This window comes from Capricornis sumatraensis, chromosome 21 (genome assembly GCF_032405125.1).
Source record: "Capricornis sumatraensis isolate serow.1 chromosome 21, serow.2, whole genome shotgun sequence".
Taxonomy (NCBI): domain Eukaryota; kingdom Metazoa; phylum Chordata; class Mammalia; order Artiodactyla; family Bovidae; genus Capricornis; species Capricornis sumatraensis.
In genome coordinates this window covers 49,333,714-49,456,137 of record NC_091089.1, presented here as the reverse complement: position 1 = coordinate 49,456,137, position 122,424 = coordinate 49,333,714, and the positions used below count along the sequence as shown (strand labels likewise).

The window sequence follows — 122,424 nt, the reverse complement described above, 5'->3', positions numbered from 1 at the left end:
AAGTGGTTCTGAGGAAAGTGCAACATGGGCATCAAAGTATTTCCTCTCTAGGAGCTTCCCTGGTGGTCCAGTGCTTAAGCATCTGCCTTCCAATGCAAGGGACACAGGTTTGATCCCAGGTACGGTCGGATCCTACATGCCATGGAGTAACTAAGTCTATGCGCCACAGCAACTGAACCTGTGCTCTAGACTCCTCACGCTGAAATCACTGAAGCCTGCTGGCCTAGAACCTGTTCTCCGCAACAAGAGAAGCTTCTGCAAAAAGAAATCAGCACACAACTAGGGAGTAGTTCCCACTCTGCAACTAGAGAAAGCCTGCTCACAGCAACGAAGACCCACCACCGCCAAGTAATAAGTCTTTAAAAGATGAAAGGAAAAAAAGAGCTTTCTCCCTAAAGGCCTCTTACACAGTTCTAGCTCTACTGTGCCTGAAAAGAGGTCTGTAAACTTTCACAGGTTAACCCTGGTTTCCCCAGGGAAGTTGCGATGCAGTAACATTAGTGTCTTATTTTAGTAGAAAGTAACTTAAGTGCCTGCCTGCCTGCCGACATCTTCCCACTTAGCCATTCTTAGGATTAACAATCTGTGATTATTTTGGACTCCAAATACCTATAGTGTTAATGGTCTTGTGTATTCTGACCCTGTGTCTATATGCCTATGACCTAGGATGAAGGATCTTGACTGTAGTCTGTAGATACTCAAATTCATAGCCTAGTCCTTAATCAAGTGGTTTTCAAACTTCGATTGTTAACAGCAGAACTGGATTTCCAAAAGAATAATAATGTAGAAGTGTAATCTTCTAGTATCTTAAACAGATGGCAGACCTCCCTGGTGGTCCAGTAGTTAAGAATCTGCCTTGCAATGCAGGGGACACAGGTTTGATCCTTGGCCGGGGAATTAAGATCCCACAGGCTTCAGGGCACCTAAGCCCATGTGCCACAATGAAGAACCCACAGGCTGTAATGAACACCCAGCACAGCCAGAAATAATAAAACAGATGGGAGCAGGTCCATTTTTGTATATCAGTTGAAGCAGGAATGAGACTCAGGCCCACTGTTCAGCATCCACTCTTAACAAGCTTCCTAAGGTTCTTCCACCAAACCCTAAGCTTTCAAAAATATGGTTATGAAGTATTAAAAAAAAAACCAACAACCCTGCTTTTTGTAGAGTAGGCATGGTGATCTGTGCCCTGTAGATATTTGTTATCACGTGTGTATATATGTGTATACTCATGAAGTGACCTGAGACAAGGCAATATATCTGAGTGAAATAGGAGGCAGGATATTGCCAGTATATCAGCCAGAACTATTTATCATATGGCTTAAATAAACTTCCTAAGACCTCAGTTGTTTTGGTTGCTTCATCTGTAAAATTGGTCAATAATTGTTTCAGACCAGACATCTGTTACAGATTTCATGTGTGTGTGTGTGTGTGTGTGTGTGTGTGTGTGTGTGTGTGTAGCGCATGCATGCGCACACGAGTCATCTTTACCAGGTCACTAACCTTTGATCCTAGATAAAAAAGATGTTCTGAAATGTTTTTTTTGTGTGTGAAATAAGTTACTTTCCTACTGACTTGTAACCAAAGTTATTACCAATAATAAAATTTTGATACCAAGCATAATGGAAATCTTTTTTGCTAAAATTTTCCTTGGCCTCTGATTGGTCATTAGATGTCAGATATTGTGAAAACACAAGGTCCTGGGACACATACTGGACAGTATCCACAGACAGTCATGATCAAGATAAATTAGATACCCATGATGAATTTAAGTTTAGGAATTCTATTCCTTTTATTCTAGTTCTGATGCTGTCTTATTTACATCTCTACTCCTCTGGGGTTTTGTCCCATGTTTTTCTTTTGAGGTCCCATCCCATCTTGACTCATCTTGCCCTTTGGCAGGCAAAGTCATTTGAATCTTTTGTGAAGAGGAAGCCATTAGTCATGGTCTATTATTCCACATCTCAGTGAAAGACACCATACCACCCAATTGCCCAAACCCAGGAACCTAGTAATCCACCTTGACGCCTTCCTCTCCCTTACCCTTAACCTAATCTTCCACCAATTTCTGACTGCTTACCTCCTAAAGATCTTGAATTTGTTTGCTTTGTTTCCACACAGTTTAAGCATCTCTCTTGTAGCCTTGCAGTAAAATTCTTATCCAGTCTCACATACATTTTGGCACCTCTCCCATCTGTTCCATATTTCAGCCAAAGTAAGTGTTTAAAAAAATACATGCTTTGATATTACCTACTTAAAATCCTTTGGTGGTGGTTTAATTTGATCAAACACACACAGCTCCTAGTTCTGAAGGTGAAACTAGGAATAGTTTACATTTCCTTCTACTGGCCCTCCAGCATAAAACTTTGACTTAACAAATATAAGATGAAAGCAACCTGCAGTCCCAGTGAGGAAGAAAAGCAAAGGGTCCCTAGTTCAGGGATCAGAAAGGGTTAGGGCTTACGACAGGCTGACTGCAGCAGTGGGCAGAGGGGATGTGGGTGTTCTAGCAGTAAATGAGTCCCCAGTCAAGCGTAGAGCAGCAGTTTTGTCAAGGGGTTTCATATGTGTAAATTGATGTCAGACTGCTCTTAAAAGCTTTTCATTTAGTCGTTTTCATATAGAATGCCTAGGATGACCATCTCTGCACTCAAGGGGTTTAGTTAGATCAAAGAGAGATGAGTGGAGACTCCCAACGTGTATGGAAAGGAAGCAGTGAGTGAAGTGGTTCTACGTATCCCAAGATGTTGCTCCCCTAGGGATAACAGGCAAGACCCGTCTCATCTGTTCCTTAGAGAGGCAGGGCAGGAAACTTGCCAGCATAAAGTTTTGGAGTAAGTTTATGCTGGAAAAGGGACATTTCTGTCAGTGGTAGTGGTTAATAAAAGACAGCAATGAGTGCCAGATGGTATTCAAGTAGTAAAGCAGGAAACTGCTTCAGAGACTGGGTGTTTCAAGGGCAGTGTCAAGGAGATGACTTCCGAGATAAGTCCAGAATGGGTGAGAAGTGTAACCGGAAAAAAGCTAATTCCATGTTGGATCTGTTCCTTTAACCTTTGTGCTCTGTTGTCTGTGCTTAGTCATGTTGACTCTGAACCTTTGTAAAGGATTGTTGCCCACAGCCTGAAATATATAGTCCATTTTCAAAGGTTCCTCCTCCCAGGCTTGCCATGTCAAGGTATATAGAGATAAAAAGTTGTATAACAGAGAATAATATTTGTCTCAAGTTGGACGTTTACAGGAACATGATGACCTGATGTGAGAGTTGGACTGTGAAGAAAGCTGAGCACCGAAGAATTGATGCTTTTGAACTGTGGTGTTGGAGGACTCTTGAGAGTCCCTTGGACTGCAAGGAGATCCTACCAGTCCATCCTAAAGGAGATCAGTCCTGGGCGTTCATTGAAAGGACTGATGCTGAAGCTGAAACTCCAATACTTTGGCCACCTCATGCGAAGAGTTGTCTCATTGGAAACGACTCTGATGCTGGGAGGGATTGGGGGCAGGAGGAGAAGGGGACGACAGAGGATGAGATGGTTGGATGGCATCACCGACTCGATGGACGTGAGTCTGAGTGAACTCCGGGAGATGGTGATGGACAGAGAGGCCTGGCGTGCTGCGATTCATGGGGTCGCAGAGTCGGACTCGACTGAGCGATTGAACTGAACTGATGACCTGACTGAAACAACAAAGGATTATCGCATCCCCTTTTGGGGTCTCCCGAGGCACCAATAAGTTCACAACAGCCCACATCCCCTCTCCTTTCAGAGTAAAATAAGCCTGAATTTAATTCAGGTAAAACAGTTCTTTGGGACCCCAGTCAGCCACATTCTCGGTCTGCTGGCATTTCAAGTAAAGTCACGACCCCTTCCCCCAACCCCTCTTTTTGGTCTGTTGTGAAGGCTGTCTCACTGACGTGGCAGAGTAAGCGACGATGGCGCAAAGAAAGGTAATAATAACTTGGTTTGACAACACTGCTGTGGAACGAGAAATTGCCTACTGGACAAAAGAAGTGTTTGCTTTTCCTGCTTAATTCAAGCCCAGCAGGGCCCCCACTTAAAGGGATTAGGTCTCGATAACCACTTACTCGGCAGAAGGCAGTGGCACCCCACTCCATTACTCTTGCCTGGAAAATTCCATGGACGGAGGAGCCTGGTGGGCTGCAGTCCATCGGGTCGCTAAGAGTCAGACACGACTGAGCGACTTCACTTTGACTTTTCACTTTCATGCATTGGAGAAGGAAATGGCAACCCACTCCAGTGTTCTTGCCTGGAGAATCCCAGGGATGGGGGAGCCTGGTGGGCTGCCGTCTATGGGGTCGCACAGAGTAGGACACGACTGAAGCGACTTAGCAGCAGCAGCAGCAGCAACCACTTACTCTGATACAGGGTAACGAGGTAGCACTAGACCCGTCAGCTCGCAAAGGAAATGGGAAAATAACCCAGCGCGGACGGGGCGGAGACGTTTGCGGGGAGGCGGGACTTCCGGCGCAGGCCAGGTCCTGTTTCCGGCGTCGTCGGGACGCTTCCCCGGCGCTCTGGGCGTCCCGGGCAAGGACGCGGTGGAGGGGCGCGGCCGTGCTGATTTCTCCGCTAGCCAGGCCTTCGCCTTTGCTGAGAACGGCTCTGCGACCCCGGTGAGGAGCCGCTGTGGACCGGGCGAGCGCCCGCCCGTCTGGGGGCTTCCTTTCTTTGTGAGGAAGCTGAGGACATAAGCGGTGGCATCTCTAGGCCGCCACCCTCCTGGCGCCCGCACCAACCCGCGCGCTCGCTGGGTGAGGCTCGCCCAGCCCTCTCGGCCGGGACGGCCTTCGACCCGGCACCGCCCAGCAGCGCTTTCGCCCGGCCTGCTAGCTCTGGGTGGGCGGCTCTGGGGCGTTGGTCGTTCCAGGAACTTGCCACTGGACTGTATTTCGAAGCCCGCGTCCCTTCCAGTCTGTCTGGCGTTTGCCAGGCGCTGAACCTCGCGCTGGCGGAGGGTGCGTGATCTGTCCTCCTCAGGAGAAGGAGGAGGGGATCGCGGTTGAGTTAATGCAGAAAGAGCCCTGTTCGTGGAATCGTTCCAGTTATAAGAGCTAGAAGTAGGAAGATGATTCCAAGCAAAGACGACGTAAAGTTGTTGCTATAGTCTAGATGAGAGATGATTTCAAAAGCCAAGATAATTTGGATAACAGTGAAAGGAAGTGAGTGGATTTAAGACTGTACAGGAGGTAGCAATGATATGATTTGGCCTTTGACTGATTGGGAGGAAGGCTTGAGACAGTCTGGTGGTTACATCTACGTTGGTGGTGCTGCCATTCGCGCATAAGGGTCGCAGGATGAAGAGTAGCTTCTGGAGGATAACAAGAACTTGGATTGAGAAGCCCCAGGGATATTCAGGGGGAGATATTCTCTGAAGTATCTTGAAAGTTCTTTTGGGGATGAGAGAGAATTTTTACCTTTCTTCTTTGCATCGAATATGTACCAGTATCAATTGATGATGATTTTTGTAAAGTGTCTCTCACATAACTTGTTCAAGCCATGGGAGATGGTGGGGCATGGACTTATATGAAGAAACAAGGACCACCTTTGAAGCCTGTGCAGTTTTCTGGAGTGATACTAAGATCTTGCAGTTTATCAAGTACTAACTTGTAGTTCGGATTTGTTGTTCAGTCACTAAGTCGTGTGGAACTCTGTGACTCCATGGACTGTATAGCATGCCAGGCTCCTCTGTCCTCCCAGTGTTTTCTCAAATTCCTGTCCATTGAGTTGGTGATGCTATCTAACCATCTCATCCTCACCTGCTTCTCCTTTTGTCTTCAATCTTTCCCAGCCTAAGGGTCTTTTCCAATGATTCAGCTCTCTGCTCCAGGTGGCCAAAGTATTGGAGCTTCAGCAATAGTCCTTCCACTGACTATTCAGGGTTGATTTACCATATTCTTACCTTTAGTGATGCAGTGTATTTTAAAGAATCCTTTAACTGTCACACGTCTAAATAGAGTCACTTGGAACAATCTAGTCTTTTGCCTAACAAGTTGCTTCTTCCCCTCTCAGGCAGGTTTATAGTTGGTGCTGTTATTGATGTAATGCTCCATTTCAAGGTCACAATAAAGATCAGAAATAGAATAACATAAGAGTTGGATAGGACTGAGCAACTGAACTGATGAAGACTGTTATAAAAGAAAGGATTTTGCAATGGAATCTTGATTAACCAGAGCTCATAATATCTTTTATTGCCTCTGCACTCTCCTCCTTAACCACCTCTCCCCTTGCAGATTCATTATGAAAGATGGATAGAACCAGAGGTTTATTTTAAAATACTTAATGAGGGCTGTTATACTGATGTACATTAATTGGAAAATTTTTGTTTTTTATGACTATTAAATGTATGAGAAATGACTAAAACATAGCAAGACTAGTTTTTATTGCGAAACATGTCATCTACACAAGAGTACGCAAAACACGTCAGTTTTAAATAATTAAAAAACACTGTGTACTCACTGTCTAGGTCAAGAAGACCTTAGAGGCACCCTTGTGCTCCTGGTGTGCATCTCCTGCCCAGCCCCTGCAAGAATCACTGTCTGTCACTCTTGCCTTAATCATTCCCTCCTCGTAGTTTTATCACCTGTGTATGCTGTAATATGGCATGTATTCTTTTGTGACTTGCTTCTTTCACTCTTTGGAAGATTTTGGAGAGTTACCTAGGATGATGTAATTGTAGTCATTCATTTCCACCTCCTTTTGCATTCTGTGCTTGAATACACCACAATTTATTCTGCTGTTGATAGACATTTGTATTGTTTCCAGTACCTGGTTATTACACACAGTGCTGCTTTGGACATTTATCTAAAGGCAGAGTATGAAAAAATCTCTAGGATTTAATACCTGGGAGTGGAACTGCTGGGTCATAGAGTATGGTGATGCCAAATTGGTTCCTAAATGAGTGTTTGGTTTATTCTCTCACTTAGCCATAAAAGGGAGATGCTTTTGAAAACCTTTGATGTTTTCTGACTTAAATTTTGCCTATCTTTTTGTTGTTGCAGTGATCTCATTCTGCTTTAAATTTGCATATCCTTGGTTACCAATGAGTATTTTAAAAATCTTCATTTGTTTATGTGCTCTTTTGTAAAGGATATGTTGATGATTATTCAGTTCAGTTCCATTCAGTCACTCAGTCATGTTGGACTCTGCGACCCCATGGATTGCAGCACGCCAGGTTTCCCTTCCATCACCAACTCCCAGAGTTTACTCAAACTCCTGTCCATTAAGTCAGTGATACCATCCAATCGTCTCTCCTCTGTTGTCCCCTTCTCTTCCTGCCTTCAATCTTTCCCAGCATCAGGGTCTTTTCAAATGAGTCAGTTCTTTGCATCAGGTGGCCAAAGTATTGAAGTTTCAGCTTTAGCATCAGTCCTTCCAATGAATATTCAGGACTGATTTCCTTTAGGATGGACTGGTTGGATCTCCTTGCAGTCCAAGGGACTCTCAAGAGTCTTCTCCAACACCACAGTTCAAAAGCATCAATTCTTCGGCCCTCAGCTTTCTTTATAGTCCAACTCTCACATCCATACATGACTACTGGAAAAACCATAGCTTTGACTAGATGGACTTTTGTTGACAAAGTAATGTCTCTGCTTTTTAACATGCTGTCTAGTTTGGTCATAACTTTGCATCCAAGGAATAAGCATCTTTTAATTTCATGGCTGCAGTCACCATCTGCAGTGATTTGGGAGCCTAAGAAAATGTCTGTCACTGTTTCCACTGTTTCCCCATCTATTTCCCATGAAGTGATGGGACCAGATGCCATGATCTTCATCTTCTGAATGTTGAGCTTTAAGCCAACTTTTTCACTCTCCTCTTTCACTTTCATCAAGAGGCTCTTTAGTTCTTCTCTTTCTGCCATAAGGGTGGTGTTATCTGCATATCTGAGGTTACTGATATTTCTCCTGGCAATCTTGATTCCAGCTTGTGCTTCATCCAGCCCAGCGTTTTTCATGATGTACTCTGCATAGAAGTTAAATAAGCAGGGTGACAATATACAGCCTTGACGTACTTCTTTCCCAATTTGGAACCAGTCTGTTGTTCCATGTCCAGTTCTAACTCTTGCTTCCTGACCTGCTTAGAGATTTCTCAGGAGGCAGGTCAGGTGGTCTGGTATTCCCATCTCTTCAAGAGTTTTCCAGAGTTTCTTGTGGTCCACACAGTCAAAGGCTTTGGCATAGTCAATAAAGAAGAAGTAGATGTTTTTCTGGAACTCTCTTGCTTTTTCGATGATCCAGTGGATGTTGGCAATTTGATCTCTGGTTCCTTTGCCTTTTCTAAAACCACCTTGAACATCTGGAAGTTCACGGGTTCACATACTGTTGAAGCCTGGCTTGGAGAATTTTGAGCATTACTTTGCTCGAGTGTGAGATGAGTACAATTGTGTGGTAGTTTGAGCATTCTTTGGCATTGCCTTTCTTTGGATTGGGATGAAAACTGACCTTTTCCAGTCCTGTGGCCACTGTTGAGTTTTCCAAATTTGCTGGCATATTGAGTGCAGCACTTTCGCAGCATCATCTTTTAGGATTTGAAATAGCTCTGGAATTCTATCACCTCCACTAGCTTTGTTTGTAGTGATGCTTCCTAAGGCCCACTTGACTTTGCATTCCAGAATGCCTGGCTCTAGGCTGGTGATCACACCATTGTGGTTATCTGGGTCATGAAGATCTTTTTTGTACAGTTCTTCTGTGTATTCTTGCCACCTCTTCTTAATATCTTCTGCTTCTGTTAGGTCCATACCATTTCTGTCCTTTATTGTGCTCATCTTTCCATGAAATGTTCCCTTGGTATCTCTAATTTTCTTGAAGAGATCTCTAGACTTTCCCGTTCTATTGTTTTCCTCTATTTCTTTGCATTGATCACTGAGAAGGGCTTTCTTATCTCTCCTTGCTATTCTTTGGAACTCTGCATTCAGATGGGTATATCTTTCCTTTTCTCCCTTGCCTTGCTTCTCTTCTATTCATAGCTATTTGTAAGGCCTCATCAGACAACCATTTTGCCTTTTTGCATTTCTTTTTCTTGGGGATGGTCTTGATCCCTGCCTCCTGTACAATGTCATGAACCTCTGTCCATAGTTATTCAGGCACTCTGCCTATCAGATCTAATGCCTTGAATCTATTTGTCACTTCCACTGTATAATTCATTTCAGATTTGCTGTTTTGTAAAGGGTATATTGAGATCGTATGCCATTTTTTATGCTATTAACACTTACACTATTAAGTGTTTATCTTTTTCTCAATATTTATAGCTTATATTTCCTGGACTCTGATCCTTTCTGACATGTGTTGCAAATCTATTTTTCACTCTATATATTTCTATTCTCTTTCTCTTTTCACAGTACTGTTGAAATATCTGTTTTTTCCTTTATTCCTTTATACTTTTCTATCTCAAGAAAGCCATTCCTACCCTCAGTTCATGAAGATACTCTCCTATCTGAAAGTTTTACAGTTTTCCCTTAAACATGTGGTTGTTTAATCTTGGGGGGAGATGTTTCTGTAGTATGATGATGCATGCCCAGTTACTAAGTTGTGTCCTACTCTTCTGGATCTCCTGGGCTGTAGCCCTTTAGTCTTCTCTGTCCATGGGATTTTCCAGGCGAGAATACTGAATTGGGTTGCCATTTCCTTCTTCAGGGCATCTTCCCAACCCAGGGCTCAAACCCGAGTCTCTAGCCGCATCTCCTGCATTGGCAGGCATATTCTTTACTACTGAGCCATTTGGGACACACTACATCACATGTAGTGTGATATAGGAGTCTAATTTCATTTTTTTTTTCTGCTACAGATAGTCATTTTTCTTTCTTCACTGATCTGAAATACTATCTCCGTCATATATCAAGCTTCCACACTGGTTGGGGTTAGGACCCAAAAAGGGTCGTTTTTTTGGTTCTCTATTCTGTTCTGTTGATCAGTTTGTCTCTTCATTTGCTAATACCTCAACATCTTAGTTAGTTACAAGACCTGATTAATTGTCTGGATATTAGGAAAAGCAAGGCTCCCATCTTCTTTCTCTTCAATCTTGGCTGAAGTATCTTGGCTATTTGTACTGGTGTGTGTTTTAGAATCAGCTTATCAAGTTCCACAGAACCCTTGTGGGATGTTGACTGGAATTGCTTTAAATCTCCTGGTCATTAAAAACGAAAGTTTATATAATATTCGGTCCTTTAAAAGATGTCTATATATTTAAGTCTTCTTTGTGTCTTTCATTGAGGTTTTGTAATTTTGCCATGGAAGTGACTCCTGTTAGACTTTCTGGTAACTGTATTTTCTGACACTACTGTAAGTGATACCTCTTTAAAAATTAGTTTTCTAATTGTTTGTGACATAGTGATTTTCCAGGGTTAATTGCTATACTTTTTTACTTTGTTTTAGACTCCTGAATTTTTGTATATACAATCAACTCATCATGAGTAATGTTAGTTTTGTTTCTTCTTTCCAATCCTTATACCTTTTTATTGTACTGCATTAGCTGAGGTATCATTCACAATGTTAAATAGAAGTGGTGGAAGTAACATCCTTGTGTCTTTCACTGTCTCATTGTTTTTAGTTTATTACTGATACATGATATCATAGTAAGAAGTGTAAGTTATATACTTATATTACTGATAAGTCTAATGTTGGCTATCTGTAGGGGTCGCACAGAGTTGGACACGATTGAAGTGACTTAGCAGCAGCAGCAGCAGCAGCAGCAGCAGCAACAAATACTCTTTTATCATCTTAAAGAAGTTCCATGGCTCAGTTTAGTAGGGAGTTCAGTTCTCTCAATACTGCTCTATAGATCCAGTGCAGTTCTAGTCAGAATCCCAGTGGGGAAATTTGGTGTTTGTTTTGATGGAAAATGACAGGCATCAATGTGGATCAATTTCAGAAATACAATGTTGAGCAAAATGTGAAAGCTGAAAAATTGTGATCTCATTTTTATAGAGTTAAAAGACATTAATTTAAAGCTGTGTGACAAGTAAAAATATTAAGAAAAGCAAGAAAATGATTATCACAAAATTCATTATGTTAATTGCTTTTGGGAGGTAGGAAGGAAATGTAACTAAAGGGGCTTATATAGGAGGCTCGGCAGTATTAGCCGTGTTCTTTCTAATCTTAAACTGGGCTGGCTAAACATACAACTTTCATTTTTATATTATGATTATTATTAGATATGAAAACATCTTGTGCCTTCAGCCCATTTTTAAGAGATCTTTTTAAAATTTATTTTCCTCCAGAAGTTGAAAATTTGTAAAAAATATACAATGAAAGCCATATACGTTTCACCACAATTTTCTAATTGTTAATATTTTGCTCTATTTGTTTTATGTCTCTCTCATGCATTGCACTTATTTGTCATGTCTCTCCACATATCTTTAATTTGAAACAGTTCCCCAGCCTCTTCTTTGTCTTTTATGATATTGATTTTTTTTTTTTAAGTTCAAGCCAGTTTTATAGAATTTGGAATTGCCATGACTGATTTGTGTTAAACATTTTTGGAAGAAATTCTGCAAAGGCAGAACTACTACAGAGGTCTTCCCAGGAAGCATGTCATGTCAGTTTCTCCCATTATTAAGGGTGTTAATTTAATCATTTGGTTAAGTGCCGGGGTCCAGCCCCAGTGGATCCAGGGTGATTTGAAGGTGGGGACGGAATCGGCGTCCTAGGAAAAAACTTATTTAGTTACAGATATAGAGAGAGATTGGAAAGTTAGTGGAGAAAAGGGGGCTGAATAACTTGGTTTACATAGAATACCAATCACCACCTACGTAGGCCACAGGCGTCTTTCTGTTCTCCTGAAGGAGAGGAGGCACTGAGGCCTCCCCGGTCCGATCTTAGAAGCCCAGGCAAAATTAGCAGGCTTGGTGAGTACCCACGTACCAGATGGAAGTTCAGCCAGAAAAATGGGGACCAAGAAAGAAACGACACAGGGGAATCAGTCTTTCCAGAAACTGATCCCATTTCTTTATTTTTCAGGTTTGCTTATATACCTTTTGTTATACATAGGGATGAATACAGAGTCACACGGGGGTCAGCAGTCCTGACCTTTATCAAAATCAGGTGCTTCACAGAAATGTATAAAAAAAAAGGTCTTAGGGGTTTTACATCATCTTCTGGCCATGAGACCTGCTGACATTTTACGACCCTTTCTTTCTGATAACCAAAAAACTTATTTTTCCAAGGGTGTTTTTTCTTAAACCAGGCACCACCCTCCAAATAAAGTTGCATTCCTTTAGGGTGAGGGTGTAGTGGGTTACAATCAAGAAAGGAATTTATTTAACCTGAGGTTAACATGATTAATCCTGAAGGTTAATACTTATTTCTCCTATATGCTAGTTATATTCATTATAAGGGCAGGGAATATGGAGATTTAGCAGCAACATCAGCCCAACAAATGAAAACCCTTCACCAATGTTCCCCTAAAGATCTATTTAGTCTTAAGATAGTGATAAAGTTATATTTTTACATAGCAAGGACACAGTGATTTATAACAAAGTACAGTGATCTATAACAAAAGAGAAAATTCATTAAATCAAAAAGTCTAGTATTGCTAACATCAAAACTACTATATTTCCTTTTCTATATTCCAAATACATTGATTAATATATTCCCAGGTGCCTAAGGATATGGAGGCCTGGCGGCAATCATTGACTTAACAATGAGAAAAAGCCCTATGCTAATTAAGATTTTCAAAATACTCCAAACTCTCTGTGCTGTTTATGGTTGAGAGGTAGTAAACAATCATGTGCATAGTGGCAGGAGTATGGATAATCCTGTCACACAAGCTAGTCTGCTGGCGGAGAGGTTTGACCTGAGACACCCTTGTCACACCCAGGGCAGGGAATTAGCAGCAATTATTGGCACAACAAATGAAAAACCCTTCAACAATATAATTCCTAACCAACCCACTATATCAATAATTTCTAACTTCCCAAAAGAATCTGCCTTTAGTAAGTCTAAAACATCTCATGCCTTTCATGGCTGGGAGGCTGCAAACAATCACATGTGGCCAGACGAACCTGTACAGGCAGGCTAGATAACCTTCAGAGGAGTTCCTAAGTTGAAACGCTATGGTCACGCCCAGGAATTTTTATTGACTTAAGAGCTGTAAGTTAACTCCTTCTCCGAGAGAGGTAATGGGGGTCAGCCCCCCTATAGTCAGAGGTGTAGGTGAGAGCATGAAACAGTAAAGTGGGTAGACTCTGGTTTTGGGGGTAGATGCTCGGGAACGGGGTTTCCTGAGGCTCCATCCACCTTTGCATATGCTGAAGCCTCCTTCCTCACGACCTTTGCCATGGGAGGAGTTCCTCACGCTGGCTCCCTGCAGTTAAGGGATTATTTGGCCATTTTCTCCACTGTAAAAGTATCTGGAAAAGTATCTCATTTGTAGTTAATGGAGAACCTTAATTTGTGGGTGATTATTTGAACCTGAGTGATTAAACATCCTTGAACAGTGTGGGTTTGAACTGCGTGGGTCCATATAATTGGATATTTTTCAGTAGTAGATATTACAGTGCTAGACAGTTGGTGGTTGGTTGAATCCAAGGATGTGGGGGAACCCTGGATGTGGAGGGTGAACTGTAAGTTATGCATAAATTACCCCCGCATTGTTCAAGGGTTAACTACTATTCCCTAACAACTTTTCACCCAGGGGCTGTATTATGTGTTCCTCATTTCTGCTGTCTGTTTCTTTTTGGTGCTCAGATTGCCCCAGGTTTGGTCAGTTGAATCCCCTGGTTCCCTTGTCCTTTTTGTCCCCCTGTGATCTGGTAAAACATTATCTTCCAGACTTGCCTTGTATTTTGGCTGCCCCAGCCCTGCTTTGTTTAGTGCACATTAGCTGTGGTCATAACTATTGGAGTCTTGTTGCTTCTTGTTCCTTTTAGTGGAGAGTGCTAAGAAATACGTAAATATTTTTCAGTCACGAATTCATAATGACACCTCTAATTCTAAACCACACAACAGGGTTCTTCTTGCCCTCCCATTCCATGTTTATAGCTCTTTTCTTCCATTTGATAGCCCTGATTTTTTTCTAAACATCAACAGTACATACTGATTTACTCAGTCCTACAACACACACGGAATTATTTTGGAACTCATTCCACTACCATTACCAACAACAAGCCTGCTAAGTTCAAGATTTTCTTGCAGTTCTTTTGTCCTTTGAGTATATCCTATGGCAGGGCTAGAGTCAGCACTCTACAGAAGTTGTCTGTAGTTTGTTTGAATTCCGTTTTAGGGCCGGGTTAATTTAAATTTGAATACATAAACCATTAACATTATTCAAAGTCAAAACTCAGTTTGAGCAAGTTAGTAACTTCTCAGCATCTCAATTTCTTCCTCTAGGATTGCTGAGGACTTTCAGTGAGGTAGTAAAGACTACAGAGCGTTTAGCAGAGTGCAGATCACCTATAGTATCCGGTAAATGGGAGCTGTTCTTTCTTTCTCTGTGAATTCCTCCCAGTCACTTCTCACTTCTTTCTTTTCCTGGTCTGTGACCCCAGGCCATGCATGGGGTGGGGTGGGCGGGCAGGTGGAGGGAAGTACCTGTTAGACAGATGAGTGGGAAAGAACAGGACACAAGAATTATGTTCCTGGATTATGTTTATCACTGCCAGGCGTTCTCCTTAACTCATGAACCCGCTCAGCCCTACGGGTCTTCACAAGTGTATCTCCCCTTCTATAGATGAGGAGGTGGAGGCGTGGTATGATTAATGCTCTTGCCCAGGGGTAGGCAGCTGCTCCTGAACCCTGGACCTACCTCACCGTTACCCCTGCTGCTGCTTTCCCTGCCTTCTGCATCTCCCTCACTTGGGACCCAGGTTCCAGCTCCCTGAGGGAAGCCCTGATCGGGTTTGGGAAGGAACAGGGCCGGCCTGGAGCCGTCCTGGCTGACGGATCCCTGGGCCCAGCTGGCACACCATCTCTGCGCCTTCCTGCCTCTGCGTCCGCCTCGGGTCTGGACATGTCGACAGCTGACCACGTGGGAAATGAACTTTTCTCCAGTTTGCCCAGTGGCAGTCCTCAGTGCTCCTTGATCAGCAGCTGCCACTGGCCAGCAACTGACTGCAGTTCTGGGCTCACTCGGGGTTTATTTTTTATGTTTATTCCTTGTGTGCAGAGAGGGCTGACATGGAGTAGGAGGGGTCTGGGAAATAAGAGGAGCTACGGAGCTAATACCTAGAAGCTGGAGGGAATTCAGGAGTCATCTTTGCCATCCCTCTGCCTGCTGACAGCACTACCCCTAAGGGGGACCAGCATTTAACAGGGTAATGCTGGACAGCCTGGCGTACTCCTGGCAGCTTTGGGAGACAGACCCAGCAGGGATTGGCAGGCTACAGAAGACGTGAGAGAAGACGAAATTGGGGTAGAGGGCTGTGTACGTGTTACACTGATACTTTCATCCCACATTGTCCAGCTGTAGGCAGTAAAGCTTGAGGCTTCCTCTTGCCTCCCTGCCCCACATATTGAGGAGAAACTCAGGACCAGAGAACGAACGTGGCCAAAGTCACACAATGAATTTGAGGCAGACCCAGGACCAACACCCAGGCCCAGTGACCCAAGCTCTCACAGTGCATGTCGGAGGGAGCTAGCTAGGAGAGAGAGGTGTGCCCCCATCCACCTGTGTCCCAGGGATGCAGTCAACCACCTGAGAGCTTTTCCTGACTACTTGTATCATCCCCGGGTTCTCACCCGCTTTCCCATCTGCTTCTCACTTTAAAGAAGATGGCTCTTCCAGCTCTGCTGTCTCTTCAGGGCCTGACACAGTAAGTGTTCAGTACACATTCGCCGTTTGAAGACACGAGGAATAGGGCAGCTTGGCAACATCCTGGGAGGGTGAAATGAGCACATACCCTCAGACCCAGCAAGACCTCAGAAATGTTCACACACGTGGCCACTAGGAGACATGCACAAGGATGTTCACAGAGGCACCCTTCACTATAATACATGCAGAGCTGCCTCAGCCTTCATGGTCAGGAGAAGAGAAAGATAAATTGTGTTTTCACACAATAGAATAATACCATACAGCAGTGAAAATGACCTATATTTACGTGTGTTAACATGGCTCCATCTCACAAGCAATGTGGAATGGTAAATCAAGTCATGAAGTGTACATAGAAGAACAGTAATACTAAGCTGTCAGCACTTCAAAATCAGGAAAGTAGTAACCTTGGGGCGGGAAAGAAGTGGACTCAGATCTGAGGGGTACACAGAGGGCTCCAACTCTGCCAATGATGTTCTATTTCTGAAGTTGAATGATGGATAAAAGGGATTGTATTATTCTTGATACCTTTTGTATGTCTGAAATATTTTATTATAAAAACAAAAAAATGGAAAAAAATTGTTTCAAAAACTAAAATTGCAGGCAGTCCTATCCTTTTGTCTTTAGATTCCATACAGTTCCTACCTCTCATTATCTTTAAACTGTTATCTTTATACTTAAACTTTGTATTCCCATTATATTCCACTGTCTATATGATAGAACTCATAATAAACATACTTTAAAGGAGATATATGCAAAAGGGAAATTGGACATTATAGCGTAAGGAAAATATTTCCTGACTAAAATTACCGTATAACTTGAAATATCCTCCTCACTGATCTACCAATACTAGTAGCTCTTTGGCTATATATGCCACTTCAAGATATAACAGTGAAGACTGGCGATTAGAACATTTTCATGGTACATAGCCAGAGCGGAAAAAGATTTTGCCAGTGATTTAGGGCTTCCTTCCATCCACCCATTCTTCAGAGTACATTTTCTCACACATAAAAATAGATGAATTGCTCCATGAAGAATTATTTCAAGAAATCTGAAGTAAATGTAACCTCTCTTTTAACATTTCCCTTAAGACTTCAGAAAACTTTTATGGGTGAAATTTGGATTTTTTATTTTTAAAAAACATTTCTTTTCTACAAGAGAAGCAGCTTAACATTAAGCAGTATCTTTCTCGATACGAGTGGTATTTTGAAGTCTTACCAGGTTTTAATTGTCCATTGTTTCCTAAACTGTATTTTTAATTTCATTTGCTCTCTCCTAGGGAATGAAGGATGGCAGCACGCCGTGCATTAAAAGCTGTTTTGGTCGATCTCAGTGGCACACTTCACATTGAAGATGCAGCTGTGCCAGGCGCACAGGAAGCTCTTAAAAGGCAAGCTATCCTCCACGTTCAGCTGACAAATATGTTTGTAAGTGCCAGTTTACCAAGGCAGATCATTAGCTGAATGGATGGCCTTAAGATGGCATTTCACCGATTTACCGCAGATACAGGAACTGCCTTGGGCTTAGCTGGAAAACGGATGCATTGTTGTGTCTTCCACAAATTGTTCTCCAAGCCTTTTGTTAGGTTCGGCCTTTTGGTCTGTCTCTTTGCTCTTCGTGTGTGTCTTTTTTCTAAGTAATGTAAATTTGGGAATGAAAGCTCGAGATTGGAAAATGTGGAATAAGTAGCACTGGAAAAATCGCAGATGAATCCTGGAATCACAAAATGAAACACACACATACACAAAGGCATAGTTCTGCCCACTCCTCCTTCAGCTAAGGTCTAGCACTGAGTGTGCAGCTACTCAAATAAAATTTAATTAAGGGACTTGAAATTTTAGCATTATCTCCATTAACTAAATTTAATGCTTTTGAAGGCTGAAGATTGTCTTATATTTCTGATGCATCGCTTACCAAAAGTCTAGATAAAAAATGTATGTTATGGAAAAGCTTGTTAAAGTGAACTGAACGTGAATATTTGTTTCTGAGTATCCTGGAAAAAACACTCCTCAGGACAGTAGAACTGGGACTTCCTTGGAGGCTCAGTGATAAAGAATCCACCTGCCGGCGCAGGAGACACAGGAGATGTGGGTTTGATCCCTGGGTCGATCCCCTGAAGAAGGAAATGGCAACGCACTCCAATATTCTTGCTTGGAACCTTCTGTGGACCGAGGAGCCTGGTGGGCTGCAGTCCATGGGGTCGGACAGAGCTGGACACGACTGAGCACGCATGCATGGCAGAACTAGTAATGTTATTTAGCATCTTAAAATAATTTAGAGGCGGATTTAAAGTCAGCAATACTTAGCATGTAGTGCTTTATCATTTTACACCTTACAACCTTCATAGTCTGCTCTTATTCAGGGAATCTCGTGACTAGTATCAGCGCCAGGTATTGTGACAAGAGAGCAGCACCGACTTGGTGTTCTTTCCATGTGGGGCTTCAGCAAGTGTGAGATTAGATCTGGTAGGCATCAGTTGCAAGCTATTGATGTAGCTGGGAGTCATGGTGTTCTTTTACAGGTGGACAGCAACATGTTGTTTAAGGCCCAAATTAAATCAGGTGGAGAGTGGGACTTTCTCTTGACTCCTTGCCATGGTCTTTCTCAGGCTTTCTAGGGAAAAGGTTACCTGTTTATCAGTTTGCTCTCCTGTTGGACAAGTGCTTGTACAGCTTCAGAGATGAGCTTTCTGGTCTGGATGGATAGAAAAATCTAATTTCTGGTAAATAATGAATGACATCTCTAAGTACATGTGTAACCTGTGAGCCTGCCATTCTGGAGGGGCCAGAGCCTACAAATGGTCCTCTCACTGGCACAGGTGGGTCATCACCCCAGAGAGATCATATACTGTCACTGCCAGTTATGGTTTCTCTGGAAACAAATAGCTTTAGGGAAGTTAAGCGACTAGCAAAAAGAAAGGTTTTTAAGTACTTGTCAGAAATAATATGATCATTTCAGTACTTACACTTGTTCATTTTTCAGGTGATAGTTATATTAAAGTATTCAGTTTCTTCTGAGAGATCTTACGCACTTAAATTTAGTGTGTTTTTAGGCAAAGCGACCACACAGGTATTATAGAGAGAATCATGATTATAATGAAATATTTAATCATATAAAGGTATTGAATGCTCTTTGAATAAATGCTTTAAAATCTCTTTTGTTTTGTTTTCTGGCTTATTTTAAATTATGGACAGTGCTTTTATGCCTTGAGTCTGTTCGGGGCAGGCATAAAATATAAGGTGTGCATGGCGTGTGTGAGCGCTCAGTCATGTCCAACTCTGCATCCTCGTAGACTGTAGCCCACCAGGCTCCTCTGTCCGTGGAATTTCCCAGGCAAGAATATGGGACTGGGTTGCCATTTCCTATTCCAGGGGATCTTCCCAGCCCAAGGACAGGACCCACGTCTCTTGCATCTCCTGCATTGGCAGATGGATTCTTTACCACTGTGCCACCTGGGAAGCCCAGCAGGGTATTAATATAAAAATTTTAATTGTAGGTCAATTAGTTTTAGATTAAAACGCTGTTGTTCAGTTGGTAACTCGTCTCTGACTCTTTGCAAATCCCATGGACTCCAGCATACCTTCACTATCTCCCGGAGTTTGCTCCAGTTCATGTCCGTTGAGTCTGTGATGCCATTCACCCATCTTATCCTCTGTTGCCCCCTTCTCCCCCTGCTCTCAGTCTTTCCCAGCATCAAAGTCTTTTCTAGTGAGTCAGCTCTTCACATCAGGTGGCCAAAGTATTGGAACTTCAGCTTTAGCATTAGTCCTTCAATGAATATTCAGGGTTGATTTCTTATAGGATTGACTGGTTTGATCTCCTTGCTATCCAAGGGACTTTCAGGAGTCTTCTCCGGCACCAAAATTCGAAAACATCAATTCTTTGACATTCAGCCTTCTTTATGGTCCAGCTCTCACATCCATACATGACTACTGGATAATATCATAGCTTTGACTATATGGACCTTTGTCGGCAAAGCGATGTTTCTGCTTTTTAATATGCTGTCTAGGTTTGTCATTGCTTTTCTTCCAAGGAGCAAGCATCTTTTAATTTCATGGCTGCAGTCACCATCTGTAGTGATTTTGGAGCCCAAGAAAAGAAAATCTGCCGCTTTTCCCCATCTATTTGCCGTGAAGTGATGGGACCAGATGCCATGATCTTATTTTTTCAAATATTGAGTTTCAAGCTATCTTTTTCACTTTCCTCTTTCACCCTCATCAAGCAGCTCTTTAGTTCCTCTTCACTTTCTGCCATTAGGGTAGTATCATCTGCATATGTGAGATTGTTGATATTTCTCCTGGCACTCTTGATTCCAGCTTGTGATTTATCCAGGCCAACATTTTGCATGATGTACAAATTAAATAAGCAGGGTGACAATATATAGCCTTGTCATATTCCTTTCCCAGTTTTGAACCAGTCCATTGTTCCATGTCTGGTTCTAAATGTTGCTTCTTTTTTTAAAAAAAACTGGTGCTTCCTGACCTGCATACAGATTTCTCAACAGGCAGGTCACATGGTCTGGTATTCCTATCTCTTTAAGAATGTTCCACAATTTGTTGTGATCCACACATTCAAAGGCTTTAGTGTAGTCAGTGAATTTTTTTGCTTTCTCTATGATCCAGTGAATGTTGGCAATTTGACCCCTGGTTCCTCTGCTTTTTCTGAATACAGTTTATACATCTGGAAGTTCTCAGTTCACGTACTGTTGAAGCCTAGCTTGAAGGATTTTGAACATTATGTTGCTAGCATGTGAAATGAGCACAATTGTGTGGCAGTTGAACGTTCTTTGGCATTGCCCTTCTTTGGGATTGGAATGAAAACTGACCTTTTCCAGTCCTGTGGCCACTGCTGAGTTTTCCAAATTTGCTGAAATACTGAATGCAGCACTTTAACAGTATCATATTTTAGGATTTGAAAGAGCTCAGCTGGAATTCCATCACCACCACTACCTTTGTTTGTAGTATTGCTTCCTGAGACCCACTTGACTTCACACTCCAGGATGTCTTGCTCTAGGTGAGAGACCACATCATTGTGTAGGACCAGGAAAATATTTTTTTTTAATTAAAGCTGGACTATTATGAATTCTTTCTCTGATACCTGATTGCCAGTTTAGGTTCCAAGAAGTAGATTATGAAATCAAAAGCAGATTATGAAATCTTGTATGAAATTTTACATACAAAATCCTATATGTATGTTGTTAAAGGAGAAAGCACGTTCTAGTCTATCTATAAAAATGACATGTTTCTTTCTCCAAGTAGTTTCTGTTTGTAAACTTAGTAGCACATTAGGGCTTAGCCAGTGTCTAATTGGCTCAGAAGAAAGAACTCTTGAGGTGTCCTCTGTCTCTTAGCATAGGGGGTCAGACCCTGTCTGGAATGCAGGCCAGAGTTCGTGTCTCAGCCCTATAGCTGCCCAGCTGTGTACAGCTGAGCCCAGTCATTAATCCTGTAGGGCTGAGTTTTCTCTCCTTCAGAAGGTTACACTAGGTAGATAATCTCAAGATAACTTTCACCTCATTCTGTGAGTACAGTAGTTACTCAGCTTTGGGTCTTTGTTTTCACTTCTTTGCTTAAAACCTGGTAGTGAAATTCAGTTAAAAGTATAGAAGGTTCTTGAAAAGGTAGTCTTTATAGCCTTTGGAGATAAAGCGGTCCACAGAGTATGGATAAGCTGTAAGCAGTTTTGGATAGGTTATAAAACCTATTAGCCATAAAAACACTCAGTGACTTACCTTTCATTTTTTGACCTTTGGCAAGGGCTACCAAATTAGGTTTTATGGGGCTAGAATGTAAAAACTGCCTGTTGACACCTGAATTATACTTTTCTAGGTTACGTGCTACTTCTGTAATAGTTAGGTTTGTGACCAATACAACCAAGGAGAGCAAGCAAGACCTCTTGGAAAGATTGAAAAAACTAGAGTTTGATATCTCTGAAGATGAAATATTCACGTCTCTGACTGCAGCCAGAAACTTGGTGGAGCAGAAGCAAGTCCGACCCATGCTGCTGGTTGATGATCGGGCTCTACCCGATTTTAAAGGTAGGAGGCATTCGGAAAGATTTAACAATTAGCTCTTCATATCTGCTTATAAGTCACTCTTAAAACTGGATGTTTGGAAGCATTTATTCAGATTTCCTGTTACTGAACTAGTCAACAGATACAGTGTTTTTCAAACCTGTTTTGACTGCCATCCACAGTAAGTGAAACACATTACATAGAAATTCAGGACATATGTATGTGTACTTGTACAGGTTAAATAATACTTACTCTTACTGTGTGACATGTACTCTGTTTTCTATTTGGTTTGAAAAGTGAAAGTGTTAGTCACTCAGGACTCTTTGCAACCATATGGACTACCCTACTAGCCTCCTCTGTCCACGAAATTCTCCAGGCAAGAATACTGGAATTGGTATCCATTCCCTTCTCTAGGGGATCTTTGCCACTCAGGGATCGAACCCAGGTCTCTTGCATTTCAGGCAAATTCTTTACCATCTGAGGCATCCTTTACCATCTTTACCACCCTTTACCTGGGAAGCCCATTTTCTGTTTGGTTTACTTGTGTAATTTTCATGCTGCTTAGAGCCATTCAGATTAGTTTCACAGTCTACTGACGGATCATGGCCCACAGTTTGAAAAAACACAAGTCAAGATTTCTCTGAGCATTGCTGTCCTCATTCCTGGAGCCACTGTATTAATTTGACTAGAAAAGATAAACCAATATCACATGTTTAAAGGTAGATGTCATTCTGTATAGTGTGAAGCTTTTGCAGTGACCATGAAATATTTTCAATCAAGGAAAAATAAAACTTTTCTCTTGGAAGAAGCCTAAACTCTGGAAAAATATCCTAGTGTTACGAAGCTTTGCCACATTGCTTCTCTTTATAGATGATAGAGTTAAAGTACACAATATTGACAAAATAAGTATAAATTATAAAGTCATCATTATAAAGCCGTGTTATAGCTTTGTGAATAATAATTTGGGAACCTATGCATGGACAAATGCAGAATCTCAAAACTTATACTACCAGGAAATATAACTGTATATCAGTCAGAATTATTATTTGCAAGAAACGGGAATCAGCTTTGGCTAAATTAAATGAAAATAAATTTATTAAAAGATCTGATGGAATATAAAATGGCACAGCTCCTTTGGAGAGGAATTTGGCAGGAGCTCTCAGAACTGCATGGGAAGCAGTATTGCCTTTTATAGGCCTGCAGCTGCTAGATGTGGTGACAAATAGGTATGAGGGCTTATGAGTAAGGTGGGTCATTATGACCTTATTTGGACCTCATTATGACCTTAGAAAATTGGAAACAAGCAAAATGTTCATTGGAAGAGACTGATTAAAACTAGGGTATTTCCACAAAATGGAAGGAATGCTTTGTAGCTGAAAGGTAAGTGATAACGAATTCTTGTCTCCTGATAAGAGTGATCTTCATAGGATATAGTAAGTGAAAAAAGTAAGGTTTAGAAAACCTTACACATTTGCTGTGTAAGAAAATGAGAGGGAAATGGCTATGGCTATGAATGTATTTGTCTTATATTCGTGAAAGGAAGCTGAAGGAAGATAAGTGAAGAATTAGTAAAAATGGTTATCTAAAGGGGGAGGGCAGGAAGAGGAGATGTGATCTCTCCAAATAAAAGTACATTATTATCTAGTTTTGATATTGGAACCAGGTGAATATTTTACATATTTAAAAGACAAAAAGTTAAAAAAACAAGCCAATCCCTAAAAACCAAAAACAGAAACAAAATGAACTGTATATAAAGTTGATGACATAACCACTCAAAGAATTGCTTTACATGACTTTAAAATACAGTATTCTGATAGTTCATTCATAGGGGATAAATTGAAGGATAAAAGAACTGCAAAGAAACCTAAAACTGCTTTCAGTAGTCTTAGTGTTTATTAGTGTTGATATTATTTTATAATTATGGGTACATTACAGGATAAAGTGGTAGTTATGCTAGTATTATTAGTACTCCAGACTTTAAGTGTAAGTGAAAAAAAAATACAAATATAAAAATCAAATAAGGTGTGTGTTAATTTTGAATTAAAAATATTATGATCAACTCCCTTGTTCTTTTAAAAAATACATACTATCTAGATCTTCTACTAAAAAGGCAGAGAAGCAATGAAACCCTGTGGACAAACTATAGTGTCTACTATGATGTCCTGCTTTAGTTCTGTGAAGAAATGGGAGGTTCTAGATCCGCAGGGATTATATGAGTCTGGGATGACTTAATTTTTAGCAAGGAAATTATTGAAAACTAATAAAATCTTGGCTAAAGGACAGTGAAGCCAATTTGAAGGGATAATTTGAGCATCAAAAAGAATAATGATTGTAATAGATTGCAACACATCTTATATAGAAAATGATTAAAATGATACTCAACTCCACAAAACTCATTGGTCACTATTGGAGATTGTTAGGGCAGTAACTCATTCTGAAAATTGGCAAGTGAAACAAGGATTTATCCTGCCTTTCCTATTTTAACTGTATTTTAGAGTAATTAAACATTTGATGAGAGTAAGTTCTTTATAGAAGAGTTCTAGCTAGTAAATGCAGACAGAATGGCAGGATTATAAAATCACATTTGCCAAACCCTAGTGAAATAGGCAACAGTGTCAACAGATTTTAAACACAGTAGGTGAAGAATTGATGAGGAGGTCCAGAATGGAGGGATCATGCTGACACCACTTGAACCAGCTGATCAGTCTTAGCATCACTAGATGAGGAACAGCCAGATCCCTTGTGCTTCGTGATGTGATACAATAGAACGTTCGTAGCATCGCCTATGAAATAACCTTGCTTAGTAATTGAATGTGAACTTACCAAACCGCTAGATCCAGTTACTGGTTTATATGAAATAATAAGAGTAAAGGAACAAATTAAATGATACTCATAAGCAACCAGTCGAATCCAGAAAGTAGGACTTTTTCCAAGATCTAGGTGCTTTAGTAGATAAGATTGACAGAAGACTGCTGCTGTAGAATGAGAAGTAAAGGATAACAATGAAATGCTATATATGGACCTTTTTGGGTGTCAATTACATATCAGATATAAAAAGACATTTTTGAGACATTTGGAGAGATTCAAATGGGGTCTAGGTATTGAGTGAGTAATAAGAATTATAACTGGGCTTCCCTAGTGGCTCAGTTGTAAAGACTCTGCCCGCCAATGCAGGATACACAGGTTCGATCCCTGATCCAGGTAGATCCCACATACCATGGGGCAACTAAGCCCGTGGGCCACAGCTGTTGAGCCTGTGCTCTCAATCCCAGGAACAGCAACTAGTGAAGCCCATGCGCCCCAGAGCCCGTGCTTCTCAAGAGAAGCCACCTCAGTAAGAACATAGCACAACTGGAGAGCAGCCCCTGCTCTCTACAACTACAGAAAGGCCCACACACAGCGATGAAGACCCAGTGCAGCCAAAATGAATGAATAAAAATATTATCACTAACTTTGATGGTATAATGTTAAAGGTTTTTTTTTTTTTTTTAGGTCTTTATCAGTTAAAGATATATACTGAAATATGAAGGGGTGAGATGATGGATATCTGGGATTTACTTTTCAAAGACTTTAGAAAATGTAGAGAATCATAGATACAATTGGCAGAATGTTCAGTTTAGTTCAGTTGCTCAGTCATGTCCAACTCTTTGTGACCCCATGAATCACAGCACGCCAGGCCTCCCTGTCCATCACCATCTCTCGGAGTTCACTCAAATTCACATCCATCGAGTTGGTGATGCCATCCAGCCATCTCATCCTCTGTCGTCCCCTTTTCCTCCTGCCCCCAACCCCTCCCAGCATCAGTCTTTTCCAATGAGTCGACTCTTCACATGAGGTGGCCAAAGTACTGTTTGAAGAGGGCATCAGAGGGCAGACACACTGAAACTATAATCACAGAAAACTAGTCAATCTAATCACACTAGGAGCACAGCCTTGTCTAACTCAATGAAACTAAGCCATGCCCTGCGGGGCCACCCAAGATGGGTGGGTCATGGTGGAGAGGTCTGACAGAATGTGGTCCACTGGAGAAGGGAATGGCAAACCACTTCAGTATTCTTGCCTTGAGAACCCCATGAACAGTATGAAAAGGCAAAATGTTGGTGACTGCTAAAGCTGGGTGATGGATACATCAGGACTCATTATGATCTAGTCTTTCCATTTTTAAATATCATTTATATGTCTACAACAACAAAAAAGACTGTTTAGGTGGCCTGTAGAACTAACTGCCCAGTGGGGGGCTGGGGGTAAGTCTCTGGGGTTGGGCCCCAAGCAGTACTATGCAGCATCTCACAAGCAGAAGTGATCAGGCGTCCCCCATGTGCCTCTGCACACTGACCTCTGGAGCTGGCTTGTTGACCCCAGTGGCACTGGAGACTGGAAGTTCCAGCTTGCCCTCCTGCCTCAGAATTTCCAGTGGCACTCTCCCAGTTGCTTGATGTTCTTAGCTTCCATTGTAGAGCCCGAGGTGGGCACTTTCAATTGGCAGAACCTCCGTCTCAGGCCAGTACCCATAGCTGCAGAGAGGCTGGAAATACAAGTAGGCAGTGTTTTCACCCTCTCAAAAGAGTGTGAGATCTGCTCCTCACCAAGCCTTTTGAGCTAGTGGATTCCCCGGTTATGAAAATGATATTCAGAAACTGGGCTGCCAAAAATAATGACACATACATTCTGTAATTAGTATATTTATATTTCTGGGCCAGCTGAAGTACTGCAAAAGTTTTTTATCCAGACCTTTTACTTTATTTGAAGAAAGATTCTGGTTGTGCAGCAGTGAGCTGGAGTCGGCACATCTAAGCAGAATCCCTGGTCTGGAAGAAATCTTTGTTATTTAGTGTATGACTGAACTTGCAACATGGAAATACCCAGAGCCGATGGGTTTTTGAAGGGAATGGAAATATCTTGGCTAATATTGAATATCTTAGCTAGTGGTAGATGGAGAAAATAAAAAGAATACAAAACTTCAGCTTTTAACTATAGCCATTGATTTTATTTTCTCCCTTCAACAAGCTGCAACCAGTTACTCAGTGCTCGTGGCTGCCAGTTAGGAGGGAATTGAAGGTCTTGACTATCTGCTCTTTCTACTACTTCTCCTCACATTTTGGTAGAATTGATAATGAGAATGCTTAAAGGCAGGCAATAAGAGAAGCAAATAGGAATCGGCATATGAATAATGCACAGACCCTTCAATCAGAGTTTTAATAACTGCGATGGTGAATACCCTCATTTGGTTCTTATATCTAAAGTCTTGTTATCAGGTACCAAGGCCTTAAAACATGTTTTGATTATAGAATGATACTTGTGGAACTAAATGTGGTTAGGTATGGTGTAGAAAGCTATAGGATCTACAGTGCATTCCATGTTTATCATGACTGTGTGGCTCAGAAAGTCTAATTTTCTTTGCCTCTTAGCTTTCCAGTCCCTCATCAGTTGCTATTGATCTGATAGCTCATAGAGAACTGTGGTTGTTCTGGTTGATTTTAATGAGTACAGCTTTTTGAAGTTACAAATTGTTACTTGTTTGAGAACCTCAGGTTACAATTTTTAATTCAGATCTTCTAGTTACTTAGTAGCTGTAAGACTGCAAAAGTAATATGCAAAACTACTAGGAGACCTTTTTCTTTTTTCTTTTAAGTATAGCTCATACTTCCAAAGTACATTGCGCAGGATAATCTCTTAAACTTCAGATTATTGCTACAACAAAAAAATCAGACTTGGTTGACTAAAACTGCTTGGTTATAAATTGTGACATTACTGTTAATTGCATTTTTCAGTAATTTTTTTCTTCACATTTTCAGGAATACAGACAAGCGATCCTAATGCTGTGGTCATAGGATTGGCACCGGAACATTTTAATTATCAAATTCTGAACCAAGCCTTCCGGTGAGTCTTTAGCTATTTATTTTTCATGTGATCATATACTCACTTCCTAAAATAAATTGAATCAAAATTTATTTGCAAATCTGCTCTAGAGTGAGACTGATTTAATTTTTCCCCTTGGATTTTTCATTTTTATAAACTTTTCATTTTTTAATCTTGCCTTTTACTTGTTGGATATTAAGCAGTGTGATTTGCCTTTAAATTTATGACAAGTTAAGTAGTCCTACACATTGCATAGATGTACTTTAACTTAAAAAAGATTTCTTTAACAGCTTAGTAAATTTTTGGAATTTAACATCATTTTCTTACCAGTGCAAAGGTGTTCAAGAATCACTTTAACTTATACTTGATGTAGAATTCACTTCTTGATATAAATATATGTCCTAGAATCAGAATGTTAAAACTTGTTACAAGGTTCACACATCTGGGCACATTATTTGATCTTGAAGATGGCTATCCTCATGTACAATCTGTGTGGCTGGAAATAACACTACTGAATGCCCCTTTGTCTGTGACTCTCAGTTACTGTGATAGTTAAGCCTTTATTTAAATAAAAACAAATTCACTTTTTATAATTGCTTAGTAGGCATTATTTCCCAGAGATCCACTACTATGCCAGATAACTTGAGTATTAAAATTTCTTTCCTTCACCTACTTCAGTTTTCTGTTCTAGCTTCTTTGGAGATAGAGGTACAAGGGGATTATCTCACCTGCTCCTTAAGTAAGGTTTGTAGCTGTACCAAAAGCAGTTTTCATTTGAAATAGAGAATTTGCTATTATTTTTTACTTCCGAGTTTACCCCCTACTACATTTTATTCAGTTCTTGAACCACAGAATTCAAGGAGAAGGTATTGATTGATTTTAGCTGGTAATTTGGGAAGGACATATTTAATAGGAAGTTGGGAGGTCTCTGTCTTAGATAAATACTAGACTCAGGGTAATAAAAATGTATGTTGACATAATACTGACTTTGTAATTGCTCGGATGCTGTCTTAATTAGTACACTTTCCTAACCATATTGATTTTTTTAAACACTACATTTTAAAGCATTATAGTGCACTTATAAGTCAACTCTAATTTCACAAATGCACTTAACAGCTGGGTGGAAAGTTAACAGAAGGATTTTAGGTCTTGCCCTTCTTTGCATATTGATGTCTCCACAGAGACTGTGCCTTCCAACCAATGACTACAGCTGTTTGGATTGTGAGTGACAAATATAGACATCTCAAATGAACCACCGATTAGTTAAATTGCTATTCAGGTTTATAATGAGAATATACATTGGATTTTAAATCCTGTTGCATTGAATACTAGCTTTAGAGGCATATTACCTGTAGGCAAATACATCAGCCTTCCATGTTACACAAATATGTCTAAAATGTCTGAATAAAATTGAGAGCACTGAATTTTAAAGGATTGATTTTAGGGAAGGATAGGAACCACCAGTAGGGAATAGAGGTGATTTGGGTTTGGAGTCTATGAGACAATCAAATCCTAAAAGCCATTGATGTCTTTTTTCCTTTTGCCTAGTACTAAAAGGTGTATACAGCCATGAAATTAAAAGATGCTTACTCCTTGGAAGGAAAGTTATGACCAACCTAGATACCAGATTAAAAAGCAGAGATATTACTTTGCCAACAAAGGTCTGTCTAGTCAAGGCTATGGTTTTTCCAGTGGTCATGTATGGATGTGAGAGTTGGACTGTGAAGAAAGCTGAGTGCCGAAGGATTGATGCTTTTGAACTGTGGTGTTGGAGAAGACTCTTGAGAGTGCCTTGGACTGCAAGGAGATCCCACCAATCCATCCTAAAGGAGACCAGTCCTGGGTGTTCATTGGAAGGACTGATGCTGAGGCTGAAACTCCAATACTTTGGCCACCTCATGCGAAGAGTTGACTCATTGGAAAAGACCCTGATGCTGGGAGGGATTGGGGGCAGGAGGAGAAGGGGATGACAGAGGATGAGATGGCTGGATGGCATCACCAACTCAATGCACATAAGTTTGGGTGAACTCCGGGAGTTGGTAATGGACAGGGAGGCCTGGCGTGCTGCAATTCATGGGGTCACAAAGAGTCGGAAACAACTGAGCGGCTGAACTGAACTGAAAAGGTATAAAATGTAATATAATAAATACCCATATGTCTATCAACCAATTTAGGAAATATAAGTTATCAACATGTTGCTATCCTGCATGTATCCCTCCTGAATTTTGTTAGCCAAAGCCCAAAAGTAATCAGGATTGTGAATTTTGTGTTTATCATTGCATTTCTTTATACTTGTAACCCATACATAAGTACTTCTGGATAATATATTGTATTATCTTGCATGTTTTATACTTTATATGTTCATCAGTTTGCTTTCTTCTCTAGAAATAACGTATGATTCATCAGTATGAATACCTGTAGGTCTAGTTCATTCATTTTCTCAGTTGTCTTATACCACCTTATAGGAAGGTCTTTTTTTATCTTCTGACCTATTAGGGAAAAAAAGCTTGAGCATTTTAGTAATGGACCAATTTTAATTAAATTTGATGTCATCTGTTAGGAGAAATGCTACCTGGGCACGCAGATCACTTAATCTAAATGAACTTAGCATTAACAAGCCCCAAAGTAAGTAATACATCATTGTGGAAATTTTGAAATGCTCAAAAAAAAAAAATGTGAATAAACAGATTCTCCACCTAAGAGATCTACAATTAATATTTTAACATACAGCTAGTTTGTTTCCAGGAACATATATATAGCCAAAACTGAGAATGTATATATGCTGTGTGGTAGCTTGCCTTTTAAGTTTTTCTATATGCTTAAATATTCTTCTAAAACATACTTGATTCCCAGAGCATATTCCACTTTAAAAAGTGTTGTGCATTTCTGATTATTGGTTATTTCCAGGTTTATGAATTTATTTTAAAAAAAAAACTTCTGAACATGTTTGTTAAGCAATGGTATGTTTCCATAACATGTTTTCTCAGAAGTATAATTGTGAGATCCCAGGAATTTAGGGAAAAAACTACATGGAATTGCTTAACCTAAGAAAAGTTCACAGAAAAAAATATTTTTCTAAATTAAGAGCAGCTGTTCTCCAGCTTCACTAGGAGCTTATTAGAATGTTGTTACAACTAAAGATAAGTGACATCACAGCTTTCATATTTAAATGCAGAGATGAAGGCTGCTTTTAAAAAAAAGTTTTATGTTTTGAACACTTTGTTAATGACTTCTTTCCTATAATTGTTACAAGGTATGAGAATCCTTCAGAAGTCTTCAGTTCAGCTCAGTTCAGTCGCTGAGTCGTGCCCAACTCTTTGTGACCCCATGAATCATAGCACGCCAGGCCTCCCTGTCCATCACCAACTCCCGGAGTTCACTCAGACTCACATCCATCGAGTCAGTGATGCCATCCAGCCATCTCATCCTCTGTCATCCCATTCTCCTCCTGCCCCCAATCCCTCCCAGCATCAGTCTTTTCCAATGAGTCAATTCTTCGCATGAAGTGGCCAAAGTACTGGAGTTTCAGCTTCAGCATCATTCCCTCCAAAGAACACCCAGAGCTGATCTCCTTCAGAATGGACTGGTTGGATCTCCTTGCAGTCCAAGGGACTCTCAAGAGTCTTCTCCAACACCACAGTTCAAAAGCATCAATTCTTCGGCGCTCAGAAGTCTTAGAGGTATGCAGAAACCAGTTTCTCCTGTGTTTTGGGAAGAAATTCTTATCCCCATAAATGGTTTCTGTTGAATGTTGGATTGCTTTCCTTCCCCTTCTCATTAAGAAAAATAAAAAGTTTTATATTTAATATATTCAATTCCTTAGAAAGGGAAGAGGAGAAAGGGAGGGGAAAAAACTCAACAGAAATCAGTTTCTGCCTTTGTACAACAACTCCTGAATCTTTTCTGAGAGCCCTGGCATAAGGAATTCTAGAATAGTGTGGCGGCAGGGCTTAAATTAGAAATATTTCTATGGGCTTTTTCTATTTTGAAAGAGCTGACTGCTATGCAGTCTTTTTAATTAAAGTCCAGACTATAAAAATAAAACACTCCGGAGATGACAAATTGTTGAAGACTTAAGAACTTGAGTTATTTAAACCGTTCCATTAGTACATGCAGAAGAACAACTTTATATGCCGATTTGAAGATCCAGAATACCGAATTGAGTTTAATGTCAGTTACTACTCATTTTTTAATTACGTGGGGAGATTCTTTTATGATCAAGGCAGTTCTTCCCACTTGTAAGCAAAAGGTTTAGGTGAGTATACATAAATACAATGTTACTGATCTTTAAAAATTTGATGTATAATCTATACAGTAAGGGATGCAGATTGTCAGTGTACAACTCAGTAAAAATTGACACATAGATACAGCAGCATAACCCCTACTCTGATCAAGATACAAAACATTTCCAGCACCCTAAAAGGTTCTCTGTTCTAGTCAGTGCCTCACCTTCCTCAGGGAAGCCGTTACTCTGACTTCTGTCAGTATTGCAAGTTTTCGATCTTCATATGATTGAAATCATACCGTTGTAGCATTTTTTGATTTCAGTCTGCTTTTGAGATTTATCCAGGCTGTTGCATGTAGCAGTACTGTGTTCCTGTTTTGTTTGCTCTTTATTTTTCTTGTGGTATTGTAGTCTATTGTATGGCAGTCTATACAATCTATTCGATCAGTAACGGACATTTGGATTTTTCCACTTTTGGCTCTTAAGAAAGCTTCTATGAACATTCGTCTACATGTATTTTGGGGACATACCCATTTATTTCTTTGGGGTCTGTATCTGGGAAATTGCTGGATAACAGATAAGTGCCTGCTTAGCTTTCATCGATATTGCTAAGTAATTTTGCACAGTGATTTTATGGAGCTATACGTTCCCACCAGCTATGAACCAGAGTTCCACCAGTCTCTCCTTAGTCTCTGTCACTATGGCTGTTCTTTCTGGTGTGTATAATGGTATCTTACTGGGTTTTAATCTGTATTTCCCTGTGAGTAATGTTGCTGAAGCCTTTTCACATAGTGGCCATTGGGTAACTTGTTTTGTGATCTCCCCATTCAAATCTTTTCTCCTTTCTGTGGGTTATAGTTTTCTTAGAGGTTTGTTGGAGCCCCATGTATGTTGTGTATACAACTCTTTGGTTGGATATATATCCTACAGATATCTTATTTCTGTCGGTGGTTTGCATTCTTTTAACAGTATGAGAACAGGATGTTTTAAATTTTGATGGAGTCTAATTTGCTGGTATTTTCTTCTGTTGTGCTTAAGAAATTTTCGCCCACCTGGAAAATCCCATGGACGGAGGAGCCTGGTGGGCTGCAGTCCATGGGGTCGTTAAGAGTCAGACACGACTGAGCGACTTCACTTTCACTTTTCACTTTCACGCATTGGAGAAGGAAATGGCAACCCACTCCAGTGTTCTTGCCTGGAGAATCCCAGGGACAGGGGAGCCTGGTGGGCTGCCGTCTCTGGGGTCACACAGAGTCGGACACGACTGAAGTGACTTAGCAGCAGCAGCAGGGTCATGAAAATATTCTCCATATGTTTTCTTCTGCAAGCTTTATTGTTCTACCGTTAGCAGTTAGGTCTAAGGCTTGTTTTGAATGGATTTTTATGAATTGTGTGAAGTAAATTTGACTTTTTTCTTTACAGATATCCCGTTGTTTCTGCAACATCTACTGCGTTAGATCCATTCTTTCAAGAGCCTCACAGAATTGCAGTGATGTCTTAGTGCTTTGACATAAATCAAGTGGCTGTATAAGTGTGGCTCTGTTTCATATTTGTGCAGTCACTCTGTCTTGAATACTACAGCTTTACAATAAATCTTAATGTCTGGTAGTATACATTCTTTAACTCAGTCCTTTTTAAGATTCTACGTCCTTTCCATGTGAATTTTGGAATCAACTTGTCTCTTTCTACCAAAAAGGCTCACTAGGAGTTTGATTGGTCCTTCATTAAATCTACAGATTTGGGTATAACTTACTGAATAATAATGTGCTGCCAGTGTATGAAAACAGAATCTATCTCCATTTATTTAGATTTATTTTTACATTTTTCAGCAGTGTTTTGCAATTTCTAGAGAATAGGTTAGTTATTTTGTTAAGTTAATCCTTCTATTTCCTGTTTGATGTGATTGTAAGTAGTATTTTGTTAAATTTTGTTTTTAATTGTTCACTGCTAATGTGTAGAAATATGATTGAGATTTTGTATGTTAACCTTGTGTTTTTTCATTGACCTTCTTACGTTCACTTGCTAATTCTAATAATTTATTTGTGAAATCTTTTGAATTGAATTTTCTACATAGATAATTGTGTCAACCACACATAATGACAATTTTACTTCTCCCCTACCAGTCTTTGTATTTTCATTTGTTTTTCTTTATTATACTCTCTGGGACCTCAACTACAATACCAAACAGAAGTGGTGATAGTTGGTAGCCTACTATAAGTGAGAAAACTGCTGTGTTAATATGACATTGGAGATATTCTGGGGGTTTCAATTAAATGTTGATGGGATTCTCTCTTGATATATTTAATGATTTGCTATTGTTTTGTTTTGATTTGAACTTTTAGTAGTTTGTGTTTGTCAGATTGATTGGTATTCGTTGTAATTGTATTGAATGGCAAGGTTTTTTTGTTGTTGTTCTGGTTCTTTTGAGGGATGTGTGCGGGTCTCTGTGGCTGCATGCTGGCTTTCTCTGACTGTGGCCAGTGGGGGTGCTCTCCAGCTGTGGTGCCCAGGCTTCTCATTGCCATGGTTGCTCTCATTGCAGAGCATGGGCTCCAGGGAACGGGCTCTGTAGTTGTGGGGCACAGGCTTAGCTGCCCCACCATAGGTGGAGTCTTCCCAGACCAGGGATCAAACCTGTGTCCCCTGCGTTGGCAGGCAGATTTTTAACCGCTGGACTACCAGGGAAGTCCATGAAGGTGAAGATTTTGGCATCATCTAATTGTTGTTCTCCACTCTGGACATTTTTGCTCCCAGGGGGATATTTGCCAATGTCTGGAGACATTGTTGGCTGTCATAACTGGGGGAAAAGAGTACATCTATGCTGCCAAACATCCATCAGGGTATAAGACAGCCTCCTCTCACAATAAAGCATTCTTCAGTAAAAAATGTCAGTGTTGAGGTTGAAAGACCTAATCTGATTCAGGTCCTTCATTTGATAAGAAACCGAGACCCACAAATGTGAAGTGATTTGCTGTTACCTATTTTAAGTAGCACAGACACTACCCTTCCCATATTTATGAATAGAAATAATTATCATTACTGTCAGATATTATGAAAAAGTTTGCATGTATCATCTTTATTCCCCCAAAAGGTAAGCATGATACTGAGGAATATGGTGCTTCATCTATTAATGAATTTATTTAGTAAGTGTCTAGTGAAAGGTCCCAGAGTTTGTTTGGGCTTTTTTAAAATATAATTTTGTTTGTTTATTATTTTTTTGGCTGTGCTAGGTCTTCATTGCTTTGCGTGGGCTTTTCCCTAGTTGGGGCCAGTGGGGGCTCCTTTCTAGTTGTGATGTGCAGGCTTTTTGTTGTGGCTTCTCTTGTTGCAGCGCACAGGCTCGAGAGCGCGTGGGCCTCAGTAGCTGTGGTGTGTGCGCTCAGCAGTTGCAGTTGCTGGACTCTAGAGCCCAGACTCAGTAGTTGTGGCCTATGGGCTTAGTTGCTCCGTGGCATGTGGGATCCTGCCAGCCCAGGGATCGAACTCACGTCTCCTGCATTGGCAGGTGGATTCCTTACCACTGAGCCCCCAGGGAAGTGCCCCATTGCTTCTTTTTTATTTTGCTTTGGATTTTTTTTTTTTGAAGTAAGAAATACAGTGATGAGCAAAACTGATGGGCATAGTGGAGACTATATGCTAGTGAGGAAGACAAACCAAACACAGCTGAGTAAGAATTATAAACTATGGAGAGTTGATAGAAAGGAAAAAAGATGAGATGAAGCTGAACTGTGAGGAGGAAGTCCACTTTGTAGGGAGGTTGGCAGTGGCGGCTTCTGTGTGCTCACTTCAAGCTGAAATCTGACAGGTGAGCAGAAGAAAGCTGTGTGCAAAGTATGGGGCAGTGTTTCAGGAGGAGGGAACAGTGTGTGTGGGGGCTGAAGCAGGAAAGAGTTTGACCTTTTTGGTATGTGGTCAACAGTACGGAAGGTGTCTTGAGATTGGAGATGTAAATGGTGGCCAGATGAGGCCAGGCCTCACCGGCTGCAGAGAGGACTTTGGATTTTATACCCTTTGCAGTAAGAGGTTATTGAAAGGTTTTTAAGCTGAGCAGGGACATACGTGATCTCGCCTGTACTTTTAAAACTCCTGCTATTGCCTGTACGATGGGTTGGTATAATAGGGCAACAGCAAAAAGCAGGAAGACGAGTTGAGTATTGCAGAGATTCAGTAGAGAAAGTAAGACTGGAGACGTTTTTGTTTTTCTTTTGGACTCAGAAGTTATTGGATGTGCTAATAAAGGGATATGGAAGGGTGAGGGAAAGTAAGAAATCAAGGATGACTGCTAGGTTTCTGGCTTGAGCAATGGGGTGAATTTACTAAGCTGAGAAAGATTGGGGGAGAGTCGTTTGGGGGAGTGGGAAGAAAAGGACTCAGTAGTTTGATGTTGGGCGAATGGGAAACTTCTGGCAGTTGCTTAAGCTGCCATGTAGTTTCATTTCCACATGCTCCATCTTTAGCAGAAATGGTAAAAAGTTGATCTTGTTTTTTTATTTTTTTCTAGAAAAGTGGTTTTCTGGAGTTCTGGGTTCCTGCTCTCCTTGATCTCAGCTGGCATTGCCCAGTGGTCTTGTAAAACGGGCTGTGCTGGACTTGGTGTTCTTTACCATCCCTTTCAATAATGTGCTCCCTGGCTAGGTCTTTTTTATAGTGTTTTCCCTTTGCCTACATGGAATTTATAGCCAAAGATTTCTGCATGAGGCCTTCTTGATGCCTTTTTTTCTTGTTTCTTGTACCTCAATGGACTTATAGTCAAATAGAGATAGAAAATCCTCAGATTTCTTGCTGACGCGTTACTTCTGATAACAAAGAAATCAGTTGCCCTGCCTAGGAAATGTACAAACACCTCTAAGTAGTATGGTGTCTATTTTCTCATATTTTTGGAAGTGTTAACTATTTAAAAAACACTTTTAATCTGTGTCCTAGAAAATAATTTACCTTTCAGTCTCTCCTGAACATGCCTTGGCTCTTGCAAAGATTCAGTAAATCTTCTGCTATCAGAGAAAAATGACAGAAGCAGGAACCACTTCGCTGAGAGATGCCTGTCTTCTCCAGGCCCATGTGGAACCAGATCCCATTTAGAGAAATGCAGAGGAACCCACGGTTTCAGTCCTTCCAGGGAGGGCACTAAAGCACTGCCTGGGAATTAAGTACACCCATCAATCAAGCTGATAAGTCTTATACCCAGTTAATATATAATAAAATATTAACAAAGCTAAATCAAATGAGTTTTTAGTTTAGCTGTGTAAGTGAAAAGCAATTTTGAGGTCTGTTGCATAAAGAATTCCAGTTCCGTGGTAGAGTAGCAAATAAATGGGATTGGGGGCAGGATGACAAGAGGGGAGATAGATAAATCACTCACTATTCTCTCCTTGCGATCAGCTGTGGTTCTTTAGGGCCAGCATAGTGGCCTTATCAGGTTTCCTAACCGTTGGATTTTAAGATCTGCTTAAGAAATAAATTTGTATTAATATTAGTGAATAAATTTGAAGGATCCATCCTGTGCTGTGAGCAATTCGTAGTAACTAACAATAAAGCCCTGTAATAGGCCAGTATTGGTTTTTACTTAATAAAATATTTAATCATAAATGTCTGAATCCTGCATCTCCCACAGGAAGGCATTTCCATGCCCACTGACAAGAATAATTTAGCAGTTTCATAGTTGAGCGCTTAATTACTCATAATTGTGAAGGGTAAGATGTGATGAATTCTGCCTCAATGGACATACTAAATATTTTAACTAAGTAGATGACTTAAAGTAAATTAAGCTAGTGAGATCATTTATTCCATTGGTTAAAAGCAGCTTAAGAAGGCTATCAAGTCCCGTATATGATGCGATGATAATAGGTGTGTGACTCTTTGCTGTGTGCCTGTATGTAGGCTGCGGTGTTGGGATGGATGGCAGATTATTTTTGGATGGGGTTGGTGGGGTTTGAGGGATTTCTTCCATTATGTTTTGCCTGAGTCACTAATGAGGATCCTTAACTATGTGCAGTTTGGTTCTCTAACGAGAAAACTCTTCGTGCCCTTTCGGTTGGTGTGAGAGTATCTGTCCTCCATCAGGAAAAAGGAAGGGACTTGACATTTCCCCTTAAGCCTTACTGCTTTGTCCTTCAGTGAAAACGGCCTGATTTTCAAAGTAACAGCAGAAGCAATCAAAGGGTAAAATGAAGAGGGGATGATACAAGCAGAAAATATTTGTAAAATGCTCTGTGAAATTTCTGAATTAGAATCTTATGTTTTGGAGTAGAGAAAAGAGGGAGCCAGGTATTTTAGGAGTTAGCTAAACGTGTCACTGCACAGCAGTTGAGTCATATTGTAAAAGGCTCAGGAGCCTCCTGCTTACCGTTAGGGAGGTTGAAACAACTTGTCTCATTAAGTTAAGCTTCTTCCCTCGAGTGTCTTATTTAGCTTTACTTCTCTTAATTCTCTTTCCCTGATGATTTGGGTAAAGCGTCTAAAACCACTAAAGGTAAAAGGTTGAAGCAATCCCAGATTTAATAATCTATCACCTTTCTTTAGTGTATCTGAATGTAATTCCCAGCAGTTCCTAGCAAATGCATTAGAAGACAGCAAGTCATTAAAAGTTAATACGAAACTATTTGTTTCTGTGAGTGAATAAAACTACTTTGTAAGTCTGACATTCTTTTCCACTCATAAAAAAGCATTGCTTTTAGCCAACTTCCATTGTCTCTGACTCTCTAGGTTACTCCTGGATGGAGCGCCTCTGATAGCAATCCACAAAGCCAGGTATTACAAGAGGAAGGATGGCTTAGCCCTGGGGCCTGGACCATTTGTGACTGCTTTAGAGTATGCCACCGATACCAAAGCCACGGTCGTGGGGAAACCAGAGAAAACGTTCTTTTTGGAGGCATTGCGGGGCACTGGCTGTGAACCTGAGGAGACCGTTATGATTGGAGATGTAAGTAGAAGAGCCCAGGAAATGCCCTGGGCTCACCTATCCTGCTGGGAGGAGCCAGCTTCAAAGCACTGCTTTGAAACACAAGCGGACCCTTTATTTAGCAATTGTCAGATGGTAATAAGAGGCCACCCGTAAAGCAGGCTTTCCAGTAGTTGTTCACCGGTATTCTAAAGAACTGAACCATTGATTATTTCTGACAATCTTCATAGTGCGATGCTGCTGCTGCTAAGTCGCATCAGTCGTGTCCGACTCTGTGCGACCCCATAGACGGCAGCCCACCAGGCTCCCCCATCCCTGGGATTCTCTAGGCAAGAACACTGGAGTGGGTTGCCATTTCCTTCTCCAATGCATGAAAGTGAAAAGTGAAAGTGAAGTCGCTCAGTCGTGTCTGACTCTTAGCGACCCCATGGACTGCAGCCTACCAGGCTCCTCCATCCATGGGATTTTCCAGGCAAGAGTACTGGAGTGGGATGCCATTGCTTTCTCCAGTAGTGTGATGAGATATATACAATTCAAAAGACCATCAGATATAAGACAATTAAATGCTTTATATGTCTTTTTGAAGAAAACTTATATATATATATATATTTTTTTTTACTATTCCTTAATCCAGAGACCACCTGTTCCTAAAGAATTTTCTCACTGTTGATTTTTTTTTTTTTTTGCTAGTATATGCTTTATGGAAGAACTTCCCAATTTGCCACAGATAGCTAAAGATATCGATTGTCTCAGGCTTTTGAGTGGCAGGGCTGGCTTTGGTGACCAGATGTCCTAGCCAGTGACCTTTGGCTGTGAGCACGTTGTCAGTTTACCCTGGTAAGAAAGGCAATACCAAAGAAAGTTCAAACTGCTGCACAACTGCACTCATCTCACACACTAGCAAAGTAATGCTCAAAATTCTCCAAGCCAGGCTTCAGCAGTACGTGAACCGTGAATGTCCAGATGTTCAAGCTGGATTTAGAAAAGGCAGAGGAACCAGAGATCAAATTGCCAACATCCGTTGGATCATCGAAAAAGCAAGAGAGTTCCAGAAAAACATCTACTTCTGCTTTATTGACTACGCCAAAGCCTTTGACTGTGTGAATCACAATAAACTGTGGAAAATTCTTTAAAAGATGGGAATACCAGACCACCTGACCTGCGTCCTGAGAAATCTGTATGCAGGTCAAGAAGCAACAGTTAGAACTGGACATGGAACAACAGACTGGTTCCAAATAGAAAAAGGAGTATGTCAAGGCTGTATATTGTCACCCTACTTATTTAACTTCTTTGTAGTGTACATCATGCGAAATGCCAGGCTGGATGAAGCAGAAGCTGGAATCAAGATTGCCAGGAGAAATATCAATAACCTCAGATATGCACATGACACCATCCTTATGGCAGAAAGTGAAGAAGAACTAAAGAGCCTCTTGATGAAAGTGAAAGAGGAGAGTGAAAAAGTTGGCTTAAAGCTCAACATTCAGAAAACTAAGATCATGGCATCCGGTCTGATCACTTCATAGCAAATAGATGGGGAAACAATGGAAACAGTGACAGACTTTATTTTCTTGTGCTCCAAAATCACTGCAGATGGTGACTGTAGCCATGAAATTAAAAGACGCTTGCTCCTTGGAAGAAAAGCTATGACAAACCTAGACAGCATATTAAAAGCAGAGACATTACTTTGCCAGCAAAGATCCATCTAGTCAAAGCTATGATTTTTCCAGCGGTCATGTATGGATGTCAAAGTTGGACTATAAAGAAAGCTGAAACTGAAGTCGCTCAGTCATGTCCGACTCTTTGCGACCCCATGGACTGTAGCCTATCAGGCTCCTCCATCCATGGGATTTTCCAGGCAAGAGTTCTGGAGTGGGTTGCCATTTCCTTCTCCAGGGGATCTTCCCGACCCAGGAATCGAACCCGGGTCTCCCGCATTGCAGGCGGACGCTTTACTCTCTGAGCCACCAGGGAAGCCCTAAAGAAAGCTGAGTACCGAAGAATCAATGCTTTTGAGCTGCGGTGCTGGAGAAGACTCCTGAGAGTCCCTCGGTCTGCAAGGAGATCCAGCCAGTCCATCCTAAAGGAGATCAGTCCTGAATGTTCATTGGAAGGACTGATGCTGAAGCTCCAATACTTTGGCCACTTAATGTGAAGAACTGACTCATTTGAAAAGACCCTGATGCTGGGAAAGATTGAAGGTGGGAGGAGAAGGGGATGACAGAGGATGAGATGGTTGGATGGCATCACCGACTCGTTTGAGTAAGCTCTGGGAGTTGGTGATGGATAGGGAAGCCTGGTGCTGCAATCCATGGGGTCACAAATAGTCAGAGACGACTGAGCGACAGACTTACTGGGAAAACGTTATTTCCTATGTGTGCTGTGAGGGGAAGAGTACTGGAAAGCACACTACCTTGTGGTCAGTGGTAGGTGGCAAGGATTATATTTCAATTTTAAATAATAATGCCTTAGGCTGGAAGGGACCATCAAGATTGTCTGGTCCAAACCTCCTCACTTTATAAGCTGAGAAACCTTAGCCCAGAGAGGTAGGCCTCATGCCGGATGACCCAGAGCTGATGAGTGGCATGGCTGGAAGTAGAACTAGGGGCCCCAGACTCCCTCCAGAAGAAACTGTAGATCCCCTGCTTTCTTGAACTGTGCTGGTGCTCATGGATCGCAGTCCTCCTGACTGCCGTCTTCTGCTTCTAGGTTCCTGCACCAAAACCCACTAGGCTATCACTGGACTCAGTACGGCTTTGAAAAACTGTCTTTTCAGTAACAACTTTTCCCTCTGGCAGGCCTTTAGCTGACTTTTCTAGGCAAATGTGTATTCAAGAAAGTGGTTACCTTAGCCTGGAGCTTTCCGAATTCGTGGTCCCTGGAGACACTGTTATTGGGACAGCATGTAGGGTGGGAAGGGCGCGTGACAGCAGAGCTCAGCTGTCTGGAGGGTTGTCGTCTGAGAGAGCGGTGGCTTTTCCCTCCCTTTCCATGTCTGCTTTTTCCCACCTCCCGCTTCCTTTCCCTCTCCCCTATTTGCCTGCTTCACAAGGCAGGCTTAGATGCAACAGAAAAGGTTTTAAGTTAGACCTTGAGTGAAGATTGTGAGAGAAATTCTGAGACTCATTTCCAAGGGTGGTTGTTAAATTACATGAATGATTTTAAGGGAAAAGTTTGTCTTTGGGCATGATCTGAATAAATTCTGCTTATAGACTTGAGATGGCAGGATTGATTTTATTGATGTTTCTTCCATTTCTTGGATTTTTACTGCCTTGCATTTATCACAGTTAGCTGAGTATATTCACCCCTATCTTGAGTAAGAATTGAAAAACAAGAGCTTTCCTTTTAAACTGGTCTGTTATTCCTAAGTGTGAAGACAGTCTCAAAGTCTGTTTAAGTATACGGTCTGACTTGATTCCTCCTGTTACTGACAGTTGGATGAAAAGTAAGGATAGTGTCTTACGTGGGCAGCATGAGAGCTGTGTTCTGAACCTAGTTCACTCACTGCCCTGCAGCTGGATCATTTGCCTTAAGAGCTGCCAAATGATAAAATACCTTTTTTCCATGATCTGTTTTAAAAGGAGATAGATGGGAACTTCCCTTGTGGTCCAGTGGTTGAGGCTCTATGCTCCCAATGCAGGAGACCCAGGTTTGATCCCTTGTCGGTGAACTAAACCCCACATGCTGCAACTAAGACCTGGTGCAAATGAATAAATAAAAAATATTTTTAAAAAAGAAATGGATGTACATGTGCAAAACATGAAGCACTGTAGCTGCCCTTTTTATGTTTGGTTACTGGGGTTACCACTCTTGTTTCTCACCTCTGCCTCCATGATGCTTCCCTTTCCAGTTGGTATGCCCCCTTAGACTGTTACACGTGGGTTTATCCTTTTTTATACCTCCCTCACTCTCGTTTTAAGAGAAAACATGGGATTGCAGTTGGCCATTCCAGCCTAATAAATCGCTGGTAGGTTGGTTTGTTGGCGAGCTCACTGAAGACGCTGGACTAAGCGCTTCGTCATGCTTTTCTAGGACTGCAGAGATGATGTTGGTGGGGCTCAGAATGCCGGCATGCGGGGCATCTTAGTCAAGACAGGTACGTATCTTCTGTACAAGCTTTCTCTGATACAGAATGGCAAAATACACCATTCTTAAAGAACAGTCTTTGAAAAAATGGCAAAGCCCACTGGGTACTTTAATTCTTTTTCTGCCACGAAGCAAAAATAAAGTGGGCTTAGGACTGCAGGGAAGAAAGACGATGTGAGAGGGCCCATACTGAGCAAAGCTAGGAAAATCAGATCCGAGTTCAGAGGTGTTTTCACACTTCCTCAGAGATAGTCATACACAAGACAGTTAGCATTTATATGATTTTCTGGATACACAAATCACCGGTTGACTAAAAAACCATTGATCGAGGGGCTCTGTAAAAATATCCTTTCCTTTTGAACCAGGTATAAAATGATGACTTTGACCTCTTTGGGGACTAACGAGCTAAGTGATACTTTGTGTTAATGTTGTCTTAAAAACACACATAAAAAAACTTTTTCCTTTTCATGTACTGTTTTAGTAACAATTTCCTATACCAAAATTAAGTAAACTGAGTGTGGTCCCTCAAATAAATTTAAGGAAAGGGAAAGAACTTAATGGGGAAGCCTCAGCTAATACGGTGTCATGATGACAACGGACTAGTTAGGTGTCTTGGGTCTCAGTCTCAGCTCTACACTGACTCTGAGATTCTATCAGAGCCCTTCACCTCTTTGGGCTGTTTATAGATGATGGGGCTGGACTGGTCCCTTGTAGCTCTGTGCCATTTTCCAGTGTGGAGTCTGATGAATAAAATCCTCTCAAGGTAAGGAGAGACAAGGCATGAGAGCTGTGTGTGGGCATGTGCTGTTGTGCTGAGAACTTGATCAGCCTTTCCAGATAAAATGAAAAGGTCTCCCCGACACCTGCCGCCAGGGGGTGCCTGCTGAGCTTGGAACTGATAGCACGTGTTTGAGGATGACAGCCACGGGTCTGGTCTGAGAATTGTCATCAGACTCTTATCAATTAAATAGCAGATAAGGGGTTCTGTGGGCTTCCCTGGTGGCCCAGCAGGTAAGAATCTGCCTGCCTATGCAGGAGATGCGGGTTCAGTCCGTGGGTTGGGAAATCCCTGGAGGAGGAGAAAATGGCAACCCACTCTAGTATTCTGGCCCAGAAAATCCCGTGGACAGAGGAGCCTGGCGGAGTCCAGTCCCTGGTGAGAGTCAGACACGATGCGGTGACGGAACAGTGACAGCAGAGGGTTCCGTCAGTGGCCCCATGAGTTCATACGCCAGGCTTCATACAGGTCGTCCAGAAAAGGGAGAGCTTAAACAGAGTCATAGAAGACTGGCTGCCAGGAAGTTTTTAGAAAAACGTGTATTTACTCATGACTGTGGTGTTGGTTCAAGAAAATGTGGTTGCATGAAAGCTATTTTGAATTTAAGAACAGAAACAAGATAGCATGAGATGCTGCTGTAATTGAATAAGAAGTACTTGTCAGGCCCTGTGCGTGGGGCTGGCTTCCCAGGTGGCACTAGTGGTAAAGAATCTGCTTGCTAGTGCAGGAGACGCAAGAGACTCAGGTTTGATCCCTGATTCAGGAAGATCCCCTGGAGTAGGTAATGGCAACCCACTCCAGTATTCTTGGCTGGAGAATCCCATGGACAGAGCAGCCTGGCGGGCTGAAGTCCATGGGGTTGCAAGAGAGTCAGACACGACTGTGCCACTGAACACACACAGTGTGAACCAAGATGGCGACAGTCTTCTCATGCAGGAGGTCTAGGGGTGAGCCAGGGGACCCCTGCAGGTGGTGGCTCTAGTTGCTTGAGAACTAACAGTGTTCTTGCACATTTCTCATTCAAAATGATCACCGTTTTCCCTGGAACATCACTCTGCTTTGATGGACGCGAAAAAGAGGACAACGGGACATATCGGGGAGTCAGGGAAGGCAGGCACACTCATCGTCTTCCCTTGTGTCTGAATTTTCAGACTCCTGACAGTCACCATTTTATGATCCGGGCATTGAGGAAATCCACAGATAACTAGTTCTATTCTTGCGTCCCCATGAACATTTCCTTTCTTAGCTCACATAATTAAGGATTTACACCAAGTGTGAAAACTGCTCCTGTGCCAGTCAGTGTCTCGTGGGCCCAGCTCCCCCTAGCTGGTCTCCATGGTTCTGCCTTCTTTTCTCACTGGCCATTGGCTGTGGTCAGCCCATGACAGAGGCAGCCTGTCAATCTTAGAGAAGCCAGCAGCTCCACACAGTCACATCTAAAATGTCTAAGTTATGTAGCTAAGTTCAGCTCATGGAAACAGACCCATTTGTACTGTTCATCTTTGGTCAGAAAAAAAAAAAATCCCAAGTAAGACCACTGTTCCGAAAGCATACAGAGCTGCCGGTTCCACTGATGGTTTTGAACTGAATGCAGTGGACAAGTGCTTGGTTTCTCAGTGTTGAAAATTACCATGGAAATTCTAACTTACTCAGTGATTGTCTTGAGCAATTTGTTTCTCAGTAACACATGTTAAACGCTCCATAGACATTTGTAAAGACTTTTGACTAGTCCTGCTGCTGCTGCTGCTGCTGCTGCTGCTGCTGCTGCTGCTAAGTCGCTTCAGTCGTGTCCGACTCTGTGCGACCCCATAGACGGCAGCCCACCAGGCTCCCCTGTCCCTGGGATTCTCCAGGCAAGAACACTGGAGTGGGTTGCCATTTCCTTCTCCAGTGCATGAAAGTGAAAAGTGAAAGTGAAGTCGCTCAGTCGTGTCCGACTCTTAGCGAACCCCATGGACTGCAGCCCACCAGGCTCCTCTGTCCATGGGATTTTCCAGGCAAGAGTACTGGAGTGGGGTGCCATTGCCTTCTCCGTGACTAGCCCTGACCAGAATCTGTTTAGCATGTAAAACAATGACCTAGGAAAGATGGGATCACCCTTTGTCCAATGCTGTCAACATGGCTTCCTGCATTCTGCCTCCGTTTACATTTATTCTTCCAGGAGAGTACAGGCTGCCGTGCTGCGTCAGGCCTGAGTGGTGGCGGCCTGCTCCCTTCCCTCGGCCAGCATTGTTGAGCGCCTGCCACGCGCCACAATGCAGCTTGCTAGAACTTGCACACGCATATAAGCCGCTGTGTCAGTCTGTAGAAACCGCAGGGCCAGACTAAGCAGAAGCATGCTGCAGGCCCTTCTCTCCATGGCTAAGAACCCTGACTTTCACACGTCAGTCCTTAGACAACTAGGTCCAAGAAGTGGGTGGTATAGTAAAAAGTAGTCATTAACTTACCTGTGAGGACCATGCAGAAACTTTGCAAAGGTTTATACTCAATGGGATTTAAGTTTAAGAAGAAATAAGCCGTAGAGTTTGCTGTGTGGACCATACTGTGGACAGATGCCTTGAGGATGCTGGGGAAGTTACCTTTGTGCATTTGATGCTGGCTCCTTTCCTGTAGGAATTCGCAAGTCAGCAAGACAGGACAGGAGCAGTGTCACCACCACAGTGCCAGGTTGTGGGCTGGGGATATTCAGGCTTCGTGTTTGCTGGACAAAACCTTTTAGGTAGTTGTAGAAAACAAAAGGGATTGTATTGTAGAAAATGGTGAGCCTATTGTTTGGAAACCCAGATTTAGGCAGAGAATAGGGGAAATTGCAGAATAAATAGAGCTCACAGAAAGGGGGATGAGAGAGCACGCAGAAGGGGATGAGAGAGCATGCAGAAAGGGCAAGTGCAGAGGCCGCAGCGAGGCTGCAGGGCAGTCGGCCTCATCCCCAAGGCCTTGACTGAAGCAGTGTTCCTCCCTGCTTCCCTCCGTCCCTTCTTTCCTGCCTTCCTGCCTTTCATTTAACCAGTGCTACAGAGTGCCCCCCGTGTGAGGGGTGCTGAGCTGGGTGACTGAGGTCCTGGTGGGCAACAGCAGACACTTGGGGTTCTCCCTGAAGAGCACTGGGACACATTAAGGGCGTCTAAACGGGGGTCATGCACGGCCTGATGGACATTTGTCAGATCCGCTCTGTGACCCTGTGTGACCAGTTCCTCTGTGGTGCCGGGCTGTTCATTTGGGGGTCTCCAATTCCTCAGTGCCCTGCTGGGCAGCCTGTCCGGCCAGCCTGCACATGAGCACCGTGACCATCCGTCTCTCCCTGCCCCTGGCGCGCTCATTTTCCCACTCACAGGGTTCCTGTTGGGCAGCAGCTCATGCCGTTTCCAGTCACCCATGAGCTGACAAGGCCTCTGTCCTGTAGGGTCTGGGCTCTCATCTAAAAGCATTGATTCAGTCACTGTCCGTATCGTTAGGGCTGGTGGGGGAGGAAAATTTCACCAGGTGAGATTTGAGGGCACCCTTAACTGTCAGGTGACCCAGTGCCTGGGATCCGGCATCCATTGCTAAGAGACCAGAGGGCCTGGTAAATGCTGAACACATCTGGCTTTGGATTGCCTCGTGGCATCCTGAAGCCTGGATAAAAGGTGCTGTGGGGGCTGTGGAGCCCCTGGTTCTCTTGGCACTGTCAGGGTGGCCTGTGTGCTCAGAGGCCGCAATTACTGTGGCGTCCTGGCAGTAGCCTTTGTTCATGGGCTTTACTTTCATTTCAGGGAAATACCGAGCAGCAGACGAAGACAAAATCAACCCAGCTCCTTACTTAACCTGTGAGAGCTTCCCGCACGCCGTGGACCACATTCTGCAGCATCTGCTGTGAACCGTTCTGTGAATCTGAAGCAACTTGAAATGCAGCTTTTCATCGACTAGAATGAATCCCTCAACACACTCAGGGCCGGCCTAGACAGACACAGACCACTCAGCCCTGCTCACTGTTTAACCCTCTTTTATTGTGCAGTAATTAGAAAGGTATTGAATTGCAGCCAGCCACTCAGCCAGGCTAATCCCTTTTATTTCGTAAAAGAAGATGAGATCCAAAAAAAGGGAAAGCTGAGATTGCATGTTCCTTTTAAAATATTCATCAGGTTAGCAGGGCTGCAGAGTCTACTGCAGGGAGCCTTGTTCTCTGCCCTCTCCTCAATGGTAAATTGGTGGGCTTCAGGCTGACTAAAGTTGAACGGCATCTTTTTAAGTTATAAAGTACTAAAGGGTACATTAGGCTGTAGTTTTAATACTGAGTTCAGCTGTGAAATCCGTCAGAAGTGCCGAGTGGAGTACAGAACAGAAGCAACAAAATAAATTGTCCTTTAGCCCAAGTGATGGAGCGGATTTGCTTTCACTGATGTTGAAAACTAGATTAGCTTACTGTATTACTCCCAGCCTGGGTGACTTCTTTTTCTCTTCATTAACCAGAGATAACTAATTTAAATTTAGAACCTGATTTTAATTTAAAATAATATTTCCATTAATAACCTATTCATTGCAGATACCTATTATACTCTGTAACAGTTGTTTTGGAAATTTTATGTAAAATTAAAACTATCAGTATTTCACAGATGTTTTAATTAGACATTGTTATTAACAGGAACAGTGCAGAAACTAAAATCAAGCCTCTAATGTCTTACAGACCATGCATTTTTGAGGTTAGTGTCCACCTGGGTCCCATTAACTGTACATTTGCAAGATTTCATTATTTTTGCCTCTGACACTCTGGGAAAAATCCTTCAGAAACTATTGGGACAGATTCAAGCTTTTATGTACTTGGTTACCACGGCTGTAAAATGAAATCTCGCCTTGTAGCATGGATGATTCTTCTCATGTTAAACCCACCAAAATGAAGGGGACTGAGGAGGTCATGATTTTCCTTGTACATTTGCATACGCTGATGATCCTGGGCCTTTGCAGTTGTTTTACTGGGGCTCTTGGGCGTTGGATTTTCAGCATGTAATTGTCCATCATCTTGGTGCTCCCTGTACTGAAGCACACAGCGGTGCTGATGAGCTTCGGGTTTTCATGCTTGTTTAGAGATCACCTTGGTCTTAGGCGGGAGGGGGCAAAGCTAAATGGCCACTCCCCCTCCTCCTGGCCATTTGCTGCACGCTGATCTTACTGTGCAGATGCTGTACTTAGTCCTTGCACATGCCAGAGTGCAAAAGACAGCAGTGCGGGGACACCACCCAGATGGGAAGGAGGGGGCAGTGGCAGGGCACAGAGCCTGGCCAGCACTGCCAGCTCGCCCCTCCGTGACCCTGGCCACTCCCCTAGCCTCTCCTGCCTCTGCTCCCTTCTCCGTAGAGATAACCATGGTGCCCACCACGTAGGCGTGTTGTGAGAGTTAAATGCACAGCCCACATATTAAGGACTTTGAATAGAATCAGGCAGATGCTAAGTGGCCCGTGTTTGCGATGATGAGATGCAGATATAGCAGTGTCCACATTTAACCATCTGGGAAAGTTTGGTAGAAGTCATCTCTATAGCCAGTTCAGTGGGGAAGGTCTTCCTGAGAATTTAAAAAAGAGACATTCTATGATATTTGAACTCCTTCAGACCAGAGCTGCAAAGAGGGAAGCGCCTCATGCAAGCGGAGAGGCTGCTGGTATGCTCACCTGTGGCCTGTTCCCCAGCACCTGGACAGCGATTCCTTGGCCCAGGCATTCTCAAGTGTTTGGCCGCTGCTGTGTGTGAAGTGGCTGCTAGGACATAAGTGTATGAGAGGAGGATCTGGCCTCGGGGCCAGGAGGATGCCCAAGGCAGTGTGGAGATCCTGTGTCCCTGTCCTGTAATGTGGTCCTGTCTGCAGAAAGGAGGAAGAGTCCCTGCCTTCCTGCCGAGCACTTGTTAGATTACACCTGGACCTTCACGCGAATCCTCTCCCCACCAGACAGGACTGTGTCTGCTACAGCACAGGACAGGTACTCAGGCAGTCACCGGGCCAATCAAACTTGGCTGTAAATATCACAAGAATTTAGTGCTAGGACGTATAACTGTGTGTAGGGAGGAGAAAATAAGTTTCATTTTAGACTTGCTGTCCATAGAAGAGGCCTATTAGACCTTAAGCAATGGCTCTGGTGCTCTGGGTACAGGTTAGAGCTGAAGCCACACAGTGGACATGACTGACAGGTGTGTGGCAGGAGAGGGTAAGGCACCGTGTGCGCCCAGCCCTGCCAAGAAAAGTGGCTGCTCCACTTCCCTCCACTCTCACGCGGCCCTGGAGGCCATTAAACTTTTGTTTACCATTTTATTTAACAAATGCTAAATAGGGCTTTCTAACCGACCTGTCCAGTGCTGAAATCACTGGAAACATTCCCAGCTCAGTGGGTTGGTCTGCGTTGGGCCTCATGGAGGAGATTTAATAACCAAAGTATGTAAAGGACTTTATTTTCCAGCCATTACATTTAAGGACTGTCCTGTGGTACTGACCCCAAGGATAGTGTTCGTATCAGCTTTACTGTAATCCTGTCCTGGCCCCAGAAAGGGACCAAGTGACATCTTAGGGCTAGAAAGGGCATTAGAGAACATCCACTGTCAGGAGGTGGTCATTGCGTGTCTGCTGTGAGCTAGGTGTGTGCTTGGTATGATGGGTGAAGGACCAGTCCTGGGGGAGACACAGTTGTGCCCACGTCACACTCACCATCCAGAATCAGCGAGTTCTGCAGTGACTCTGCCTACCCACCATTCCACCCCTCCCAGAGCAGATAGTGATGCCCCGAAAGAAGGGGGCTTGCCCACCTCTTTCAGCAATGGCTCCATCAAACACCTATGGCTGTGGATATCACAGACCCCCCTGGAGTGACAGTTGTCGTCACCTAACCCTACTTCCACATTGAAAAATTACAGGAGTGAATTGTACAGGAAAGTCATACACCTGTGTTGATGATGTTCAGTTGATTTTGGATCACTGGTGGTTCATGTAGGATGAAACTCAAGTCCTTGGGTACCTATAATAAAGAATTTTTAAAACTGCACTAATGTGTTTCATTAAAACACTTGCCTCAGGTGGCAAGAGTCCCTTGTCCTGTTAGCAGTTATCTGCATGGAGCCAAGTGTGTATCAGAGAGTTTGCTTTGACGTAAATCACAAAATTTTGCCCAGAATAAATGCACAAGGCCTTTGCTAACGTTGTGTTACACCAGCCACCTACTACTCAAAGTACGCTGCTCTCCTCGAGAGGCGAGGTGCCCTAACACGAGAAATTGTTTATCATAATTCAAACGGCATCTATTAAAATGAAACAGATTTCAGTATCTTTTTCCAGTATTTAATGTCATACACATCTCAGTGCCTGCTTGTTTCAATGGCTGCTGTGCCTGAGGAAATCAAAGTTCTTTCTTAAATGCCCCCTGGGAGTAAAGCACCAAGGAAGACCAAGCAGACTGTGTAGCTCCAACTCCTAGATACAAATCCTCTAGTTGGGAAATAAAAGCATGTAAACAGTGCACCCAGAAGTCCAAGCGGCTCTGGCAAGTTCAAGGTGGTTGTGTAAGTCCTCCCAGAGAAGAGCTGATGTGCAGTGAGCGAAAGGCTTCGGAACAGTAATCACAATGTCCAGCCTCTGAAGCACATACGGTGCTCAGACAAGTCTGGTCTGTGTCATTTCATCCATTCAGGAGCAGTGGCAGAAAGTACAACCGTGGTGCTCACATTCAGGTAGGGAAGACAGTCACCCGTACACACAATTACGCCATGCAGTGGAGCTACGGACAGGTGATGAGGAACAGAGCCAGGAAGCACGAGGTTGCTGTCCCTTTAGATAACTAGTATGCCATCAGGGAAGGCATCTGATGGCCAGAATGAGTGCCGTGGGTGAATCGGGCGAAGAACCTGAACTGCCAGTGTCTGAATTACCAGGAGATGGCAAATGCAAATCCATGACTGGTTTTCCTGGGAAGGTCAGAGGGTCTGCGTTTCCGTGTTCAGTTGGAGCCAGGTCGCTGCTGTGTCCGCGGTTCGCCACAGTCCCCACCTCTCCTTACCTTACTTTACCCATGTGTTACTATGCTTGAAGTTCTATAGGCGTTTCAGTTTTGACCTCTGCTTTAGAAGAAAATACCACACGTGGAAATAAGTTAAAATTTCCATCAACAACTAACAGGCCGGTCTCCTGCTGCTGCTGCTGCTGCTAAGTTGCTTCAGTCGTGTCCGACTCTGTGCGACCCCATAGACGGCAGCCCTTCAGGCTCCCGTCTCTGGGGTTCTCCAGGCAAGAACACGAGTGGGTTGCCATTTCCTTCTCCAATGCATGAAAGTGAAAAGTGAGAGTGAAGTCGCTCAGTCGTGTCCGACTCTTCGCAACCCCATGGACTGTGGCCTTCCAGGCTCCTCCGTCCATTGGGATTTTCCAGGCAAGAGTAATGAAGTGGGGTGCCATTGCCTTCCTCCAGGCTGGTCTCCTATATCTCTATAAACTTAGACATACTTTTAGTCTACTTTAAAAAAAATAACCAGAGACTCTAAACAGCAGATTAATCATGTATTAGCTGATATCTCTCAAAGCCCCACTCAAGAGAGGAATAAAGTTGGAATAAACCCACAAGAGCGGCAGAGGAGACATCAGCAGGTGAGAGCACAGTTATCTAGGATCTGTGAAGAGGTTGGAGCGTTTGTGCTAAAATCAGCATAAAGAAAAAAACAGAATTCATCCTGTAAGACAACCTCAAAAACTCAAGGCTTGGAGACACTGAGCAGAGAGGTATGAGGTGTGGGGCAAGTTTGAGAAGCAAGGAATTGGTTCAAAGCTGGGAAAGTGGCTGGAAGCCCAGAAACCCTCCCCACCCTAAGTAGCCAGATGAGCACCCTCAGCGAGGCAAGAGAGGAGGTTTACTCTGGGAGAGTGGGCCTGTGAACATAAAGGCCTTGGAGACTGTGGGGTTGGGGGTGGGCTAGGGTGAGATGCAGGGCTGAAAACAGGATTAGGTAAATCTGCTTATGCTGCACCGGTCTTCTGGCCCCCTTCCCCTTACCTCCCGGACCAGAGTGCATGGGAATGGGCTTGAAGCTTTATCTGATGTGTGAGGCCATTTAGACGAGAACACTGATGAAAGTGAAAGTCGCTCAGTTGTGTCTGACTCTTTGCGAGCCCATGGACTATACAATCCATGGAATTCTCCAGGCCAGCATACTGGAGTAGGTAGCCTTTCCCTTCTCCAGCAGATCCTCCCAAACCAGGAATTGAACCCAGGTCTCCCTCTTCGCGGGTAGATTCTTCACCAGCTGAGCCACAAAGGAAGCCCAAGAACGCTGGAATGGGTAGCCTATCCCTTCTCCAGCAGATCTTCCCAACCCAGGAACTGAACTGGGGTCTCCTGTGTTACAGGCTGATTCTTTACCAACTGAGCTATCAGGGAAGCCCTCAACACTGATGGGCATCTGACAAATCTCAGAATGTTGCCAAGAAAATTAAGCAAATGAAAAAAAGGAGACAGTTATTAATTCCAAGACAGACAAAACTCATCAAGAAAGGAAATGTAACCTGAACCAATTGTTGCCTCTGCAGTGAACAATGTCCAATGAACAATGTCATAAAAATATGATTATTGAGCTAACCTAAAACTGTAATAAAACTATTTGAGGACGATAGGGAAAGATGTATGTGTGTGGTATAGATGGGGCAAAGGAATGAAAAAGAGACATTTCATTTCATCCAAAGCAGGAAGTCATTAGATAATGAATAAAAGTGATGAAGAAGCCACTAAAATAAAGGGATGATCTAAGAACAGTCATGCATGATCATTTGTAGACAAACTTTCCAAGGAATGGGGAAAGGAGAATGTGACTGAATGTAGGTGATGAATTTGGAGATTCTCAAAAGGAATGGAGGAAGGATGTGTCGGTGGGCTTTGGAAAGGGAAGGTTACGTGGATTTGTGGGAAGGATGGCCAAACCACACTTACCTGAATGGAGTCAGAAACTCTCGGGCAGTAAGGTGAGGGGCCCAACCCTGTTGTCACAAAGCATGCTGTCCACAGGAGCCCTCCTCCACTCCGTTGCCTGTTCACTCTTAAGTACACGTATAGTACATGTTAAGTACACATATATTACATGTTAAGTACCCTATATCTGAAATACATCTTAAGTACACGTACAGTACATCTGCTTTTCAAGTGGAGGTTTCATCCACTTGAGATTTTATGAAATCAGAAAGGATGGCAAAAGCCACAAGCAAATGCCCTAACAGCTGTAAGAAATGTCAGCTGACAGCCGGACAAAGAAAATAACCCCAAAGCACAGAAGGCACCTCTTGGAAACTGACCGGCGAGGCCGCTGAACTTGGAGACCTCCATGTCCTGGCTATCAGCAGTGCTACTCAGGGCCTGCCTACTGACCATGAAGAAGTTTCAGCTGCGCTTCTGCTAAGATGAATGTCTTCTTGTTTCTTTTAAACTCATTTTATAAGGGTATATTTTCAATTTGATTACATTTTCCATGAAATGATGTCTTGAGGCATTTGAAAATATTCTATTCCAAATGATCAATACCCCAATGTGTATGTGTGTGTGTGTGTATGTTTTTAAGGGTGAAATCCTTAGGACTATTTAGCCAAAATGTCCTTTTTTTCCTGGAAGTGTTTTCTGGATGAGTCTGACTTGCAGAGATGAAGAAAACAAGGCAAGGGAGACGACAGAAGGTGGCCGCCAGGGGAAATTCCAGGCGTGGGTGGGCACAGCGTTACTTAGTGAAAGTCTTCCAAATGTACCAGCATCTGCAAGTGGATGCCTCAGACGGTGGCTTTCTGAATGAGATGTTTCCAGCTGTTTCCAACCCCATAAGGAGATTAAGGAGGAGCCTAAGAGCAGGGAGGACTGTTTCAGAAGCTTAGGTATCCCATCCTAAGCTTTGGATCCAACGAGGAGCCGTGGCAATGGAAGGAGAGGGGCTGAACACACAGGGTGAGATGTGAAGATGTTAACAGAGGCCAGAACTCAAAACACTGCAACTGGTGGGTGGGGAAAGTGGTTGCTTATCCCCTCTGCTATCAGGTCATCTCCAGACATGGGCTTCCCTGGGGGCTCAGATGGTAAAAATCTGCCTGCAATGCGGGGGACCTGGGTTTGATCCCTGGGTTGGGAAGATCCCCTGGAGAAGGAAATGGCAACTCACTCCAGTATTCAGGCCGGGAGAATTGACTAGTCCATGGGGTCGCAAAGAGTGACTTTCACTCAGAGATGGGCCAGTGACATTCCTGAGTGGGGCTAGTCTGTTAGGAGTTGGCTCTGCTGATAGAATGGCTGGAGTCAGAATCAGGGAGAACTGATGAGATTCAGAATATTGTCAGAAGGAAGCAAACTCTGCTTCCTTCTCATGTTCTCTCTCTTATCCACCCTTGAACTGTCTGCTGGTCAGATGGTCTGTCAAGCTTCGCTTCTGATTGGCTCCCCAACTCAGAACCACCCTGTGCATCCCAACACAACTTTCCCAACCACACCTTTTTCAAAATAAAAATGCCAGTTCACAAAGAAGGAATACTACAAGAAATCACTCATTGAAATTTTATGGGGTCTCACTGTCAGAAAAGTCTGCACTGCATGACCTCATAGCACACATACCTGTAATTAGAATCTTCAGAATTTTGCTGACATTGACCATGAAAATATGTATTTCCAAAGTAGTACAGTTGTCCAAATTAATCCAGTCTTCAAGATAAATTTTGTTTGCTATTCCAATTTTCTGTTCTTCCTGTAAACTTACACTAATCAATGAGGAGGCCTCTGTGGTTTTCTTTGAGGCCAAGTCAGGGTAAATGTGACCTCACACAGACTCGAACTCACTTTGCCAGGCTGCATATCTCTGAGTCAGACTTTTTGCTGAAGGCTTGGTATGGGCGAGCACATCCAAAAAGTCGGCAGTGGTCACTGTATCCAGCTGGATCCCAGGTAAATTGCTGCTCTCTAGATGGAAACACAAGAATAACAGCTCAACAATCGACCTAATAGTGATCAATGCTCTTGAAACGCTAATAGACCTTCTTTCAAGACAATGCATAATGCAGCATTCTTAATGGTTAATGCAGCAACAGGCAAGGCTAAAGGAGGTTGGGGGAAAACATCTTTAATGTGCAACTCAGCCCCTGAAGCCCGTACAGAAAATCTGACTTAAATGTATCGTTACAAAGTATTATTTAATATTTATACAGTGCCGCAAATAGATCCAGCCCCACATAGTGTACCAGAGAAATAAAAGCCCGAGCCCTAAGGAGTTTATCACCTGGGGGCAAAGTTGATCCAAAACAGAACAGAAGAGGAGAAAGGAGTTGGGTGCAGAAGGAAGATTTCCACCAAAGAACGAGTGCCAGTGTAGGGAGCCACGAGTAACAGAGGCGAGGCGCCACCTGCTGGCGAAAGCTAAATTTTTAAACAATTTTCTCTCCCAGAGCCCCTTGGCTGTCATCCCCACCGTACCTGACTGGTGATTTTCAAGGGCGTTGAAGATCTTCCTCACAGTCCGCATAGCTGCTTCCCTGCAGACTAGCTTAATGTCCGAGCCAGAGTAGCCTTCGGTCTCCTGAAACACCCGCAGATCGAGCCATTAGGCAGCAGACAGAACGCTGGCGGTGGTTACATCCTCACAGGCAGGACCAGGGGTCAGAGCCCCTGTTTGGATTCCGTGTCTGTCACCCATGGACACTATATAAAAGATTCCCGGATAAACAGTGTTTGCGGGGAGGGAGGCTGCTAACGTGTCTGGATAACCTAAGAAGCTGGGCAACGAATGGCTTCCTAATACCATCCAAGCAAAGGCGGTGAGATGCTGGTGAACGACTGGCCTGCCCAAGTCAGCCTAATGGGGCCTTTGTGCCCAGATCCCAGGATGATCAAACTTGGTGGACATTTTTATTCTTGTAAATAAGATTATAACCTGTCTCTTAAGAACCTCAGAGAACACCACGTTCCAGTGTCCTTTCAAGAAAGCAATGACACCAGTGGCTGTGGGGTAACAGACAGGTGACCTAAAGCCTTACTGTTTGTGAAAGATGTGCATTTAATCATCACAGTAACCCTCTGTGGCCTGTTACCCATTTTACAGATGAAGAAGCTGAGGCTCAGAGAGGACGTGATGTCCCCAAGGGCACACAGCTAATATAAGTGACAGGGCCAGGATCTGACCGGAGGCCCTCTGAGTCCAAGCCCTGTGCTATTTCCACTTCATCACATCCCTTTCTGCTGGAATGCTTGCAAGGGACAAAGAGCTCACTCTTTCATGAAGTAGAGGCCTGTCGGGTTGTTGGGGGTAGCTTGGATCTTTTCTAGGTGACTCCAGCCTTCGAACAGCTCACGAGATGACCCTGCCGAGAAGAGGGTCTCGGGGCGGCCTCCCCGGCGGCTCACCCGGCTCAGCAGGCTGTACTCCAGGTCCGCGCGCAGCTCCAGGGCGCTGCTCCTGCTTACAGGGGGCAGCCAGTGGTGGATCATGGCCTCCCGGGCCTCCTGGCTCGGCAGGTCCACCAGAATCCTCTTCTCCAGGCGGCGCAACATGGCACAGTCCAGCTCCCTGAATCACAGCCGAAACAGAGGAACTGGTTTGAGGAAGTAAACTCGCTTCGTGAGCCACAACATATCTGAAGAACAAGTTAGCAGGTGATAATCCTGCATCTTCCCTGTGACGCTACGTCTGTGCTTGAGGGGACAGCACCACCGCTTCGTGTTGTTCGGGAGAAAGAAAAAGTTAAAAAAGAAGAAAAAGAGAGAGAGAGAAAAAGGGAGGGAGAGAGGAAAGGAGGAAGGAAGGAGAATAAGAGAAAGAAAAAAAATCCCCCAAAGAACTCATGTGAATTTTAAATGACTTAATTTGAGGGGAAATAAATCCAGCTAACAACCACCAAACATGTGAGCATTCCCAATGCAGCTGTAACTTCAGTTTTTCAATCTGATCCTGCCAGTGAGTACATTATTCCTGACAATAACGTGGGCACTCTGGGAAGGACACTAATTCTTCCAAAACTCACATCCATTCTGGAGCAGATGACAATCTCACTCCATTGTGAGCGAAAGTGAATGCTCCTTCCTGGGTGCCCAGTGCAAATGTGGCCCTTTGAAACACTGACCCTTGCTCCTCTCAAAACACCATCAGGCCAGGTTTGTGTAATTTTGCATCGGTGGGCCATTTCCTTACATTTCTTAATATATTGGTAAAAATTTCAAGCAAGTAGAAAAATAGACTAAAACGACAAATAGCCACATACCTACCATCTTGACCTAACAGGGAACATTTTGCCATATCTGCTTCATATCTATGTATCTATTCTTGTTAGACTATTTCAATGTAAATTCCATCATGAAATTCCACCCCCAAATGCTTCAGTGTGTATTTCCCCCCAAAAGGACTTTTTATATAACTACAATATCATTATGACGCTAACAGAATCATTACATGTCTAACGGTTATTCCATATTAAAATCTCTCCAATCATCCCCCAAATATCTTTTACTTTTTTTTCAACCAAAATTCAATCAAAGATTATGTACCACGTATGATTCTATCTCTTAGTTCTCTTGTAATCTAAAGCAGTCTCCTTGCTTTGGCCTCTTTTTGAAAAGATAAGGCTAGTTGTACAATGCCCTACATTCTGGATTTGCCTGTTTTCCTCATGGTATCAGGTAACTGGTTCCTCTATCCCCAGTTCTCCAAGATGGAAGTGAGATCTCAAACCTTAATCAGACTCGGGATGAACAGTTCTGTCAAGTATATTTCATAGATGATACGTTTTCGTATTAATTACATTGGAATCCCCATGTTGGTGTATCTCACTTTAATGATGTGATGTTTAATTACTGAGATTATCTGCTGACCACGGCTCTCTGCATTGGATAAGATCCCTTGCAAGGAGTAAGTGTTCTATGTAGACTACTTTGGCACCATGTGAATACCCCTTTCCCCAGGGCATTTCAACTAGGGGTTTTGGCATCTGTTGATGATCTTTGAATAAACTGTTTCATGAGAGCGATGCAAAATGGCGATTAAAAAAACCTTTTCCATTCCAAATGTATTATTTGGAATTATTATGTAAAGTGGAACTTTCCCTCATTGACTGCAGCTCTGGTTACCTTGAGTACCTATTAAAAACATATCATTCTGAGTGTAAGTTTGTGAACTCTTTGTATGTTAAAATTTCAGTCTCCTAGATGGGAAGGAAATCTCTGATTTTCCAGGGTAAGAAATTAGGAAATGCCTGTGTGTTGGTTTGGCTGAGCCACTAATAAAGAGCAACATGGTCACCAAATTTTCTGTCCTAAAGATACCAAGACTCTGCAGAGCATCTTCCCATTTTTCTTACTCTCATTCTGAATCTATGTCAGGATATTTCAAGTTGAAAAGGAAATATATCTGAATCTAAATTGGAACGACCAGATTTCTTAAAAGATTAAGTTTTTTTCTTTACCTATTACTCCTCCGAGCTAAGAATCCAGTCCAGGGCACTATCCTGGCAATAACAACCACCTATTTCTTTTTTGCATTTGCTTTATCAGCTTTACCCTGTGGAAATTCATCTCATCAGAGACTCAGCCACTTGCACAACCATGCCCCCTCCCTCTCAGGGCCAATGTTTATATTCCAGACACAGGGTCAAGGGAACTTTGCAGGCCTCTGAGTGAGAGAGTGAAAGTCGCTCAGTCGTGTCTGACTCTTGGCAACCCCACGGTCTGTACAATTCATAGAATTCTCCAGAATACTGGAGTGGGTAGCCTTTCCCTTCTCCAGGGGATTTTCCCAACCCAGGGATCAAACCCAGGTCTCCTGAATTGCATGTGGATTCTTCACCAGTTGAGCCACCAGGGAAGCCCTCTAAGACATTATTTTTTACATTTGAAATAATAATAAAAACTAATGCTTAAATAGCACTCACCAAGTGGCAGGTACTGTTTCAAGCACTTTTCAGATATTAATTTAATTTTCAGAACCACCCTGTGAGGTAGGCACTACCATCTCCATTAAAGATGAGGAAACAGGTACAAAGAAGAGTAGCTTGCCTGAGGCCAAAGCGAGTGAATGGAAGCCGGGGACTTGAACCCAAACAGTGAGGCTCCGCAGCCTGTGCCCCAGTCACTGGACTGTCGCCAGTGCAGGAGCGGCAGAGAGACCCCAAGTCACATTAAGGTAAGATCTCAGAACCCTGAGAACCAAGAGAGGATCATAAACGTTTCCAGAGAGGGAAAATGGGTTGTATCCAATGGATGGAGAATAAGATTTCTCATCAGCAAAGTGAGATAATAATAATAATAATAATAATAATAAAAGAATAGGGTGGTGCCTTCAAAATCCTGAGGGAAATAATTTCCAGTGTAGAAATCAGTATCTTGATCAAACCAATATGCAGAGCCTAAAAAAAAATCACCTCCCACGTACCCTTTATCGGGAAAGTTCTGGAGGACCCAAGGAGGAGCCGGACCAAAGGGCCACGTGGGCTCCATGAAACAGAGGGTCTGACAGAGAGAGAGATGACATGGGAGCCCGGGGTGCAGAGGACAGCCACTCAGTTTGGAGCTGGTAAGAAGGTTCTGGAAGGTGTGCCTCCAAGAAGATGAAATGGACTGAACACCTGGCAAGTCTGAGTGAATTCAGAGTTGTTTTGGACAGTTAGCAGAGAGCTGGGCCTGGATTAGCGGCAGCAGGAGAAGGGGTGAGGGGTGGCGAAAGGAGGGGGTCAGGGAGAGCTTCTAACAGAGAAGAGAAACCGTTAGACTCGCTTTCAGGAGTTCAGTCCAGCAATGTCCCCCCTCCTGTCAAGTGTACTGTCAACCGCTGAGTCTCCAGTACACAGAAACGAATGTGATTAACTCCCTACTTCTATGTAAATGGGCTTCCCTTGTGGCTCAGCTGGTAAAGAATCTGCCTGCAATGCGGGAGACCTGGTTCGATCCCTGGGTTGGGAAGATCCCGTGGAGAAGGGAAAGGCTACTCTCCATATTCTGGCCTGGAGAATTCCAGTCCATGGGGTCCCAAAGAGTAGGACACAACTGAGCGACTTTCACTTTCACTTTCTATGTAAATAATAGGCCATAATAATAGGGAGGCCTGGGCCTTGGACTGAAGGAATGCTGGGCCCTGTAAACTTCAAAGATAAAGCAAGACCTGAGCCCCTGAAAACCAAGAAGGAAGAGAGAATAAGCTGGAGAAACGGCAGCGCTGGGGTGGTGGGCAGTCGCCATATTTCCCCCAAGGCCTCCGCTTGGACCAGCTGTCCCTCCAGAAAGGGCAGGGGCTGCGGAAGGACGGCTCTTGGGTGGGGCACCTCTGGTCTCTCCATCCCAGCGGGAGGGACTTCTTAGTGAGAGGAAGACCAGATCCCCGAATGCCCCGGGAAAATGGAGGCAGCAGAGGGAGGTGGGAAAAACAATCCCTCACGACAGATGGTCTTATTGATCAGCTAATGCCCTAAAGCAAGAGATCCACCTCAAAACTGCTTGTGGGCACAAAATAAGTGCAAGTCACTGACAGCCGGGCCTGATGAATGTACTTTTAATGACATCAATAATAATATAATCATACAAGGGAGGAAACAAAGGACAAATGGAATGTACCCAGGAATCATTCTTTCTGCCAATATATTCAAGTGAAAAAATTTAACCTGCGGCAACCAGGAAACACTCCCTTTAGCTGCTACACTTTGATTTTTAAACCTAAATTATTCTGTTTTCACATCTCCTTTATCTTGGTCATTTCATAGTTTCATCACCGCGAAGGTCAAAAGCAACCAGCAAGAGAGACTGTGACTCAGTGAAGGCTCACAGACCTCACAGCCTGACCACTGGACCGGTGCCCACTGCGAGAGACAAGGTGGCAATGCCCGCTGGCCACCTAGACAGTTTACATGGGCCACGAGACGTCGCACCTGAGCACCTGGGCTCCTGTGCCAAACTGTCAGGGCCCGTCCTCAGCCCTTGGTCTGTGTCTCCTGTTAAACCATGTTGTTCCTGGGAAAATGATCAGGCCAAAGTTAACAGAGTTGGAGATTAAACATAATTCCAGTTTGCTCATTTCATCATGAAAACGTTAACTTCAAGCCATCTCAGTGTGGCAAGAGGAAAGCAACCTTCAGATTGTTAGGCGGAGTCTTTGCAGAATGTCCGTAACCAATGTGAAGTAAGAGAGTGTGACAATCCTTGAAGAGCAGACTCCAGAACTGTCGTGGGCTTTGGCAAATGAAAACCAACGAACAAAGCTTCCAAGGCTACTTCGTCCACTGCACTGAGCTCTGCAGGAGCTGACTCCTCCTACCTACACTTCCCACTTGGACCAAACTCCTTTGTCTGCTTCTGTCTGAATTTACCTTTTGCCATTCTAGTGGAGAATCTATTCAGGCCATTTTCTTTACTGGGAAATTTCACTTTGTCTACTGGGAGTCAGGTACATTTTATAGGCCCAGTTCAAGTGCCCACTACTCCATTTTCTAAGTATCTTTCATCAGAAATGGCCTCTTCCTTATATACTTTTATCCTGTGTATTGTCCATACCAGCCATACGGCTGGCTATAGCCTTGCTGATAAGTCACTTCAGTTGTGTCCGACTCCGTGCGACCCCAGAGACGGCAGCCCACCAGGCGCCCCTGTCCCTGGGATTCTCCAGGCAAGAACATTGGAGTGGGTTGCCATTTCCTTCTCCAATGCACGAAAGTGAAAAGGGAAAGTGAAGTCGCTCAATCATCTCCGACTCTTAGCAACCCCATGGACTGCAGCTCACTAGGCTCCTCCATCCATGGGATTTTCCAGGCAAGAGTACTGGAGTGGAATGTCATTGCCTTCTCCAGCTATAGCCTTACTTCCTAGTTATTTGTGTTTATGTCTTATCCATTGTCCCATCAGATAGCCAGCCTCTGAACCATATATCTTGGGTGCCTCATCCATCACACAGAATACTCACAATAGGTACTCAATAGACACTACTTTGGGTAAGTAAGGAAACTTTCAGTTCAGGGTTACTGGCTTCAAGTAAAATGATCGGCTTGCTTGGAGCCCAGTCTTTATTTATGAAGGTAAATCTGCTTTGTTGAACACTAGCGCTTTATAATCATCATTAGCTAGAATTAACAGAGAAAACCAACATAGGAATAAAACATTTTGTTTTCACCTTTAGTAAAAAAAAATAATAATGGAAATGATGATTGTAGGGAATGACTCATTCAACTCACTTGGCTGGGCAATGCTTTTGAAGATAAGGTGAAAGATGAAATCTCCATAAAGGGTCTCTCATCTCCAGAGACTGAGGATAAGCTCACAAGCATTAGACAAGGGGATCCAGCAGGAGAGCCATCAGTTCGGTCCAAGTCCTACTGATGTTGGGGTTAAGAGCATCACTCATTTATAATAAAGGATCGCAATTACTTCAAATTACTACAATACCGACAAAGGAAATATATTCCAGTTACTCTTGCCAGAAAATATATGATCAATAATTGAGAAAAAGAAATGGGAAGCTTCTTTTTCTAACAAGATGATGAGCTAGACATTCAGACATCTCTTGATATAAAGTCCCTTAAAAAGCTTGCTAGGACATATTTTTTTGGAACACACAACAAAAGAGTCCACAAGGAAGTGGCACCAAAATTCTCAAGCCCTAAAAACGAAGAAGAAGCCAAAACTCAAGGCTGGGCAAGTGAAACTGAAGTTGTGGTTGATTCAGGAGTGTTTGCCTCTTAGTTACCAAAAAAGTTTGGATTTTAAAGTCCACTTGTGGGATAGCATAGAAGGCCTTGGACCCATTCTAGATGGTAGGTGGAAACAAAGTCCATCACATTAAACAAACAAACAAACAAAAACTAGATGGCACATCCTTTATCACAAGGTGGGTCAGAAAAATCCCCTCACTGGAAGTGGAAGGAAGAAGGGAATTTGTCCGTCTTGTACTTTGGAGGGAGGGGGAATTTTCAATGAAAATCTTCACTACGCACCTTCACAGGCACGGCTGAAGAAATGCTGTGCTGAGAAATCAGCTTGCAGTGGCCCACAGCCTGACCTAGTCAGACATAAATTTTCTGCGGAGGCATGCGTACAAGATCCCCCTCACTAAATGGAAGCTCACCATCCAAAATCATGAAACATAAGGAACCACCATGAGAGTCTGCAGAAGAAGCTGAGAACAGAACTGGACTCCACTGACACAGGCCATAAAATAACTGCATTTAAGACTCATATAGAGAGAAAAGAGGGAATCAAAAACATGAGTGAGAGACTGCTTCTGGTCAAGACAGAGAAGATAGAGATAGGTCAAGACAGAGAAGACCGCCCCTCTCTAGTCCACACTCTGCAACCAAAATCCCTGCAGCATCTAGACCTGGGAAGACACTGGGACGGCGGGTGAGGGGCTGAGGGGCAGGTGGAATGACAGGGCAGTGTTCCAGGGCTTGCCTTCTGGTCTCCCACAGCCCTCCCACATGGGGCGCTGGAGAAACCTGCTGGCAAACTGCAGACAGGCACAGACAAAAGCCCCAAGAAAATCTCTCGAACAAAGGACTGGCAAGGGGAGGTCCATCAGGACACAAAGCCGTTTTGATAATATCTCCGCTGCTTCAGACCAACACCAAAGGGAAAACTGCCCCCCACCTCGAGTGTCTGTGCTGGGAGCTAGGGTGGAAGGAGCTTGGTCCGATGGGTTGGTGCCATATTAAAACCCTCAAGAAGAAGAAAAGTGTAAGATAAATTGCTGGTGGGAAACTGCTATGGCACAGGGAGCTGGGTGCTCTATGACTACCTAAAGGGGTGGGATGGGAGTGGGAGGGAGGCCCAAGGGGGACAGGATGTACGCATACTTACAGCTGATTCACGCCATTACACCACAGAGGCTAACACAACATCATAAAGCAATTATTCTCCAATCAAAACATTCAAAAATTAATTTAAAAAACAAATTACAGCTCACTCACACAGTGGGATTCTATACTGAAATAGAATTTTCAAAGTTGTCCACAATATATTAAATGAAAGGAAAAAAAAAAAAAACCAGGCCGTAAAACAAAATAATATGTAACATTTTTGTTTCTGGGGGTGGTGGTGGTGTCTGTGTGTACAATTATAGGGGACTGTTCACTTTCAAGCAATACCAAAGCATATAAAATATGATTTTTATGATGAACATGTATTCTGTCTGTAAACAGCTAAAATTATAAAAATGACTTCCCTCTGAGGGAAAAAATTACCACAGAAGGATACACCGGCAATAAATGATAACAAATAACCAAAACACTTCCACCATTAGGATGTATACAAAGATGGTAATACTTAAATCACAGTGCTGAAATTATGAGTGATTTTATTCTAGCTCTCAAATTTTCTGTAAAATGGTTATGTTAATTTTATATTTTTTAAAGTTTGGTCTTATAGTTCACATGTCAACCTGCACCCTAAGAAAAAGTAATGCTGCAGGAGGCCAGGCTAAAATCAATTCATGTCTGAGGTAACTGGACTAAGAAGGTGTGGACGGGGCGAGACCGAGGATGCTCGTGGTGACCTCCTGCCAGGTCAGCCCCATGTCTGCCCCGCTACGCCCACCAAATCCTGCGCCTCACGCTTCCTTCCTGGTTGTGTCAGAACCACCCAACAGCCACATGTGGAGAATCAAAACCTCGACAGGACTGCATGGGTTAGTGAAGCTTTGTATGGAGAGAAGCAACTTCAAGCAAAACAATCTGATCACCAGTAGACATGGACACACTATTGTTAAAAAACAAAATTCAAATGAGTAAATTTAAAGATCTGACTTTTCTTGTTCAGTGACTCAGGGATCCACGAGCATCTCACCTAGCAAATAGAAAGGAATGCTGAAGAGCTGTGCAAAACGGAAGACTTTCATAAGCAGAAGGAGACACAAGAAAGCGAAGAGCAGAGAAGGGACTGTTTTAGGCAACGTCACCTTCTGCTGGGGAACAGCAAAGTCCACCTGGTAGATTAACTCACCAGTACTGACCAGGTAATTCCAGACTGACTGGTTAAGACTACATTCCTGGAAGAGGTTGAAATTACAATTAGGTTATGTATGAACAAACTGTGGAAAATTCTTCAAGAGATGGGAATACCAGACCACCTTACCTGCCTCCTGAGAAATCTGTATGCAGGCTAAGAAGCAACAGGTAGAACTGGACATGGAACAATGGACTGTTTACAAATTGGGAAAGGAATATGTCTAGACTGTATATTGTCACCCTGCTTATTTAACTTATATGCAGAGTACATCATGAGAAACACTGGGCTGGATGAAGCAAAGCTGGAATCAAGATTGCTGGGAGAAATATCAATAACCTCAGATATGCAGATGACACCACCCTTATGGCAGAAAGTGAAGAGGAACTTAAGATCCGCTTGGTGAAAGTGAAAGAGGAGAGTGAAAAAGCTGGCTTAAAACTCAGCATTCAGAAAATGAAGATCACGGCATGCGGTCCCATCACTTCATGACAAACAGATGGGGAAACAATGGAAACAGTGATAGACTTTATTCTCTTGGGCTCCAAAATCATTGCAGATGGTGACTGCAGCCATGAAATTAAAAGACGCTGGCTCCTTAGAAGAAAAGCTATGACCAACCTAGACACCATACTAAAAAGCAGAAATATTACTTTGCTAACAAAGGTCCATCTAGTCAAAGCTACAGTTTTTTCCAGTAGTCGTGTATGGATGTGAGAGTTGGATCACAAAGAAGGCTGAGCACCAAAGAATTGATGCTTTTGAACTGTGGTGTTGGAGAAGACTCTTGAGAGTCCCTTGGACTTCAAGGAGATCAAACCAGTCAATCCTAAAGGAAATCAACCCTGAATACTCATTGGAAGGACTGATGCTGAAGCTGAAGCTCCAATACTTTGGCCACCTGATGCAAAGAACTGACATCGGAAAAGACCCTGATGAGGAGAAGGGGGTAACAGAGAACAAGATGGTTGGATGGCATCACTGACTCAATGGACATGAGTTTGAGCAAGCTCCGGGAGTTGGTGATGGACAGGGAAGCCTGGCGTACTGCAATCCATGGGCTCACAAAGAATCAGATACAACTCAGCAACTGAACTGAACTGACTGAGTCTTGGTTTAATGACATGGGCTTAGAATGAGTGACTTCATTTTGGGCCTGTTGCCACTTTTTTTAAAACAAAAGATTTTAAATGCTTACAAGTAGGATTGAATGCCATCGCAATGAAAGATGCAATTATCAGATCAGAATGAGTTAGTGCAAACCACTATTTGCAAAAAGTTTTCAAATAGAACATTGATCTCATGAGATGCTCTTTAAGGTCAAGGATTCTGGGATCAAATAAATATGGAATGCACTTCTCATAGCTTTTCTTAGAGAGTCAGAACACACAAGAGCATCTTGAAGGCACTTAAAAGTCCTGCCATGGGGAAATCAGTTGAACTATGTTTAACTCAGTATCTCTGAGTTAAATTAGTTCCCATGAAATCTCATTTTGGGGGATCTGACCCTGTGGGAAACCATTCTTGGAGAAATGTTGGTCTAGAGGGTGATGACAGTCAAGACATGAGGCTGAAAGGTAGGACCTCAGAGAGCACAGTTTCTCCCTGGAGCCCAGCAGATGCATGGAGTTATTGTGGAAAAGCCCAGGGTTATGTCTGCTGACCTCTTTGATCACATGTATACACTTCTGTAGAGATCTCACGCCAGACAGGAGAGCGCCCACATGTGAAGAAGTTAGTTTACACTGGTACATTTTTGCACATTCCCAGTATATAAACCCTTCCAAACCTTTCAGATCTTATGCTTTCTTCTACGTTTTATAAAATCTAGAGTTTGGTCATACCATGCGGATGATTTTTAAGAGGGATAGTGAAATGTCTAGCCCTTTTGCAAATACTGGGTTGGCCAAAAAGTTCACTAGGGTTTAAGAAAGAAAAGATGAGTTTCAACATGCTTCACACATACAATTTTTGTACCTTCTTTGTACCAACTACCATCAAGTTAAATAGACATCTAAAAGATGGCATTTACTTTAATAGCCCTGTTCAGTATTTTGTTTTCCTCTGGGCTCCCAGAGCTGAGTTTTTGAATACTCAATAGTCGAGGCGGGTCAAATTAGCCCTAATCGTGTTTGTTAAACACTTCTTCCATAGCTATTACTTTAAGTGGAAATATTAAAGGTGCAACATTTGTTATTCCTCTCATTGCTAATTTACCCATCAAATAACACAGATGAACTGTTATTTCTTGCTTCTTTCTTGTCCTCTCTGTGATGCTACAGATCAAGGAAGGGGCTCCTTGGAGGAGAAGCACTGAATAAACAAAGATGCTGCACGCCATCTCACTGTGAGAGGGAGAAAATGATGGATGGCCCTTTGAGACAGAACGGATTTATCTAAGGAAAGTGATAAGTTAACAAGCAGTAGACGATAGCCTAGTGCTCTGGAAGATGCTGTGGATAAAAAACACCACTAACCAACCAGAAAGGATTTCTTTGGGGATTTTACGACTGGGTTTTTACATACTTTGGTGTGATTTAGTTACTTCCCCAAGAAGGGCAGACTGCTTTTATCAGATAAGTTTATTCCCTCATCTAAAGCCAAAATAAAGGTGTGTCCCAATATTCTTTCGGAGAAGGCAATGGCACCCCACTCCAGTACTCTTGCCTGGAAAATCCCATGGACAGAGGAGCCTGGTAGGCTGCAGTCCATGGGGTTACTAAGAGTCGGACATGACTGAGAGACTTCACTTTCATTTTTCACTTTCATGCATTGGAGAAGGAAATGGCAACCCACTCCAGTATTCTTGCTTGGAGAATCCCAGGGATGGCGGAGCCTGGTGGGCTGCGGTCTATGGGGTCGCACAGAGTCGGACACGACTGAAGCGACTTAGCAGCAGCAGCAGCAGCAGTATTTCTGACGAAAATTTTTGCTATTGTTCATTCGCTAAGTCGTGTAACTCTTAGCAATCCGGTGGACTGCAGCACGCCAGGCTTCCCTGTTCTTCACTGTTCCTGGAATTTGCTCAGATTTATATCCTTAAGTTGGTAATGCTATCTAACCATTTTGTCCTCTGCTGCCCCCCTTCTCCTTTTGTCTTCAATCTTTCCGAGCTTTTCAGGGTCTTTTCCACCGAGTCAGCTCTTTGCATCAGGTGCCAAAGTATTGGAGCTTCAGCTTCAGCATCAGTCCTTCCAATGAGTATTCAGGGTTGAATTCCTTTAGGATTGACCGGTTTGATTTCCTTGTAGTCCAAGGGACTCTCAAGAGTCTTCTAAAACACCACAGTTTGAAAGCATCAATTCTTTGGCTCAGCCATCTTTATGGTCCAATTCTCACATTCATATGTGACTACTGGAAAAAACATAACTTTGACTAGGTGGACCTTTGTTGGCAAAGTGATGTCTCTGCTTTTTAATACACTGTCTAGCTTTGTCATAGCTTTCCTTCTAAGGAGCAAGCGTCTTTTAATTTCATGGTGACAGTCACCATCCACAGTGATTTTGGAGCCCAAGAAAAGAAAATCTGTCACTGTTTCCACTTTTTCCCCATTTATTTTCCATAAAGTGATGGGACCGGATGCCATGATTTTAGTTTTTCAAATGTTGAGTTTCAAGCCAGCTTCTTCACTCTTCTCTTTCACCTTCATCAAGAGTCTGTTTAGTTCCTCTTCACTTTCTGCCATTAGAGTGGTATCATCTGCATATATGAAGTTATTGATATTTCTCCCAGCAATCTTGATTCTAGTTTGTGCTTCATTCAGCCCAGAATGTCACATGATGTACTCTGCATATAAGTTAAATAAGCAGGGTGATGATATGCAGCCTTGACTGTATATCCCAATTTTGAACCGGTTTGCTGTTCCATATCCTGTTCTAACTGTTGTCTCTTGACCCACACACAGGTTTCTCAGGAGACAGGTAAGGTGTTCTGATAAAAATCCTATTTCCTAATTTAAGAACTTGGGCAATATGTAACAAAGGACTTTTAAAAAATCAATACCCTTTGATACAGCAATCCTACTTCAAGAAATCTCTCCTCAAGAAATAACTAGATTTTGGCGAAAGATTTTTATTCAAGGAAGTTCATTTCAGTGTTATTTATAATAGAGAAAGTTGGGAGCATCATTTATGTTCAACAGGAAAGGAATGATTAAATTATAGTGTATTCGCATGTGGGAATTTTGGGCAGTCATTACAAAATCCAATTTCCAAGGATTATTTAATGACATTGGAAATGTTCTTACTATAATGTTAAGCAATGAAAGCAGGACACTGGTGGGAATACAAAATCCACAACCGCTATGGAGGGAAGTTTGGCAATCTCGACTACAATTTCATGCACATTAACCCTCTGACCCAGCAACCTTCCAGGAACCTTCCCCAAAGATACACTGAAAAACACACCAAGGGATGTATGTGCGCACCATTCCTCACTGCAACGTTGTTTATAATAGCAAAGAGCAGGAATGGCCAAGTGCCCATCAGCAGGTGAATGGGATAAGTTGTCATATGAACTAGATGGAACCCAGGCAGTTACAATGGGAAGGAGAACTTTCGGTACTTATTTAGAAGGATCGCCAATATTTTGTTATGGAAGAAATAAAAATACAGGACAGTTTCTATAATATGCCACCTTTCGTGTAAGTAAATCAAGTTCAGTTATTTTACAGTTTTCTTAAAAAAAAAAAAAACTCGAGAGTTTATTTGTGGAGGATGTAACAATTAATGTCTGTCATTCCTCCCATTAATCCAGTGAGTCTCAACTAGAGATGATTTTGCTCCCGAGGGAGCACCTGACAAAGTCTGTGGACGTATTCTGGTTGTCACAACTGGGGGTGATGCTACTAGGATCTGGTGGGGAGAGACCAAGGATACTGCTCCGCATGGCAAAGTGCACAGGAGGCCCCACAGCAGGGTTATCTGGCCACAAATGTCAGGGGTGCTGAAGATGAGAAATCTCAGATTAGTTCTTCATCTTAGTTATGTGAGGTCCATACCATTTTCTTTATAAAAATACTACTCTTATGATAGTACTGGTAATATTACTGAAAATACTGTTATAGACACAAATATAAAATATATCTACATCTTAGGATAAAGTGAATAGTAATTATACCGTTGTTAAGAACTAAAATTTTCAGAAAGAAAAGACACAAATATAAAATCAATTAATTTAACTAAAAACCTTGTAATCTTAAATTTGAATGGGAAATACTAGCACGAACTCATCATTTGCCCCTTTTTGACACTAGGTATGTATTTCCTAGCTCTACTCAATTGAAAGGCCACGAATCAATGATAATCCAGTAGCAAGGAACACCTGTAACTGTGGGACTATGACATTTAAACAGTACTTTTCAATGAAGGGAACCAGGTCTCTGTCAATCAATGGTTGATTTCAAGTCTGTAGCAGAATATTAAAGTTGAGCCTGGGTCATCTTGTGAAAATGACAAAGAAACTTGGCTTTGCTACACCTAACAGCAGGGAAGACTAAGAAACAGAATTCAGAAATTGGGGTTCTACTATTACATTAGAAGGATGAAGTAAATACTGGAAGGCAGTTATCAATCTCTGCCACAGAGGTACAGGACTGACAAATTACCCTTGGATTTGCACTGTCCAATACAGTAGCTACCAACCACGTGTGGCTATTGGGCACTTAAACTGTGGCTAGTCCAAACTGGAACAGGCCATAAGTGTAAAGTATACACTGGATTTCAAAGATTTAGTATGAAAAAAAAAGTAAAATATCACAATAATTTAATATTGATTATATATGGAAATAATAATATTTTAGATATACTGGGTTAAATAAAACATGTTAACAAAATTGTATTTTATCTGTTTCTTTTGCTATTTTTTAATATGGCTTCCCTGGTGGCTCAGACGGTAAAGCATCTGTCTACAATGTGAGAGACCCGGGTTCGATCCCTGGGTCGGGAAGATCCACTGGAGAAGGAAATGGCAATCTACTCCAGTTCTATTGCCTGGAAAATCCCATGGACAGAGGAGCCTGGTAGGCTACAGTCTATGGGGTCACAAAGAGTCGGACACGACTGAGCGACTTCACTTCATTTCACTTCACTTCACTTCAGACATTTTTTAAGTCTGTACTTCTATTAGACAGAACTATTGCCAAAAAACCGGTCACAGTGTCTTCTGAAAGACTTGGGGCTTAGGAAATGCGATAGCCATGGCAAGTTTAGCAAGGGCATGAAAAGATAGAGAGGAACAAAAAAGTTCAGAGATGGAAGGAGGGAGGGAAAACGGACTAGTGGCCAAATAATGGAGAAAATATCTACAAATCATATATCTGATACATGACAAAACAAATCTGATAACTCAATAACATAAAAATGGACAAAGGATTTGAAAATACATCTCACCAAAGAAGATGTGCAATTGGCCAATAAGTACATGAAAAGATGCTCACTATAAATATCATCCATCACCATGGAAAAGCAAAGCAAAGAGAGGAGACAGCACTTCTCATCCACTAGGATGACCACAACCAAAATGACAAATAATAACAAGTGTTGAAACTGGAAGTGTTGAACAAGTGGTGAAACTGGAAGCTTAGCGCATGGCTGGTAGGAGTGTAAAATGGTGCAGCCACTTCTGAAAACAGATTGGCCATTCCTCAAGTAAACACGCGTGTGTGTACTTAGTCACTCAGTCGTGTCAGGCTCTTTGTGACCCCATGGACAGTAGCCCATCAGGCTCCTCTGTTCATGGGAGTCTCCAGGCAAGAAAACTGGAGTGGGTTGCCATGCCCTCCTCCAGGGGATCTTCTCAACCCAGGGATCGAACCTAGGTTTCTCTCACTGCATGCGGATTCTTTACCAGGTGAGCTACCTGGGAAGCCCAATTAAACATAGAGTTACCATAATAATTCCACTCATATTAATAGGTACAAAAGTAGGCAAATCTATAGAAACAGAAAATAGATTAGGTGGTTGCTTAGTGCTGGGAGTGGGAGATGGGGATGATTGCTAATGGGTATAGGGTTTCTTTTGGGGTAAAGAAAAATGTTCTAAAATTGATTGCGGTGATGGTTGTACAACCATATAAATATAAATATAGCTAAAACCATTGAGTTGTACACACTAAATGGGTAAAGTATATGGTATGTGAGTTATATATCAATAAAACTTAAAAAAAAAACAAATGATGTTATACCAAACAAGGCATGAGATCAGAGAGAGACAGGGAGACAGGACTCATCAGTTACCTGGAGGTTGCTGGGCACAACACAGGACTCTAAATATCAAAGAGAAAGAATTCCTCATTTTTGGGATGAACTCTATTTTACAGTTACCAAATAACCCTTTTGGATGGGGGAAAGTTCTATTGCAGAGAATAATTCCAGCTGTCAATCAGAAGGCATGACAGAATCACACTTCTAGTGAAATAAGTGATTCAGGCAAAGATATCAATGGATGCTTCAAACATTGATGGGAACTACACAGTGGAGGACCCTGGCTGACACACCTGAACCCACGGATCAACCCTGGTATAACCAAAGGTGGGACGACAGGGCATTATATACGGCTGCATACGATGATATGTGATATACTCAGCATCACCTATGAAGTATGTTCACCCCAGAATTCCATTGGTCCTGAATCAAATCTAATCAATCTAACCTTTAGTCTAGAGTGATTTTAAGGGCAAGGAGAACTAGCTAAACAGTACCATGGAGATACAATGAGCCACATCCAGGAAGTTTAGGCTCTGCAGGACAATCTCTCTAGTAATCAAGTCAATAGCAAGGGGTGGGGGAAGAAAGAGTCTGTTCTAGATTAAAAGATACTTAAGAGAACAGCCAATTACAAAATGCAAATTTTGTTTGGTTACCAGTTCAGTAAACCCACTGTACGAAGATATTTTTGGAATAGTATGGGAAATCTGAATATAAACTGGATATTAGATGATATTGAGCAATTATTGTTAATTTTGTTGGGGTTGATAATGACATTGTGATAATGTAAGAAAATGTCCTTATTTTTTTAAGATGTATGCTGAAGTATACATATGTGAGCAATAACATGAGAATCTGGGATATAGTTTAAGATATTGGAGCAAAACAAGAGAGGAGGTAGAAATAGATTAAAATCAATTGGGCCAGATGCTAGTTACTGAAACTGGAAAATGGTGAGTTCTTTGTACTCTCATCTTTAGTGTTTGTCAAGAATTTTTGATCATAAAAAGTTTTTTAAAGCCAGCAAAGTTCAAGTGGGTAGGACAGTTCCCAGATATGCTGTAGGGTTGCAATCTGTGATGTCAAGGAATTCAAGCTTAAAAACATATGTATTTGCCATTTGACATGATGGACTTTCACTTTTTTCATGATGAGAGGTAATTCTTTCAGAAAAGCCCTTCTGAGGTTCTTTATTTGTGATTGCTTGCCCCCTTTTTGGTTTTCTTCTCTGAACCATTTTATTTGAGTTTATCAAAGACTGGTCGCCCAAGGGAAACTGTGGCAGCACCATCACCTCCCAGTGAAGTCCTAGGTTTCGCTGGGAATGAAGGCTCTCCACTCCGCCCAGGCAGGCACAGCCCTTTCCAGAGCCATGCACGAAGCTGTTTTTCATCCACCCTCCTCAGCTGGCTCTCACAGGCCCCCCAGGACATAAGTAAAGAGATTATGATCAACCCTGTTTCAAACAAGTGAAGGAATGGAGATTCTCTCTCTAAAGGATTCTCCATGCCTAAATGATGGCTCTCTGATTTCAACTTCAACATTGTGTATAAAAACCTTTCTCCTCACAATGTAAAATGCTTATCACCTTAGCACATCAGAAAAGTAATAAATTTGAGAAGTGGCGAAGTTGGGTTGAAATTATTTAGTTAAAATAACAGACTCCACATGAAAGTCCTTATCTCTCTCCAGTGACTTCTTCGGGAGCCTAGATGATCAGCGTGCACAAACAGAAGCATTGCATCTTTGAACAGAGAAACAGAAATGGACGAGGTACGCGAAGGGGGAGGGTGTGGCTAGCTCAAGCTCCATTGCAAATTGGCTGTTGACTTTGAGTGGATTGACCTTGGCCTCCTCTGCAAATGGCAAGAGCAGCCTTTCCTTATCTGTCTGCGGTCTCACCTGTAGCTCAAAACAAACAATGTGAACATATTCTTGAGAACTATAAAGAGATTATAATTATATTTTTAAATATTCTCTCCAAGTCGAAATTATTTTTCTCTAGTCAACATCTCTTATTTCCCAATTCTACTTCTAGAATTGTTCTTATATCACTCTGGGATACAGTTTGAATAACAGACTCTCTGAGTAGATTATAGTTTCAATTAGAGATTATTTAGCTTCATATTTACTGCACAATATTAAAGATTTTCCTCGTAACTCAAAAAAAGTTTAAATTTAACACTGTTAAAATCCAAACATATTATTTCTGGAATATTCTTGAGTCCTGGAGACTTTAGTATTTTATGGTTCTCTGCCAAAGCCCTGCTTAAACACAGTAAATAATTTGGCTCAGAATGTCCATTTTAAATAGTCAGTGGTAGCCCTGACCTATGTTCCTTCGGTTCAGGCAAACTCTTTCACAATCCAAGTAGCAAGGATTGAGGATTTGGTCCAGGAAAGGCTTCAGCTTAACCTGCCAGGGCTGGAACCAAACAAGGAGACTTTGCCTGAAGCGATCAATATGATATCCGCACCTGCACAGTGGCTCCTGAAAATGCATTCAGAATGTACTCTCTGAATCTCTTACCACGGCAGGTTGGAAGCTGCTAAGACAAACACGAGATCCTCGGAACGAGCCAGCCCGTCCATCTGCACCAGAAGCTCCGTCTTCATCCTCAGGCTGCCTTCATGCTCTCCCCTAGAGAAAGATGAGGAGGTGAGATGCTCCCAAGAGGCAGAGTCTTTGCTTCCGAGACCACAATGAGGCTCACAGTAAGGACGCGGTGACTGCAGACTGAGTTCGCCTCGGACAAGTAACCCCTGCCCTGCCACGTTCTCAGGAGCTGCTCACCCCAAGGCTGGAGGAAATGAGCAATTGGAACTCTTCAAACAGTACCAGAAAGGAAGTAAATGAATACAATGATGATACCGAAAAGAAAACCAATGGTTTGCAATGAACCGGAAAATAACTGAGGGGGAGACCGTGGCACTAGTAGACTTGAAAAGGCAGCCCGGCTGTACCAACCTGCAGAATCATCCACCCTTTAAAAAAAAAAAAAAAAGCTTCATTGAGAATCGTTTTCATTTATACAGCAGGCATGAGAGTATTTTACACACATTATTGTTTAGTGTAATCTATGGATATAAACTGTCCAAGAAGAGAGATGAGCTCCAATACAATCTGTTTCCTTCTCTTCTAATGAGAGACGAGAGAACGGCGGGGAAACTAGGCTTTCCACGCACAGCATGGAAAACGGGTTAGAGGCCGTTTTCTGTGCAAATTCACCATCCAGTTTCCCCGCCACCCCCACTGCCTGAGGCCATCCTCAGGACCCGAGCGGACCTGCACAATCGAAACGGGGCTAAACCTGGCTCATATAGATCAAGTTAAAGGACAATAAAAGGCTGTTCTAGCACAACACACACTCAGGGTCTCATCTCTGCACGTACATGCTGGCAGCCCAAATTAGGCTTCTGGGATTTTTTTAGGAACTGTGCCCCTTTCTACCTCAGAGAAAAGCCAGTCTCACAGTAGAGTTATATATTTATCTAGTATTAACACATAATTACTAGTCTTTTAACATAATATGACCCTCAAAGTCTTCAGAGCACCTGCCCTTGTTCCCTGATCCTTTTGTTAAGTAGGTAGAACAGGGAAAAGGAGTCCAAAATGGCGGTGGCTACAAGACAAGGAAGGGAAAAGCCCGCGAAAATGGAACAAAAGAAGGCCCGAGGACTGGAGTGAGGACCTCAGGTAAAACAAACACTCCTGGCTGGCCCAATTTACATAGGACAGGCCCAGGGAGAGATAAACATATAAACAGAGGGGCCAAAGCCAGCTCTCTCTCTCCTGCACGATGGGGCACTCTTCTCCTCCTGTCTTTGGATCGACGTGCCCTCACACATCGAAGATGGATTTTCCTGCTATCTTCTGAATAAAATAGAGCTGTAACACTGAGCTGTAACAGTGATTTGTCTAAGAGCTATAACATGGTCCATTCAAGACCTGAGAGCTATAACACGGTCTACCTGAGAGCTGTGACACGCCGAGGGGGCTTTAATGTCCGTCACTCCAAATCTTTGTTGTGACGAGACAAAGAACCGAGGAACATACACTCGCGTGACACTTTGAAGCCTCCAGGTTTAGTGTTTAACTTCCAGAGGAGGAAACTGACATGCTTAAGGCTAATAGAGGAGGAGTTTCCAAAGCAGCTCAGTCACAGCTGTGGGGAACCCTGGGGATGGAGGCCGACAGACTGCACGCAAGGGTGAAGGCAGGCCGCCTGCATGGGGCTGTGCTGATGAGTGACACTCGGCACTCCGGTGGGCTCCCCGCCAGGCCCCGCTGCAGCTGCCTCTCCCATCAGGCCCCCTCTGGAGTCCAGGGCTGACTAGCACCCTTTAAGCCATAGAAATAGTTGCAGTCCTGAGCATCCTGGGTATGTCTTGATGGCTGTTTTCTCTCTGCTGGGGAAATGGTTCTTCATAAGTAAAATTTCATAAATTAAATTCTAGTTATACTTCCAACAAGATAATTATTTGCTTTTTATTACTATCAATTTTGTCTTGATGACAGACCGTTGGAGGCCATCAATAAATGCAGCTGTGTTGAGATTTCCCTGAGACCTGTTTTTTCAAGCCAGGGATCTCAAGGTTAGTAAAACGTTTCAAAGAAAAACAACTCTTAAAACACCACACATACACACACATACACACACACAGAGGGAGAGCCTCATTACAGTCTGAGATGCGGGCTTTCCGGCTGGGGACCCTAGTGGACACTTAATCTTTAGAGATAACGTGTGTGACATGTTCACAATCGGTCAGGCTGAGCCGCAGTCTGGTGTCACAGAGAAGCGGTGACTTCCCCGGCCTCACACACCTTCTCAAGGGCCTCCTCTCCAGACTCGGCCCTGGGGAGCCCCGCGCCCCACAGGCAGCCCCTCTGGCTCTGGCAGAGGCGCTTACAGGCAGCTATTTTGAGCTAGCATAACGGTTAGGGTGGCCTGGGATCAGGGGCCGGGTGATCTTTGGGCCTGAAAACCACTCTGTGGGGAAGGGGGGAAGGGAGGAGGACATTTCCTCCGGTTATAAAAACTACTTAAATCAGCTATTCAGTTAACAGGATCTAATTTAAAGACCTTTCCGTGTGTCTGCAGAAAATTTGTGGGCTTATTAATAGGCTCATTCTGCTGGTAAATGTCGATGGGCTTCCGACCATCAAACACACTTACAGGAGGGGAAAAGTGAGGACCAAAAAAAACCCGGTCTGTTACCCAGGAGCCGTGCCTCTTTGGCTCATCACTGACTCCAGCTCGTCCAGGAAGATGGTGGAGGGGGCGTGATAGCGGGCAAGTTCAAATAACACCTGGGTGGGAGAAAACCAACATATTCAAATCCATATACTTAAAGTTCTCAGATGGCCCCAGAGATTAAAAGATTAGGATGGCTGTAATATTAAGCATCTATGCTGCACTTTATCTCACAACAACTTTATAATCATTAGTTATTTCTCCCTAGCACTACCCCATGGGGTTGGATGGTCCAATTATTTCCATCTATCTCCTGATAAAATGAGAGCCAGAGAGAATAAGTGGTGAGCTCAAGGTTACTAATCATAAGTGGGAGAGCTTAAGACGAAACTCAGTTCCTGAACTTCCAGTCAGTTAGTTAACCCCTGAGATCCCCTGCCAATGACGTGTTCCATATGGTCACAAAAGCTGTAGAAGATATAAAATCATTTAACAATTTTTTTTGCTTAACACTTAGGGACAATAAGAAGGTAATTCTCGGAAGAAAGAACTGCAGAAAAAGAATAGAGTTCCAGTTGTGAGTAACAAGGCTGAAAATTCTGCCCTTTTCTGCTCCCCAAATTACTCCCCAGGACCCCCCACACTGCTGTTTGGTAGGCTCAGGTACTTCGAGGCAATTCCCAATTGAATAAAATGCTCAATTCCAGAGTAAAATATTATAGACTGAACAGGAACAGGAAAGCAACCAGCAAAAGAACAGACATATAAAAACAAACTCAAGAGCTCTAGAGGGAGATGTGGTGGTGAGGAAAAGAGTATAAGAAGCTACACCTTTTTTCAAAAAACCCTGAAACTGATCACTTGAGCAACATATACAGTTTTTCCCTGGTTGATCAGAGAAAGCATTAGAGATTTAGAAAAGAATAGATGTTCTTAAATAGGCATAGGGGATTTATTCTCCATGTCACTTAGCACTAGCAAAGCATCACAGAGTAAAGAAGAGGGGAAGGGCTCAGAAAAGGCCAGACTGTGGTTTCCGTAGTAGTAGCCAGTCATCTTTTACAGGCCTCGCTGTCACTGAACGGGAACAGCCTCATCTTCACCATTGCTCTGCGTGTGGTCCCTGCCTGTTCATGTGCGTGCGTGCTAAGTCGCTTCAGTTGTGTCCAACTCTTTGCAACCCTATGGACCATAGCCCGCCAGGCTCCTCTGTCCATGGGATTCTCCAGGCAAGAATACTGGAGTGGGTCCCCATTCCCTTCTCCAGGGGATCTTCCCAACCCAGGGACTGAACCCACGTCTCTTATGTCTCCTTCATGGACAGATGGGTTCTTTACCACTAGCGCCCCTTCCAAGCTCATATGCACTAGTGTTTTCCTTTCACAGAATCCTATTTTATGTGGCCAGGACAACTGGCTCAGTCCAAGGAGCTTACAAGAACAGTGTCAATGCTGGGACACTCATCACAAAAGCTCTTTAGACAGACAACAGATACCAGCTCATTAGAGGCAGGAAATCTCTTCCTGTCACGAACAGAAAGGTTCAAATAGACTTGATAGTAAGGATGATTACAGCAGCAGCAGTCTACCCGATGAAAAACGGCATACTCGGACTCTTTTGGAACCATACACATTTTAAGGACTCCCCAAATTGCAGAGAGGCCATCAGGTTCAATAAGACCAAACATCCCAGTGGAAGGAGAACCACATTTGAAGCCCACCTCTCCATGTAGACCACTACTTTCCCATGGCCAGAGAACATATGGAATCCTGGGTAAGCACTCGGGAAGCATTAGTCTAAAATTTTTCAAAAGTACTTGGAGAAGTTAAATCATGCAATTGGGAGGGGGGTGGGCATGGCCATGAAATGTTGAAAGACGTAACCACCAACAGGTGTGTGCATTTGCTAAAGAGACCACTCAGCTACTCAATAGCATCAACTCCTAAGAGGCATAAACATTAGGAGGGAAGGGAGAAACAAAAGGGTTCCCTATAAATAACTCCTTAATTGGAGTAGAAAGAGATGCAAATGGTAGGAAAGCATCTCTGCTTTAGGAGAAGGTCTTGAAGGGCTTTCTTTATCTGAAAGCTTCACAATAAGAATCTTGAGAGCATGACCAAGATTTTCCAGGTGTGGCTCTTTCCAGGAGCTCAGAAAATAGAGTAATTTCAGAAAGCACAGAAGATAGGTTCCTTCCAGGTTGCGTGATTGTTCGGTCATGTCTGACTCTTTGTGACCCTATGGACTATAGCCCGCCAGGCTCCTCTGTCCAAGGAATTTTCCAGGCAAGAATACTGTAATGTGTAGCCATTTCCTTCTCCAGGATCTTCTCCACCCAGGGATTGCACCAGGGTCTCCTGCATTTCCTGCACTACAAGCTGACTCTGTTTTCCTTTTGAATTATTTTTAATATCCAAAATAAAAATATATTTCACAGAAAGAAATGTGAATATCTTCTAAACCTATAAAACGATGTTCAAATTCATTCAGAATGAAAGAAATGCAAATCTGAGCACTGAAATATTACTTTCACTATCAGACTGACAAAGATTTTTAAATTGGGGTGCTACATGGTGTTGGCTGTGGAAACCAACACACGCACATTGACGGGAGTGCAAGCTGGTGCAACCCTGTCGGCAGGGAATTTGTCAATCAATGGTTTTCCTTCCTTCTGATCAGCGACTCTACTTCAAAGAAACTGTCCTGCACTGTACTATATGCAGACAGGAGCTTGGAGAGCTTTCTTCATAATAGCAAGAGACTGGGAACAATGGAAATGTCCATTGAGAAAAGGCTGGTTAAACACATTTTGCCTTTAACCATGCAATGAAATGACATGCAGACATATAAAAACCACGTTAGGGCTGTCTATAAAATGGTAGAGCAACATCCAAGTTACATTATTAAGTGTGAAAAAAAATCACAAGGTACAGAAGAGTGTACTATGTTCCTACTTGTATTTTAAAAGGAAGGGAAAACTGAGATATGGTTGTTGAGGTTAATGTGAATACAAATAAATGCTCTGGAAAGCTGCACCAGCAACTGTTCTGGTTTCCTCTGGAAAGATACCTCAGGAGTCTTTTTACTATTAATATTGTTTTAAAGACAACTTTAAAAATATTTGGTAAAGGAAAGGGGAGAAATTGGGGGTGGAATTGTTTCCTCATCCTCAGAAGTCTTCCTGAAGCAGAGGAAAATTGGAGTTAAATAAAATGCTCCCAGAGAATGGAGCATTCTAGTTAAATGACTTTTCTGGTTGTTCAACACTGAACAAGAAAATCCATATTCATAAACATCTGAATTTTTTCTTCTGCTTAGGTGAGTCCTGTCCAAGGAATCTGATGGAATCTTTTCTCTGAACACCTTACAGTGTTTTTTGCTCACTGATTCAAAGCTGATTCTGAGGGCACTTTGTACGTTTTGCTGTTCCTCAGCCCATAGAAATGGAATGTTAGAAAGAAGTCTTCAGGCTGATAAGAATTCTAGTTAGTTGGATTTAAGCTAATTGAAATATAGCTAACTAGAATCAAATGAAACCCATAAATTTAGGAGCATTAAGTTTAAATCCCATCTGGCACTGAGTTAGACTCAAGATGAAGAACAATGAAACAGAAGATGTCAGCACAGATTTCCAAAAATTACAATCTGATAGGGGTGATAAAAATGTATAAAAATATACACTTTTGAAGTAACTTGAGGACAATCACAAAGTAATAAATAGGTTATTTTAGGTATTTTAGGTAAACCAATCTTTTAAAAATATTTTATGACCACTTTCAAATAAGCCATAACATTTTGAAGATGAGCCTCTCCAAGGAAATGTAACTTAAGTGTAATATTTTAAAGGAATCTTTTTTCAGAAAACATATTTACATTCACTTTGTATTGATTACTTACCAGTCACCCGACAGAGTGCAATAGTTTAACAGGATTTCTGAGCAGGACCCACCTTACATTGAGGCATAAATTAAAACAAGTATTTTCTTAAGGTGACTGGAAGGTATAATAAAATTTTATAATATAAAATATACCATATACTACGGTAAATGGGATTGATTCCTTAATTTCTTTCTGATTGGTCATTGTTAGTATATAAGAACGCAAGTGATTTCTGTATATTGATTCTGTATCCTGCAACTTTACTAAATTCACTGATTAGTTCTAGTAATTTTCTGATAGTATTTTTAGGGTTTTTATATATAGTATCATGTAATCGGCAAGTAGTGAGAGTTTTACTTCTTCCTTTAGACTCTGAATTTCTTGTATTTCTCTTCTCTGATTACTGTAACTGGGCTTCCAAAGCTATGTTGAATAATAGTGGTGAGAAATGGACATTCTGACGTCAGAGGGAATGTCTTCCGTTACTCACCACTGAGAATGTTTGCTGTGTGTTTGTTGTATATGGCCTTTATTATGTTAAGGTAGGTTCTGTCTATGCCCATTTTTTGAAGAGTTTTTACCATAAATGGGTGCTGAATTTTGTCAAAAGCTTTTTATGCATCTATTGAGATTATCATGGGGTTTCTATTTTTCAATTTGTTAATATGGTGTATCACATTAATTGATTTGTGTATATTGAAGTATCCTTGCATCCCTGGGATAAATCCAACTTGATCATGGTGTATGATCTTTTTACTGTGTTGTTAAATTCTGCATGCTAGAATTTTGTTGAAGATTTTTACATCTGTATTCATCATTGATATTGGCCTATAACTTTCTTTTTTCATGATATCTTTGTCTGGTTTTGGTATCAGGGTGATTGTGGCCTCGTAAAATGAGTCTGTGAGTGTCCCTTCCTCTACAATTTTTGGGAAGACTTTCAGAAGGGCAGGGATTAGCTCTTCTCTAAATGTTTGATAGAACTCCCCTGTGAAAACATCTGGTCCTAAGTTTTTGTTTTTTGGGAGATTTCGATCACGGTTTCAACCTCAGTGTTTGTAATCAGCTTGTTCAGACTTTGTATTTCTTTCTGCTTCAGTCTTGGGAGCTTGAACTTTCCTAAGGATCTGTCCATTTCCTCTAAATTGTCCATTTTATTAGCATATAGTTGATCACAATCTTCTCTTACAATCCTTTGTATTTCTATATTGTCTGTTGTAACCTCACCTTTTTTGTTGATTTGATTTTTCTCCACCTTTTTCTTGATGAGTCTGGCTAATGGTTTGTCAATGCTGTTTATCTTCTCAAAGAACCAGTTTTTAGTTTTATTAATCTTTACTATTGTTTCTTTCCCTTTTTTTCATTTATTTCTGCTCTGACTGTTATGATTTCTTCCCTTCTTCTGACTTTGGGATTTTTTGGTTCTTCTTTTTCTAGCTGCTTTAGTTGTAGAGTTAGATTTTCTATTCAATGTTTTTCTTGTTTTTTGAGGTAGTGTTGCACTGCTATAAACTTCCCTGCTGCTGCTGCTGCTAAGTCGCTTCAGTGGTGTCCGACTCTGTGCGACCCCAGAGACAGCAGCCCGACCAGGCTCCCTCGTCCCTGGGATTCTCCAGGCAAGAACACTGGAGTGGGTTGCCATTTCCTTCTCCATAAACTTCCCTAGAACTGCTCTTTTTGCATCCCATAGGTTTTGGGTCATCGTGTTTTTGTTGTCATAAAAGAAGCAAGAATATAAAACGGGAAAAAGATAGTCTCTTTAATAAGCTGTGCTGGAAGAACTGGATAACTATGTGCAAAAGAATTAAATTACAATACTTCCTAACACCATCATTTCAGTTCAGTTCAGTCACTCAGTCATGTCTGACTCTTTGTGACCCCATGAACCATAGCACACCAGGCCTCCCTGTCTATCACCAACTCCGGGAGTTTACCCAAACTCATCTCCATTGACTCGGTGAGGCCATCCAACCATCTGATCTTCTGTTGTCCCCTTCTCCTGCTCCCAATCCCTGCCAGGATCGGGGATGAGTCAGCTCTTCTGCGACTCTGCGAAGAATCAGCTCTTCGCATCAGGTGGCCAAAGTATTGGAGTTTCAGCTTCAACATCAGTCCTTCCAATGAACAGCTAGGACTGATCTCCTTTAGGATGGACTGGTTGGATCTCCTTGCAGTCCAAGGGACTCTCAAGAGTCTTCTGCAACACCACAGTTTGAAAGCATCAATTCTTCGGCACTCAGCTTTCTTCACAGTCCAACTCTCACATCCATACATGACCACTGGAAAAACCATAGCCTTGACTATTTTGTTGACAAAGTAATGTCTCTGCTTTTTAATATGCTGTCTAGATTGGTCATAACTTTCCTTCCAAGGAGTAAGCGTCTTTTAATTTCATGGTTGCAATCACCATCTGCAGTGATTTTGGAGCCCCAAAAATAAAGTCTGACACTGTTTCCACTGTTTCCCCATCTATTTCCCATGAAGTGATGGGACTAGATGCCATGATCTTCGTTTTCTGAATGTTGAGCTTTAAGCCAACATTTTCACTCTCCTCTTTCACTTTCATCAAGAGGCTCTTTAGTTCTTTTTCGCTTCCTGTCCTAAGGGAGGTGTCATCTGCATATTGGAGGTTATTGATATTTCTCCTGGCAATCTTGATTCCAGCTTCTGCTTCTTCCAGCCCAGCATTTCTCATGATGTACTCTGCATGTAAGTTAAATAAGCAGACTGACAACATACAGCCTTGACATACTCCTTTTCCTATTTGGAACCAGTCTGTTGTTCCATGTCCAATTCTAACTGTTGCTTCCTGACCTGCATACAGGTTTCTCAAGAGGCAGGTTAGGTGGTCTGGTATTCACATCTCTTTCAGAATTTTCCACAGTTTATTGTGATCCACACAGTCAAAGGCTTTGGCATAGTCAATAAAGCAGAAACAGATATTTTTCTGGAACTCTCCTGCTTTTTTGATGATCCAGCAATGTTGGCAATTTGATCTCTGGTTCCTCTGCCCTTTCTAAAACCAGCTTGAATATCTAGAAGTTCACAGTTCATGTACTGTTGAAGCATAGCTTGAAGAAGTTTGAGCATTACTTTACTAGCATGTGAGATGAGTGCGATTGTGCGGTAGTTTGAGCACTCTTTGGCATTGCCTTTCTTTGGGATTGGAATGAAAACTGATCTTTTCCAGTCCTGTGGCCACTGCTAAGTTCTCCAAATTTGCTGACATATTGAGTGCAACACTTTCACAGCACCACCTTTTAGGATCAGAAATAGCTCAAGTGGAATTCCATCACCTCCACTAGCTTTGTTTGTAATGATGCTTCCTAAGGCCCACTTGACTTCCCATTCCAGGATGTCTGGCTCTAGGTAAGTGATCACACCATCGTGATTATCTGTGTCGTGAAGATCTTTTTTGTTCAGTTCTTCTCTGTATTCTTGCCACTTCTTCTTAATATCTTCACCTTCTGTTAGGTCCATACCATTTCTTTCCTTTATTGAGCCCATCTTTGCATGAAATGTTCCCTTGGTATCTCTAATTTTCTTGAAGAGATCTCTAGTCTTTCCCATTCTATTGTTTTGCTCTATTTCTTTGCACTGATCGCTGAGGAAGACTTTCTTATCTCTCCTTGCTATTCTTTGGAACTCTGCATTCAAATGGGTATATCTTTCCTTTTCACTTCTCTTCTTTTCACAGCTATTTGTCAGGCCTCCTCAGAGAGCCATTTTGCTTTTTTGCATTTCTTTTCCTTGGGGATGGTCTTGATCCCTGTCTCCTGTACAATGTCACAAACCTCCGTCCATAGTTCATCAGCCACTCTGTCTATCAGATCTATTCCCTAACACCATACACAAAGATAAACTTGAAATATATTAAAGACCAAAATGTAAGACCAGAAACTATAAAACTCTTAGATGAAAACATAAGCAGAACACTGTATGACATAAATAATAGCAAGATCATTTGTGACCCACCTCCTAGCATGGAATAAAAACAAGAATTTATAAATAAATGGGACATAATTAAACTTGAAAGCTTTTACACAGCAAAAGAAACTATAAACAAGGTGAAAAGTCAACCCTCAGAATGGGAGAAAATAAACAGCAAATTAAACAACTGACAGAGAATTAATTTCCAGAATATACAAGCAACTCATACAACTCAATACCAGAAAAACAAACAACCCAATCAAAAAGTGGGCAAAAGACCTAAACAGATATTTCTCCAAAGAAGACATTCAGATGGTAATAAACATATAAAAAGATGCTCAACATCACTCACGATTAGAGAAATGCAAATCACAACTACAATGAGATATCACTTCACCCCAGACAGAATGGCCAGATCAAAAAATCCACAAACAACAAGTGCTGGAGAGGGTGTGGAGAAAAGGGCACCCTCCTACTACACTGCTGGTGAGAATGTAAACTGATACAGCCACTATGGAAGACAATATGGAGATTCCTTTAAAAACTAGGAATAAAGACACCATGTGACCCAGCAATACCACTCCTAGGTATTACCCTGAGGAAATCAAAACTGAAAAAGACACACATACCCCAATGTTAATTGCAGCACTACTTACAGTAGCCAAGACTTGGAAGTAACCTAGATGTCCATTGATAGATGAACGGATAAAGAAGCCGTGGTACATATATAATTACTCAGCCATAAAAAGGAACACATTTGAGTCAGTTCTAATGAGGTGGATGAACCTAGAGCCTATTAAACAGTGAAGTAAGTCAGAAAGAGAAAAAAATATCCTGTATTAATGCATATATATGTCATCTAGAAGGATGGTACTGATGAATCTGTTCATAGAACAGCAACGCAGATGCAGACATAGAGAAAAGACTCAGGGACAAGGGTGGGGGAGAAGAGAGTAAGATAGATGGGGGAGAGGGTGAGATAAGTGGAGAGAGTAGGATGGATGCATATACACTAACATATGTAAATAGACAGCCAATGAGAATTTGCTGTACGACTCAGGGAACTCAAACTGGGGCTCTGTAATAACCTAGAGGGGTGGGAATGGACGGGAGGTGGGATGGAGATGCAAGAGGGAGGAGACATACGTACACCTGTGGCTTCCCTGATAGCTTAGTTGGTAAAGAATTTGCCTGCAGTGCAGGAGACCCCAGTTTGATTCCTGAGTTGTAAGATCCACTGGAGAAGGGATAGGCTGCCCACTCTAGTATTCTTGGGCTTCCCTTGCGGCTCAGCTGTAAAGAATCTGCCTGCAATGTGGGAGACCTGGGTTCGATTCCTGGGTTGGGAAGATCCCCTGGGGAAGGGAAAGGCTACCCACTCCAGTATTCTGGCTGGAGAATTCCACAGACAGAGGAGCCTGTTGGGCTACACTCCATGGGGTCGCAAAGAGTTGGACACGACTGAGCAACTTTCACTTTCATGATTAATTCATGTGGATTTATGACAGAAATCAAAACAATATTGTAAACCAATCATCAATCAGTTAAAAATGAATAAATATTTTTTAAAATATATACCATATACTCTTAGAAATGGTATATTATAAAGATAAAAACAATCTCCTAAGGGAATTAAAAAAAAGTCCCTCCAGCCTATAGCGCTGTGGAGGAAAGTTGGCTAGAGCAACTGAAAGAGTAAGTTTTAAGAGTAAGTTTTCTTGATTCTTCCTTAGAGTATCTAGTATAAGGACAGCATACCACAGTAGCCTCTCAGTAAATCTTAACTGAATATACTGAACATGCTTAATAATAAATGTTTCTTGAATAAAAGAAAAATAGGCCACTACAGAGACCATTTTTTTCATGGTTCTGTTTCTATGTCACGTGAATCGAAAAGGGGCTGTTGGCCAAATTCCCAAAGAAGGGAGATCATGTTTGCTGATAGGGGCACCGCTAGCAGCTACACAGCAGTCAATCCACCTCCCGGGCTTTTGGTCATTAAGATCCAGGATAAATTTGAACATTTAAATCACTTAAGAACAAACAAGACCACTGTCATCATTCTGTACCACTGTCTTCTGCCAGAATTCATTCTAAAGAAACAAAATCAAGAAACCCTACCCGAACAAGCTTTTCTGAGTCCCCTCTCCATTTGCTGACAATGGTAGATGCAGAAATATTAAAGAAGGTGGTTTTGCATTCCGTAGCCACAGCTTTGGCCAGTAAAGTCTTTCCTGTACCTGGAGACACATGTGGGTAAAACATGAGCGACCCTCGAACTCCATCCCTCTGCTGACAGACACAAGACAGTCACACAAGCAACACAGGAGGTGGGCACACAGCACGCGCTGCCTCAGTCCCGAAGGGAAGACAGATGCACATTCATCCCCTGCACACTCGCTTCACACCAAGATCACAGCAGAAAGATCCCTTTACCTGGAGGTCCATAGAGCAGCAGTCCTCTCCAGGGGGAAAGAATTCCTGTAAACAGCTGTGGGTACTGTGGGAGCAAGGAACAATGATGAGATTTGGTACCTGCAGGGCAGCCTGCACACCCTCAGCTCAGGCAAGCTAGGGGAGCTAGGGTGAAACACAGGCAACTCTGGGCCAGCCCCTCCTTTTTTAAGACTGGCTGTCTCTCTCTCTGTATACACCGCCCCCCCAACACACACACACACACACACACACACACACACACACACACGAGTATCTAATTTATCAAAATTTGACTTTCACTCTGGATAGGAGGCATGGCTGAATTTTTTTGCCTTTTAAAAGAGCAGTTATTTTCAGGAGAAGACAGGCACGTATGGGTACTATCCCCTCCATTGCACCAGTCACCGCTCACACACAAATAACGATTTCCCCTAGAGTTCGAGCAGTCTTTTGAATGTTGTGAAGCAGGTACACTCTTTAAGATGCCAACTTTTTAAAACCAATATAGAAAGGTGTATGAAGTAAAGTTCAATGTTATGGTGAAGCCTGATTTGGAAGTTGAGAATATGCAACGCATAATACGTAATGAGACACCGACTCCTAACAGGACACGCGTGGACTTCAGTGAATCTCTCCTGTTAGTTCAAATTCAAACCATCTGGAGTTGGTAAAAGACAAGAGAGAAGGAAAAGGAACAGTAAAATTATAACTAGCTATTAGCTTCTTACTGATGCTAATTCAAAATCTTGACATCATATGCAACTTCAAATACCACGGCGATAACACATCCAGAGAGTCTCAATGAGATGCTCTAGCCTTTTGCACAAGAAGACTTGAACAATGGAGCCACTCAGAGGAAGCAGGGAATACCTTTCTACTTACTCTGACCACCACTGTAGTTCCTCCCCTACGTGTCTGAACACAGGAAGGAAGAAAGGAAAGACAGTCCAAACTGACTGATTTTGTCTCATTCGAATAGAAGCATCCAAAAATCAGGGGCTGCAAGGGCTCAGGGGTAAGAATAAATAGGTTATTCAAGAAAGTAAAATTGTAATCCTGACTGCAGGAGATCACCAAAACTGGCCACTAATTATTTGCAGCTCCTTACATCAAGAGGCAGAGGATATTTCTCCACCACTTGGATCTGGACTTGGCCTCATGAATTTGGCCAGTGGGGCCTTAGCACGTAGAAGAGACTTGAAAATATAAGGGCATGGGAAAGGCTCAGCGATTGGGCCCTTTCTTGCTTCTGTCTGGGAACTCGCTGCCACCACGTGAACAAGACTGGGCTCTCCTGCTGGAGGATGAGAGGCAGAGAGAGGTCTCAGGGGCCCTGGTGACCCCAGCTTTCCCAGCCTCTCCATCTTCTCCAGCCAGACTGGCTGATACCCCAGACATGTGAGTGAGCCCAACCAACATCACGCAGAAAAGCGTAAGCTGGCCCTGCCGAGCCCAGTCCCAAATGCCCACCCACAGAACTGCTGCAAACAAGGAAATGATTGTGGTTCTAAGGCACTAAGTGTTGGGGTGGTCAGTCACACAGCAAAAGCCATGTGGTACACTGACCTCATCACCACTGCTGTAAACCAAACGTGTAGTCTTGCTTTCTATTTTTCTTCCTGTTTAGTATCAAACCAGTCAATCCTAAAAGAAATCAACCCTGAATATCCATTAGAAGGATTGATGCAGAAGCTGAAACTTCAATATTTTGGCCACCTGATGCGAAGCATTGGAAAAGACCCTGATGCTGGGAAAGATTGAGGGCAGGAGGAGAATGAGAAGGCAGAAGATGGGATGGTTGGATGGCATCATCGACTCAATGGACATGAGTTTGAGCAAACTCCGGGAGATAGTGAAGGACAGGGAAGCCTGGCATGCTACAGTCCATGGGGTCGCAAAGTCAGACTTAGTGACCGAACAACACTGACCTCACCGCCACTGGTATAAACCAAACATGGAGTTTCGTTTTTCTATTTTTCTTCCTGTTTAGTGAGCCACTCTGCACAAAGATTTGTCAGCAGTAAGCAATGAGAACAACTCAATGGCTCTACTACCTGGTGCCCTGGAAGGGGCTGTCTAGTCTTTACAACCAGCCAAAAGCAAAGCCCTCAATGATGGGAGTACTGGGGATGAGGCGGAGGGAAATCCATGCAAACACAGTCAGATGCTCTCTCCTATGGCAGGCATTTTTACTATAATAAGTATATTTAGGGAGGCAGGCTAATAGTAACTGACTAATCATATATACTACAGAGTCTTAGATCTTAAATTACCTCTTAGAGGAGACACCTGCCTTCAACCAATATGTAACATGATTTCAAATGGCCTAGAATGGACAGAGCCTTGGTGCTCCTGTATTGACAAAATATTGTGACATAGGCAAAAAGTGAATGTATGACCAGTAAACACGTGAAAAGAGGCTCAACATCACTAATTATTAGGGACATGCAAATCAAAAGTATAATGAGGTATCGCCTCACACCAGGCAGAATGGCCATCATCAAAACAATGCTGGAGAAGATGAGAAAAGGGAACCCTCCACTGTTGGTGGGAATGTAAAATGAGAATGGATACAGCCTTATGGAGAACAGTATGGGGATTCCTTAAAAAACTAGGAATAAATCTACCATATGGCCCAGCAACCCCACAACTGGGTATGTACCACGCGAAAACCATAATCGAAAAAGACACATGTACTCAGACACAGTGTTCAGAGCAGCACCATTTACAATAGCCAGGACATGGAAGCAGCCCAGATGTCCATCGACAGATGAACAGATAAAGAAGATGTGGTATATACCTACAATGGAATATTACTTAGTCGTAAAGAAGAATGAATTTGAGTCAGTTCTAGTGAGGTATATGAACTTAGAGCTTGTTATACAGAGTGAAGTAAGTCAGAAAGAGAAACACAAAATACAGGATATTAATGCATGTATATGGAATCGAAAAAATGGTACTGAAGAATCTATCTGTAGGGAAGGAATGGAGATGCGGATGTAGAGAATGGGCTTGTCGACACAGTGGGGGAGGGAGAGTGGAACAAAAGGAGAAAGTAGCATGAGCGTATACACGCCGTCAGCTGTAAGAAGGACAGCTGGTGAGAAGCTGCCGTGTAGCACAGGGAGCCGTCTGGTGCTCTGTGATGACCTGGAGGGATGGGATGGGGCGAAGACGGGAAACTCGGGAGGGAGGGGATGTATGTATAATTATGGCTGATTCACATTGTTGTACGGCAGAAATCAATACAACACTGTAAAATTTTTTAAAATATACTTGAATTTTAAAAAACGAAAATAAAAAGTCAACTTATGAACAGAAAATCACCCTGTCTTTCTCTTCCTGATAGGTGAGCTTGCCCCATGGATAATGAACAGAAATTGGGCCTCCCAAGAGGCCTCCTATCCTTACCCTTGTAGGATACACAACAGCTTCTTTGACTAACTGCTTGGCTGCATCAAGTCCAATAATGTCATTCCACTTTATGTTTGGATTATGGAGATAAATGTCCTGCAATGCACATTTGATCATTCTGTTAAAACTAATGTTCTCCTTCACAGCTGTAATAAACACAGGAGCAGGAGAATACTTGACTTGCAATAGGACATAAAGTGCTTGTGATAAAAACAGCTTTTTGTATTAGATACATATGTATATACATATTGTAATTTGACATCAGTTCACCAAAGGGATGCCATGAAAATATTTAGTGATTTTCCCTGAAGAACATATTCATAATATAATACTGTACTTCTAGGGTTAAAAAAAAATCTCCTAGGGACTTCTCTGGTGGTCCAAGATTCTGGGCTCCCAAAGCAGGGGGCCCAGGTTCAATCCCTGCTCAGGGAACTAGAGCCCACACACCACAACGAAGACCTGGTGTAGCCAAATTAAACATATATGTATGTATGTATGTGTGTGTGTGCTATGTTGCTTCATTTGTGTCTGACTCTTTGTGGCCCTATGGATTATAGCCCACCAAGCTCCTCTGTCCATGGGATTTCCTGGGCAAGAATACTGGAGTGGGCTGCCATTTACTTGTATATATATATATACACACACACACACACACATATATATGTATATATATGTATACACATGCATATATATGTGCATACATTATATATGTGTGTATATATATGTACATACATGTGTATATATACACATTTTAAAAGGCTTTGTATACAGACTTATACATACATGGGCTTCCCAGGTGGCTCGAGTAGTCAAGTTCCCACCTGCCACCAAAGGAGACATAAGAGCTGCAGGACCGATCCCTGGGTCGGGAAGCTCCCCTGGGGGAGGGCATGGCAGCCCACTCCAGGATTCTTGCCTGGAGGATCCCATGGACAGAGGAGTCTGACAGAATACAGTCCATAGGGTCACAAAGAGTTGACTTAGCATGCATGCATGCACATGTACATATATATGTATACAAAATATGTATATATACAAATATTAGCTCTATATACAAAATATATATGCATATATATATATATACATATATATGAAAGGGAAAGTGTTAGTCACTCAGTCGTGTCCAACTCTTTGCAACCCCATGGACTGTAGCCTGCCAGGCTCCTCTGTCCATGGAATTCTCCAGGCAAGAATATTGGAGTGGGTTGCCATTTCCTTCTCCAACTACATACACACACACAAAATAAGGGGCTTCCCAGGTGGCTCAGTGAAGATCCAACTGCCAATGCAGGAGATGTGGGTTCAATCCCTGAGTTCGATCCCTGAGGTCAGGAAGATCCCCTGGAGAAGAAAATAGCAACCCACTCCAGTATTCTTGCCTGGAAAATCCCATGGACAGAAGAGCCTGGCGGGCTACAGTCCATGGGGTTGCAAAAGAGTAGGACACGACTTAGTGACTAAACAACAACAGTAATACACCATAAAATTTACCAAAAAGAAAAAATCTCCGAATAATGGACTATACCTGTCTTCAAGTCAATAACAAACCATGCTGATTTACGACTGTAATCAAAGAAGCTACAGAACATGCCTACAAATTACGTTAGCTTTTAATCCGAAACAGAGTTCCTAGCTGGTGCCTGGACTCTCTCCTGCTCCTTGATCTCAACAACACTTTCTAATTTGCTACATAAAAGAGATAATGCTCCTCTGAAACCAATTTCTCTTTTTCCCTAGTGACTGCTCCCTACTTCCATCAGGAGCAATTGCTTCTACAAAATCCAAGGAAGCCAACAACCAAGTGAAAGTACAGTTTTCCCCTCACAGAGTAGAGCCCCATAGCAACCACGGAGGACCCATAGCAACCACGGAGGATAATCAATTAAGGTAGCTTTTACTGATAACTAATTTGCAGTCTCCAAACTTCAATTTCACAAGATGCTCAGAACAGTCACTCAGGGGCTTTTCTCAGTGGAGCTGTTTTGGGCAAACTTGTCTAGAGTGTTATAGCAAAAAAGAAAAAAAAAAAACCCACCTCCCTTCCACAGTCATTCTGAGTGACTACAGAACAATCTGGAAACTAATTTTATATTTATTTAATTTTTTAAAAAGTGATACATGCACATGATTGAAAAAACATAAAACCGGGGACTTTCTTGGTGGTCTAGTGGTTAAGAATCACTCTCTCAATGCGGGGGACATGGGCTTGATCCCTGGTCTGGGTCTGAGATCCCACGTGCCAAGGGGCAACTAAGCCCAAGTACCAGCTAAGCCCCCAAGTGTCGCAACTACTGAGCCCTCACACTGAATCAAAAGATCTCTCATGATGCAGTGAAGATCCTGTGTGCTGCAGCTGAGACCTGGTGCATCCTATTAAATCTATATAATATGTAAAAACATATGTTTTAAATGCTGGTGAGATGCTGTGCCCCCATTCAGTGCCCCATCCGCCCAGGTCCCTCCACAAGGGGTGACAACGTTTCTTAGAGAAACTCTTTACACAGGTGATTTTGATACTGTGTGATTGCAGGATCCATTCCTGGGTGAGATGACAACCACCCCGTCTTGAAAGGACCAGCCACTCACTCTTATTACCACACTTCCTTAGGAAAAGCTTTGCACACAATGGGCATTCATTGGAGTTCAAGGCGTCCATCGGTAACAGCAGAATCTCTTGTCCTCATCAAGCATGGACACTGAATTCCACATGGTGGTGTTTATAATTTCCCAGTAGGAAGTTCCTCCTTATCTCAATCAAAAGTTATCAGAACTCAGTAGAACTGCCTCAGTGGGAGGTGAGCTCCCCATCCCTGTCGGCTTTCAAGCAGAGTCCGTATGACTGCCTCTCACAGTTCTGTAGAAAGGATTCCAGGTGGAATCATTCCAGGCCACTTCTACTCCACAACTTTATCATCACTAGTCGCGGTATCCATTTGCAAAGACAGTAACAAGACTTGATTTGGGGGTATAACAATATTTTTCTCTGCTCTCTTATGCATCCTAATTACCGTAGCCGGGCTCAACCCCTCATCCTCTCACTGATAATAACTTCTGAGTTGGTCTTATCTCCATTTCTTGATGGCCTTCCACACTGTCATTAGAACAAGCTGTCTAAAACCACATTCGATTATCCCATTCTCCTGATGGAAGCCTTTCAGAGATTCTCCGTCTGGTATAGACTGAGCCCAGCCTCGGGTACTGTTCACAGCGCCCTAACACGCAGGAACCCCAGCCTCGCTCTCCAGTCCCTTCTCCCACCATTTCTAATGGTGTTTCAGTTGGTTCCCAGAAACACTGCATAAGCGCTTCAACTCACTTGTCTGTACCTCTGCTCAGAATGCCTCCCCTCCGCCCTCTTCTGCCCTCTCTCACGGGCTATTTCCTGTGTCTCTTCTTCCCTAAGAAGATACAGATTCTCCCCAGCCCCCATTCACCTTTGTGTTTCCAGCTGCTAGCACATGCCTAACACATCAGAGGTGTGTAGGGGACACCCACTGGGCTAAATGGAGACCTGGGGACCTTAACGACCTCAGAGCAGCTGTGCAATTTTTGCATCATTTTAAACATCCAGGAAGGAGCCTGCCTAGGTTTCAGTCTTTCATTAAATATGAGATCACTGGAGATTAGAAAAATCTCCTACAATTCAGGAATCTATTCTGTTACCAAGGGACTTGCCCCAAGTCACAGAGTGAAAAAGAGGAGGATCTAGAAATCAAATCCAGGTCAACCTATTCCCAAGCTTGTGTGTCATCAACCACTAGATTTCACTGCCTTTAGGTCCTGGGGGACCAAGCTTGAAAAAAATCAGTCGTGTAGATGGTAAGATCTTTCCCACTAATCTGTTTCTTCATGAAAATTTCCAATTATAAAACCAGACTCCTGACATCTCTATTTCTAGGCTTAGACTGTTTAAACAAAATACAGACGTCCTCTCTCCTTCTCTAAGAGGCTTTCTTTCCTTAAATCTTGGCTTAGCTCTAAAACCTTTCACCTGTCCCTTCCTTTCTAAGTCCTTTTCTCTTTGGGTTATCTTGGCCTCTATAGTGAGATGGTGGGCTTTTTGTATTGTAATTTTATGATTCTATAATTTATTCATCATGCATTATTGTGCCTCTAAACAATATGAGTGCCTTCGCAAGTGGGGGCACTTTATAAATAAATGATCATATTTATTGTTATTAATAAAAGAAGCAGCCCACAATGCTCCTGGAGCCCCAGTCTGCCTCCGTAAATTTGTGAATTGAATATCAGATCTTACCCGGCTCACCACGGCTGCCAATTCTCGCATCTCACTGTTCATGCCAATAAATGCACTCAGAGGTTTCAACAGTCGTTCCTGATGATGAGAGTAGAAAGCCTCACGTTACAAAATTGCTTCATCACTTAGGAAGGAAAACAGAGCGCAGAGCTCCATGGCACCAATGGTGGCAGATCGCTGTGCCCTTTAACTGGATCTCAAGGCTCCTCTGGACTCAAAATTGTATTCCAGAATTTCATCTGGATTTTGACAGTTTGCAAGATGAATGTCCCATCCTAGCCACTTACTGAGGGGTCTGGGTTACAGTCGAAGCTGTTCAAGCCAAGTTCACTGGTTGCTCCTTTGATGGCATCTGTGAGCAGCCCTTGGAAGTCAATGATTGGGCCCTGAAAGGGAATAATAGTTATTGCAGTGGCCATTAAAACAGGAGGGGAGACTATCCTTAGTAGCTCAGCTTCCTTAAATCAAGACACATTTATGTACCATGGTCTGCAGTGCAAACTTAAAGTAAAGCTTTAAGAGGAAACTATGCTAATAATGAATAAGATGATTTCCTCAGGTTGGGGCACTCCAGGAAAAAAAGAAAAAACACGTTATACATAAATTTTTCACAATGAAGTTGGCTTGAATAAAATTCCCGAGCATTTTTCAGTTCCTGATGCACCACCAGTTTTCTACGTGTCCAATTCCCCTGTATCATCTTTCTTTTAAAATATTCCACACATGGGAAGAACTCATTGGCACAAGAATCACGATAGTTCCTATCTACTGACTATACTGTACTTTCACCACTCAGGAGAGTGCCTGGCACAAATCAGGTGTGTGAGGTACCTGCTGTGGATTACTGCCAATTCTTATAACACTTCTGCTAGTCAGGAGTGGCATCCTAGTTTCACAGATGTGGAGGTAAGCCTAGAGAAGTGAAATGAACTACCCAGGGTCCCACAGCTAACAAGGAACTTAAGACCAGGATTCAAACCCAGGTATCTATCTTCCATACCCAGACTCCTTCTGATGCCACTGTCCCCCCTAGAGGAAGAAGGAAAAAGCAAGAATACATGTCAAAATTAAATAACAATAACAGTAGCCAACACTTACTAAGTGTTTATCGTGTGCTCTCTGTTCATTATGACATTGGAGGTGGACACTATGATTATTTCCATTTCACAGATGAGAGAAATGAGGCTTGGAGAGATCTAAAAACTTGCCCAAGAATCACAGTCAGGAAGGTGAGACGTGGGATTTGAACCTAGGCAGGCTGACTTCAAAGCTGGTGCCTTGAGAACAATACACCTAGTAAATTTGCAAAGGGACTTGGGTATTGTGAGCTTTGGAGGCTCTGAGATTGGGCACCTCTGAGATGGCAATGAAGCGCCCGTTCTTGGAGATGGGCCCCTGACTATAAGCCCTTCTTCAGCTCATGAAATGCTAGGTAGAAACTGTCCACAGCTTAACCTAAGGGCATTTCTGCTGCAAACAGAATTTACAGCCAGATTCTTTCAAAGGTTAAGTGTTGGATTAACTAGCCCCTTCCTTGACCTAATTAGAAATATCCATTCATATCAATGTGAGATGTTCATAAGAGCAACTAATGCTGCAACACTGCTGGGCACAAAAGTGACTGGAAAATGTGATGAAGGTAGTAACGGTGAGCAGGGAAGTACTTTTTTATGAGCAGCACTGATCGGAATGTGTTACCTCCAGCAATCACCCATATAATTGGGGCCCTAAAAGGAGCCAATTCCCCTTGATTTCCAGGGAGATGCTCCCCATTTCCCTCCAGACACACACACCCAGAGTTTAGTTTGCCTGAGAAGCCCTGGCTAGAGGTGAGTCAGCAGTCCCATAGGATGGAAGAAAGAAAGGTAACTCTGAACGGAATTCAGTCCTCAAAGTTACAGTCAAGAGAAACACACTGGTGTCGATGCTGCTTTTAAAAAGTGACACGTTTTTACCTGCCTTTAGCCTACAGCTACCCAAACTGGGTCTTTTCTGTTTGAGAGACTCTTACGCACGAATCAGGACATGAAGTTCATTAGGAAAGCAGTAGAAATAGCTATCGAGGACAGGATCAACCTTATATCAACTGAGGTTCACATGAAATTACATTCAAATCTGGAGTCATATCTCTAAGGAGAAAGGGACACTGCTAATCAACTCCCACTGACAGGGTAGAAAGGAATGAATGTGAGGCCACAACTCCTTAAATAATGCGGGAGAGTTTATCACTGTAATCACAGGATTTTTAAGCTGAAGGGAACCAAGCCATCTCTTCCAAACTCCGCAGTTTACAAATGGGAAACTGGGCCCCTTGGAGATGGAGCCACTCATTCAAATCCACCCATCCAGAAGGGAGACCCGGTCCAGGACCTCAGGGTTTCATCCTCAGCCCATCTCTTCCCAGTTCACCCTATAGCCAACCTTTGATCATCACATATTACCTTATCTGTTTGACAAATGTAACATTCAAAATTTTTCATTTTCAGAAAGAAAAAGGAAATTCCCCATTCAGTGTTCGGTTCATGAGTCCCACTTACTTTTTTTGGATGGACGTTTTCTTCTCCTCTGCCTTTGTTGATTCCAGATATACTTAAGCCGAAATCAGCACTCTCCTTGTGAGTGTGATTGACAACCTCCTGGAGAAAGAGGAAGAGAAGTGAGAAGTCAGCGACAGAAAGCAATTTGAGATGCTGGCTGCAGCTGCCTGTCCCGTCGTCCCAAATCCTTCTGCAAAAGGGGACCTCCATGTGTGATTCCACCACTTTTGTGTAGACCCAACAAGACGAATAAACACTGCTTGTGCTGGGTGGGAGGAGCTGTCCCAGGAAGCCACAGGCTCTGAGCCCCACAAACAGTGGAGGAAATGGCTGGGCCTCCACTCACCTCCACTCACAGGCCTGTCTTTTCTCCTGGGACCAGAGGTGTTTGTGGCCAGGGGTGGCTGAGTTTGGAAACACAGCCGAGTCAACAGTCAGCCAGCCTTCTGTGGGATGCATCCTGCCCCTCCCGCTTTACCTCGCTTCCACCTGAGCCAGTCCACAATGGCCAGGACCACACAACCCCCTTGAAGACGAGAGATTCCCTCTGACCAACTGAGTGGTGAGAAAATGACTTTCCATCCGCCCGGACAGCTCTGACATGCATCCTTCCCTTTCCTCTTCACCATTTCCATTGGTTCTCCTTCCTTTAAACCTGGTTGGTATGTTTTGTCCTGGACCGAAGGTTCTCAGCATGGGTTTCACTCACCTGCCCATCTCTCCCCGCAGAAAGCCCAGTGTGGAGGTCTGGCTTAGCCACCCACCATGTGTGCCTTGGAGAAACCCAACAGGAGACTTGGAGCCCGGCCACACCAAGACCATCCCAACCTACAGGTAGGACCCCAGGGACACCCTGTGGGACGGGAAGAGCTGGCACGTCCAGCTTCCTCAAGAGGAAGCCTGAGCCTTGTGGGAACCAGGCCTTCCTGCTCTGACTGGGCCTAGGATTCACCCCTCAAGGCCTGTTGCCCAGCACGCAGACCAGCCAAAAGTTTGTGGGGAGGAAGGAGTCCTCCACCAAGTACTGGAAGAAACTCTTAACTGAACGAAATCAAACTGTCCTTGAGGAACAAATAAACATGACTATTTCCTTGGGGCTGTTTCTCAGCCACCTGCAATGAGACCAGCGCCAAGCAAAGCTGACCTGTTTAGGATGCTCCGTGTGGAGGGGCCTGGCTTCCCCGAGCTTTCCCACCGTGGTTTTGGACCTCGGTCTCTGCTGGTTGATCTTGGGAAGATTCTGACAACTGTCGGTCATCACCCTAGGGCAGGGAACAAAGACCTTGGAGGAAATCCTGTTAACAATCTGAGATCGCAGACTCCTCACACAGTGCATTTAAAGAGAGTTCTGGAAAGATCTGGAGGCACAAATCCATCTGGACCATCCTCCCACCCAGCCCTGCCCATCTTCAGTCTACCTCCCAGGTCTAAGGCGGGGCTAGAGGGTCCACCGCCTCCTCTCATGACACAACCTCTCATTTCAATAACTGTTTAGAGTATAAGATTATACACAAATGCCATGCATCATTTTTCTAGCTATCTTTCTTACAGCCAACAATTTGCCACCCAACCTCGATGGTTGCCATGTATAAACAGCTACCCAGAGAGGAGCTGAAGAACCCCCAGCTGCCCCCTGCCACTCTGCTCCAGGGCTAAAGGAGCAAGACGCTCCCAGACAGTCGCTCCCAGAGCATTCCGCCAGTTACGGAGTGCTGAGGCAGTTCCAGGGATGAACCTGCGGCTGAAAAGCAATCAGGTTTCCTTACGCATTCCGAAGCTGCCTCTTAAAATGCTCCTCGCTGTTTCTTTTCACAAGTAGTTATCATTTATTACCGGAGTCTGACTAGCTTTATGGAAACTATAAAGGAAAGAAGAACACTTTGGTGAAAACAAAGAGACTGTTTGGAAAGAACTGCACAAAAGCAAAGGTAGCCTCAGGCTGAGGGACCCCGTGACTGTCATGGTGAAGCAGGCTCGGGCTCCGCGGCTCTTCTTTAAACGACACCAAAGGTCTTCACTTATAAAAGATGAGGCGAGAGGCTGGGATGACTTGGGAGAATGGCATTGAAGCATGCATAATATCATATATGAAACAAATCGCCAGTTCAGGTTCGATGCATGATACAGGACGCTTGGGGCTGGTACACTGGGATGACCCAGAGGGATGGTACAGGGAGGGAGGTGGGAGGGGGTTTCAGGATGGGGAACACGTGTATACCTATGGTGGACTCATGTTGATGTATGGCAAAACCAATACAATATTGTAAAGTAATTAGCCTCCAATTAAAACAAATAAATTTATATTTAAAAAATAATAAAAGATGAGGCGGCTAAGTCCCTTCCTTCTCAGGTTGCGGACAAAGGACTTGGAGTCACAGAGCAGGGGATCCAGAGGGGCTCACAGAAGCTCTTAAGGGCCTAGTGAATTACCTACGATCACAACCCAAGTTTTCTTCTTTTAATTGGGCCCTAAGATTTTTTTTTTTTTAAACTTTGCTCACGGCCTGAGTGATTGTGTGGTCTCTACTGGAAGCCCACTGCCACTTTCCCCTGAGGTCTGGGCTTTCCTGTAATAGCAAAGAGCCACAGGCCTTGATGCCCCGCAGCTGTGCGGTCCTGGGCACTTTGTGAACAGGCTCTGCTGACACGCGTGTAGCCCGGATTGGGAGGAGGGGAACGCGGGGGACACTGAGGCAAGCATCAACCCAGAAGAGTCAGGAGACAGAGGGGCTCCAGTCAGATACCACGACTCCCAAATGAGACTGGGATTTGAGAAGCTGGAGAAAGAAATACACAAGATGAGTGTGAGAAAAGGAGAGGAAGAGCAAGACCCGATTCCCTCCAGACTGTCAGGACGTGACCTGGGGTACACAGAGAAATGACCTTGACGATTCAGAAAGGAAAAATATTTCTGGGGAGGTGCTTACTATGTTCTGGGAACTCACTATGTGTCAGACTCTTGCTCCAAGCTTGTAAGTGGCAGAGCCAGGAATTGAACCTGGATCTTTCAGTCTCTGAGGTCCATACTTTTCATACCACCTAGCCTAGAAAGACAAAGCATCGGCGGATGCAATTCTTGGTGGTAAAAGCAGAGAGCCGACGGACAGTGGTCCACGCCCTGGCCGTCTGTAACATCAGGGGAGCCCATGCCCCCAGGGTCACAGGACCATGGTCTGAGATTGCTGCTTGGCAGACATGGAGCCGCACCGGAGAATCTTCTGGAAACAGATCCCACAAACTCTTAAGGGTTGAGTTGGTCAAGATGAATTATCATTTACTTTACCTTCTGGTCTTCCCTCCACTTCTTTGAGGTAAACTGTTTTCTGCTGTGGCAAAACAAATATCAAGAGGAGAAGGACATTTAAATTTTTAAGAGAAAGTGATTTTTCAGGTATGTTTGTCCTTTTACATTGTTCTTAAAATTTGTGCTACATGCAGAAACTGTAAGCTATTCTCATCTAGAGAGGAATGGAATTACCAGCAAAGAGAAAGAAGCCCATGCTTCCCAAGCATTTCCACACAAAGATCCCAAAGGCCTCAGAAGATATTAAACATGTTGGGAGACCACAGACTCGGTGGCAGCTCCAGTGTGGGCTGCTTTATAGTTATCATTTCATTAAGTTTTCATGAACTTGACACTATTTTGCTGTGGTCCCTGGAACATGGCTCAGAAGGTAAAGAATCTGCCTTCAGTGCAGGAGACCTGGGTTCAATCCTTGGGTCAGGAAGACCCCTGGAGAAGGGAATGGCCACCCACTCCAGTATTCCTGCCTGGAGAATTCCATGGACAGAGGAGCCTGACGGGCTACAGTCTATGGAGTCGCAAAGAATTGGACACAACTGAGCAACTAACACTTTCACTCTCACTTTCTGGGACACCAGAATGGAACACTTATCAGTCAAACCCTGCCCGTTTACCTTAAACTAAAGACACTGTGTCCAATATCCCAGGAGAGTGTGGTTCCAAGCTAGAACTAGCATTAAAATCAAGCCATGTCAGTAACAGTCCTGTGGCCCAGTGGTGAGGAGTGTCTGCTTTTTTCTGCCAAAACTCAGATCCAACAACCAGCCACAGATGCAGAGCTAGGCACACTGTACTGGAAGGGAGCGCAGATAAAACCTCTCTTGCTCTCTCAGACCCCTTCCAGCTCTGTGATTCAGCCCTGGCTATTTTTAATTGACGTTCCTTTTGGTTTCCTGGTCCCTACATGAAATGTTAAAGTCTGTGGCTTAACAAGTGCCTTGTAAACAGGACAATGATCTCCCTTGGTTTATAATTACTTCCCCCACTTACAGACTTCTAAGTCAATGTCACTACAAAACACAGGGCCCTAACTTTAGATCTTTCCTCCAGCCAGCCTCCTTGACTGCTAACCTATACTGGGTCTTTGCATTATATTGATCATTATCTGGATTGATGGCTTTCAAAAGCATTTCATTATCTATACATGAGCTATTAGCCTCACCAATACTCATTTTCATGTTATTTTCAAGATAGATAATAGGTCTTCCCAACAAGAAAAAAGTCTTCTGTCATTTATTGTCTTCCAACAGCTCTTTCCATCTCTAAAGAAAAGAAAGAAAGTACCTGTGACCTGCTGGGGTTTTGTTTTCATTGCCCTAAATCATACAGTCCTCAAGCAAATGCCGACAAGACAAAAAGGGACATCAGTGTCCAGACGATCATGTTTAAATTGTCTGCACTGGATCTAAAAGAGGCTACAGAATCCTTCTGGTCTATTCTTTCAGTGTAGAGTTGGGGACATCCTCTATCTGGGAATAAAATGAGGAAGACACACAGAACTTAAAGATGAGATAGCACCTTACTTCTAGAAAATAGCCATGTACCTGTGTCTGATGCCTTTTTGACAATTTTGGGGTATTTCTGAAATTTTACAAAATAATAGCTCTCATATTCCATCAAAATAGTTTCAAGATCAACGTTGTCACAAACTTGAAAGCGTCGTAACCCCATTTTAGTTTCTTGCTCCAAAGCATTGGCTGCATCAATATATCTGGCCATTTCACAAAAGAAAGAAAAACAAAATTAACTCTAGGTAAAGAGAATAAAGGCAAAGTCCAAAGAAACTCAATACAAATAGTAAGCGTATATTAAAGAGTACATTAAACAAAAACTAGAATATACAAGGTTTGCCTGTATAGTAAAGAGCTCCACCACATAGGTTAAGTATATCCAAACACTGTCTTTCAAAACATTTTGGGGTCCAGCAGCTAAGACTCTGCACTCCCAATGCAGGGGGCCTGGGTTTGATCCCTGGTTAGGGAACTAGGTCCCACATGCTGCAACTAAGAGTTCACATGCCACAGCTAAAGATCCCACATGCCTCAAAGCAGATGGAAGACTCCAGGGGCCAAAACTAAGACACGGCACGGCCAAGTAAATGCATAAATAAAAATTAAAGTACTTAAAAGTCAAATAAGTAAATCAACTAAGAAAATATCTTGTAATTTACTTTTATTCATGTTTAGCCAAAGATGGTTATTTGCCCAACTTGCTTGCTTCTTTTTTTACTAGTATTCATTTCAGGTAACATTTGACGAGTGATAAAACCCCAGTTTAACCACACAGGCAAGGCTTGCGATCATTGAAGTAGCTGAAAAGAATATGTCATGTGCTCTGAAGGGGATTCCAAAAATCTGTTGATCGACATCACTAAGGAAATTTAGTATCAGAAAATGTCATCTGCTTCGATGTGTTGTTTCTGATCACTTCTTCGCTGGTCACAGATGATATCAGCAGCTTCCTCTGTATGCATGTACTGTCAGCAGCGTGGGTCCCTCACTCATTTTAACCTGGTCAGTCGGAAGGCCGTCTGACTTAAGTGGTCTCAGCAATAAAAGCAAGCTCCTTGTCTCACAATCCTCTGAAAGTGGAAAAACTCTCTGGTTTTAATCTGAGTCCTCAACCTCTTTGAAAACCAAAACTCTCTCCTGAAAAACATGCAAATATGCACAAATTAGCATATACTTTCAGGAACTCATCCAAAGACCTCAGATTGCAGGCTCCAGTGAGAGTTCTTTCTCTTTGATTTCAAACCTGGGAACATATAGAGGAGAAAACTTTCCTTTTTGTCATGCTTCCTCTGTGTTCCAGATTCAGATCAGTTAGAGGACTAAACTTTCTTAAAAGGGGTTGCCATGACTATTTCCAGTACCTTGCTTATTTTAAAGAATTTGCAAATGTGAAATGATCAGGTCAGTCAGCTTCTATACTTATTAATGGCTCATCAGGCTTCTATCCTATGTCTTAATCCCCATTTTACATAGGAAAAAAACGAAATCCACTTTTATTAATAATTTTTAGTATAATGTAATACATGCTCATTTAAGAAAAAATTAGAAAATATAGATAAAAGAAAATTGCACAACTCAGAGACAATGTTAACATCTTCTCTCTTTCCAAACATTTTTAAATGACTTAAATACACATATACTTATATACATACACGCGTTTAAAAAAAAAAAAAGATGGGAACATACATTAGAGATTGCCTGAATATAAAGATTGCTTTCCTGACATCACATTCTGAACACTTTCCAGGATCATAGAGCTTGGGCTTAAAAATGATAACAATAGGTGATGGCAGGTCCCATATTTCTTAAACTAATTGATCAGGAAAACAGGATTTTTTTTTTTCTTTGCCATTCCATGGGGCATGTGGGATCATAGTTCCCCTACCAGGGATTGAACTTGTACCCCTGCACTGGAAGCGCAAGGTCTTAACCACTGGACCACCAGGCAAGTCCCCAGAGCTATGTCTATGTGTTCCAATTCCACTGTTTGCGCTTGAACGAGGTCTCCATTTAACAGAGGTGGTAGGAGGAGCTACTGGAAATTCTTAACCAATAGAGTGACAGGACAGGACTTTAAAAAGAGGTGTGAGCAGTAAGGAGAAAGCCAAAGTAGAAAAGATGAGGGAGAGGCTGGTAACAGGCGCTGGGGCCAGAGGAGGCGCACGTGTGGAGCTAGACCCCTCACTGTCTGCTCTCACTAACTCTCCCTCATGCATTTGATCTCTGCTCTTCGTTTACCTAGTGGTTCACTTATGCCCTGCCCCTGCTTGCTCTGTGCCCCTGTCTAAAACGTCCTTGTCCACCACAACTGTCTATCCACATTTTATACATCTTTCGAGACCAGGTCGCGTGGCCTTCCCTACAACGCTTTCTCTATTTATTTTAATACACAAAAATCAATCCTCTCAGCTCTTTGTTAAAGGCAGGTCTACTTTCGTGACACTAATACGTCCTTAAACATTTTTCAACTTGATAATTCATTCATTTCTCCCTTTCCCAGCAGGTCTCTGGAAATGATCAACTTTAGCATAACTTCTATCAATTACAGGTGAAAGAGGCCATCTCGTGGCAGAAAAGGGAAATGCATGCTTTGAGGCCGTAATAGCACCTGCAGGAGAAAGGATAGCTGTGTGACTTTGGTCTTTTTGTTTTCACAGTTCTCCTTTCTGATACAGTTTCTAAAAGACAAAAAAAAAAAAAAGACAAAAAAACAGTAATTACCTGTGTGGATGGCTTTCCAATTATTTCACCCATCTACCTGCTAGTAAGTTCCTCAATGGCTGTTCAAATAACACTTATCAAGCATCTATTAATACAATGCTCATGATGTTGGGGTCTTATAAGGTGAGTTCAGGTTTATAAGGGTCAATGAATCTGTGAAGGCAGTATTTCTCAGAGTGTTCCTTGAAAAACTAGTCCCTAAAGATTGCCGAGGAAATATCAATAACCTCAGATATGCAGATGACACCACCCTTATGGCAGAAAGTGAAGAGGAACTAAAAAGCCTCTTGATGAAAGTAAAAGTGGAGAGTGAAAAAGTTGGCTTAAAGCTCAACATTCAGAAAACCAAGATCATGGCATATGGTCCCATCACTTCATGGCAGATAGATGGGGAAACAGTGGAAACAGTGTCAGACTTTATTTTTGGGGGGCTCCAAAATCACTGCAGATGGTGACTGCAGCCATGATATTAAAAGACGCTTACTCCTTGGAAGAAAAGTTACGACCAACCTAGACAGCATATTAAAAAGCAGAGACATTACTTTGTCAACAAAGGTCCATCTAGTCAAGGCTATGGTTTTTCCAGTGGTCATGTATGGATGTGAGAGCTGGACTATAAAGAAAGCTGAGCGCCAAAGAACTGATGCTTTTGAACTGTGGTGTTGGAGAAGACTCTTGAGAGTCCCTTGGACTGCACGGAGATCCAACTAGTCCATCCTAAAGGAGATCAGTCCTGGGTGTTCATTGGAAGGACTGATGTTGAAGCTGAAACTCCAATACTTTGGCCACCTGAAGTGAAGAGCTGACTCATTTGAAAAGACCCTGATGCTGGGAAAGATTGAGGGCAGGAGGAGAAGGGGACGACAGAGGATAAGATGATTGGATGGCATCACCAACTCAATGGATGTGGGTTTGGGTGGACTCCTGGAGTTGGTGATGGACAGGGAGGCCTGGCATGCTACAGTTCATGGGGTCGCAGAGTCAGACATGACTGAGCGACTGAACTGAACTGAACTGAACCCAATGTTTGCCAAGCTTACTTGACCATAAGCTCATGTGAGTCATATCAATTAACATTCTGCAGAATGACTGTTGTAGAGTTCCAGGCACTTAGAAAACATTGTCTTGAGGTAATTTAGCTCAGAGTTTTTTGAATGGAGCTGAGATTTTTATCAAAAGATAATGAAAAATGGGCCAAACCCACATTTTTAACTGCTTTAAGTCCTTTGCTGATCCAGGTTGTGTATTAGAAGAATAAAATCCAGCTCGTACCTCCTCCACAGTAAAAGTAAGCAAGGACTCATATATGCTCACTTGGTGTCAGGCGCTACTCTAAGCATGTCATATATTTAATCCTCATAATAAAAGCATGTGCCTGACACTCATTATCTTCCATTTTACAAGCAGGGGAACTGAGGGACAAAGAAAGTAAGTAGATTGCCCAAGGTCACTGGTTAGCAAAGAGTAGAGTGGGCATTTGAACCAAGGCAGATTGGCTCCTGCATCAAGGCAGAGCCTCTTGATGAAGGTAAAAGAGGAGAGTGACAAAGCTGGCTTAAAAGTCAACATTCAAAAAACCAAAACCAAAGATGATGTCATCCGCTCCCATCACTTCACGGCAAATAAATGGGGAAAAAGTGGAAACAGTGCATATTTTATTTTCTTGGGCTCCAAAATCACTGCAGACAGTGACTAAAGCCATGAAATTAAAAAAAACTTGCTGCTTGGAAGAAAAGCTATGACAAACAAGCTATGACAAACCTAGACAGAGTATTAAAAAGCAGACATCACTTTGCTGACAAAGGTCCTGTAGTCAGAGCCACAGTTTTTTCAGTCGTCATGTGAGTGTTGGATCATAAAAAAGGCTGAGCACTGAAGAACTGATGCTTTCGAATTGTGGTGCTGGAGAAGGTTCTTGAGACACAAGGAGATCAAATCAGTCAATCCAGTCATTCCTAAAGGAAATAAACCCTGAATATTCATTGGAAGGATTGATGCTGAAGCTGAAGCTCCAATACTCTGTCCACCTGATGTGAAGAGCTGACTGATTGGAAAAGACCCTGATGCTGGGAAAGACTGAGGGCATCAGGAGAAGGGAGTGACAGAGGATGAGACGGTTGGATAGCATCACTGACTCAGTGGACATAAGTTTGAGCAAACTCCAGAGATAGTGAAGGATAGGGAAGCCTGGTGTGCTGCAGCCCATAAGTGACAAAGAGTCGGACATGACTTAGCGACTGAACAACAACACTGGCTCCTGAGTCTGTGTTTCTATCCTGCAAGCCCTTCCTACCACACCAACCCACCAGCCCTGGTTTTAGAGCAGACACTTGGCACTACGCTGCCCTTGGAAGTGCTTTCCATCAGTGAATGGTGAAAAGTGCAGAGCAACCCACTGCCCACATGCAGACTGCCTGGCTCATCGATTGCTCTTCTCTGGCTCTGGTGTCCACTCCCTTGCTACGTGGGGACACAGAGATTTAGCAGTTGAGTGTCACCTGATTGGTCTGCCTGCCAACTAGGTGTGGGGGCCAGGGATTCATTTCTCTGGCCAGAGACTGGTGATGAGCCATTTTCTCAATAAAATTTAAACCCCCAACACCAAAAAGAGAAGTGTCTGATAAAACTGTGTTTCAAAGTAAGTGGACTGAGAAATGTTTGTTAAAGATGACGCAGTTCATCATGTTTCAGTTCATTTCAGTCGCTCAGTCGTGTCCGACTCTTTGCGACCCCATGAACTGCAGCACGCCAGCCCCCCTGTCCATCACCAACTCCCAGAGTCCACCCAAACTCATGTCTATCACCCAGTCGGTGATGCCATCCAACCATCTCATCCTCTGTCGTCCCCTTCTCCTCCCACTTTCAATCTTTCCCAGCATCAGGGTCTTTTCAAATGAGTCAGCTCTTCACTTCAGGTGGCCAGGGTATTGGAGTTTCAGCTTCAACATCAGTCCATCCAATGAACACTCAGGACTGATCTCCTTTACGATGGACTGGTTGGATCTCCTTGCAGTCCAAGGAATTCTCAAGAGTCTTCTCCAACATCACAGTTGAAAAGCATCAATTCTTCGGCGCTCAGCTTTCTTTATAGTCCAGCTCTCACATCCATACATGACTACTGGAAAAAACATAGCTTTGACTAGACGGACCTTTGTTGGCAAAGTAATGTCTCTGCTTTTTAATATGCTGTCTAGGTTGGTCATAACTTTGCTTCCAAGGAGTAAGCATCTTTTCAATTCATGGCTGCAGTCACCATCTGCAGCGATGTTTACCATGGTCATCATGTTTACCATGAGAAAAAAGGCCATTTCCAAAATTTTGATGTAAGATATTATGAGAAAGGCCACATTTTGTAATTGAAGATCTACTGTGGTCAGTCCAGGGGAGAAATATTACTCAGTAACAAAGTTTGTTCACAAGTGCTGTTAAAAAAAAAAAATTGCTGGGACTTCCCTGGTGGCACAGTGGGATAAGAATCTGCCTGCCAATGCAGGGGACTCAGGTTTGATCCCTGCTCTGGGAAGATTCCACATGCCATGGAGCAACAAAGCCCGTGCGCCACAAATACTGAGCCCGTGTAAGGCAACGATTGAAGCCTCCTCTGTAACACGAGAAGCCACTTTCGTGAAAAGCCCACACACCACAACAAAGAGGAGCCCCTGCTTGCCGCAACTAGCGAAAGCCCTCCTAAAGCAATGGAGACCCAATGCAGTCAGAAATAAATAAGTAAACAAAAAGAATTTTTAAATGTTGACTTAGTGAAGGAACTTATGGTTGCTGCGGGGAGAGGGAGAGGGATAATTTGGGAGTTTGGGATGGACATGTATGTATGTACACACTGCTGTATTTAAAACGGATAACCAACAAGAAACTACTGTATGGCACATGGACCTCTGCTCAGTGTTATGTGGTACCCTGGACGGGAGAGGAGTTTGGGGAGATTAGAGATATGTATAACAGAGGGCTGAGTCCCCTTCGATGTTCATCTGAAACCATCACAACTTTGTTAACTGGCTATACTCCAATATAAGATAAAAAGTTTTTTAAAAATGCTGTGTTATAATCCATCACCAAAAAGGATGCCTTTGAAATTTTGGCAAAAAAAAGAAAAAACCTCCACGATAAAAAGTCAAATCTTTCAATAACAAAAGAATGCTTCACTACAGTTGTAGAGATTTCACTTTCTGACTTTAAAAAGCCATCTTTTCTTTTTAACAAAAAATATGACACACATACATTTTGATTTTCCTGAGGTAATCCTCAAACAAAAACAAGTCTTCCACACCAGAGCAGAGGAATCAGACCCTGAAGACTTTGGGGGTGAGACAGGCCTGCAAAGTGCCCCCACTTAGCCCCAGGAGACTTCCAGCAAGTTCCTAGATGCCCCTAGCCTCAATTTCTTCAAATGTAAAAGGGGGACCCTAATACTACTTCCCTTGGAGCTTAAAAGAAAAATTCCTCAAGGTCTCTATAAGGGTCGGTCATTCCCCTTGGGAGGGCACTGCTGCTGCTAAGTCACTTCGGTCGTGTCTGACTCTGTGTGACCCCATAGACAGCAGCCCACCAGGCTCCCCGTCCCTGGGATTCTCCAGGCAAGAACACTGGAGTGGGTTGCCATTTCCTTCTCCAATGCATGAAAGTGAAAAGTGAAAATGAAGTCACTCAGTTGTGTCCAACTCTTAGCGACCCCAAGGACTGCAGCCTCCTCCGTCCATGGGATTTTCCAGGCAAGAGTACTGGAGTGGGGTGCCATTGCCCTCTCCATGGGAGGGCGCTAGATTTATTTATTTAAAACAGCTGCTGCTGGCACAGATCAGAGAAACAAGCATCAGCTCTCACTTCCGTCCCAGCCACCTCCTACCCTCCAGCTTGCCTTCCTACCTCAACACTAGGGTTACTAGACTCTCAGCTACAGTAGATCTCCTATTTCACGGACAGCTATGACATTTATCGGAGGAAGAGATGCTCATTCAGTCTTTTGGGAAAATACCAGCAGCCGGCTGGTTCTTTGTGCTCTAAGGAAAGGTTTCTCCATCGGGGCATCATTGACATTTGGGTTGTCCTGTGCATCTGACGGAGAAAGCAATGGCACCCCACTCCAGTACTCTTGCCTGGAAAATCCCATGGATGGAGGAGCCTAGTAGGCTGCACTCCATGGGGTCGTTAAGAGTCGGACACGACTGAGCGACTTCACTTTCACTTTTCACTTTCATGCATTGGAGAAGGAAATGGCAACCCACTCCAGTGTTCTTGCCTGGAGAATCCCAGGGACCGGGGAGCCTGGTGGGCTGCTGTCTGTGGGGTCGCACAGAGTCAGACATGACTGAAGTGACTGAAAATGTGCATCTGAAGGGCGTTCAGCAGCATCCTGGCCTCTTCCCACTAGATGCCAGTACACCACTCAGAAGGACTCCAGACGCTGTCAAATATCCTCTCAGTGGTTCTCCAGGTTGAGAACCACTGCTTTAACGCAAATGTTTTCAGCCCTAACCCTGAAACCTGAATATTTTCTTCCAGGCTGAAAATTAAAAGGAAAGGAAACTCTAAAGAATAGCCTTCGGGGACTTCCCTGGTGGACCAGTGGTTAAGACTCTGAGTTTCCAATGCAGGGGGCGAGGGTTTGATCCCTTGTTGGGGAACTAAGATCCCACATGCAGTGCAGTGCATCAGTCAAAGTAAAATAAAAAATGAATTAAAAAGAGGAGCCTTCAGATACTTTGCAGTCTCTCTTCCTCTCCCAACACCCAGCAAACCAGCAGTCCTCATTGTAAGTGCTCGCACATTTTTTTTCTAGTCGCACAGTCGTGTGATCCCATGGACTGTAGCCCGCCAGGCTCCTCTGTCCATGGAATTCTCCAGGCAGCAGTACTGCAGTGGGTTGCCATTTCCTTCTACGATGCTCTCACATTTTCAAATAGGGTAGGTGGCCAAACTCAAATGCTTCCCAGTTTCCTCAGGAAAGAGAGTTGAGTACAAGTCATCCAGGTAAATGCAAAACCTTTATATTGAGGGAAGGAAAACTGAGGAATAAGAAAGTTTTCTTTGTGTGCCAGCAATGGGACTTCAGAAATCTTATTAAAAGGCCTACACCATCTTCAAACCTGAATGGGAAAGGGCAAGTATCCCATGAACTGGGTAGCTTTGTTAATAAAATTTTTTTAAATGTACAATGTGAAAAATATCTAGACAAATGAGACAATAAAAATGTGTCTAGGTTGCTGGAGGTGGGATTGGGACATTGATAGGTAGGGCACAAGAGATTTTTAGAGCAGAGAAGCTATTCTGTACGATACTACAAGGGTGGATATGTGACATCATGCCTTTGTCAAAACATGTAGAACTATATGACACAAAAGTGAACTCTGACATAAACTACAGACTTTAGTAATAATAAATCAATATTGACTCATCAAGTGCAATAAATGTACACACCGATGTAAGCTGTAACAGGGGACACGAGGCAGGGAGGGGGATTGCTGATATATGGGAGTTCTCGCCCATATACCAGAAATTTCTGGTCAATTTTTCAGCAAATCAAAAACTGCTCTTAAAAAAAAAAAGTTATTAATTGCTTTTAAAAGTGTGCATCTGGAAAAGCAGAGGTCAGAGAAAGAGAGGAATCATCTCTGTAAATATCTGTAATGTAACATACCCTTCTTGTGTTAAGTAATGCAAAATCAAAATCAGAAGATTTTTTCGTCGTGCTTCTGTCCTCATCTCGCACTGTGAACAAAAAAGAAAATGCAGATGGGATGACAATGAAATATAACACTCCTTGTATAGCAGTAAACCCTTGAAGGTAATTGTAACCTGTCAAAAGCAAGAAGCATAACTTAAAGCCTGCAAGGTAGTTTGGGGTCTCTAAGGATATATAAAGTTGTTTTTCCATTGTTAATTTTCTTCTCAGAGCTGCCTTCTCAATTGTAAACTGAACGTACAGTGATCTCAACTGGGATTGCACTTGACTAGTTCACTTCTTACTGCCGAACTAATTGGCATTTTATTGCTTATCACTAAAGGAACAAATATATACACATTTATTTGGACCAGGTGAAGGAAAGTGATGTTAAAAGATAGACTCTTTTGCAATCTTATGGACTGTAGTTTGCCAGGCTCCTCTGTCCATGAGATTTCCCAGGCAAAAATACTGGAGTGGGTGGCTACTTCCTTCTCCAGGGGATATTTGAGACTGAAGGATCAAACCTGCATCTCCTGAACTGGCAGGCAGATTCTTGACCACTGAGCCACCAGGGAAGCCCCTAAATTCACCCAGGATCCCACCCAGACCCTGCACAAAGATGGAGATGATGTGAGAAGGAAATGGCAACCCACTCCAGTGTTCTTGCCTGGAGAATCCCAGGGACAGGGGAGCCTGCTGGGCTGCCGTCTATGGGGTCACACAGAGTTGGACACGACTGAAGCGACTTAGCAGCAGCAGCAGCAGCAACACATTATTGTAAATCAATTATCCTTCAATTAAAAATAAATAATTTTTTTTTTAAATTGTGGCGATAAGTTCAAATAAACCGCTCAGGAGAACCCCACCACCACCACCCCGGGGCATTTAGAATATCCTCTTGAGTAGCAGGGGCCATAAAGGGGATATTCCCGAATAACAATGTCCGTATTCAAACTGAATGAAGCTGTACTTTTATTCATAGTATTAATGTGCATTAGCAGTATTAATTACATTATCTGGTATCTCACATTCCCTTAAAATGTATTCATAAAATATTTACTTTCACTAATACTTCCCTTATTTGAAAATGCTTACCTTTATCTAAAGAGAACACAGGTAAGAACTGAATAAAAGCAAGAAAGGCACGAGTGGCCCAAATTATATCATAAAATCTAGGCAAAAACATGATAATGACACATAGAAACTTTTCAGGCATTCATCCAAACTTTCTAAAAATTAATGTAATAAAATTGAAACATGCATTGTTGTTGTTCAGTTGCCCAATCGTGTCCGACTCTTTGGGACCCCATGGACTGTAGCACTCCAGGCCTCACCATCTCCCAGAGTTTGCCCACGTTCATGTTCATTCCATTGGTGATGCCGTCCAACCATCTCATCCACTGACATCTGCCCTCAGTCTTTCTCAGCATCAGGTACTTTCCCAATGAGTCATCTGTTCACATCAGATGACCAAAATACTGGAGCTTCAGCTTCAGCATCAGTCCTTTCAGTGAATATTTAGGGTTGATCTCCCTTAAGATTGACTGGTTTGATCCCCTTGCTGTCCAAGGGACTTTCAGGAGTCTTCTCCAGCACCACAGTTTGAAGGCATCAATTCTTTGGCAGTCTGCCTTCCTTACGGTCCAGCTGTCACAACCATACATGACCACTGGGGAAGACCATAGCCTTGACTATCCAGATCTTTGCTGGCAGAGTAATGTCTCTGCTTTTTAACACACTATCTAGGTTTGTCATTTCTTTCCTGACAAGAAGCAATCGTCTTCTGATTTCATGGCTGCGGTCATCATCCCCAGTGATTTTGGAAACCAAGAAGAGGAAATCTCTCACTACTTCCACCTTTTCCCCTTCTATCTGCCATGCAATAATGTGGCCAGATGCCATGACCTTAGGTCTTTTAATATTTAGTCTTAAGCCAACTCTTTTCAAAAAGGGACAGAGAATAAGAACAAGCTCTTGAGTTAAAAATATTATTGTCTAAATAAATTCTGTAGAGTGGTTTAAAGACAAGGCCAAGAAAACTGTCCAGAAAATATTATTTAAAAAAAAAAAGACCAAAAAATAGGACACTATAGGGGAAAAAAATCTTAAAAAATCAATCCAGGTTATGCCCCATTAATAGAGGTTCTTAAAAATAAACTGGAGAAAGCATAGGGGAATAATTTATCAAAGAAATAATAAAAAGACATTTTATTTTAGAATGGAAGCATGAGAATGTCTGGTTTGACAATGGCAAGCACAGCGAATGGAAAAAGGCTGGCATAAACAAAGTTGTGTAATTTCAGAACACCAGAGTTAAAAAGATTCTAAAAGTTTCCTGGGAAGCAAAGATCCTTTACCTTCAAAGGATCAGGAATAAGAAGGTTATGCCTTTTCAAAGGATCACATTTTTAAATAGAACAAAGAAACTTTTAGCCATGCAAATTCTCAACCACATCTCCACGTGCCTGTGCTTTCCTGGTGGTTTGGTGGTTAAGAATCCGCCTGCCAATGCAGGGGACATGGGCTCGACCCCTGGTCTGAGAAGATCCCACATGCCAAGGGACTTCTAAGCCTTCGCACCTCGACTATTGAGCCTATGCTCCAGAGCCCACGACCTGCAACTACGGAAACCTGTGGTCTGCACAGGGGAGGCCACTGCAGTGAGAAGCCCACACACCTCAAGAGTAGCCCCCACTTGCTGCAACTGAAGAAAGCCCACATGCAGCAATGAGGACCCAGTATCGCCAAAAATAAACAAATAAACCTTTAAAAAACAGTCAAAAACAGTAAAATTTATGTAATGTGTATTTTATCACAATGAAAAAGAAACTTAAAAAGGGATAAAATATAGCACTATTTGATTTTTAAATACCTGTATGCATGTTTTACATGATTTTTTTTTTCCCCCTATAGTGTCCCATTGTTTGGTCTCTTTTTTTTTTCTATTCTCTGGGCAATTTCCTTTGCCTTGTTTTCAAACTATTCTACAGAATTTATTTAGACAATAACATTTTTAATTTTCAAGAGCTTGTTCTTATGCTCTGATGTTCCTTTTCCAAAACATCTTGTTCTTGTTTTTTGAATACACTATTCTCTTATGATTCGGAGAAGGCAATGGCACCCCACTCCAGTACTCTTGCCTGGAAGATCCCATGGACGGAGGAGTCTGATGGGCTGCAGTCCATGGGGTCGTGAAGAGTCAGACACAACTGAGCGATTTCACTTTCACTTTTCACTTTCATGCACTGGAGAAGGAAATGGCAACCCACTCCAGTGTTCTTACCTGGAGAACCCCAGGGACAGGGGAGCTTGGTGGGCTGCCATCTATGGGGTTGCACAGAGTCGGACACGACTGAAATGACTTAACAGCAGCAGCATTCTCTTATGATCCAAAGTCAGTTATGCTCAATATTTGCTGTTTATGTAGGCAGATAAAACACTATTTTATAAAGATATTCACCCAAAATGATTCAAATAAAGTTTTGTTGCTTAAGGTGACAAGTTTTTATTCAGATTGCCAGAAAATGAAGCAACTTGTGTTTCAAAGACCTTGTGAAGGAATCATAGTAAGTACTACCTTTTCAACCAAAATTTGTTTTCTGCCATTCAAAGATAACTATTGCTTTTTAAAAATATTAATTTGCATTTTATCACCCAGTTTATACACATTTTATTGTTATTTTTTTAGTTAAACTTTTTTCTTTGAATTCAGGGTAAATAAATAAAGCAAAAGTCCCCAGAAGTCTAAGAGAAAAGGAGATTAAAGGAAAATTATAATCCTTGAAGTAATAAAATAATTAACACAAAAAGTAGTGATTTAAACTGGGAGAAAATATTTACAAATGACATATTTGATAAAGAACTATTATTAAAAATATACAAAGAGCTCCTAAAACTCAACAATAAGAAAATAAAAAATACAATTGAAAATGGGCAAAAAAAAATGAACAAACACCTCACAAAAAAAGATATATGGATGGTCTAAACAAATATATGAAAAGATGCTCAACAACATATGTCATCAAGGAGCGGCAAATCAAAACAACAAGATAGCACTGCACACCTATGAGAATGGTGAAAATCCAAAACACTAACACCACTAATACTGAGGAAGATGTAGAGCCATGGGAACTCTCATTCACCGATGGTGGGAATGCAGAATGGTACAGCCACTTTGGAAGACAGTTTGGTGGTTTCTTACAAAACTAAACATACACTTACCATGTGATCCAGCTGTCATGCTCCTTGGAATTTACTCCAAAGAGTTAAAAACACATCTACACACAAACTTTCACTCTGAAGCAGCCGATGCAGCTTTATTCATTGCCAGAAACAATTAAAATACCCTTTCAGTATGTGAATCAATAAAGTGCAGTACATCTACACAATGGATTATCAGTACGTAAAAAAAAAATACCAAGCCATAAAAAGGCATGAAGGAAACATGCATATTACTAAGTGAAAGAAGCCAATCTGAAAAGGTAACAATGGAAGAAACTTTCAAATACTGAGTTACGGAGAAGTCATTCTGACTAACACATGATTTGACTTAGTCTAGAATAGCCAGTCTGTAGCCTATCAAATATAAATTGTACATCTGCTTTAACCATTAAAGAAAAGAATGCTTTTAAAAATCAGAATGGAGTAACTGTGGTTCAAGCATCCAAAATGGAGCCTGGTGGCCATTGTGCATGTGGTTTCAGACAGGTTCTACATTACTAAGAACTTGAGTTTCTGAACAGTATCACATTCCACACCACCACTAGCTATGCTCACACCAGTATCTGCTAGCAGCTGCAACCATGTGGACCCCAACCAATCCTTCCTCCACAAGCACAGTTACTTCTTGCCAGCTCCAGTTATAATTCTTGATAAAGTTGTAACCTTCCAGTTTTTGCCTTTAAAAGCCTGCCCCATTTTGATCCTGCAGAATATAATTCAAATGCTTCTTGAATCTGTGTCTCCCAGGCTATAGTCCTCGGCTTGGCTCAAATAAACGTTCTCTACTCTTATTATGGGATTGGCCAGCTGGCTCAGACAGTAAAGAATCTGCCTGCAATGCAGGAGACCAGGATTCGATCCCTGAGTTGGGAAGATCCCCTGGAGAAGGAAATGGCAATCTACTCCAGCATTCTTACCTACATGCATTCTTGCCTACAGCAATCTACAGTCCATGGGGTCGCAAAGAGTCAGACACGACTGAGCAACTAACACTTCACTTCATTCATATTATAGGTTGTTTATTGATTATTTATATCAACAGTTTCGTACTGTATGATTTCACCTATGTGACATTCTGGAAAAAAAGCAAAACTATGAAGACAATAAGAAGATCAGTGGTGGGGAGAGACAGGGAGACAGAACACAGAGGCTTTCACAGCGGTGAACTATTCTACATGACACTATCAAGGCAGCCACGTTGTCAAAACCGATAGGGTGTGCACCAAAGTGACTTTTAATGCAATGCAAACTATGTACTCTGAGTGATAAAGATGTGTCAATGTAGATTCATTTGATGCAAGATATTGATGATGTGGGAGTTGTGGACATGTGAAGTGGGAGATATACGCAAATTCTCTGAACTTTCCACTCAATTTTGCTGTGAACCCAAAACTGTTCTATAAAAAAAAATCTTTTTTTTTAATATGAATTGATTTTTAAACAAATATATCATATAATACTGGGTTGGCCAAAAGTTCATTCTTTTTTTTTCTGTAAACTGGATCTAAATAGCACTCAGTTGTCTTTAACTTCTTTGGAAACAATTTTGTCAGACTATTTTAACAGCAGTCATATCAGTGTGCAATTTTTTTAAAAAAGCATCAAAATTGGTGAATTTGTGTAGCCATTTTAATATTGAAGATGTATGAAAAAAGCAACATTTTTGGCATGTTATGCTTTATTATTTTGAGAAAGGTAAAAACTCAACTGAAACAAATAAAAAAAGATTTTTGAAGTGTTTGGAGAAGGTGAAAAAACATGTCAAAGGTGCTTTGTGGAGTTTTTTGCAAGACAATGCTCCACAGTCAAGTAGACCAGTTGAACTTAATAGAGAGCAAATCAAGACATTAACTGCGAACTATCAATGTTATATCATACAGGAGACAGCAGATATACTCAAAATATCCAAATCAAGCAATGAAAATAATTTGCACCAGCTTGGTTATGTTAATCACTTTGATGATTGGGTTCCACATAAGTCAAGTGGAAAAAAAAACCTTCTTGCCCATATTTCTGTATGCGATTCTCTACTTAAATGTAATGAAAACTGTCCATTTAAAAAAACAAACTGTGACGGGCAATGAAAAGCGGATACTGTACAATAATGTAGAACGGAAGAGATCATGGGGCAAGCGAAATGAACCACCCTATACCATACCAAAGGCCAGTCTTCAACCAAAGAAGGTGCTGTTGTGTATATGGTGGGATCGGAAGGAAGTCCTTTATTAAGTCCTTGTCAAAAACCTAACAACTCCAACAAGTACTGCTCCCAATTAGACCAACTGAAAGCAGCACTCAACAAAAAGTGTCCAGCATCAGTCAACAGAAAACACATAATCTTCCATCAAGGTAACAAAAGACCACATATTTCTCTCATGACCAGGCAAAAACTACTAGAGCTTGGCTGGGAAGTTCTGATTCATCCAATGTATTCACCAGACATTGTACCTTTGGATTTCCATATATTTTGGTCTTTACAAAATTCTCTTAGTGGAAAAAAATTCAATTCCCTAGAACTGTAAAAAGCGCCTAGAAGAGTTCTTTGCTCAAAAAGAGAAACAGTTTTGGGACTATGGAATTATGAAGTTGTCTGGAAAATGCCAGAAGGTAGTGGAAGAAAACGGTGAGTACATTGTTCAATAAAGTTCCTGGTGTAAATGAAAAATATGTCTTTTGTTTTTATTTTAAAATTGAAGGAAATTTTTGGCCAACTCAATATATTTAAACTGAGTCACCCTTCAAAATAGTCACCTTAGTAGGTCACGCTTTTATTCCATTGCTCAAAACATTTCTGAAACTCTTCTTTTAAAATCATCTTCAATGTAGACTCATCCCTGTTAGCTCAGATGGTAAAGCATCTGCCTGCAATGCAGGAGACCTGAGTTTGATCCCTGGGTCGGGAAGATCCCCTGGAGAAGGAAATGGCAACCCACTCCAGTACTCTTGCCTGCAAAATCCCATGGATGGTGGAGCCTGGTGGGCTGTAGTCCAGAGGGTAGCAAGGAGTTGGACACGACTGAGCGACTTCACTTCACTTCATCCTCCCCTAGCCCACATTTATAAAAATAATATGTGGCCCTGTAGAAAAGTGGAACAACGCATAAATGCACAAGAAAAAAAATAAGATATTTTGGTTACATTCTTTCCATCTTCTTACAAAATAGGCTTCTCATGTGTTTTGATTAGCTGTGTTTTTTTTCCTTAAAAATACTTTGTAAATATTTTCCCAGTTATTAAAAGTTCTAATGACTGCACAGAAAGCATCATAACTTAATCACCCCTCAGCTGTTGGAGAGTCCTCTTGTTTGAAGTTGGGCCTCACCAAATTTAAGAACACCCTTTATTAGCAGCTTTGACTGTTTCTAAAGTCCAAATTTGCCCTCAGGGATAGATCTGATAACATTAAGAGAGTTTTAAAAGCAGATGACAGGCCACTCTTTAAAAATGACCCTGAGTACATCTCCCCCTCTGTCCTTGAAGAAATCTGTAGCATCACGGTGAGTTAAAAAACTGGAAAGCAACTTACCAAGGCAAGATAAAGAATCAAGTAGGAAATTACAGTAATCTTTGCTATGCTTTTATCTGTTATTATGAAATATATAATTCATATAGAAGAGTATAAAACATCCATTCCTTTTTAATAATAATAATAACAGGTTTCACCCTGGTTAAAGCCCAGAACACATTCTGTGTCTTAGAAACCCCCTCACTGTTCCTTTCAGACGTTTCCCCTCCTCCCACCAGAGGTAACTTCAATCCCAATTTTTATGCTCAGCATTCCCTTTTTCTTTATGGTTTTACCAACTATGTGAAAGTGAAGGTCGCTCAGTAGTGTCCGACTCTGTGACCCGGTGGACTATACAGTCCATGGAATTCCCCAGGCCAGAATACTGGAGTGGGTAGCCTTTCCCTTCTCCAGGGGATCTTCCTGACCCAGGAATCGAACCAGGGTCTCCTGCACTGCAGGATTCTTTACCAACTGAGCTATTAGGGAAACCTACCATATATCCTTAAAAAAACACTGTAGATAGTTTTCACATTTTTTAATATTCAAAAATATTTACTCATGATCACATTTTAAAGAACTGAAGAGTCTATTACTAAGAGAATGAATAAACACTGTGTGACACATTCTTCTTTTAACTTTTATGTGTGTGTTAGTCCCTCAGTCATGTCTGACTCTTTGCGACCCCACAAACTAACCCGCCAGGCTTCTCTGTCCATGGAATTCTCCAGGCAAGAACACTGGAGTGGATTGCCATTCCCTTCTCCAGAGGATCTTCCCAACCCAGGGATCAAACACTGGTCTCCTGCATCGCAGGCAGATTCTTTACTGTTTGAGTTAGGGAAGCCCTTTAAATGTATACAGCCTCCCTGTCGGGGAATCAAACCCCCGTCTCCCACATGACAGGTGCAGATACTCACCGCTATACTAACGAGGAAGGGCTTTTTTATTGGAAGATAATTGCTTTTCTTGGAGGATAATTCACTTTTCTATTGGAGAATTGCTTTACAATGTTGTGGTGGTTGCTGCTGTACATCAATATGAATCAGTCATAATTTTAACCATCTCCCCTCTAAAGCCTCTCTCTCTCCCCATTCCACCCCTAGAGGACGTCACAGAGCACCAGGCTGGGCTCTGTGTCTTACAGAGCAGTTTCCTGCTAGTTATCTATTTCACACATGATGGTGAACACATGTCAATGTTACTTTCTCAATTTCTCCTAGCCTCTCCACCCCAGCTGGGTCCATCAGTCTGTTCTCTAGGTCTGTGTCTCCATTTCTTCCCTGTAGACGGGTTCATCAGTTCTATTCTTCTAGAATACGTCACTTAGATAGCGTACATATATATATACTGTATATATATGCCTGGAGAATTCCATGGACAGAGAAGCCTAGCAGGTTAGTTTGTGGGGTCGCAAAGAGTCAGACACGACTGAGAGACTAACACACACACAAAAGTTAAATTAAAAAAAGAACGTATCACACAATGTTATTTATTCTCTTAGTAACAGACTCTTCAGTTCGTTGAAATGTGATCATGAGTAAATATTTTTGGCTTCCCTGGTGGGTCAGTCGGTAAAGAGTCTGCCTGCAAGGTGGGAGACCTGGGTTCGATCCCTGGGTTGGGAAGATGCCCTGGAGAAGGGAATGGCAACCCACTCAGTATTCTTGCCTGGAGAATTCCATGGACAGAGGAGCCTGGCGGGCTACAGTCCATGGGGTCACAAAGAGTCGGACACGACTAAGTAGCTAACTTAATATATATATTTGTTTTTCTCTTTACTTCACTCTGTATAACAGACTGTAGGTTTAGGTTTTCATATTTTTTAACATTATGTGAATAGAAATCACATTTATTTCTTCTTGTGACTACTTTTATTTCACAGTATGTAATTTCTCCCCCCCCCCAAAAAAAAAAGTTCATATCAAAGTAAGAGCTTAGGTATAATGCAGCTATTTCATAATATCTTCATTCAGTTATCTGCTTCCACTGCTTTCTACTCTGTGGGCATAATTTTAGTGTCTTAGAAGGTTGCTATCTTAAGGCTTCTCAAGGTAACTCTTCTGTTTCCCAGAAAATAGAAGTATCCTGTA

At 42.5% G+C, this 122,424-nt stretch overlaps 2 protein-coding genes across 5 annotated transcripts; one reads left to right on the top strand and one right to left on the bottom strand.

Annotated features, from left to right (window-relative positions):
* Positions 1 to 4,543: 4,543 nt before the first annotated feature.
* HDHD2 (haloacid dehalogenase like hydrolase domain containing 2) lies at positions 4,544 to 48,050 on the top strand. 3 transcript variants are annotated; one of them, XM_068993601.1, is made up of 7 exons: positions 4,544 to 4,633; positions 17,038 to 17,148; positions 21,587 to 21,795; positions 27,567 to 27,651; positions 38,558 to 38,774; positions 42,783 to 42,846; positions 47,367 to 48,050. In XM_068993601.1, the coding sequence occupies exons 2-7, from the start codon at positions 17,048 to 17,050 to the stop codon at positions 47,468 to 47,470; spliced, it is 780 nt and encodes a 259-aa protein (XP_068849702.1). In that variant the 5' UTR covers positions 4,544 to 4,633; positions 17,038 to 17,047; the 3' UTR covers positions 47,471 to 48,050. The 3 variants fall into 3 exon arrangements, with proteins under 3 accessions (XP_068849702.1, XP_068849700.1, XP_068849703.1); XM_068993599.1 differs by lacking the exon at positions 4,544 to 4,633 and having other exon boundaries at positions 17,020 to 17,148; XM_068993602.1 differs by lacking the exons at positions 4,544 to 4,633; positions 42,783 to 42,846 and having other exon boundaries at positions 17,020 to 17,148.
* A 7,345-nt stretch (positions 48,051 to 55,395) lies between these two features.
* On the bottom strand, positions 55,396 to 112,643 carry KATNAL2 (katanin catalytic subunit A1 like 2). Of its 2 annotated transcripts, none has more exons than XM_068993841.1 (15): positions 112,579 to 112,643; positions 103,239 to 103,405; positions 101,674 to 101,716; positions 99,535 to 99,652; positions 98,391 to 98,489; positions 96,141 to 96,239; positions 95,854 to 95,931; positions 91,590 to 91,688; positions 88,179 to 88,242; positions 87,864 to 87,982; positions 77,958 to 78,049; positions 75,269 to 75,379; positions 56,973 to 57,135; positions 56,046 to 56,148; positions 55,396 to 55,535 (listed from the first exon to the last, which is right to left on the bottom strand). In XM_068993841.1, exons 1-15 carry the CDS (start codon positions 112,641 to 112,643, stop codon positions 55,396 to 55,398), a joined length of 1,560 nt encoding a protein of 519 aa, XP_068849942.1. The 2 variants fall into 2 exon arrangements, with proteins under 2 accessions (XP_068849942.1, XP_068849943.1); XM_068993842.1 differs by having other exon boundaries at positions 101,674 to 101,713.
* Between the last annotated feature and the right edge of the window lie 9,781 nt (positions 112,644 to 122,424).

Bases quoted from the DNA above. Each gene is read 5' to 3' on its own strand.
- HDHD2 (XM_068993601.1), top strand. From the start codon at position 17,048: ATGGCAGCACGCCGTGCATTAAAAGCTGTTTTGGTCGATCTCAGTGGC. The intron at 17,149-21,586 runs GCAAGCTATCCT...ATACTTTTCTAG, and splicing joins GCACAGGAAGCTCTTAAAAG to GTTACGTGCTACTTCTGTAA. The intron at 38,775-42,782 runs GTAAGTAGAAGA...ATGCTTTTCTAG, and splicing joins AGACCGTTATGATTGGAGAT to GACTGCAGAGATGATGTTGG.
- KATNAL2 (XM_068993841.1), bottom strand. From the start codon at position 112,643: ATGAGGACAGAAGCACGACGAAAAAATCTTCTGATTTTGATTTTGCAT. The intron at 99,653-101,673 runs GTAAAGTAAATG...TCCCTGCCCTAG, and splicing joins AGTGGAGGGAAGACCAGAAG to GGTGATGACCGACAGTTGTC. The intron at 98,490-99,534 runs GTCAGCTTTGCT...CTCTTTCTCCAG, and splicing joins ACACGGAGCATCCTAAACAG to GAGGTTGTCAATCACACTCA.